We start from the raw sequence: 138,087 nt of genomic DNA, 5'->3' as shown, positions 1-138,087 counted from the left end.
TTGCAACTTATTTTATTAAATAATTGGATCCTCAATGTGTTAAGTACAATGCAAACAGCTGTGCGAGATAGTTTGTAAGCGAGGATAATGGGGTGGTGGCTAGGGGAGCAAGGGGTGAGGAGAATTATCTCACTTATACTGGTGGCAACAGAAAAAGACAGAAAGGTTTATCTGTAGTCGGTCACAGCTTTCAGTTAAAGCCTGTTCTATATCTAAACCTCCCTCCAAACATTTGCTTTTACCAGTTTCTGGATTATTTATTGGCTCAGATTGACATCATAAACTTTGGGTCCATGATGTAAGTCAGACTTATATATTGTGCCTCATATAGGAAAAAAGATGGGTTTTCTCAGCCTAATAAACCAGAACTCAGACTGTGAAAGATGTTTGCACAGGGGGACTAGAGAACTAAGGAAGCTCAGCCTCTGCCTGTGTATGCTGCTTTTGACAGCAATATTAATCTGTGCTTAACAAACTTGGCCATCACTCTGTCAGCACCTTTCCTCCACAACAGCCTCCTTCTCAGCTGTTTGCCAATGCTCCTTCTCTGGCAGTTTCCACCCAACCAACACGCTGTCATGGCTCAAATACCAGCGCAGCTACACTGGTGATTTTATGCTGGGAATGGCTCTTGGGGCAGTGCAGCAAATCCCTGCTATAGGGGTGAGGAAGTCTGAGCTGCGGGAAGGTCCTCTCCCTGCCTCAGTCCTCATGCACAGTAAATCATGAATTAATTTACTGCTGACAGAAGCCCAGATTCATTTATTCTGTTTCCTCAAGTGTAAATGCTGGTTCTTTCTTAATCATTCAATGATTTATAGGATGAAGAACTGAAAGTTATTTCTGATCTTACTATAAAATCATTACCTGGGATAAATTGTTCTCCTGAGGCCACCCAGTTGAGGAATTCCTGAGCAAGTCAGGTATCCTTAGATGCAGCAATCCCAAAGTGGCTGTCCTTGAGGAAACCACCTTCTACTCGAAGAGGTTCTGGGCATTGCCCATATTTCAAATCTTTCACTGTATATAGCCTCCAGTGACACCTTAGATATCTGTTTGCTTCCCCTGTGAGGTAGTTAAGTACCTGCAGAGAAGGACCGAGAGGGCTCAGGGAGATGGCTCCGAGGGACTGTCGTCAGTGGGCCTTCCTTGCAGACACTTTTTTCCTCCCGCAGTGTTCCAGTGAACTACAGTTCCTGAGCTGTTGAAGTACACTATTAAATGCTTTATGCGCAGAAACCTCTTGGTTATTTTCATGTCAGGGAAATGTCATCTACTAGGGATGTCAGCTCAAAATGTTGGATCCAGGCTTGCAGTATAGCTGTGAGGCTGAGCAAACAGTTGTTCCAAGACACGATCATCTATTGCTTTCCTTGTGCTGGAGTCTTGAACTCTAGAGACAGATATTTCAGAGACATTTGACCATACCCTTGATGCAAATAATTCAGCCCAAAATATACTTCTGGGATAGGCTAAGAAAACTTTTCCTGATGATTGTCAGAGTAGTTTATGTACTTTATGAACTCTTATGCACAACACATCACTTGGAATATCAGAGAGTCTAGCTCTCCTGCCCATGTCTTCTTTCCTCCTTTGAAAGTAATTTTAATCAATTCTCAGATTTATTACCTGAGATGAGTGATCCTCAGTGGGAATGCTGTTCCTCTTTGTCCTTTGCATGACCATCCTAGGGTAGGGTAGGGTAAAAAGTCCCTTCAGCCATGCAAACTTCATGTTATCACTCTGAACTTCAGCCTGTCCTCTAAAAGGACAGACTCACCTCAAAAGAATGAATACACTGCACACAGCAATGGTAGATATTAGGCCAACACACCTACTAAGCTTGCTATTTGGTAAACGCTTTTTAAAAATTCCCTGAAAAAGCATAATAATTTTGAAATGATCACAATCTGTGTGACCGCTATGTAACAAAGTTTCCTCAGGCTATTATCTTATAGTATCAAGTGAGCTTAGCACACTTCAGCACAAAATAAAACATATTTATTTAATTTCTCATGGCAAACAACTCAGTGTTACTGAAAAGGTCTATCTAGCACTCTCTTTGAAAGTAATACATTTTGTTTTTCTTTGGCCTTAAAGAAATCATTATTCTATTCCTGCCATGATAAACACTCAGCTTATGGCTCCATTTCAGTAAAACACTTATGTGTTTTCTGAAATCCTACCGTCAATGGCATTTAAACATCTGCTTAAAGTTAGAAATGAGAACTTTAGAATTCCACTGAATTAGTGTCTTGGTAGTGATGCATTTAATTGTAGGACAAATTCAGTCTTTCCGTTGACCACTAGATGGGGCAAATGAGCCTCTTTAGAGCTTTCTGACCATAATGATCAAGATTTTCCTGAATGCAAGGTTAAAATGTAGCCCTGGTTGGCTCTTAGTTCAAAGAGTTTGAAGGCTCTTTACCTTTGTACTGTAAAGGTGAATTACGTACTTTGACGCAACTAGGTTATTTTCTTTACAAATATGTGTCGTAAACAATTGCTCTGTTCCTTGAAATTCTGAGATTTAAAATGATGCCCTTTTTTACTCGGAGATGAAAATAAATCTTTTGAAGGTTTTGTTGTGAAAAAATATGGGCGAAAGTGTTCCCTCCCTCAAATCAGCCAATAGTTAGGTGTTTACACGGCTCACAGGGATGCAAAGGATCCAATTTTGGTCCCTGATAGTCTTCCATATGCCCATAGAGTGTACCAATAAAACAATCACCTTAGCTGCCTACTTTGGTCAGCTTTTCTTATTCTCTCCCCCATAAACTGTTGTCACTTTTATAGATTTATTGGTGACCAGATTTGTACAGGCTACCTGAGTGACCACAGTTGTTGACCACAGACAGTCAGCCCATGTTTCCAGCTTCCTCTGCATGGTTCATATGACATACTGATTAAAAAGGAAGCTGACTCTCAAAATAAGGCAGTCCCTCACTATTGCCCTTCTTAAGGAGGAAAGCTTTCCCTTGCACATGAGGTAATGTAGAGTCCTCAATTTCCACTAACCACAACCACGCATTGGTATGTTCTCCCCAAGCGTGCTTTGCTTCATCCACACTCCTGCATGCTTGGATTGATAGCAAAAGTCCTGGAGCTACCTGTGTTCTTACAGACAACGTGGTACTGGGTGAAAGAATCATTTGCTGCCTTACATTGAGGCAAATAACTTCAGCAACGTTGGCCTTGTGTGATGCAGGAGGTTCCACAAGTGTAGGAACCCAGTGGCGGCTGGTAGTTTCGGCCTGCTGCAGATGTTCAGCAGATTGGGAGTATCTTGTCCTTGTAGATGAAGTTCCCAACTTTGAATGAACTTTAAATGAAAGGTAATGTTATATGTATCTTGTTTTATATTAGACAAAGTTCTTGAGATGGTTGGGTAAACAAACCTGTGTCCATACTAAATTGTATACACCAGACAAATGCAACTTGTTAATATAACATAGAACCGCATAGCTGAAGAGATTATAAAAATATTCTTCTCCTTCTGACTGTTACAAATGGTGTATTAGGAGGCACAGGCATGTAGAGAAAGCCTCGGCTGCTGGGCTTTTTGACTGGGTTAGCACAGGGGTCTAGGTGTCACCATCTGTCTCTTATCCATTTGTGATATACAAAACTTTTTCTGGGTGGGGAAGAGCACTAAGGAATTTCTGGCTAGATTTACATGACTTTGTGCTCTTGTTTGAAGCCATTACACAGTTAAAACTGAGGTAAGGAATACTGAATATGGAGTGGGCCAAGACTTAAACTGGTGTAAGCTGAGAGAAGCTCTCCTGCAGACAGTGAAAGCAAGCAGACTGTACAGAGGTTTAACTGGTAGATTCTGACCCACCTTCTCCTCAAGTACATTGTATTGAGCAGCCCTAATTCCACTTCTCCCTTTTACTCAGCCTCGAGGTGCTCTCAGACCTCCTTTCTAACAGTGCCTCCTCCATGGTAAGCAGGCTGGTGCAGACCAGGATTCTCAAAGCTGGATTCTTACAGCCTCTATCAGTCCCTCTTTCTTCGCTCTCCATTCAATCTGTTGAATGCTACAGCAAAAATTTCTCTGATTCTTGCCACAGCTACTGTTGCCTTTGCACGCTTTCATTGGCTCACTAGGTTCAGAATGAAATCTAAATTTCTCAATGTGTTTTCACACAGCATTTTGCTCCCTATCTGTATCTTGACTATCCAGTATTCTCTGATTTCACCACTCTTCTCATCTTCTTCTCTTTGTTTTCTTCATGTTATTCGCTGTTCCTGGAGGAATGTCCTCCTCCTCCTAAGCTAAACAGTGTTGCTGTTCTGAACCCCCCAGCTTGTTTCACATTCCACTCCTGACCTTCTCTCAAGAGCCAGTGATTTCTCTCTTCATTTTCTGTCTTGCTGATTGAAATAATTGCTTTATAAGAAACGCACTGCTCCCATGGTAGGTATAAAGCATGGCTAGGGCTCCATAGGCTTCTCAGGAACTTGGGTTGTGACACAAGTGCAGCATGAGACATCTGGGAACACCTACAGCACGAAGTGGTTTATAGTAGGCCAACTGTTTAGTGACATGCTGGCCTCTGAGGGAAGTTATGCATACAGTTAGCCAGAGGTATCTCAGGAGAATTCAGAGTCTGTCTGCTATTTGGCTCATCACAGGCAGCAGATGTTCCATGATAAGGTGAAACATGCAATAAATGACTGTATTTACTTGAGGCAAATCAGAACTCAAGAAAAGGCAGCGGTCCAGCCAAGTGTGTTTATTGTGGCAGGAACGCTTTTGTGCTGATCCTGCAGCTTTCGCCCCAAATCTCAGAACATCTTGAAAATGTTAATAAAGGTAGATTAATACCAGTATTTGTAGACATTTCTGAGCCAACTTTTTACTACCTACTTTGGATAGGCTATACATATAGCACTACACTGATTTTGGTGTTGCTATTGCTACTTGGCTGAGTTTTTTTTCTTAGCCATGTAGATGGTTTCTGCAGCTGATGCTGAGACACAACTGACACAGCTACCCTGTTAGCAGGACCACAGTGGGCAACTGCTCAGCTAGCTCCTGCAGGTGCTTGGGAGCTGCAGCCATTCCAGCAGAGATAGATACACCATCCCCCTCTTTCAGGAGAAAGAAATGTTAAGATGTGTGTTGAAGACAAAAGACAAGTCACTGAGATGCATCTCTTTTTACTGCTTCTTCTGAGGGTAAAAAATGAGAAGTAGTAGAATGTAGAGTCAATTATAGCAATTAAAAATTAGTTCAGGCTATGTTGTGTCATCTTTATCTTCTGCACAAATGTTCATGTAAAGTCTAATTCAGGGAAATGTCCGGTGATCTAGAAGGGAGGGATATAGTCTCTTCCTCTGCTTGATGTTTTGGACTCACTCACATATTTTCCTCATGGACCAACAGGTGCTTCTTTGGCTGTTTGTTTTGAGATCCACTTTGTTAGTGTGCAGTGGCACGCAGAAGACGACTGTATCTTTAGCCAACCGCTGAATGTTAATGCAGGGATTTTATTACTTTTTTTTTTTTTTTTCCCAGTAAATATGCTGCCAGATAAATATCACCTTGTTCTGGGTATGGTGCCAGGGTTTAGAAGATGAGTTAGGAGCCAACAGAACTGAACTTCCCTGACTGACTTCCAACAGAGTTCTGGAGACTGACAGCTCTGGGATGACAGGAGTTGCCTTTTTCTCTCTGATGTACTGCTAGATGTTTCTGGTGGATGATTCCTTTGCAATGGCCTTGCGGTCCTTCATCAACATCTTTCCACAGCATACAAAAGAGGACAATCACTTAGGGCCGGTAAAACAGCTCACCAACTTCCATGTGGCATATATTTTTAGTGAGAAACTCATTTTCTTTGCTCAGCTCATTCCTGCTTGTTTTGTGCAGGCATATCCCCCCAAAGACCTTGCTTGAACCAAAGAGAAACGAAAGTCCCTACCCACTTTCTGCTCTGACTCCCTGAACTGCAAAATGTTTTCAGCCCATGGAAAGGGTTTTTTTCCTATCTCTTTCATTCTCTGTGCTCTCTGGCCGCCCACGGTGACAACCGTATCTGTTTGATTTGAGGGAAGCCTTGCATGTGCTATGACTGGCTCCTTCTGCTAATAATTTGTTCACTGGAGCCAGTTGCAGCACAGTATAAATAAATTTCACTGTTTAGTACTTTCCCATTTTGTTGTTCAGCTGCTGGCAGTGAGTTAACCCACTCTGTTTTGTTTTTCAAACTTTTTTTGGCCCTTCTTATATGACAAAATCACAAGATTAAATTGACAGAAATGCATTATTGGAGCACTCTTTTTTTAGTTGTCTTCTGTGGCATTCAAAGTTCTGCATAAAATGGGAATTAAAATGCAGCTGCCATCCTGGCACAATATGAAATTTGGTCCCAAGACAGGGAATAAGATTTATCCTGCTTCAGTAAGTCTAATGGGTCGTGTTGTATAAAAAGCATTTTTTTTCCAGCCATTTTGCCATGCTGCTTAGACTCATTACAAATAATCTTAATTTGGGGCATGCATCCCATAAGTGTGTGCTGCTGTAATTGCCAGGATGTTTAGCATGTCAGACCTAGTTTTTCAGTGGTGAGTTCAGGTGCTGGAAGTTCTCTAGCAGTGGTAGCACGCGTGCCGCGGCAGCCTCCAGCTCCCAGGAGGATAAATATTTAGAGTGGCTAAGCCCAGGCTGGGCCCTGTGCTGTTTTAACTAGACTGTTCCTGCCTAATTTAAAACTGGCTTCGGCATTTCTCCACCACACCAGATGACTGCATAGTACACGTACCCCTAATTTGGTATGTTGAAGACCACAGTCATGCTTTTCAGGATTCCAAGCCTCATGCTTAGAGCACTTGAGGTTGTTTTTTTTCTGTGCATCTGCAACTGCATGTGCATTTTAGTATGGGGAAAAATAGACTGTGATAGACTAATGAAGTCAGTAGGATGGTTATGTTTGCCTACTTTCTTGGATATCTCCATCTCTCCATCTTCCTTAGGATGAATAAAAGGACTTTTATCATTCTAGACAATATTCTCTATGTATCTTTTTAATCTTTCTACAGCATAAACAGGTTTTAAATAACACAATAAATCAAACAGGTTTTGCTTTCTTTTCCACTGAACCCATCTAAATAAAGACATCTCCTACATGTGTAGGCTAAAAAAGACACCAAACTAGCCCTTTGCCATTTGCATTTTACAAACCAGGTCTTGAAAAAAATGGCTTGAAGGAAGGGAAATTTGTCACCTCAACATTGCAAATGATGTGAAACCAGAATGTCCTCCTACCACAGCATATGTTTGTGGTGGGTAGGCGGGGGAGATGCAGGGAAGAGGTGATGGTATAAAAATACCTTGTAAAAACAAATGTTTGGCTGAGGGAGAGAGTTTGTCACTTCAACCAGACTAGAAGGGGGAAACCAGACAGACAGGGGGTGGGTGGGGGAGTGGGGGAAAAAGAGCTTATGTCGTTTTAGCAATGTAAATAACTTGATGAAGTATCTCAGTAGTCACAAAGAATTAGCACAAGAAGATCTGATATTATAGAATTAGGTGACCTAGAAAATTAGAAGAAGTAAATAAAAGCTATTTCAATAGTGCAATGAAAATTATAAGAAACAGTTAAACACCTTATAACTGCTAAACAGAAACATGATAGGTAGAAGCCCCTAGATGAAGCACACCAATCTGCTAGTGTCCACCGTCCACTTCCTGCATTTTCATGAACTCAGATGTATGTATTTTCTCATTTATCTGTATAATAATTCAGAAGTTCCAAGTCAAACAGTTTCAAGCCAAATACAGACGAGTGGCTCTTTGGTAACACTGCTCCTAAATGCAGCTTTGTAACATGCTGCGAGCGCAGAGCTCCGCATGGGACGTTTGCCTCCACGTGCCATATGGAACATTTTGTGCACTCCGGAGCGTCCCGCGCTGCGCAGGCGACCGCAGGCGCTAATCTGACCACCCACGATGGCAGCAAGCGCGGAAAATGGCACTAGGAGCTTGCACGTTCAGCAGGGCACCCCCAAGGTCATGGAGCTGGGCTCAGCCCCCAGAGCAAGGGCAGCCGGGAAGGAAGCGCTGCCGATGGCCAGGAGGGACAACCCGCGGCTCCTGCGCCATGCGGGAGGGCAGGAGCAGCTGCCAGCCTTGGGAGGGTCCTCTCCTTCCCTTATCTACTGCTTTTTATTTAATTTTACTAGACCTGCTTCAAGGGCCATGAAGCTGTCCAGCCCAAGAAGAGTGTGTGTTTGAGAAAAAGGGAGAGAAAAAAAAGATGGGAGAGAGCACAAGTGAGGTGCCCCTGTTCAGTAATCCATTATCCACATACATAGTGTCCTATTTTATGGACAGCTTCAAATGCTCTTTTCTACTTTTCCTCACCTCCCCGCTCCCCCTCCCCCCCCCCCCCTTATTTTAATCTTCGGGAATTTAGAAGTGGATTTAATGGCTCTCTCCATGAAAGAAAGGCGCTTTGCTAAATCAGACAAAATCTGACGTCCAAGAGAAATAAGAGAGGAGGCAGGAGGGTATGTCATTTCTGGAGCCCCGATGGCAATTCTTGGTGGTGGGTCTTTCTCCCTCCCACATGGTGCAAGATCTGCCTGTTATGGATGCTTGTTAGTCCTCAGCTTTTAATCTAGAATGGAAAATGATGCAGGTCTCTTCTCCTCCTCTGACCTGGTGTCTGTCGCTGAGGTTTATTGCACAAGGTGGGACTTTCCACTAAGTAGGTGTTCATACAAATTGGTCTGTATCTTCATGTATGTTGGTGTGCAGTCATTTCATGCTGGTATTCCACAGAAAAGCAAGGGGTATTTTCCCCCTTCAAGTAATTTCAAAGAAAATACACTAACAAAATGTTGCTGCAGAAATTTTGCATGCTCCAGTCAGCAAATTGAAACCTAGAATACCTTCTGAGACCCTGTCTGTGCAGCTGCCTTATTGCTTTGTCCTCTAAGACTGACTTAGGGTAGTCGTGAGGATTAGAAGTCTGAGTCCCCTGCCTTACATGCATGTAATATTAATGAAATATTTTGGTGGAAATCTAGCTTTTACATTTCAGATTTGTTTCGTTGCACCAGTTGGTGGATTGAAACTGCCATCACAGCAGCTGTCTGAATATCATGTAACGCAACGTGCCTTGATGCCTCGTCGTATTTCAGTGTTTGCTCACAGCATGAGCACTCCCAAGCATTCTGTTTTTTTTTTTTTTTATGAACATCCAGAATTAGTGAAATGGAGAGGGTTTTTTTTTCCTCCACTTTCTCACAAACCCACAAGTTCTCATGGTTTTCCTTTATGCTTTCTGCTGATTTAATGATTCACCCTTTACTGTGCAAGTGTTTAGTAGCGCTTATATCATGACAAGAAATGCAGTACAGAAGGCCTAAGTAGACAAACTAAGGCCATAATACTATAATAACTGAAGAGTGGACGTTATACTAGTGAAAGCTAAGATGTATACACTTAGGCAAGAATATTTTTTCTGGAAGATGTGAAAACTAATCTGTAAAAGTTTTCATGGAAATTGAATAGTTGCAGTAAAACTCTAATGGGACTTTCATTCTTATGTGTAGCACGCGTTTTCTGACTAAAACGAGTGGGCTTCGGAGAGTGGCTCGTTGCAGGGTGTTCAAAAGGGTGTTGTCTTTGAGACATACAAGGCCAAATTCTACATTCTCAGGATGAATTAGAGGGAATGAGGATATGAATTCATCTCTCTAGTATTGTAGGTAAGGGTCTTAACAGTTAGGCTTTTGAATGCTCAGGAAGGTGCACGGGTCTGATTTCTGGGGTTACTCTGTGTGAAAAGAATCTTTAATTTTTCATCATGATTTAAATTTATCTTTTGCAAAATGGAAATACCCTTATCTAGCTATGTAGGATAATAAGAATCGTAGGTTCTTGTGAATGTGAGGCAGAGTTTTCACTAGCTCTGTATGACAGGGAAGTCTGTGCTTGATTTAAAAATCAAATGTAAATATATCTTGGCTAACTTTGGCTCACAATAGATCAAGATTTGACATATTCAGACAAGCTCGAGCAGAATCTACTATTTTCTTTGACAGATGTCACTAGGATTTCATAAGCACGATCTCTGTTTCATGGTGACTGCCCTTCTCCACAACCACCAAGGGGCAATAGCATTTTACAGGAAGGATGTCAGAGTGTCAGAGCACAGCTTGGTTTTCTCACTTGTCATGGTTATTTGTTTCTCTCCTGGCCGAACCACCAGAAGCAGGTTAAGGATGACGCAGACTAGCAACAAATCACAGGGTGGAGGACAGAGCATGTGACAATGCTCTGGCTATGGTGCAAACATTCGAGCTACATTTCGAAAGCCTGGGTTTGTGTTCAGCAAAGTTCACGAGCGAAAAATAAAAGTGTTTGAGGATAACAATCAACAAGCTCAACCTCGTTAGTGTCTGCCCTTTAGAGAGGAGGCTGGAGCAGGGCCCATCAAGCTGTGATGTGGTTCAGTGTGCTGGGGAACGTTCCTAGAAGCATCCCCCAGCTTCCTCACACTGTGCACTAAGGGGAAAAAAACAACATTTGGCAATTTGTTGTCAATATTTGTATAACTCCTGATGCCACTAAAACTGCATATGTAGGCTTTAAACTAACAAAAACAAAGCCATGGCCAAGCTGGAGAGCTGGATTTGTTTCCATGCACAATTAGGTTTATTTGTTTAGGTCTCATTTTATTTGCTTTCAGATGACTCAGATAGGAGTATTGCAATCCTTTCAAAGTGAAGTAGTGTTCTGTGTATTTTGGGCATTGGGTTTAGCCAAATGTGGAAAGAATTGGCTGCTCAGTAGTATTTTCCTATCCAGAGGTTTTTCAAACTTTTGAGAGGAACTGAAGGAATGTCTCTTCCATGCCAGGCCTTTTTTTTTCCCTTCACAGCGTCTCTCCACATTATTGTTGAAGAGCACAGGAATTTTAAAACACTCAGTTGTGCAACTGTTAGCAACTGCTCTTATTAATTGCTTTACCATTATGCTGCATGCTTATATTCTCGCTGGTGTCATCCATAATGTGCTGCTGCGAGCTCCTTTTAACCCATTCCCAGTGAGAATATATGCATGGCGCTACTCAGAATCTCCCATCCTGCTAGACCAGCTCTGAGTTTGCTGAAAATGATTTCCTGCATACACGCAGGGATATTTACATTTTGGGAAGGAGCCAAGTTTTCTGCTGGGAGTTAGTCACTAAAAGCAGATTATTTTCCAATGGACATGCTTGCACGCTATTGGTGTTAAGAGAAATGCCTCATGTCTCAGTTCTACAGTGTGGTTTATTTTTCTCTTATTTCCTCCTCTCCCAATAATAAATAAATGAAGATAAATATGCAAAGTTCTTCTCCTGTCTTTTCTGAGTGGGAGGTAATGATTTGTAACTAGTGCTTTGGGCACCAATGGGTTTTTGGTTGTTTTTTCTCTTCTGATCATTTTGCTTCTGTAAATGCCTCCTTGGGTGATGTTTTGGAAAATGTAAGCAATATTAATAAATCTGCATTTATTCCAAATTCTATGAAACATAAACGCTAAAGGATTTCCTGCACTCAGAAGTATGATTTATGTGATTTATGGCCTTCCTTAACACTCTTCCCACTCAAACTCATAAAAGAAATAAGGTAACAGAGGCTAATACACAATCTATTTTAAAGTTAGCCTTGATCAGACCAAATTGGAACTTTGTTCAGTCTTAAATCTCAATCCCAAAGTTTGGAATGTTTTTCTAATCAGAAACAAGAAATGTGGAAAATGGCTATGTGGACAAGAGCTGCAGCCCAGCACGCTGCTGGCACAGGGCTGCACACGTCAGGGGCAGAGGGAGTCTGCATATCACGTAGTCCCTAGTATTGCTTGCTCTGCAAGATTGTTTGACCCCAACAAGAAGGGACTTGGACAATGCTTAGGATAAGTGTTTTATAGTTTTATTTTGTTTCTAAGAAGACAGGAACCGAGAATATATCTATGACAGATGGCCGAACTGAGGATACTTAACGGTAAATAGACTGATGAGGGATGTCCTCGGATGCAGCAAAGAGGAAAGGAGCAATCAAGTTTCCAAGCTTGTGTTAGAAGAAGGAATATAAGAAGTAGGAATTAACAACAGCAAGGAATTATGTTTGCTAAAGAGACTTGCGTAACGAAGAGGAAAGCAGAGCATGCAGAGACAGGGCCAGGAAGAGGTGAGGAATGCGGAGTCTGCAGCACCGAAAGCCTCTAAGGACAGATGAGAAAAATGTCTTGAAGAAAAGATATAAATCTAGACTATCCTGACATGAGGTGGGCATATAAATTGGATGGTGTCTAGAGTTCCCGGCCTCTGAGTCTGTGTCTCTCCCCCTAGCTATGGAAAACGGAGGAGACTGTTGAAGTGGGTGATACCCAGTTAGTGGCTCCACTTAACATGGTATCACATTTAACACCTTCAGGACATTTCAGTGTTCTACCTGCAAAGTCACTCTCAGTGCTGTCACAGGATTCTCAGGACTCTGCAAAGTAAATCGGGGTCACTCTCACAACACACTCCAGTGCCAGGTCTCCAGCCTCCCTCCGCAGGCACCATTTTGCTCTATGCAATTCCTGAAGTCCGATTCAAAGCTGAATGAGGCTGTGGACTGCACCAGGGACTGAGAGGGGAGGCTGGATCAGGACCTGCCATAATTTGTTTTGGGTGCACTACCAAATACATTATTTGGTTAACGAGTGCTGTTGCTGATTCAGGATACTGAATTCATTTGGCTTCTGCTGATTAGGAAACAAAGAATGAGATCTTTGCACACTGAAAATACAGAGCTATACTAGATGCATGAGCTTCAAGTGCATAGGAAAACTGTAAGACTACGCATTATCTTACTCTCCTCACATAAAAGCCTCCCTATATTGAGTTACTTTTTAGCATGTTTGGGCTGCCTTAGTACAACTAAGTGCTAAGAAAATTTATTTTTAAGTGTTTTAAGTACCTTTTGACTTGCATCACACTGTAAGCTACAGCTGGACAAGGGGTGATTGCAGTTTGAGATGGTTTTACCTCTTCCTTCCTGCAGATGTGTAATTGTGTGGGCAGCTACTCATAATGCCTGTCAAGTAATTCAGGTATCAAGACTTGCGGGCTTAGCACTGCTTCCTGCTGTGCATTACAGGTGAGCCTGCAAGCGAAATAAAACATGGGGAAGAAAACTAAGAGCAAAGAGGTTTACGATTAAAAAGCATCAGCCCCGAAGCTACAAGGCAGAAGCAGAACTTGGAACAAGGCAAGCCACACTCCTTTCCCAGGTGATGAGGGACCTGCAAAAGACTAGGACAAGCTAAATCCTAAGGCAATGCCAAGCACAGATAAGATGTTGCACACAGTCTTCTGTTATCCTATCCCACTGTTCTTCATCTCTCTAAGAAGGAATGAAAGAACTCTGTACCTAAACACATGCATGCTCCCATTCTACTACATTGCAAATACATTCCTAGTTGTAAAATAGCTCACTCTGGAACATCTTTGGAGGGGTGTAAGTAAGCCTCATGGACGGGATGACACTCTGTGCACACTGTCCTTCTATAGGAAATCCATCAGAACCGAATGGTGTGTGATGTCAGTATGCCATGTTTGCAGTAAGCAGAACATCTTGTTTTAAATATTGAACACTACATCTGTTGTAAACTATTGCATCCTACCTGCTGATGTGGAAGAGATAGCTACCTGCCATAGAGGGGTAACTTTGGTCACCTGAACAGTAATCGTACCCTAATGAGTAATGACAGAGCCAAATCCTGGTGGCAAGTCCTGAAGGGAAGTGTCAAAGCAAGGTATAACCTGACTGAGACTTTTGGGGGTGCATGAGAGGGGAGAGAGATGGAGAGATATGAAGCACTGGAGTATCTCTGAGGATTTCTGATCATGGCAGTAGCCAAGGAGAGCATGAGATATAAGATACAAGAGATCATCATGATGTATCATGAGATACAAGATACAAGCTCTGGTATTGTTTGACACTAAATTTTCCTCCATGCCTGAGGCTTGTTGCATGTAATTTGACTCATTTTCATAAAACAGGAGATAAACCTGCGTTTTGACCTATAGGTTCTACCATCAAAACACCTTTTTTTTTTTTATATGATTACAGATCGAGTCAAGTTATCACTCGAAAATCACTCATTTTGATAACCCTTTTTTTTTTGTGATGTTTCAGTTTCCACAGATAGCCTTTATTAGCTTGTCTTACCCATTTTAAACAGGACCTTTGATCCAGCTATGATTAATGAGCTTATTATGGTGATAAATGTTAACTTCCTCATTGCTGGATTTTGTAAAGTTAAGCTTACTGCCTTTGAACTTTATACTATTCAACAAAGCATATCAGACATTTTCATTCCAGGATTTTTTGTGTGTGCGTTTTTTTTTTTTTAATTGCTAATTTCCCTATCCCTTTGCATATGGTTACATGGCAGCTCACCAGCAGGTCTGAGCTCCTTCTGCTTGTGCTCTGAGCTGTGCAGAGCAGGGTGCAGAGCCCAACTAATAAACCTGCAGCTGTGGCTTAACACTTCTTGAACATGGCTACAGAGCTGGCAGGCAGCCTGGAGTGCCGGGACATCTGTCTGCAATGTACCTTGTAAATAAACCCTGCATGAGTCGATGTAGTGGCTTCCTAGACAGAAGATTATTAGCACACAGTTATGTGCCACATGGAAATAGCCTGTTTATGCCACAGATAGTAGAGGCTGGAGCTAGAAATCCTGTAATATTAAATGATGTGTGGATGGTAATGTCACACACGAAGGCAAAGTGACCAAGATTTTGTTTGACACATTGAGCAGCAAGGCACAAGTGAAGGTAAATCTGCATGTTGTGAGATTGTAGGATTGAAAGCTGGGGCAAACCTTCAGGTATAGATGAGGAGAAATGACGTGGTGTGAGAAAGCAAATCCTCCCGCTATCCCGAGCTGATGGAGAAACGGAGCTCCTGGAAGATGCGGTGGTTCATGGTCTTTACCCTTTCTCCTGCTCACGCCTGTGTCATCACTCAGATTCAGAGAGGCGAAGGAGAATTACTGTACAGTGAAAGTGAGTGGCCCATGTGATATTAGATTGTCAGTGATGCACGTGGAGAAAAGCCAGCATGCTGGTGAGGGACTCATGTTTGCGATGCGAGGCCTGCTCTTATATGGGGCTGAACCTGGGAGGGGTAAAGCTACATGCCACTCTCCAGCCATGTGTGGCCAAGCCCTCGCTCCCAGAGGGAAAGGGAAAGCCCTGTGTTCATATGTCAAGACCAAAATCTGCCATTTTCATCTGGCTTTCACTCCCCTCCTTGTTAACTTTATGATTAAGGGTTTCTCTCTACTCTTCCTTGCTTCCAAGTCTTGCACTTTGTTCCAGTTCCCAAATACACCTCAGGAATCTCATTGATTTTTCAAATTTGCATCAGCAAATGCATTATCCCTTGGGAACAGATGCTGTGGGTGGAGAGGGACAGTGTTGGAAGCAGCAGTTTGGAGCTAGCTCCAGTTCCCTCTGTGCCTCTCTCTCCTGGCTACTCCATGAACAGCCATCTGGAAACGCTCTCTCACTCCACTCTTGCCTCCAATGCAGGAGCGTCTGCCCAGGGCCTGGCCTTCCAGGGGACTCTGTGTGGTCATTTTGTGTTAGCATTACTCCTGGGAGCCCAACGAGCTCTTGCAGTCTCACTACAACTCCAGGAGACAGGGATCCCAGAAGACATCACTCCTAAACGGACCCCTGGGTGCACCGTCCCCCATGGGGTGATGCCTGCTGAGGTGTGGAGGGGCTGGACCCGGCCATGACGGGACTGGAGCTGGCACCGCTGCAGTGTGTCACCACAGACACTGAAATGGCGGCTGGGGCAAGGACAGCAGGGCCGGCAGTACCCCCAGGAGCCCCCAGAAAGTAGCGTCCCAAGAGGGAGCCATGGCTGCAGCAGCTGTGGAGCGCTGAGCAGAGGCCGGACTTGTCCCCGCACTGCACCCCTGCACTTGCTCAGTGCAGGTTCGCTGGAAGCTGAAACCTGTCTCCTATGTCTCCTCTAACTGCTAAACCTGAAACTCTGTCAAATGGCAGATTTTAATGCTTCTGCCAGAGAAGATGGTGATTGCTGCGGTCTGGCTGTTTTCCCTGCTAGCTAAAGATGCTGTAGAAATGCTGGTGTCTCCTGGGTGTAGCCAGACAAAATCATCATCTGGCCAGACAGTAAACAAAACCATTTGTTAAAGGTGAGCGCAAGGCACAAGCGCCAGCGCGGTGCTTAATTTGACACTCGGCACTTAATTAGCTTTAAAATCAAAGTGTTTATATCCATTTGAATGAAATTTCCCCTGTGGACTGAAACGAGTTTAAGCCTCAGCAGAGCATTCTTAAATGGGAAATTATATTTGCTCAGAAGACTTGAGGAAGAGCCCACTCTGCATAAGGAGTACAGGTGAGGGTGCATGGCCCAAGGTGACCCCAAGCAGTGGAGAGAGGCGACATCACGTGCCTCTCGCTGACATCCAGGTGCCCTGCACGTCCTCAGCATGTGCAAAACCAACCTTGTAGTGGGGCAAACACCTGCAAACTGGTCACAGGCTCATCTGGTCAAAGTTACTTTATCCAACAGATAAACAGGCCGGAGACCGACACACAGGTTAACCACCATTAGGGAAAAGATGGCGCCAAGGGAGAGCATTCAGTTGCCTCAGAAGCCTGATTTTTGCCCCCATGGCAAATTGCTGTTCATGTGATCCTTTCCACCCGGTAGTGATAAAATGATACTGCTGATGGATTATTTTGTGTTGGCTTTCCAGTCAGGGAAGTGAAAGGACAGGCATTTGTCATACTTAAATGATGTCACTTTGGGAAGGGATTAATGCTTTTGGACTACAAGATAATTAATGTCTGCTAACCCTGAGGGTTTGATTAAACTATCAAGTACCAAGTGACATCCTCGCCGCATGACACTTCTTTGGAAACCATAAGCACCAGAACAGCATTTCAGTGTATACTTTGGCTAATGTGGAGTCACCACTCCTCCCCAGGGCTGAATTTGTCATGACTCCTGGGCGGTGAGGAATCTTTGGTCTCTAGAAATAGGTTATTTCCTTTTTTGGAGATAAATAAGTAGACACCAGCAAGAGATTAATAAATTTCTAGGTAGAAGTCTTGGAGCAAGAAATTGAAATGGAAATGAAAGTGATAATGCTGAGATCCAGGGCTGTGTTCCTCAGGAGGAATATTCTGTACTCCACAGTCAGCAGAAGAGGAGAAACTCTGTCTTTTCTGTAGGTATATTAAATGCAGATAACTAACACAGTAAAGCTTCTTATTTTGAAGGAAGTGTACCCATAAAGAGGAAGGAATACCCATCTGAGAGCATAGGCTTGGGACATGATAAAGAGAGACAAAGAATGAACAAAAAGGGAAATGAGATACAGGTGACAGCAGAAGTGAGGCAAATGTGGAAGAAAAGCAGACAAAGCAATGGCTAGAGCACATAACTTGAGGATAACCCAACACTAGAAGTCTGTCAGTGTTTCACATGGGAATGAGCTCTACTGTGATTTGATAGCTACCTCCCAGATTCTGTTATGCCACTTGCAAAAGGTAAAATCTCTCCTGTTTCTTAGATGTCTTTTGTCACTATGTCCAAGCTCTTGCATGTGCTGTGATTATCACTAAGAGCGGTTACAGCTCCTGGAGCAGTGAATATAGCAGAACAGAAAACCAGTTAAAAATGAATGTCAGAATGTTGTTGATGTCATTTCTCAGATTCAAAGAACCACAGAATGGCTGAGGTTGGAAGGGACCTCTAGAGATCATCTACTCCAGCCCCATGGCTGAGATTGGAAGGGACCTCTAGAGATCATCTAGTCCAATCCGCCTGATCCAGCAAGGACATGCAGAGCACATGGCACAGGGTGGTATCCAGGTGGGTTTTGAAGATCTCCGGAGAAGGAGACTCCACCACCTCTCTGGGCAGCCTGTTCCAGGGCTCTGTCACCCTCACAGTAAAGAAGTCCTTCCTCGTATGGAGATGGAACTTCCCGTGTTTCAGCTTGTACCCACTACCCCTTGTTCTGTTGCTGGCACCACTGAGAAGAGTTTGGACCCATCCTCCCTACATTCTCCCCTCAGATATTTGTATATGTTGATCAGATCCCCTCTCAATCTTCTCCAGGCTAAACAGGCCCATCTCGCTTAGTCTTTCCTCATACGATAGATGCTCCAGACCCTCAATCATCTTTGTGGCCCTATGCTGGACCCTCTCTAGAAGCTCCATGTCCTTCTTGTACTGGGGAGTCCAGAACTGCACCCAGTACTTCAGGTGTGGCCTCACCAGAGCTGAGTAGAGGGGGAGGATCCCCTCCCTTGACCTGCTGGCAACACTCCTCCTCATGCAGGCCAGGATCCCGCTCTCCAATAGATTTGAAGTGAATTTTCAGTTATAAACAAGGGAAAAAAATGTAATTTCTATTTCTTATTTTTCCTCTCCTTTTAAGAATGAGTGCCACCAAATTTTATAATGTCCCACTATATTTCATCTCCACATGCAAAACAGGCTTTTTCCTGCCCCATAACCTGAGGATTTGTACAGGCACCACAGTCTTGATGCTTTGTTGCTCCTGAAGTCTCCCAATTAAAAGGAAGTTCACAGAGTAAGTGAAACAACAGATAGGACAATAATAAAGGAAGAAAAATCCACTAGACTCTCCTAAACTCTTTACATTCCATAGCAGGGAGAAGTGGGCAAAGTAACCTACAAAATTAAATTTTAAATCTTTTGTTGGATTTTTTTCAGACCTTTTTGTAGAACGATTGAATTGATTCTTCTGTTTTTAATCCCTAAATTTATTTTGTATGAAGCTCAGTTTTCAGAATCCTGATCTTGTGCTGACCATAATGTTTGGTTGGTGTTAGAGAACTTCAGACTTGATTTCTTCAGAAAGTTTGGTTCATTTGCTTCAGCCATAATGCCAGAGAAACAAATGGGCATGCAGAGCCCCTTCTAATTCCCTAAATCTGCTTAAAATGCTGCCCTGTCATTCAGAAACTGAGGGACACAGTTTATTTCCTTTTTTTTTCACATATTGCAGCATAATTTGTCTCTAATTTCAGTAATCTTGAATAAAAATCATTTTGCCGGCATGATGTGAAAAACAGGAAAATATGAGGTAAGAGATGTTCAGTCCAAAGCTATAGTCAACTTATTGGGTTATTCTGAAATTTTCCCTAAGAATCTAAACTTTTATTTAAGTGTTTTATTAAATAATTATGTAACTTAATGTCTCTTCCTTTTTTTTTTTTTTTTTTTCTTGTTGGTTCTAAGGATCCGTGTTTCTTATCTTGCTAGTCCAGGTGATGGGATTGGAATATCTCATGAAATCTCTTGGGCTTCAAGGAAGAAGTTGTTTTTTTTTTTTTTTTTTTCTGGAGCAAATTTCTGTGCTAGGCAGTGTGTGTGTATATATACACATTATACATGTATACACAGGCATACATACATATATACATACATATATACACTATACATACATACACATATTCTCTCTCTAATTCAGCTTACCTGTGATGACAAGAGACATACTCACCATCTTGACTTTGCCTAGAAAAATGAACTCATAATATTGGTACAAGGAACAAGAGTGAACAGCAGCCACTTTCATTCACATGTCACCATACCTTATGTCATTGCCCCAGACACCCTGCCAATCGATTGCCAATAGATTGTCCTCTACAAACCAGCTTCACAGTTCTTCCCTAAAGCAGCAACTTACGGTGCACACTGGAAGACTTAGGGAAATATGATGAAGCTCAAAGTCCTGCAGTTTTCTGGAGAGACACTGAGTGAAATAGTATTTCCTGATTTTTTTTTTCACTAAGCAAAGGCCCAAACCCATGCTCACTACTGACAAAGGGAGTTCCTGTTCATGCTTTTGCAAGATCGCTCTGTGTAAAAGACACTTTTGTGCCTGTGGAGACTCAGCAAAACAGAAAAGGAAGTGATGACACCGCTGTGGTAACATTATGTTCTGTCCCGTTTGCAGAACAAGAGTACTTTTAGGGCACCTGGGAGAAGGGAAGGAAGAAACGCTAGACAGATGGAGCAGCTCTTTTGCATTCTCCTGTGAATGCTCTCAGATGGGGCTGAATGTGGGTTTGGAATACGGATTTCAAAGAGTAACTTAGATGTGAAGCATGTGGTAGACCAGTCCTTTTATTGATTTGACAGAGTGAATTATAAGGGATTTTATAAGGAGAAGGAAGTGAAAGTTTGGTTTTTGGTGACTGATTTCTATTAAATGTTAGAGCCAAGGGATGACAATTTCCAATTTCATGTATGTTATCACTAGGTGAAATAATGTGACAATGTGCAGAGCTTTGTAGGAGCTTGTTTGATCATCTCTAGGCAGCATACTAGAGACCAGTGAATCATTTTAAGTGATTAGGTTTCCCAAAGGCCAAATAAATCATTCGAAGTAATGAGATTTAATTTTTATACTTTCTCCATTAGACATATGCTTATCGTAGTAAAGCATAAGTGAATTGCATGTTGCCAGAATTTTTAAGAGCTCTAAACTTTACAGAATCACCCAGGTATTAGTTCCATCTTTATGCAGTCTGTGTGTCTGCTTTTGCAGTCTATTTGGGAACGTTCCCAGACTTCACAAGCACAGGGAATCACACCTTGGGCCGTGTTCTCAGGGGAGGGCATGCAGCGGGGTGTGACTCTGTGCAGTGTAGTAACTATTAACTGTTATTGCTGGCAACTCTGCATGTGGAATTCATAGGTGAATCTCGTACAGCTTTGACAATCTATTCTCATTCTGCTTTGCTCATAAACTGTCTTGCTTTTTTGATAGCATTCATAGAAGTATGGCTTGTACAGTGACAAACATGCAGGTTTATAAAAGGACACTGGTCACATTAAGTGATGAAGAAGAGAATGTCTGGAGAGCTGTGGTAGAAAGTCAGGCTGTGGAGTATACCACATCTGACTGTTTTTTGGGGGGCTTCCTGTGCCTTTGTTGGAACATTTGCTGATGACCATTTTAAAAGAAAGTATCCTGCTCTAGATGGACCTTGTGCCTGAGCAGGCATGGCTATGCACAAATATAGCAGCAATTAGATTACAGAATACTATTAAAACAATGTGTTTCCTACCATACTCCTTTAAAAGTGTGGAGCTAAAGAAGCAACAAATACAGAGCTCATAGCTTATTCCAATCTGACTTATGATTATATTGGAAGGGCAAGTTATTGAGTCAATGCTCTAGTTATTTTTTCCTTAGATGTTGATTATTCCTTGATTATGTTGCCTTTGGAAGCTCTTATTCTTTACTTTACTCGCACAATCTGGAAAGAGTTCTCTGTTTCCGGAGTTCGGTTTTAGCCTGTCTTGTCTCTACAGATTGGTACCTTGTTTTGATTTGCTCCTCAAACTGTTAGGTTATGTCAAAGTTCCCCTTGCGTGGCATTTCACCACTGTCCTGGTCTGTCTGGATTCTCGGAGTGACCAAGAAGTAAATCCGTAACTGGAATATTTTTGTTGACTGAAATATAAAAGAATACAATAAAGAAATAATTTCAGCTTGTTGTTTAAGGATCTCAGGATCCTAGCCAGCCACTTTCTGCTAGGACTAGAATTATGTGGAATCATAAGATTAGATTTTTTTCAAGACGCCAATAAGTGGCTTGTGTTGGTTCACATTTAAATAACTTGTTTTAGCCTGTTTGGCTTTATTGGTTTGTTGCAACAAAGTATAATAATTGTTCATCACAGAGCAACCAGAGACCCAGGATAGAAGGTCAGGAAGAACAGCTGTGACTTTGTAGATGCAGGTTAGAAGTTCATTCAAGTGGGAGGGAAAATAACTATTTCTGTCTCAGTGGGACACAGCAAAATAGGAAAGGGGCAGCAAGTTATACATTTCTTCAGAATGCTTTGGAACTGCAGGATGCAGCTCTATCTGAAGAGTGGCTTTTCTGCTCTTCTGAATTTCCAAAAGGCACAGAAACCATTAATCTGAAACATGAAACCAGGCCCAAGGTCCTAAGCCACACTAAAATAGCAGCGTTGTTTCATTTTCCAGCTGAGTAATTACTCCTCGGAGCCAGCAAGAGGGAGGGGCTTGGAATGTCACTTGGAAATGATTTCCCCCACACACACCTCCACATTTTTTAAAAGACTTTCCACACAGTGAAGTCAGTGCTTAATTCCAAGGAGCACGAAAATGGAGATTACTGTACAGCATGCAAGAGGCGTATCTCTTCATAATTGCCAGGGGGACTCTTTAAAAGAACGTATGAGCCAAAAGGGGAGAAACCAGTTTAGATTCCATGTTGTCAAAACATGCAAACATGTTGAAGGTCCAACCCAGCTGTTCTGTATCACCAGAATGGCACAAAATTGGCTCATTCGGTCTCGCATGGATATGCGTGTTAGTCTGTATCTTTTTTCGGAACTGAGGATGGTTCGTGTTTTTCTGAGAAGGACCCCAGGCTAAGAAACTTGACATTTTATAGTATGCATCATACAATCGAGCAATCAATCTTAGGAAATACCCAATCTGACCAACATGGATTAGGTCTTGCCTTAGTTCAGCTCAAACTAGCTGTGCTTTATCAAAGAACTGACTTCCTGTAGGCATTTTGCTGTTGCTATATAACAGTATATATATCTGTTGACCATAGGTGTGTCTTGGATCCACTATGTCTCAGCCACCTTAGATTATCCACCAACAATCTTGTGTAGCTGTTGAAGAAGAAGGATAGTATGTGTGATCAAATAGGCGAAGGCCTGGACAGAAGATATAATTAACGTCCGCGTGAGCTGGGTTTCAGACATGACATTGCAGGTATCATTCCATATCCGCTCTGTGATGGCTTACTGCATCCCTGCATGTGGTTATATAAGGGAGTATCAGGCTTTTCTTTCTGCTAGTGCTAATTCAAGTGTCAAAAAAGATAGTCCCTCTTGTGTGTCCCAGCCTGAACCCTGCCTAGGAGGCCTCCAGATGCTGGCAGTTGCGAGATGTTGGCACTTCATGGTTACTGTTTTTCTAATAGTTTTGCCCAGGAATGAAATGGCAATTGCAGAAAGCTTCAGAGTTTAGTGTTTCCTTCCTGAAGAGTGGAAAAACTATTTTTAAAGGAGCTTGGTAGCCTCTCTGAATGAGGTGCTGGTTATTTCCTTCTTTAGCCGGCAAATTTGTTCTTCGCTAATAGTTACCAATAGGGAAAGCCACAGTACTGGCTCCATTTTTTTTCCTCCATTTTTCTTGAATTTTGATGTACATACATGGGATGGGATCATCCAGCTGTTGTGAAACTGGTAAAAAAATTGGCTGAAGAAGTGGAACATTTTTTCCTATGCAAGGTAACTTGATCGTACCAGCCCCAAATATTGATGATTCTTCAGTGAACCTAGTGCTTCAGTCTAACATTTCAATTAAATCATCTGGCTTGATAAGCTATTTTACACAGTGACATATGTGAAAAAAAAAGAAAAAAGTAGCTTTTTTTTTTTTTAAAGAGTGGTTGCTGTCTGCCAGATTTATTTTCTGATCCATCTGTGAACAAGGGTGAACTTCCTAGCAGTGTGCACCACTTGGAATTTACATTTTGATGATATTTAACATCAAGTAGCTGGGCTGCTGGTTAAAGTCTTAGTGAATGAGTATTTCTGTTCCCTTAAGTAAACTTGCTGGAGAGCCAGTTCATTCTAAGAGCAGACCTGTTCGGTAAGAAAGCTCCAAAGCACTGCGAAAGCAGTGGTAAAAGGAGGAAATTGTGCATGATAATGTCCTGATCAAACCAGAAAAGTGGTATGTTGGTTTCACTCCATCAGCGACTCCTAAATGCACAATGCACAAGCTCTGTAGGGCACGTACCTTGTTTAGCCAGGGTGCTTTCACTGTGACAGCTTTCAGTGAAAAACTTACAGATGTTTTTTCCCTGTTGGTCACCTCTCTAGTATAAGATTCTGATCTTCTACGGCTAAGCAGATGCAATGCTGCTACCTTCTATTTCTGTTTGTCTATTCTGTGACTTGCTCCCACAGACAAGGAGATAGGCTGACTGCAGAAACATGAGAGATTTTGCCCTGCATAAGGGGCAAAGTGAGCTAGTCCTCACTCAGCACTCAACAAGCCAACATATCTGAGACAACTGTTCGTGTTATAATAATGAATTAGGTCTTGTGCTTCATATGCTACAACTTAGCTTTAGGATTGGGGTGGGGATTTTGCTTGTTTGGTTTTTGTCTTGTTTTATGACAGCTGTGACTCTACTTTTGGAATGTCTGAAATTCACTTATGTTTTTCCTGTCATTCATAAACAACTCAATTTCTATCAAATATTTTATGAAATTGACCGACCATGCATTTTTTTTCCGACATCAAACATAAGGAGTGAAACATATATGCAAATAGTAGGGCCACAAGTGACACTTAAACTCCTGAATACTGTGAATTACAACATCTGAATGTCCTTGTTCTTTTCACTGGTTGCTCCTTCAACTACTGTTCTATTTGAGTTTAGCCAAAATCATGTCATTTCCGTTCTAGTTCCTATTAATGAAGCACATCATAGCTTTTCATTTTCATTCTTGTCCTCATTAATGACACTAATGCAAAGTCACAAAACAAAGGAAAACATTGGGAACCTCTAGTTAATTGCCAAGTTTGTCTGGAAACCCACAGTATGTAGGTAGCATGTCTGTCAAGCAAACAGCTCTTTTACAACTCACTTTAAACTCACATTTCACAAATGATCTGAGAAAAATAATGTTTCAGGTATCAAGACTCTCCGAGGACTTGTTACTGAGTACCTGCAAACAGAAGTATGTAACTGTGTATCTGCCCCTAAATTTATAGAGTGAAACAGTATTCTAGGTCAGTGAAGAATTTGTAAGGAGTTCACTTCTGATTTCTAAAAAAAGTTCAAGATACTTTAGTTCTTCAGCCTACCTCCTTCTTCCTTTTCTCCTTCTGTCACCTTCTTGCGTACCCAGGTCCCGAGGGCTGTTAGAACTGCTTCCAGAGGCAGCTCTTAGGTTACTCAAGGAGTGCCCCACACCAACTAGTTTGCTCACCTCTAGCGCAGACTTGTAGGTGTGGGTAACAAGAATGAATGGAAAATGCCATCCTGCCTAGAATACTTACTTTTTATTGTATTTTGGAATATTCACCTACTAGCCTTTAAAACATATAATTACTGTGAGCATATGGAGCCAGAGAGTTGTTCTTTCGTATAGAATAATTCTCATTGTCATTATCATACATATTATCTTCTAAAACTGGACGTAATCTGTGGCTTGGATTTGTGGGAGCTGCTTTCTTTGGCTTTGTTATGTAACCACACTTACAGCTGTGCCAAATAGCCTTCTTGTTTCAGTAGGATGATAATTCCTCCTACTGAGAGGAGAAAAGAGAGCAGGAAAGAGGGAGGAGAGGAGCTGGAGTGCCACGTCTGCTTGACTTTGCAGGCATGGCACCTTATACCCCAAAACACACTTGCAAACATGTACCTAGCAGTGTATCACAGAATGGCTGAGGTTGGAAGGGACCTCTAGAGATCATCTAGTCCAACCCCCCTGCTCCAGCAGGGACACCTAGAGCATGTGGCACAGGGTGGCATCCAGGCGGGTTTTGAAGATCTCCAGAGAAGGAGACTCCACAACCTCTCTGGGCAGCCTGTTCCAGGGCTCTGTCACCCTCACAGGAAAGAAGTTCTTCCTCACACGGAGATGGAACTTCCTGGGTTTCAACTTGTACCCATAAGGTGTAGGTGGAAGCTGTATGGCATACTTCAGTAATTCTTTCTTTTCAAAGCCTCAGAAGTCGTGAGTGGTTGAACTCTTCTTCGTCATACTGATGTTTAATAAGTTAAACTGAGATGTGGTGATTTCATTCTGAATGCTTGGAGCCCATGGAAAACGAAAAGCAACTTGACGTAGGGTTCCCTGTGGGGAAGGACAGCTAAACTAAGCTGTGTGACCCTGTGCTTGGCCAGCTTGGAAGTGCACAGGCAGGTATTTCCTGGGGCTCGATGGATATAGGATAACTTGACCTGTGTGAGTCCTTTTGCATCTTCATCTGCAGCCAGATGATACCCATAAACTGAAATCTTGAGGGATGGCTAAATATAGCCAATTTATAATTCAATTCAACTGCTCTGGCACTAAAAAGCCTTGCAGAATTTGCTCTGGCCAGGATGCATGGAAAGATTTCTTCCCTGACTGTGTAACACTACTTAGTTTATGGATATCTTTCTTGTGGCCACTTTGATGCAGCAAACATATAGGAGGTGACCCCAAAAATCTTTCCAGTGAGCTTGTGGAGAAAGATTTCAGAGAACAGCTCAAGGGAAAAAGAAAATAAAATTACGTGCTTGGCTTTTGCTAGCTCCTATTTTTTTGCTTTACCTCTTGAAAACTTGCAAGGGGGATTCCTGAGTTATAATTCATTCTATTTGGCGCATTACTAATATGATGCTGTCTTGCAGAAAGCAAGGTTTGAATACTACTTTTGCGGCTTGAATATATTCTAGTGTGAAGTGAACAGAAATCACCATTGCATCATGTATCAACTGACATTTTCCTTTGAAAATTTCTACTTGACTACTATGTTCTTAAGGCTAGAAGGGACATTATGCTTGTCCTCCTGCATTATATTGCTTGTAAAAATTACAGTTCCCAACTGGTGAACCAAACCTTGAACCCTGAGGAAGCGGAACACTGAAAATTTGCAAAAGCTCAGTTTTAAGAAGAGTCAGTTGGAAACCTCAGGCTGCAACATGCTAAAACTTTAGGAGAAAGTGAGTTTGATTTAGATCTGAACTTTGTGTCTTGGCCTTGACTTAATTTTTTTCCAAGTAAAATTAGTATCTGGCAAAAATACCCCCAAGCCCCTTGCTTATTGGGCAATATAGTTCATTAGTCATTTGAAGAAGTGTAAAAAGATATACTTAGGAGACTGGATTTCTCTGGAAGGATTCAGAGTACCTCATAGGCACAACAGACCCGATATGGCATGAAGTGCAGTAGTACTCTTTTGACAAAGCAAGTAATTACAAAAAGTTCTGATCAAAACCAAGATACAAATAAACCTTATTTAATCCTCACTGAGGCAGTGACCCATTTGGGAAAAAAAAAAGTTTGGATTTCACTTCTATTTTTTATTTAATGACTAAGTGTAGACACTGAAGAAGGGAATTGCCTGTTTTTATTAGCTGATTCCCTTTCCTTCCTCCTTGGCTCATGTGTCTCTCTGGTGAGTAATGGGGAGGTTGCTTCTCTGGAACACAAGGGGAAAGTTTCAGTAAATTGCAAAAGCATGTTTGTTACTTGGAAGTCTTCTGGCACATTTTTGAGCAAAGTTCATGGAAATCTTAAAACTATTCTGAAGACAGACTTAGAGGCTACATTAGCAAAAAAAAAAAAAAAAAAGAGCACCTACGCACAGGGACCTGCTGCAAAGAGTTCATTGCAAACCCAAGAATCTAAGCTGTTGTGCACCCAAACAGGTGTGCATAAATTTCACTGTTGTATCTACAGATCAGGCATTTTCCTTATCACTTGAAATACACAACTCCTGAATTTGCATGCATGGATGTCTATATGTTTTAGCTTAATTACTCACTTTTATCTGAGAATTTAACTCTATCCTTACTTCTTTTCCTGACCTTTTATTTTCTGTTTGAATAAGACACAATTTCTCCTTGCAGAGCAGTTTAATCACTTCAAAAATGCCCTGCCCCCAAGAGACAGCAAATGTGCAGTGTGATTAGTAATAACCCTAGAGCGGACACTGGTGAGTTCATATATGACTTTGATCTCAATAGGACTTCTAAGTCCTTACTGCTCTTGGAATTTGTAGGGAAAAAAAAACAGATTTTGAGCATCTTTTGGCAAAGAGAAGAAGGATGGATGGCAGTTTCTGAGGTCTAGAAGAATATCTTGCACTAGTCTTTTGGCTGCCTTGTTTACCTCTGAAGATGCTCTTGTGCTCTGCTTTATATGGCCGATTGCCAGTTTCAATAGTTGCACTTAAAGAAAACTACGGATTTTTCCACTGTTTAAAAAGTTAATTAATATTGCCTTTTTTTAAGGAGCTGAATAGGCACCCTGAAACACCTAAAACAGAGGAGTTTTTTTGTGTTTCACTACCAACATCTCTATAGTGCAACCTGGTTCAAGCATGTCTAATACAAAAAGGAAGTTTAAGTCTGTAGTCCACTAGGTTTCAGCTTCTCCAGCAAAGTAGTCAAATTAACATCCTTCTGGTGATGGTTTATGTTATACAGATAGGACTTTGCTGAGAATGAAACTGAAACTATACCTTCCATTTCATACAACTCATAAAACAGGCATGTTATCACTGGCAATATTTTAATTAACTTGCACATTTTACCAGGCCTGAACCCATTTTAGAGAAGCTTGCAGTGTGTCCAAAAGGCATAAGTCTGCATGTTTAGATGAGCCTATTGTCAGCAGCTTGCTCTGCTTTCCTCTGTGCTTTCTTGCATATGCACACAGCCAGGACTGTTCTGGGGATGTTTTCACTGAGTTTCTGATTCACCCAAAATTCTTTCTTTTGATTTTTACATGAGTCATATCAGAAGTTTGAGCACGGTGTTTGTCTCCTGGAGTTTGTCTTCTGCAATGTGCTGCCTTAAAATGGGGGTACACACTTCTTGAAAAATCAACAGATATGATCTAAATGTCCTGTACTGGGAGTGTATGGGCATTCAAACCACAGCCATCATCCAAAATAAATTATATTAACAGATGAGAGCAATAGTGAGAGTTGACATAAGCAGTCTGCCCAAAATACAAGGCGTTAATTTTCTAGAAATGCCCCATACGTTCTGACTATAACTGCCTATCCCTGAAAACATTCATGTGTGAGATTTTAAACAACAGTTCATAACAGTAATAACTCTGACACTGGGTGTTCCCTGAGAATTAATGACTGTCCGTGACTGATGGCCCTCAACTGCATTTGAGCCGACAGCTCCTCCCTGCTAGTCATTAATCCCTACAAACAGTTCTGAAACTCGTGTTGTCCATCTGGTATGGGACAAGCTGAAAATACATTGTCTTCACACAGAGAAAAGTTAGAAGTAGTATAAACATTCATTAACTCTACTGCTTGCTTCAGGTTTGTGCTAGGGAAAAGATTCGTGGTGAGTTTGGTCCTAAATTACATATTTTACATACCTTTTGATTCCCACAGTTAATCACTGCACAGCACTATGGGAAAGGAACACTTCCATATGCTGCAGTAATGAAAAGCCTCTGAGAAATGTGACTAATAGAGGAAATGTGCAGCTTACGCTGTGAATTAATAATTTATATGAATTGCAAACAGGACTTTGCATATGGTGCAAGTATGATTACAGATGAGGCTGCACATACAAATCAAACGTTCTACAAACTAATTGCAGAACTCAGGACCCAACTCTTTTCAAGACCTGATTATAATAATCTTTATTACCTGGAAAAATTAAGGGCTTGGTCATCAACAATATATATTTCATTTAGTGCTGCAACTTTGGTTTCAGAGTGTGATTCTGATCTGAAAAGAGACATATCCAAAAATGATATCCTTACATCATGAAATCTTCTTTCTAGCCATTCTCAGCCCTACTCATATCTGCTAACCTCAGAGACATAAATCCTCAGCTGAAAGGCAATAAGTAACACAAGAGGGGACAGAATTGGCAACGGAGCTGGGAGTGACACCGAAGGAAGGATTTGACCACATTCTTCCTTGCTTCAGGACAGGAACCAGTTAAAACGCATGATTTTCATTTTATGGAAAACATTGTCATTTCACAAATTGCTCTCCTTCTGAATGAAACCAGACCAAAACTTCCTGTGGAATGGAAATTCTGTTGAAAAAATCTGTAAAAATGTGTCACAGTACAAACAGAAAACTTTGCAATCCATAAAATAAGCATTTTCTGCCTTCACTAAGATGCAAATGCCCTTATATAAAATAAAATATGAGAATTAACTAATAGAATATCGAGGGTATTGGATGACATTACACGTCCTGTCAGACAATATTGTTACACTACTGAATGAGATGTCAATAACAATATTTTTAAACCCCCTAAAAATGCATGACCTTTTATAAGGGATTTCATTTTAAATGCTCATAGATTCTTTGAATATGATTTTGGTTTTAAGGGTGATTTAAAAACTTGTTAAAATCAAACTATTTTGACTTAAGATGGAAAAAAGATATCTTTTTAAAAAACCCTTAAGGATTGATGCTCAGCAAAGATAAAGCTGTGTCAATCTAGCGCCGAGCTGCAGTTAGTACCTCGCTAACCGGAGCATGCGACTGCTGAACAAAGAGCTGTGTATCTGCTTTGAATTGGCTTCTGCTACGGGGTCCATCATAATGGTGTCTGCAAGTCTGAGAATGTAAAGATACTTGCTTTGCGGCCAACCTCTAACTACTAATAAGTTTTAGAGAGAAAGTTTCCTTGGAGGCGGTTCATCCCCTAATTGCTTGCACAGATTTTCTAAAGCTTTTCTCAGATGAAGCTGGCATTAAGTGCTGTCAGAGACAAAGGTTTAGGCTCCGTGGACAAGGGTGACTTCTGTATTCCCAGGCTGTCAGTGCCCTGGGAGGCCCGCATTCCTGATGGAGAGCTGCTGAAGTGTTGTAGAGGGGAACAGGGTGGGATAGAGCTGTGTACAGAGCTATCCTTTGGTTGGGGTCATCTCCTGGCATAGGTGAAGCAGACAATTACCAAAGGCAGCGGATGTCTGGTGAGAGCAAAACACCCCTGACTCCATGGCCTGCGTGGTCCGTGGGCCTCTCTGCCTGGGCTGGCCACCTCAGTCTAAGGCAGGAGGAGCTCCAGCACCTGGCTCCGAGGGAAAGGGAGTCTCTGAAATAAGGTGGATGGGGCCTAGAGCAGTAGAGCACTATGTGTGAGATGCTGTGTTATTACAGACAGATTTAACATTAATCATACCAGTCTGGAGATGTGACTATGGCTGTATGCACTGGGACTAGTATGAGGAGATGGCTTGCAGGCCAGAGCGGGCTTGCGGCTGGCTGTGGGCTCTGGGAAACCTGAGCTGCGCTGACAGGTCATGAGTATTGCAGATCTCAGGCACAGCTAAACAAACACCCAACAAGTTCTGGATGGCAAGCCTCTGTAGAAATGTTTTGTTTCTAATCTTTTACAGTATGTATGGTTTGGGTTTTTTTCTCCTGTTACCAAGCTGTTAAGAGTTGAACCTTCTGAGCTCATAGATTCCAAATAAGACGCAATCAAACAAATAAAATTCCTGACTTTACTTTGGATTTTGCTAGTATCTTTCATCCCAGTATTTCAAAGCTTTCCACAAAGCTCATAAAGAAGGTATACAAGGGCCTCAGAGTCCTGGTTTCACAACTGAGGAAGCTGAAGGACACTGATGTTTGAAACCAGGCCTAAGGTACAGGGTGGGTAGCGATGAAGTTTTTAAATGTAGATATCATTGCCCCTGGATTTCTATTCTAACCAACAGATCATGGGAATATGCTGCAACCACTGCAAGCTGTGATACTAACTTACTGATTTTTGCATATCAGAAATGTTATTGTAATGATATACAGTGAGACTACTACAATACAGCATTATGGTAGTAACAGTAGTACTACAGTTAATTAATGAAAAGGCAGAATTCTATAGATCTAAATGGCAGCTTTTGTGCATATTTTAGGTAATGGGGTGATGACAGTGGTTGAGAATTGGCAGCATCAGGCCAAGAAAGTGACTGGGAACTATTCAAAAGCTGAATGCTTGAACTGGCAGCAAGAGCATATAAGATAAACAAGAAGAAATCCTTTCACAGTGAGGGAATGTAATGATTCCCATAAGATCTTTTTTTAATGCTATCACTGTGAACACAGCTAAATGAAGTAACTGGCAGCGACACTGAGCATAAAGTCATTCACTGTTTATTAGCAGCAGTTCTAATTAATCTAAAGTCATCTCAATATAAACAACAAAAATGTTTGCAATCAATCTTCGGAAGTATTCTGGAGCATCTGGTAGACTTTGCCTCCTGCAATGTCCTCATCTTTCAAGCTGATTAACAGACCTAAAGCAGTTGTGAGCTCTCCAACAAGAACGATGCTGTCTGTAATAATGTGCCAATACACACAGAAATGCTGAGGTGGTCTTGGGGGGCCAAGGTTGCTGTGTGAAGTCACAGGTGTGACACCATACTGATGTGTGCTGCCCATACAAGATAAGTAACCAGGAGCACTGGTCCTAGGAGCAGTATCATTCATGTTCAACTGGCTTAGGCATAGGAGTACAATAAGGAAGCTAAGGTGGAGAATCACAGCCTAGAAGACTGATTCCCAGTAGAGGACGGAAACTCTTGGCAAGCTAGAAATGATGGGCTGGGCGGACCCCGGACCTGAAACGGTCCAGCACTGAGGCAGATCACCTTCCCTGGCTGGTGTTTTTTAACTTGTCACCATAAACCTCCAGTGAAGGAGATTTTGCAGCTTTTCCAGGAGTTTGTCACAGGGCGTATTCGCTTAGAAAGTCTTAGTTGATCAAACTGGAAGTCTGTGCAGCTCTGCAATAGAGCTCGCTTTGCCTCTACAAAAGATCCCAGAGTGTACAAAGTTGGAAATCAGGAGACTGGGAGAGAGTTGTGTGTTATAAGAGCACCTCATTATGACACCTTAGCTGGTGTTGGCCAATGTTCCTTTCTTGGAAAGCAAGAAAGAAAAGCAGTCCTTCCTCAGCTTGGTCAATTACTAGAGGAGGTTTATTCTAAATCTTGCTTTACAGACCTTGACAAAAGGGCAACTTTTCAGGAAATCACCTGCTCATTTCACTGTGAGCCAGCATTCAGCACACAGCAAATTATCTGCAATAAGCCTGGTAAGTACAGTCCATAATTTAAAAGGCTGGCAGTACATGAGAGCTCAACGAGAGGTCTAGAAGCGGCCCTGTCCTAGCAATTTCACAAATGTAAAACATCATACCCTGCACTGAAAGCTCTACAACCAGAGGCACAACATTTGCGAGTGGATTTGGTTCAGCTCTCTCATATGCTGCTGCCTTTTGTGCTGTCTATTCAGGGCTCAGTTTAGCTCAGCAATTGTTCAGATGACTGCACTGACTCCATACAATTAAAGCCTCCATTCTAGGTTCACCTCAGGGGACTTGCCTCATGTCACCCCTCAGCTTAAAGTGTCCTGAGGTAGGACACTAGTAAGACCATTCACACGGGCAGCTGGGGTAGGAAATATGCTCCTCACATTAGGAGCGGTCCAGGGTCTGTTACTACAATTTTGAGATTGTAAGTAGTGCTGTTCCCTAAGCAAAATGTTGTCCAGATGTACAAAAGAGGAAGAAGCTATGCAAGGAGAAAGAGAGGCTCTTGCTAGACTGAACTAACTTAAGCCTGGCGCTAGAGCCCCAGTGAAAGGGCCTTCCGAACCATTTGGGAGCAGGGGCTAACATGGAGCTCTGTAAGGGCTTTTTGCCCTGTTTTGAAATGAATCACTCTGAGGCTCTCTTTTATTTTCATTCTGTCATTTTACTGCCCTCTTGTCAAGTTCAAACAGCAGCTGTGGTTGCAGCAGTTCCATGTCTGCTTCCCTTCCCCTTACATAGCTGCTTAGGAAGAGATATTAAGTCAGGCTGCAGCTTTCAGTTGCATGGCCTTCTCCGCCTTTTCTTTAGCACTGGAAGAACTCTCAACCTGTCTGAATATTTTTCTTCATGCAGAAATTGAAACCTCATTTTAGCAGAATGCTGTGCTGCTGCTGACTCTGACATATCTGTACTCTGGATGCACACATTGATTTTGACTTTGAATGAGTGTTTTTCCTGTGTGTCTGTTCTTTCATTTTCTACGGAATCAGACACGGTTTCTGTCCTTGTGCATGACTAGGGGGGATACTTCAGCTAGACAATAACCTAGGCAGAGTCTTGTCTTTGGGATCGCCATGTCACCTAGAGCAGAGGGGAGCGTGGAAATGAAGGATGTGCTTTCTGACACCAATGGCTCTTATTTTTCCTTTCGTAGGCATGTTTGATTTAAAGGAACTGTATAAAATGTTTATTGCACTAAAACCCAGCAGAGATGGTCCAGTGTGTATTTTCAGTGCTATTTTAGCTATGTGGTTTTAGCTCTCATAGGCATGGTTTCGCCAGGCACACCCTTCTCCTTTCCCCAGCTTCCCCCAAGAGTTCTTCCGTGCCGGCGGAGATTCGCTCCACGTGGAGCAGTTGTGCAATCTTACATCATCCCACGCTCTTCTCCTCCCCCTTTCCCTACCCTTCCTGAAAACACAGTTCCTCCAGCATACTCCAGACTTAACCAGAGCCCGTTTTTGATCAAAGGCCTCAAAGTAGGCATTACTAAAATCTATTTGCTTTTCCCCTACCAATTAAATGGCCTATAATTTCAATTCTGAATTTCACACTGGACAAATGTTCGACAATTCTTTACTAGTGAAGGAGACAAAAGTTTTGATGGTTTCTTTTCTCATGTGAGTCTTCATTTCTCATGTAAATTGCTTCCGACAATCCTTTGTTTTGGATTTTTTCATGTATTTTAGCCACAGCACGTTGAAAGAAAGAGTAACAACATTATTCTGATCTAGATAAACACTGTATTTTTGCAATGCTTTTTAGAGAATTATTCAGAAAAATTAATCAAATCCCTGGGGAGGCACTGGAATAAGTCTACAGAAATTGTAGCTTTGGGCTGAAGTTAGGAATAAACTACTGTTACAAATACAGATATCTTTCACTGTTATTTTCAACTAATGTTGATAATTTCCTAACTGCCATTTTATGTATATCACTATTGTAAATGCTCATTTTTATATTTGTTTTAAAGCGGATTCCTGCAGCACAAGGAAATAATTCTGTTTCATGGATGAGATTGAGAAACAAGAGATTAAGCAATTTATACAAAGTCACACAGGAAATGTGTGGCTAAACCTACATCTCTTGAATGCCAGTCTAGTGGTGTAACTGCAACAGCAGCTTATGGCTTGCCAATAAAGTAAGTATAAATTGTACTAAAGCCCTACATTAGATATTGTAACAGTAAAAATCAAGGTGAGTATTAAATTTCTACATATTAAGAAAGACATATTGGAAAGCCCTATATTGTTCTGTTTTTCCTCACTCACAGGATTAAGATATTTCCTCTTTACATTAATGTAAAGTGCAATCCTGCAGGCAACTACTTTATAAAGAAGCTGTTAAAGCTTCTTTAAGCTTAATAAGAATGGCCGAATAAGAAGCTTCTCCTAACTCCATGTGTAAACTATAGTTAATACAGGCTTTGTTACTCCACACTTATGTGCAGTGTCTAGATGACCTTATTCACAAAATCCCACATTTACCATAAAGCCCTTGAATAGATTTCAGAAAATTACTGAAGAAGAGTGACTGCTATTAACAGATTTCCAACAGCTTTGGAGAAAATGCACTGCTAAATTCAACTGAAAATATGGTTGCTCATACAACCTCTTTTTAGATGCTAGCATGCTTCTTTGGCACTGTCTATATGGAAGTGCTCATACGCAAGGATACAGGAAACTATACCAGCTACATCAAAAAGGCCATACCAGCTCAGTCTGAGGGTCTGTCTAGCCCAGAGTCTTGTCTCCACCAGGCTGTACTGAGCCCAGTCCATGACCCAAAAGGGGCGTATTTTGGAAGATCTTCTCCAGAGGTATGAGTACAGGCATATTCTCGGCACAGATCACAGGGGTCCCTTGACTCAGGTTACTTCTGCACCAACAGAGAGACCATGTACAAACATATCGATTTCATCAAGTGGCAGTGCCTCTTATTGCTTCTCCAAACTCTCTTGTTGAAGTTTTGGGTTCAATTTTCCCCTTGTCTTTTTATTTATATCCCCCTGCTTGAGGCTGCCCAGATTGCAGGACGTCTCCAGTGTCGTGTGCTCTGCTTCTGCTGTTGGCTTGCAGCCTCAGGAGGGGCACGCTGGAGAGGGGGCTTCAGGGCCTGTAGTCTGTTTTCATCCATCTCCACACACCGTTGCTTCCTTCCTCACCTGTGACCATCGTTGTCCTCCGTTGTTGTTGGTTATCTCACTGGCTCCTTTTCTTTTGCTCACACACTTGGCTGGCAGTTTGGCCAGGGGCCCACTGAGGCCCATTACTCCTGGGGGACTCCCCATGAAGACCCCCCACTCAGGGCACCCAGGTAAGAGCATAAGAACAGGGCAGGCAACCAGCACTGTTGCCTGGAACACTCCCCTGGCCACTCACTCATCTGTAGCCTTTCTGAGATATTTGCGGTCTTGTTCTCCTCTGAACCCGATGAATTTGCTTAATACTCCATTAAGGTAAAGGGCATTCTGGACATATTTAGGGCCATGCAGTTTGACACATGTGTGTTTGTGTAAATTTCTAGATAAAAGCAACAGAAAAGCTTTTGGAGGAACTTTTCTAATAGAAAATGAAAATGGCTTTTTCTTTGGAAGCCCTGACTATGTTTATTTGTTAATAAATCCTCAACTAATATTCTGTACAGACTGTCCACATAATTTGGGATTAAGGTACTTACACAATCCTCCTGTGTTAGTTTTTCATGTCCAAAGCAAATATTCATACAGATTTTTAAAATCCATTAACCATCCCATTTTGTTTCACATCTAGGAAGAAAAAAAAAAAAAGCTTAGGAATTTAGCAATGAGGCATCCAATATGAGTGATGCTAACTGGACAATATCTTAATCTTTTTAGTTTTATTTGTTAGTTATCTGCAAGCAGAATCCTTACTGTGGGTAGTGGAATAGAGGGAATAAAAGATCAGTATAAGAAGAAAAAATGACTGGAGGCTTGGGAGGCTATCAGCAAAGAGACATCACAAGAGAAGTGGTATGGAGGTGTGTGGAACAAACACCAAATGAGTAAATAGTGCTGAAATGGTTAGGTTCTTCTGTGCTCTATGCACCTAAGAAAAGATGAGGAACAAATTTGGGTCCTGGAGCAACTTCTTCATGCTAGGTTGGCGTTCTGAGCCAGTGCTGGGGGAGTCCCTGTTCCTTCCAAGCTCTGCTAGAGAGCTGATTAATAAAGTATTTGCAACAGTGGCAGGAGGGAAATGAAACTAGAGCTTGCAAAATATCAGATTTGCATCGGAAGCTCTGGTAACATTAAAAAAAAAAAAAAGATCTCCCAGCTGTAACCTGTGCTCTCAAGGAGGTTCTAGAAAGACATGTTGGTAAGAAGTGATTCAGCGCTGGGTTTTCTAATCTGTGAGGGTGTTCCCATCAGTTGTTGATAATTAGCATCAGAAATATGTTCTTATCAGTTATCCACAAATCCTATCTCTTATCTCTTCTTTAGGGTTTGTGTCCACAAGGTTTGACTAACTTTGATGAATAATTCAAGGTGAAATCTTAGTGTTTTATTTCATGACAAAAGGAGAGGAAAAGGTGTAGTTAGACTTAGTTAGGCTGAAGTAAAATCCTACCAGAGCTGAAACAGTTTTTGGATGAGGTGAGTAGTGGAGCAAACACTGCCTAAGCTTTTCTTCTATTTGGAGCCCAGACCTTTGGTCTCCCATCAGTCTCTCTCTCTGATACACTTGTGAAATACTATTCTTATACTTCTTAATATAATTATTCTTCGATGTATTTTTCATTTCAACAGCTCTGAATCTTTGTTTTGAGCATTCCCATGTTATTTTTGTATCTGTATAGATACGTCTTGCCTTTAAAATTTCAGTTAAGTACCTTATTTCATACATTACTTGGGTATATTTCCATAATTTCTTACACATCCCTGCTTACGTAGAAGAGGGATTCTAGATTCCTTGTGAGTTAGTCATCTGAGTGAAGACCTGACTTTGGAATAAAATACTTTAGCTAGATTCTATTAGTTGCCCTCTATAGGAAGATTCCAAAAACTTTCTGGAACTAATTCCTTTATGCAAATTGTCCTAAAACAACAAATGTAACTTCTAGAAGTTCTGCAGTTGTTTGAAAGATTTCAGAATGAGAGAAACCAGTATAAAACATTCCAGAATATTTTTGTTTAAAAACAGTAGGGCTTCCAGGTCCTTCCTTCACTCCCCAGCACTTGACGATGGTATAGAGGTGTAAGATGTTACTATGCCTTCATTTTGTTCAAAGTAAAAAATGGAGAAGTGAAAAAAATGTTCATACCTTTTATTCTAAATAGAAAAATCTGGAGAGCACTGCGTTAACCGAGTTAAAGTTAACTTTTTCTTTTTAATATGCTTTTGAATTTTTCTGCTGGAATAAGTGAAGTTTGGAGAGCTCCTGAACAGGGAGAGACCCAGGTCTAGCCTTGAGTACAGCCCTTTGGACTTTTGAGGGACAAACAACTGAATAAACAACTGCTTTTACAACAAAGACATGTAGAAATGAGTTGATCCTGAAGACTATTCATATCGGTTATCCAACCAAGAATACTATTAAAGTGATGAGGTCTGTATAAAGTTCTCTGGAAAGTCTCACGAACAGGTTATAAGGTTAAACATTTATGCTGTAAGAAAGAGTAAATTAATATGCAATTTACCAAAAGCTCAGGAGACGGGATGTTTTACTGATAGTTTGTTGCCTCCATAAGCCCAAAGCTATTGTCAAATCCCTGAAATCTGTCCTTTGCATTGCATATGGAAATAAGTACTAAGCGCAAGAAAGGATGCTGATCAGAGCAAATCTCAGAGTGTTTGGGTCAAGCAGCTATTGTATTTGATCATGAGGACAAGAACTAAAGTGGATCTGACCCATAGCATTTTAAAGGTTGCTCTGGAGGCACAGCAAGCAAGATTGAATAACTGGACTCAGTAGTGCATAAATATATGACATTAGAAGTGAAGCTAAATTGCACTTATATCTTCCACTATAAAAAGTGAAAAAGGAAGAAGAAGGAAAAAAAAGTTGGGGGAGAAGGAAAGAAATACAGTATTATAGAATTCAGCCATGTGAACAAAAGAAGCACTAGTATTTCTGTTCCTGCTATAGTAATTGATGACTTTATGTGGGGGTGCCTTATTATGTATCTCGTTTCCAAATTACCTAGCTTATTCAAACAAGTCTTCCCAAAATGTATCAATTAGATTAGCTCAGTGCATCAATCAGCAGCATTCAAGATTGTGCTGACTTCAGTTTTTGTGGTATCTTCTTTGCAATATTGTTGCTCTTACAATTTTTTTTCTGTGGTCCTTTGATATTTCCAAAGTTGCCTGCATCCAAATTCTTGCAGCAGTGGACATTTTGGGTAGTTAAGGATAACTGTTTCCAAAACCACATTTAATTTATTTATTACCTCATCCCAGAACTTATTTTACCCTGGGGCACAACCAAAACATATGTAACTAATTATCCTGAGTATGTCCGCAACTCCAGTGTATGGTTCTTTTTTTAAATCCAGCTATTTTTCATTCTTTCTGGTGTCCATTAAGTCCTACAGAGAAATTTCTGCTGGATAAATTCATCTTTGAGTTCAAGTGCAAATTTATTTATGTTTCAGAATATTCTGTTCCATCTTTTGCTATTCATGTAATAATCTAGATCTTGGTACATGAAGTCTTAGGGCTCTGACAAGCATTTCAGGGATATCAAAAAATGAAAGTTATAAAATGAAGACATCAAGAACCAGATTTAGGGAGTTTAAACTCTATTAAAAAGTCCCCATGACCTGTGATTCCTATTGGGTATGCAGGGCTGAGGGTACATGACCAGCCAGCAGGAAATATTAGGTAAGGAGGAATTTGACAAATCAGGTCTCAGATTTTGGTTAAAAAGTAAACCACAAAATACTCTGACAGACTCTTAAGACTCTGTCTTAAGAACACACTAAGTCTGAAGCTTGTTAAAATGCAGCTATTCGCACTGTCCTCTTTCCAAAGGAGGGAATGAGTAAACTCACAATGCCTATTGAACTGCAATAGAGTCATAGGAGGAATAAAGTTGGCTCATTTTGCTTAGAAATCTTTTTTATTTGAATTTTTGTGGTATCTGTGTAGTGAAGTGATAGGACTGCGATAAGAAATGTAAAATAAAAAATCCATCAATTACATTTTAATAAAGTTTGGAGATACTTTTTAGGCAGGTGTGTGAAACCTCTAGAACATATATGAATTGTCTCTTTTTCACAAACATAGAATAGACTCTTCTAACTTGCTCCAGGGAGGCAGGCAGGCTGCACATTAAAAGTTTGCTGGCCCCACTTTAGTGCAGCATAGAGAACCAAACCTGTGCAGTCAAAATACTATAAGCAGCTTAATTCTCATGAAGTGGAGTTCCCCATATGCTAATTCATCCTATCAGGAAGCCTGGTGAATTAGGCTGAAGCAGCCTTCAGGAGACTGTCCAAAAATACATCGGATGTGCATTCTGCAGAGACCATACCAAGTGCTCTCAGGGCTCTCTTATATTACTGACGCTGTGGGAACTCAGCACAAATCATATTCAGGCCCTTGACCAAAAGCAAAGTTTTAGCATCAGTGAAGTTAATAACAAAGCTCTCCTGAACTGCAGTAAGGCCAGATTAAACGCTGATAAAGACTGGGTACTTCCTGGCCACGAGTGCCGCCTCACCGCAGCGTTCAGCGTAGAACAGCGTTGACTCCTCGTGTGAAGGGTGTGTAGTTCCTGGTAGCACTGTCATGGGGGAGTGAGTTCTCCTTGGAATCTTGTGCTGCTAATCTTGGAAATAAAGGAATTTAATATCTGCCACTCTACATGTGTAAACTCCCCTCTCAACTTTTCCACAGTATGAAAAGGAGTAATCTATATTCCTGATTTTTTTTCATTAGTCAAATGTCAACAGCATTCTTGCTTGCATAAAAGACATACAAGTCAGTGGGTCCCCAGGAATACTAGCCTCCAAGGCAAACACAGAAAAAAAACAGGTGCAATGGGAGGCATAGAAGAAAGGAGCTGCTTTGAATTTCTTAAGGAACTTTGTTGCAGACTTTCCACTTATTATGGACTTTTAGGGGACAATCATCTTTGGGAATGTGAACTACATGTGAGATATTTTATCCAGAAACCTCTCCTGCACACTCTTGCTCTGTGTGTAAGTTTACTTCACTTGTTGTCCATTGAACTTAGTCCACATGTGTAAACACAAGCTGATAAAACTTTCCCTGTTCAGACCCTCGCTCACATCTCAAGATGTGTGACCAAGTGTCGGACATTCCATGCAGAAGTCCAGATGAGCTCATGCAAGATAACTCACTGTGTTTCCATCTGTTTCAGATTTGAAGAAAACTATTTAGTTGGAAGAAGAAAAATACATTTTGTATCATCTTAATGCTGAACAGATTTAGTGACATACTTGCTTATTTAATCTACAGTATTGGAGAGGCTAATGAACTGAGTAAGATACATATCTTGGCTCAGATGTTGTTCTAAGATAGACCAGAGAAACCCTATTTGATTCAAATGGGATAGTATCTTTGCTAATGAGTGGAAAATGTATCCCAATGAAAAAAAAAAAAGAGTACAAGTATAGTATGAATATAAATACATGAAAGTATTTGAAATTGCTTAGCAGATCATCTGCATTTAAGTATTTTTGTGGGTTTTTTTTGGAGGAACAATACTGTTTAGTCAATAAAATCCAAAAAAAATTCTTCAACTGGGGAATGTAAATATGCAAGTCCTGCACACAATAACTGGAGAAATAATAGGTATGTGAATCTTCCAAGTGTGATGGGAGAGTGGAAGCCCGTGCCATGCCGCACACCACGTGCTGCTCTGCTGCGTGCCATGCAGGCCGCTTTGGATATAGTGCAGCCCAGGTCTGGGAGATGCCAAGCACCCATTAAAGAGTTCATGGCCATCTGATACATTTCAGGAGAACAGGTTTTCTAAGGATGCTCCAGACATGCTTCCTTTCTGATGTACTAAAAACCCAGAGGGATAAATAACATAAAAAGCAGGTTTCCCCACAGTAGCAAATGTTTTACTCCTGCTTAAACTGGCATCACCAGCAAAATGAGAAATCCTGCTCTGTCTCCAGCTGATCATTGCTTTCCTAGTTCTGCTCCATCCTTTCTCCAGCACACGTCTCAAGAGTTAAGCCCAGCTAAAGCTATCCTTCTGTTTGCATGTATCATAGAATCATAGAATCACAGAATGCTTAAGGTTGGAAGGGACCTCTAGAGGTCATCTAGTCCAACCCCCCTGCACACACAGGGTCACCTAGAGCACGTGGCACAGGACTGCGTCCAAGCGGGTTTTGAAGATCTCCAGAGAAGGAGAATCCATATGGGAAAGGACTATATAGACAAGATATTAGGGTGGGAAGGAGAAGTATAAGCTGCAGCCAGGGTGAGCTGCATGCTTTTGGTGGTGCTTCTATCTTATGTGGGTTTAAGCTATGCCAAAGTACATCCTGAGGGTGGGTTTTCAGTTCTCAGAGGGGAACTGGCCACTTTACTGGTTGAGTACAAGAAGAACTTGCCGCACTGCCTCTCGTTCAAGCTTTGTCTATAGGCTGGCTGTTTGCCATACTTTTTCCTTTTCCATGGTGAGAAATGCATGTGATAGCCTGCAAGTAGCAATACAGAAAAATACAAATGTTCAGAAAAGGGTCCAGGAGGCCTCTACGCTTGGTTTGTTGTAAGTGCAAGTTTCTTAAATATTGTGCTGTTGATTTATTTTCTACTGTTGCATTGTCTTTGAAGTTGTGGGATAAAAGCCTCGATTCTTAAGCACTGAGAGTTTAGTGCTGTCTTCAGAGCATCTGATGAGATATAAAAAATAGAGGACTATTTGTTTTCAAAGATTATGCAGTAATGAACTGTACAGAGAACATCATTATTTGAGTACTCCTGCTACAGTCCATTAGGAGTCTTTTGACAAATCTCATTTAGAAAATATCATTTTGTTGTATCAGTTGATCACTGTAATAGTAGTTTGCCAAAATTTGACAAAATAACTTCTTCTGATGAAGGATGCAGGGAAGGAGAAGTCTGTCTATGAAAATGGCCTGAACTTTCTGCCAGTTGTGGAAAACCAACTTTCCAACCTCAAGACATCTCTGCAGCTTCATTCCCATGTTTTGAATCTTTCTGATGTTGTTAACTGTCCATTTGGTAGGAAAAAAAAATTGCTTTTGTTATTTTTTGCTTCAAACTGACTCCTAGCTCCTTGAGAACAACACAAGGCAAAAACACATAGGAAGGGAGAAATAAAAGGGCAGTGAAAGCAGAGTCCTTTTCTCATTCTGTTTCTTCTGAGCTCACTGTGAAAGAAAGACAAATATAGCAAACAATCTTATCAGCCACCCAGGGCTGGCAAGTTTACACTAGTGCTGGCTGGGCTGCCAAAGACAGAGCTCCCGGTTATCTTTCTGGTTGCAGGCTCACGGTAATGTCACAGAAGAAACAGTCTGAGACAGACTAACTAAACAGATGGCAAAAATAGGAAAAGATTAAATAAACTGGGGAAGGAAAAGGAGATAGAAGAGAGGGACTGACAACAAGAACCTAAGTCTCACATGCCAGATGTCATTCAGAAGTTAACAGAAACTTATAGAAATGGGGTTATCTTTTGGGTCCTTCCCATTGACTTGGGCTGTCTCTGTAGTCTTTTAGGATTAAGATAATTAATTTTCAACAGCTATACTAATATAATAGATACTAATAATATAATGCCATAATAGATCCACTAGGTTCCAGGAGACAGATCCTCAGGTTCCAGGACACGATGGGCATCTTCTCTCATGAAAGTAAATCTTACTCCTTTTAGTCCTGTTCGCATCAAATTATGGATCCAAAAGGATCCAATTGGCAATAGGTAAAAAAAGATTATCCTTCTGTTGTTCGCTACATACACAAATTTCCTGCTGATCACTTTTGGTCATTCATTTATCAGGTGTAGTCTAATTCAATCTTCACTTGAATTAGCAGGATTTTTATTTGAATTTCTTCGGCCTTTCTGCATGTAAACTTTCCTGAGTTTTTATACCCTCTATAACAGGTAGTTATCTATAACAGGTAGTTACGGATTTCTGTTGTTTGGACTTGTGTGTGACCAGATATTGTATCTTCTTAGGCTTAGGTTGTTCATTTTTGACCAGTGACTTAGCCACTATTAGTTCACTTTAAAATGAGTAAATAGTTATTTAAAAATATTTCTTCATTTTCTTCCAAAGTCTTTTGCATTGCTTACCAACAGAAAGGACTACTGAATGTTGATATAGTAGTATACTTTTGGTATAATGGATTTCCAGTTCCTGAAGGTGTAGTTTTCCCACAAATGCGCCACAGATCTGATGGAAATCCCTGCAGAAGTGTTTTTGTGCTATATGCCTTTCTCCTTTAGGAATTGTAGTAACGAGAAGCAACCTCAGGATACAGGCGGGCAGCAATCTCGACAGAAGCAGTCGCAAGAGGCTAGCTGCAGCCTAGGCAGCGTGTGCAATGCGCAGAGGTGGTGCTGCAGTCACACGGGTGTCAGCCTGGACTGCAGGAACCTCCCGGGCCCTGGTTATAGCCATGCCGCTGGGTCCTTGCTTTTCACATCAGCCTTACCGATCGGCTGAAGCTACCATGCACGTGCCAGGCTTGTAGCAGCCATCTCTTCCTGCTGGCATGTGCAAACAGAGTAAGAAAGAAGAACATTATGCAGAGAACACTGCAGAGAACATTTAGCCAGAATTGCTCTATGGTTGGAAAAGCATCACTCTGAAATTTCCTGTTTTTGTTTCTATAAATTGCAGCACTAGGAGAAGTGGGGAAGGGAGAAGGAGGGTAACAGCCTTATAGTTGGATTATTACCAGCCATTTACATGGCAGTCAGTGCATAGACTAGAGTTTCCTGTTCTGAAGTGATTTCTCCCAAAGTTCTCTCAAGTTCTTCAAAGTTTAATGTTGGGTTTTATTGCACTGCTCGCTTTAGTAACACTGTCAATTGAAATGGAAATAGTCACCCTCCAGTGTATTACCTCTTCAAAGTGCAAAGAACTATTTTGTTATAAGTGACATTTCACTCTGACAGGCAGAAAAACAGTATTTCACAAGCCATGTCTTTTGTTCAGCTTGTCCTGTGTTCCATCTGGTTGATGGAAAAGCTATTACGAAAAGTGGCTCAAAGGAGAGAAAATAAAGTGGAGTGGAAATACTCGTAGTCTTTCCTGTTTGGTTTTACATGCTAGAACCTTGAGTGCTCAAGACCTCATGCTCATGCATGCTTCTGAGTCCTGCTGGTCTTCTCTGAAACGTGTTGGCTGCCTTGCTAGCGTCAATCCCTGCATCTTTCTCTGTCTCAGTTCGTCATATTAAATCACATTTCAAAAATCCTCTTTCTTCCTCTACGGGGTGCTAGTATGCATACCACTGACTGAACCTGATCAGTGCTCCTGAAAGGCCAGGAGTCGGGTCTTAAAAGCGACCAAGAGCCTGTGCGATGGCAGCTTGGTCTGCGCAGGTGGTTCAGAGAGTGGGTGGGAGGGCACTGCAGCAGGGACGGTGCTGGTTCCCACGGCCAGGAAGGACCTGCAGCCTCTGCACCTTCCCCGCTCGCCTGAGGGCAGAGCCGCAAAACCCCGAAAGATTAGCTACTGTCTTTTTCAGACTCCCAAATCTTTTTAAGGTGCTGCCTTGGACACTAATCTGATAATATTTAAGTCAGAAGAAAAGATTATCTTGTGTGACGTCAACTTGTATTTGGTGGGTATCTAATTCAGAACTCCAGAAGAGATTCTAAAAGCAAGGACTAACTTTTTAATACAAAAGACTCATGTGCAGGGGAGATTAACTTAAAATAGAAGCTCAGTCTGGCAGAGGAAGACGCTTCTATGATTTTTATGATTTGGTTACACTTGCCTTATATAAGCAGAACATGGCATGAAATCATTAAAGGAAAAACATGAGCCAGTTCTTAAAAGCCTAAAGCAGTTCTTGGCATAGTTAATTAGGATCATAAACATAAGATGAGAATCGTTAATCACATTTGGGAATTGTTCAAGGATCTACTCTTGTTTTGTCAATGCACAGTATAAGGTAGAAGTAAATGGAAACAAGAATAAGTTACAAGTTAAGATATATAGGCTGTAGAGGGAAGTAAAAAGAGTAAGTGGAATATTTAAAGATAATTTTGTTCTGTATTTGGAAGGGAATGGGAATATATATTCTCTCAGACAACCAAAGAACGGTATCATACTACATCATTAGCCATCTCGTGCACAAGTGTGTAAGTGCCTCCACTACGACATATCACTCCCTAGAACTGAAGTATTCGCCTGTCACTTGATGTGTGTATGGAAAGAAATCATTGAAAATTATATATTAGATCAGCAACCCTAAGTAACCTAGGGTACACTTACTGCCCAGTCACTGCAAGATGCCTATATGTGTACCTGCCTAATTAGATCATTTACCACCATGAAACAACTAGGTTATTTTTACTTCACACTGTAGCCCAGTGCTGGCACCAGCAAAGTAAACAGCAAAGTGGTGCAAAGGGAGGAAAGGGCCAGTGTTTGAGAAAAAGGTTCTCTTAAACTGGGTTAGTTTTGATAAAACCACACAGTTCAACCTGATTTTATTGCTCAGGCAACTTGAAGGAAAGGGGCAGCTCATTCCTGTACAGGTGAGGTGGGTGTTAGCAAGTGAGAAGTGACAGTCTTCACAGAAAAAGAGATGGGTACCTACGAACTGGAAATGAAACAGGAGTCAGAAAGAAATGGCATAACAGGAAGAATGGGTCAATGTGTCTCTACCAGGTGCACTATTTTAGTAAGTTTCACAAGTCTTAGAAAATTGGGAAATTTCCAAAGTGCACTGGGATTGCAGGTGTTGTCCACTATTTTAAAAGCTTAAAATGAGTGACCCAAGGAAGTTAAAGCTCATTTGAAACAGACAGGAGATGAATTCTTGACAAATATAATTCAAATTTCTATCAGTGAAGGATTTAAGGATAAAATAATGATTAATTCAGTCAATGTGGTCTTGTAGCTTCACTGACAAAATGAACTCTCTACCGTGGTTTTTCTTATAGGATTAGGGATACGCTAGGTTACTGTGTTATAACATGCTTGCTATGAGGGTGTAAAATCTTGGCGAACAGAGCTAAAAAATGAGACCCTAATGATGAAGAGGTCTCCTCATCAATTTAAGTAGCTTGGCAACATCAATGAAATACAGGATGCAGTAAAGCTATTTCCCATAAATAACTTGAGTTTTCAGAGAATCATTTCTGAACAGTTCCATAAGGGTGGCTCTCAGAAACATTGCCTGTTTAAAGTTTATTTTATGTGAAAGTTTAGATAAGGCTTAAGAATCATGGTGAAAGGAAGATGGCCAAAGTCTATTCTGCTGGGATTTCTTCTCCTGTAGGGCTCAGATGGAGCCATTTGTCTCAGTTGCGAGTACTCAGTCTGGCAAAGAAGGAGGCAGAACTTAGAGTTTGTCTTCTGAAAAAACTTGAGCCGAGTTGGAGCATAATGTTGAGGAGTCATTAGCTAACGTGATGTTGATCAGGCACTGCAGGCAGTGAAGTGACATTCAGGGCTGCATCCCTAGCCATTAATGAAGGCAGAAGATGGAACTGCTGGGTAGATTTCATAAAGGTCTATTTCCTAGTTAAAAAATGTCCAGTTCTTGGGGAAAAAAAAAAAATTCTTTTAGAGTTCCTTTTGAAGAGAGAGAGAAAAAAAAGTTCTCTCTTTGTGCTGTCTTTTCTCCTCTCTGTGGGATAAAAGTAAAGGTGGAATGGCAGGAGAACACGGAAAACCAGGAAAATTAAGAACAAAAAAGCTGTTGCAAAAGGGAGATTATTTTGAAATGTTATCTAAGAAAACATTAACACTTTTGCTTGCTCTATTGCATGAAACAGACACGCTATGTTCTTCCTGCCCCATTCAGATGGGAGCCAGCAGGAGTTTTGGGGGTTTTTTTTCTCAGCTTTTCTGTCAAAACTGTTCAGTCTTCATCTTTTTCTTTCCATTGGAACTTCGCACGAGGCAAATCTTAGTATTTCCAAGCATTTCCCTTAGTAACTAACCCTTAAAATAGAAAGATCTTAGCACTGACTTCCCTGCTTGTTCTCTGCCCTCCAAAACTCCTGATAGCATCAGATAGAAGATAGATCCTGATAGAAGCATCTGAGGCCAGGACGCGTGATACACAGGGACAGTCCAGAGGAAGGATGAGCTCCGTGAAGACCTGAAAATCCAGGAAAGGGGCTGAGTAAATAGAAGGTCCAGCAGAGGAGCTGTCTGTCAGCTGCAGCACCTGTGTACTGTGATATACTGCTGTATCTATGCTGTTGTGAACACCACTTTTCTCTTGTTGCAACAAAGCTCTAACAACAGTACTATCTAACTTCCACTTTCTGTGTTTTCTTTGGAGAGAAAAACTGCCAAAAGGAAATTCTTTTGCCTATGGCCAAGTAGCGTTATTCAAAACTCCTATGTCAAAGAAAGGTTGCTAAAAGCCCTTTGGAATCTCCCCTGTGCAATGTTTCTGTACAAACACAGTATGGTACTATGTTAAATCACCATGGTTGAGTGATCTCTGAAACCCAAGACATAAGGAAAATACATTGATTATATAGATTAGATAGAAAAGATTGCTAAAAAATGCATCTTCTTTAATTAGGAAATATTTTTGTCCCAGGTACTCAAAAAGTGAAGTTAATTCATGCAAGCATTTTACATCTGGGCAAACTTAAAAATGCATCGGAACAGAATATTTAAAAGTTGCAGCTTCCTAAGGGAAATTTAATAATTTTTACGGCCAAACACTGAAGCCAATAGGATTTTCCTCTATAGAATCAGAATAAACCAGCCTTCTCCCAGTTCCTCCCCTTGACTATTGACAACAGGCACCAGAGCTCTGCAAAGGAAAACAGAAAAAGAGAGCAGTAACAAATTTTGAAGCAATCTTGCCAAGTTTCAATACTGTCTTTATTTAAGTCTCTTCTATGATTTTTTCCAAGGTATTCACAGGAAATAAATAGCTTATGAAAAGAGCAGTATAATTTCACTGGAGCCATCGACATACCCCAAAGCCCAAATCAAAGCGTTTTCATGTGAGTGAGTGTCTCAACAGCCATGGACAGAGTAACATATGGTTCAGCAGTTTGGGAGTCACTTTGGAGCCTGCCTCAGGGTACAACTGCTTGCTCTTGCAAGACTTCCTCTGAAAGTCTTCAGGACTTTCAGGATGAGCTGTTCACTTCCTTTGGGTATCACTATGTGCTGGGGTGAACAAATCAACACTGAACCTTTTTACTCAAAGACGATTTTTAAAGCCAGGTTTGAGTTACTAATAGGAAGTTCCTGTATGATCAGTCCTGGTTTCTGGAAGCAGGATAGCCTCATTAGCAAGACATAGGTTGCTCTCCAACAGGGCTGATGAGCCATGCAAAAAACATGGACTGGACTGTTTGGTTATAGCCACTGGGGCTCAGTTCTTTATCTGTAAAATGAGAAAGAGCTGTAATAGCTGCCTGCCTTGCTGAGATATACAGAGGAAAATATTAGAAGAAAATATTAGAAGCATGTTCCTTGTAATGGATACTAGACCTGTCTAGTGTGACAGCTCTGTCTTTCTGATGACTTTGTGACTTGAAATTGGATCCAGATTAAGTGGCCATGTAATTTCATAATTTTATCCATATACCTTTTGTCTTGTCTCCCTATCAGTCCTATCCTGTCTCCAACCATGATGGGAGATAAAATTCTCTACATCAATCCAGAGTAATGGGAAGAAAGGGGAGGGGTAGAGTTATGAGAGATGGTGCTGGGGCTATAGGAGTTACAAAAAACTTAAGATGTGGCAGAAGGTTTGGTCAGAAGCATTTCCAGCGCTTCCTTTTTCTGCTGCTACCATAGAAGGATGTGAGATGGGAGACACCCTAGGCTGAGACCAATCCTGAAACTCAGATGATTCTCCTTTGACCGCTTAATATATTTCCACTGGTAGATTGCACCGGCAGTGCCACTTAAAGCAGTCAGACTAGATGGAAGGATGCAGTTGAGATTCCTGCTCAGTTAGAATACTGGATTCACATAATGATTGTTTTGTGTACGAACAAAGAAGGATGCTGTCCTGCAAGGTAAGGCCAACACCAGCCTTCTGAGGTTGTTCAAAGTGCAGGCAAAACTCCTCTCTGTATCTCCCCACCCCTCTTTGTGGTTAAGATGTCTCACATAATATATGTTCCACATGTCACTGACTCATTTTCCTCCTCTTACTAAGATCACTTTTAAAGCCAAAATTCAGTATTTTGCTAAAGGTTCCTAGCATTTAGTAAAAGTAAATGACTTCTCTAAAGTCTGTCTGTGTTTCTTTTCAGTGGGTTTGTGTAGGTTTTGTTACCAACCTGACAGTCATAGTGAAAGAGGAATATGACCTGCTCCATATATGAACCAGAAAGTCTACTCTTCTATGTAGACTTAGTGAATTTTGGATGAAAGGCCTAAATAACCTTCTTTTTTACTTAAAACTAAAAATAACATAGCCCAAGCAAGAAGCCTATCTGCTTGGGCATAATAGAGGAATGTGGATAAAGTAGGAAGCTGTCAATCACCAGGCTCAGGAAGTCAAAGCCCTGCAACAACATCTCACATTAGCCCTGCAAACCAGACCCACTTACAAGCCATTTCTTTCTCCTGTGCTAGCCGCACTATGCAACATGCTCCTAAACCTGTCTGCACTGTCACTCTGCCTATACCTACCCTGTGGTAGCAATACATTTCTCCAGGAGAAAAGAAGACTTGACATAAGGACTGAACTGTTAATCAAATGATTACAGCCTGGTGCCATAAAGAAGCATAACTGTCATTTCTATCAAAGCCAGGTACATTTTTCCTGCCCTCCAAGCCTAATTTTGAGAGGGAGCACCCAGACAATGTGATACATTGCTACTTTATATATTTTCTGGATACTGGACATGCTGAATATACTTTTCAGTGGATTGGAAGAGAAGTGTTTTTGGATATGAAGCAGGAATTAATAAGTTTCAGTGCTGTGTGCTGGACTGCTATTTGAGACAAAGTGAGTCTTGTTAAATATGCTGTTTTTTTTTTTAATGTAATACAGTGAGATTTCTGAAGGTCAAGCCACAGGTCTCATGCTGGGAGATGAAGGGACTGTTTTTAATCTGTACTTCCAGCTTATTTCTCCCTCGGAGCCATATGGCTATAGTTTGGGGCCTCTGTCTCCAGTCTGAATGTCTCTCTGGCCATATCTGAACTATGTGGCAGGTACTCGGCGACGCACCTCAAGGTGCCCTTTCTCCAGCTGTCTGGTTTAAGAGCATGGCTGAAACGTGCTGGCTCCTGCGCCAAGTCCCTCCCAGGAGCTGGTGGGGAGACAGTGAAATCTGAATCTGACTGAATTGTAGCCTGCGTGTGGGTTTGTGGCTTGACTTAGCCATCCTCCTGCATGGCTGAGGAACCCAGTCTCATCTCTGTGGGTCCTCGATAAGGATCTCAAAGATCACGGCTAATCTGAGTGATTGTTCTCTCCCTCTTATCAGGAGGGTGGAGCTGGAGAGTGGGATTCAGTATGTAAAACACCAGCCTAAGAAGACTAGCAAGTGAGTTGAGTAAGTGCTCCTGTATTTGGCATGGGTTCAACAGCTTCTAGAATAATGCAGTTCTTGTTCTTATAGTTAAAGAGTGGTCTCGAAAAGTTGGAGAGAATTCAAAGAGGGTCCATAACAATGAGTAAAGAGCTGGAGAGCACAGAAAGACTGAAGGGAATCACAGTATGTATCATGTAGATAATAAAGTCAGGGCAGAGTCTGCAAGTCACACTTTGAGGAAAAAGAATTTGATGTAAAGGACTCTCCAATCCAATAAACAAAAGACACAGTAACTGTGATTTGAGGCTTCCACGAAAAACTCTAGAAAGGCCCAAACTTCCCCCTAGGTACAACTGAGGTTGTAGTGGAGGGACCTGTTCCCTCTGCTGAATCCAGTGTGGACACTGTCCATGTTTGGCCTCTGTGGTGACACCTTCCTGCACCCTCAGGTAGACAGACATTAGAAGCCAGACCAGCTGACAGATCACCCGTGACTTGTTGAGAGAAGCCCAAGAGCTGTGAACTGATTTTGATGTCACAGCCTGGGTCTGGTAGAACAGTCTTTTTAATGTGTATTAGGATTGAGCAAACTGGGGCAAAAGAAATGAAGACCAAAATGAAAACAAATCTGATTTCAGCCCTTGGAGAAAAAAACAATTATCTGGGGGAAAAAGGAATGCTGATGATCTGAGTAATTTAAATGGTCAAATTCCAACCCAGTTAAATTCCACCTGAATACTCCTCTTACGTTTAAAGAGCACATTTCTTGCTTAAGCTGACAAACACTATCAGTTTCACACCTCAGCACTAACTGTGCTCCTTTATTGAATAAAATAATTCTGATATATAGCTTGAATATTTGTTTCCTTGTAAAATAGTTTTGCATTCTTTAGGAAAAAGTTACTCAGTGAAAATGATAAGGTAGTATTGAACTTACATCCCAGAAACTCATCAGGTTTAGTTTGATACAAGTTTGGCTTTGCAATATACTGATTGCATTATACTGAACTATTGTGAATCAAGATAAAACTGAAACTAAAGTGAAAGTTGAACCATTTATTAAAGGACAGTTTATTAAGAAAAGTTTTCCATATACATCATCAACAGGTGTATTTTGCTTTCCATATTCATGGTAGTAGGGGCTGTTTTGCTTTTTTGTACTGCATTAAGAAATAACTACTTTATTTTGAATGCTAAAAATTAAGAAAATAACCTAGATCGTGAATAGGATGGGGTAAGGGAGAGTTCTCAGCATAAAGCTATCAATTTTAACTTTCCGTATTATATGCAAATATCTGCATATATATTTCATACTTTATACGCACACATATATATGTGTGTGTATATATTATGTGTGTGTGCATATATGTGTATATATGTACCCATATATATATGAATGTGTGTGTGTGTGTATATATAATTAAGGGCCAGAGTAATGACCAGAGACAACCATAAACAATGGTATTTTACATTATTAGAGAAAAACTTAGAAAACATAGAAAATCCAAAAATGTTCAATAAATGTTTTTGTTCTTTGGAGGAAAGGGAATAATATAATGTCAGTTATCAAATGCATCTATTTAAACATATGAAAATGGGTGCTTTTTGTTGCTCATTCATCCTACTTGTTCCTGGCTCCTATCTCGAGATGGACTAAATCACTTTCTAAAACCACTTAAAGACATAGGAGATGAATTCCACTCAACAATTCATCTCCCATAGGAGATGAATTCTGCTTAAACAACAAGAATTTCTGTTGCAAAGAGGGATTTCTCAGCAGGGCACAAGAGGAGGAAAATGCTAGTCAGTAGGATGCAAATAGAGGAACGAAGTGACATGAATGAAAAAAAAAAGGCATAAGTATTCTTGAGATGAATCAGGTGAGGGAATTTCTATTTAGAAATAGGAAAATATTACTGCTCCTGGCCAAGACTATCGGTAAGATGTTATCTGGAAACTCTGTTCACTCATGCTGGAGAGTTCAGACTTGTGCCTGGTAGAGCAGATAGGTGAATGAAGTGGGGAAATAGCTCTTACAGAACAGACATGAAGGAGCTTGTCTTGTTTATCACTGCAGTACAAAAGCTGGGACAAGGTAGGATTGCTTTCTGGAAACACATCAGTGTAAGTATCATGAAAGGAGGAAAGTTATTTGAACTAATACCACAGACAGGAAGTGAAACACAGGTAGGTAGGGAGGGAGATAGATGGATACATGGGTGGATGGATGGATGGATGCGTAGATAGATTGACAGATGGACACTGTGAAATTTAAGCTGGTATTTAGAAAAAATCTTTTTAATTATCAAAGTTCCTTACCAGAGACAGCTAGGGGAAGGAGAGAAGCAAAAAAAAAATTCTAAAATGAGATTTGTTAACTGAATATGGTATTTTTAGATAACAAAGTAAGTTATCTAAAAAGTTATCAGTAAGCGAGAAGGTCTTTTCCAATCTTCTGTATCATGTATCTGTGAGGTAAAAATACTGGCCAGTACGCTGTATTGATTTTGATGTGTTGATTTTAAATGCCTTGAACTACTAGGAAATTTCCAGAGGATTTGAAGAACACGAATAGTATGCTATCATTTCAGAAGGGTAAACAGGACTGTCAGCCTTCCCTCCAAAATAATGAAACAACCGATACGGGACATAATAATAATAATAATAATAATAATAATAATAATAATAATAATAATAAAAGATGGTGTTATTGATAATTTTTTGAAACATACATGCTGAAAATGGATTTGTTGAACTGATCCAGCATGTGCTTGGTTGACAAACGTATCAAGTTCAAGGTAGACTTCTGCTCAGGGTTTCCCTAGGATATTCTTCTAGCTTCTCTTATAGGCAGTAAGGAAGAGAGGCTCTTGTAGGGCACGATTAATTCCATCATGAATGTCTGGCCGAGTGCAGATGACTCTCACACTAAGTGTGTCCGTTTCTCCTCATTGGCTGTAAGAGAAGCTGAACTTGAGGAGCTCAAAAGTAGATATCTGCCCTGTAGAAGTCTAAAATTAGGTGAGATGACTCCCATTTCCCGACTTCCTCTGACCTATCGAAGTGTGACATTTTGATTAAGTGTCAAGAATAGCAAGCAGTCAGCATGGTTGCTGTTAAAGGAGTTAAGAACAGTAAGGTTTCAAGAAATGACCATGCATGGGGAATCCCTGCCAGCCAGGATAGATGGTCAAAGGTAAGTGATATGTATCTGATAAGACAAAATAAGCCTTAAAAGAGTGGAGATCTCTGTCCTTTAAAGCAATAAAAATAAAATAAAATAAAATAAAATAAAATAAAATAAAATAAAATAAAATAAAATAAAATAAAATAAAATAAAATAAAATAAAATAAAAGCTGAGGTCATAATGTACAATTAACTCAATGTGATCTCCTGGTGCCACAGTGGAGGTCTACATGGGCACAGTATGCAAGACAATGGGACACTGTGTTAATACTATATTGGTGCTTGAGGAACAGTTTAGGACTACCATCTGGCTCTGGAGTTCAGCCAGCTCAGCCATATTTCAGCCAGCATGTTGAAAAAATAGAGGGAATACTGAGAGATAAAACATCCACATTGGCTCACAGGATAGAAATTTTCATTCAGAAAGACTCCTTTCACTAGCACTTGTATCAGAAGGTCAAATGGCTGGATGCTGAAATGAGACAAATCAAAACAAGATGAAAATTTTAACTGTGATGGTAGTTAGTCACTGTAGCAATTTATCAGTTTGCAGTAGATTCTCTCTCAGCGGAAACTTCAAAATCAAAACGGCTCATTTTTGCTAAAAGACATTTTATTGTTCATTCATAGTACTGGTCTTGAATCAGGGACTGATTCATGAAAATCATAAGGTTTGTATTTATTTAGCTGAATGCTGGACTAGCTTGTCCCAGTAGTGCCTTCTGGCCTAAAATCCTGTTGCTTTAATTCTACCTATTTACTTTACAGCTCCTCTTAAATTGCAAAAGCAGTGTAAATGAAACTCAGTGGCCAGGAGAATTGGGGCCTCTGCTTTAAGACTTCTCTGAAACAAAAAAATCCATTGTTTTATGATATCCCTGTAATCTTTCTTCTTGAATTGTTTGATTTGATACGTGGTTATATCCCAAAAGAAGGATGTTGTTAGCTCACAATAGTAGACTGCACTCCAGTATTTTTTTGTGTAACTTCCTTTGCTGAGGAGGCCAGACTCCAGGTTAACTTCTGGAAGTAACTTTGGAAACTGATTTTCAGGCATTGCTCCAAGAAAAAGAGGCACATGTTGAGGAACTGACATAACTTTTTAACACCACAACCAACATATTTCTTCAGGCAAATACAGCCAAAACAAGTTGCCAAAACCAATATTGATCTAGTCTTTCATCCAATCAACAAATGCCATTGTTTATAAGATATAACTTTTCTTGGTTAAAGTTCAAAGCTAAACGCCAAGGATTTTCAAAACTATTAAAATGAGAGGATTTAGGTTTCCAAAAACTCTGGCATGCTTTCAGCCTCAGTGGGTATTCCAAGCCATTAGAAAATTATCCAAAGAACCTCTTCAGTTTCTATATAGAATTAATGTTGAAATGACAGCAAAGGTGTGAGGCTGTGCACATATGCATATGTAAATGATGTGTGTGTAAATAAGAAGGTACCTTACAAATCTTAGAACCAAAAATGGTGCTCTAGGTTTTCTAGATCATCAAGATTTGGCATGAGACTAAGAAAAGCGGATTATGCAGTATGATAAAATGAAATTTGCAGGCTCCTCTAAGTGTTGATTAAATGTCTGCTCTTCCAATCCAGCAAAATAAAAAATTCCATGAACTTGGGTTTTATAATTGTAAATCCACTGAATCACTGCATAGGCATGAGATTTATTTAATCTTTTCCTTAAGATGCTTCTCCAACAGCATCAGTCAAATGTTCCTAAATTGTATCTACTGTAATAACATGTCTAAAACTATACAAACACAGAAGATGCAATGATAATGGTTCTCTCTCTTAGGGAGATATTTTCATAATTCCTTCATTCAAATCAAGAATGATATCCAGAATCTGGGCTTCATTTTGTGATAGACATTATAGGAGCATTAGGTAATGCAAGGACAGGTAGGCAATATGGCAAAAAGCCGCTGGTTTTCCACGGATCTTCAATAATCTCACTAAGTAGGAGCTGAACTTTTTAAAGTTTTGAGCAGTATTCTGTGTTCTAAATAGCACTATCAAAGTGTTTTTGAAATATTAATGTGTACTGTTATCTGGCTTTGGCAAGCTACTTAGGAATCATGTTTAGCTACTAAATAGTAAAATTGGATTTATTCTCATAGCCTTTAAACTTCCTGCAGCCATAGGGTAGTCATCTGATTTTTAAAGATTTATATGGTATGCTGAGGCTCCTGCTTTGCTTTTTCCCTAGGTTCAGATTTTTCCTTTCCTCGCCTGAGGGTGAGGTTGTTGGAACCAATTATTATTTCCAATGTTAACTTCTAAAAAAAGGTACATGGGTATTTGCTAAGTACTATGATTATTTATTGTGGTAAGTGGAGATAGCACTTCCTTTTCCTCACTTTTACTGTTTCACTGATCCCAGATAGTCTCTAAAGAATCGTAGCATTTCCTCCGTAGGCCTGTGTGCATCTGGGACTTGGCATTTCCATCCTGTGACACAGAGCAGCAGTTGAATTCCCCCCCTTACTGAGTGTTACGTGATAATCCTGATTATTGTGATAATCCTGAAACACATGATAATATAACAGGGGACCCTGCTGTGCTCTCACTACCTTCTTAAAACTTGGGTGTTTCTTGGCGAGAGGGCAGGGGAGATAAAATAGATGTGCCTTCAATCATGGCGAAATGACAGCACTTGTATAGCTCTCTCACGTCTCCTACCTAAAACATGGTGTGATTGATTGTATAGTCAGGTATTTGTCAATCAGGATGTAAAATGAAAAAAAAAGACAGCATATTACGATGTGAATTTAGTACAAAAGTGCAAAAAGGGTGTTCTCTTTGAGATATTCTGAGAGTCCTTGAGGTCTCCAAAGTAGAAAAATAAGCATGTGTTCTGTTTACTGATGAACATTCACAGAAAATAGTTCTAGTTTTCCATAAGTTATGCACTATTGTGGTCTTAAAGGATGCCATACTTTAACTGTTGGTTTACATGGACTTATTTTATTTTTGGTCTTACATAGACTCTGTGGCAACACATGTGTTTCATGAAATTATTTTCAAGTTACTCCTACTACGAGTAGCTTGCTTTGGTTTCATGGCAAAAAAAGATACAGACACTTTGCTGTTGGTATTGCCTCCTCAGGCAGAAAAGTCAGCTCTCCATCCAAGAACTTCAATAATTTTTACCAATCTAATCTCAGAACTCCAGTCGCAAATGATCACACAAAATGAACAAATACTGGCCAGTTTGGAGTGCAGTATACTAACCTGGAAAACTCTCAGCCCTGGATATGCCGGCTGTTTTCCAAATGCTCCTCCAAGCGCCAAGAATGGGAGTTTTATCATAGCTCACCCAATTTTCAGTCACCTTCCACCTGGAAGAACAGGTGAAGACTTTAGTAGCTAGGTTAGCTATGCATTATAAGCCTACAATGGTGGATGCAGGATCTCAGTATCCAGAATTTGGAGATCGCTGAAACTGAATTTTAGGTTTTTCATGGAGAGACACTGGAAGCTCTCACTGCAGCTAACTCACCTCTCCACTGCCGCTTGCTGACTCTCACTCGAGACTGTGTAATGCAGCCAACATTGCATGGGGCCCTAAGTAGTTTGGGGAGCAAAGGATGTCTCTCCATCTGTATTATTGCGCTCTTTTCCATTGTGTAAGTGATTAAATCTTCCCTGAAGTGAGGCCTTTACCTGGTTCTACCAACCTGCAGTAACCTGGACAGGGTAAAGAGTCTAAAATATTATACTCTGCAGGAAATTCTCTTTCTTTTTTTTTTTTTCTGCTACCCACTAGATGCACATTTGTTTATAACATGTGGAAGAGCTGAGCAGGAAGAGCTGGAACAGCCTCCCATAATCACAACGACCATAGCAATAAGCATAGCAATGGCCTCGTCTGACAGGTAGACAAGTGTGAAAGCTGCCAGGGGACCTTGCTGCCATTTTCAGCCCTTCTGCTAGTAAGGTGCTATAAGCTACTTATACACCCAGGCCCGTGAGACCTGGGAAGCAGCGATGGGTTGGGTACCTACCGCAGGGTCAGTTATATCTACTAGTGGAAGGAGTTTAGCATATCCTATATGACAATATTCGGAGCTTTGTCTACCTGTTTTTATTTGATCCAGGATTTCCTCAGGGTTCTTACGTAACTGCTTCTCTGTGATGAACAATGATTTATAAGGATGCGTTGGATTAACTTGTTCAGTGTTTTAAGACCAACTGTTTCTGTGCAGCAAAACCAAAACCCCACCCTCCTCAGCTCTGCTTTCTTGAAAATCTTCCTGGTTCTTGTTTCAGCGTCGGTAGAGTGTCCATTTTTCTCCTCTCAGAAACAGAAAGCCATGCTGGAGTGGACATTCAATGACTTATTTTGTTTTCAGAGAGATGTTTTAAAATATTTGAAAATTATTGCCAGTAAATATTCATAACATTCCCTATGGAAAAGCTTGTTTCCAGAAGTTGCCATAGGTGACATGGAAGTTCAGGAATGGTAAATGTTTCTTTTTGCTGACAATTTCACATTTTCTTTTTGCTGCTGACATTTAGACAAAGTTTTCTGCTGACATTAGAAAAAAAATTATTTTCCCTGTCCAGACGTTCCTGGCCAAAACATCACTTTTGTGCTTACTTTTACATTCTTAAGTTCCCAGTTGTCCTAGACAAATTCTTTTTTATTGATCTAATGATTGCTAGTTTCAAATTTTCCCCGATTATTCTTTCATTTTATTTCTGCCTTATTTCTGTAGCAGTTGTGAGAAGACAATTTTTTTTTTGAAAAGCTCAGCTGTTCCATTTTAATTCAATAATCTTCCTTTCTGTCTGATTGTATAGCCACAGGATACCTCAAAATCTCTCACTTGACTTTAGGTTAGTTAATGTCAGGTGGCTGCACAAATTCATATAGTAGTCAGCACTTTTTTTCCATCTCTTTTGCTGCCTGATTTAGAGATACTGCATTCACACACTTTCTTGAGAGAGTATCTACACCATATCTTTGGTTCCTTGGTTTACATGCAGTTTTACAGCAATACAGTTGTAAATTCTTCGCCACTCTTACATTATCAGGCTTTTCTATTTCACTAATCCCATTTGGCACTGCCTGTCCTCTGGAGTTCCAGTCTAAGCTTTCCTCCTAATACCGTACCTAATTTTCCTCAGTTCTGTAGAAAGCCAACTCAGATCAAAACTTAAGCTAATATATTGCCATGGTCCCTTTGAATTTGATCACAGATTAATATTTTAAAATAGTCTTTCCTGTTAGAACTAATATTCAGCAAAGCCTTATTAGCTCCAGATTTACACAGATTTTTAAATGCTGTTAACTCAAAACTTTTCAATTTATTTTTACAAGACCCAGACAATTAAAGCCAGGCTGGATAACAATGGACAAATCTGGGAGTTGTTACAGCATCGTTGTTGTTGCACCAGTTTTGCTTGTTTGTCTTTTAAAGTGAGAAAATTGAAAGTTATTCTGAACAAAACCAATGCTCATTAGTGCCAAACTTAGAAAACTCAGTTTGAGCACCTTTTCTATGATGTATTAAAAAAAAATCTTCAAAATGTCCCTGGCAAAAGTTGGTTCTTGAGCATCATTATCTGGCTGCCAATCAGTAAGTAACCAAAAGGACACCTATCTGCAATAACCCACAAAAGAAAAGCAAAAAATGCAGGCCAAATCCTAGCAGAGCCGAAAAATTACACCAGTCATCCCAGAAGCCAGAAGAGGCCGGGAGCAGCCATGCACAGCGAGGTCGGCGGCACCGCTCAAGGCTGGGAAGATTTGTTCCATGCTGCTACGGCCAAGAGGGAGGGAAGGGAGGATATCGTGAGTTTGCAGGAAACACACACCCCTTCAGGGTTTTGTGATCCTGTTCCTGCTGCTCATCCCATAAAATGATAGGAACCTGTATGTGGCTGTTATGACAGGAGCAAATCTCTTCTGGTGGTAGCCCAGAGCAAGAAGAATGTCTACGTTTGGGTTCACACCTTCATTCCTCACACAAAAGCCATAGCAGTGGAACCGCTTTGCATAATAGGACAGGATTTGGCCCAAATTACACTGTTCTGCTCTACAAAAGAAAACATATTGTGCTGCCTCTTGTTTATAGCCTTGAAGCTTTAAATATCTGCAGCATAAAAGGCCCTATTCATTAATGCTCTTTTGGAGGCAAAATCCAGAGAGCTGAAAGCACATTCAGCATGTCAAAGGTGTATTATGGAAGAGACTTTCTCCCTTCACAAAATTCCTTTTAAAATAGAAAGAGACTTCTTGCAGAAAATATTCATCCCAAAACTTGCTCATTATACTTTTCTGTTCATGCCACTCCTAGTAATGCTCATGAGGATCAAGGAATTGAAGGTTAAAATGCTTTAGCTTTATGGGGGTATAATACTTGATACAGTACACTTCAGCTAAAAGCTTGACACCTTACATTAGGTGACAGAAAGGACTATATAAATAACAGGAAGTTTCCTCCTAAAGCAAGAAGCTATTTTTAAAGTTCGTCAGAACCACTGCACAGAGATAGGGTAATTATAAAACAGTGATGCTTTGCTCTTTTCCTTGTAGTCATCTGACCCAGCACAAGGACTATCGTGGCTTCCCGATTTAGAAACCATAGTACTCAAGAATCAAAAATTCTAAAAATACTCATGTTTAACTGGAAAAGGTTGATAAAAACAGTACTAGCCTGTGCAGTGGTAAGAGTTCAGGCAAATGCCAGCTTTCTAAGACTTGCTCCTGCTGAAAATGCATTTATGTATACTTTAAGTGACAGCATAATCCCAAACTCAGACAGGTACCACTGGGAATGTCCTTTCCTTCTTAACACAATTCTATATTGTTCAGCTGCAGGAGCACAGGAAGTTTAAGGAATAGGAAGCTATGGAGTTTTCCTTACAGATGAACACCAAGGTTTTTCTATGAGCTCGTTTGTCAGCCTTAAAAGAAGACATTTCACAAAATAGCCCACAATGGAGAGCATTAAAAATTATAGTTGCTGTCTTCACTAAGGTTAACAATCATTTTGCACCTGCACAGAGTCCTCAGCAGATTTTCAGGGAGAGCAAAACCCATCTCTGTGAATTCCAGCTCTTGGTCAGCTTTGCTCAGCTTAAAGGATGCAGGAGAAGAAGGGACCTGGCCGCTATCCCTTCATGGGATGAAATTCCTCAGATTTTAAACATAAAGGTGGATCTTGTCAGGCAAGTGCTAGCTTTCCATCTGTTAAGGTAAACCTGTGCAACCTGCTGCATTTTAAGAGAGTGTCTCCATTTGAATCTATTAAATCTTTGGCAGGATTTAAATGCCAAGATTTGTTTGAGAGAAGGCCAAGGTCCAGAATGTCTAAAGGGATTAAATGTTAGCATTTTGAAATGTGTTTAAATCCAAATTAGAGAAAAAAAACCCAACATTTTAAAAATTTCCTATTGAGCAGACAAAGTGAAAAAAAAATTGGAAACACCAACACACACAATTTCCAAAGTGAAAGGTGCTCTCCAAGGAGCGCAGCAGCTGTTTCGAGAAAGGCGCCGCTCGTCAGGGGCGAGTGAGATCACCGGGAATCGTGTCAGCACCTGCCATGGCTTCCCCATGCCGGGCGGCCTGGAGAGCCTGTTGGATGGCCGCGGAGCCTGGACGTGCGGCGCCCCTCAGCCCGGGCCCGGCAGAGGAAGCCATGAGGCCCTGGGCCCAGGCCGCGGCAGGGAGGTGGGTGGCAAGGCCAATTTTGTCTTGAGCCGGGGCTGCAGGCTGACTGCTATGGAGATGGAGGCCAAAATAAACTTAAAGACAGCCCTCTCCAGGCGTCCTTGCTCTGGGCTGCATGGTAGGAGCCAAGAAAACTTTGGCCACAGGAGGGCCGCTCAGGCGCTGAGGCCTTAAGGAACCTGGGCGCCGTGCACCGGAGCAGGACATCGGCTTTGATGACTTTGTAGAAAATTGTACAACATTTTGGGGGGCACTGACTGGTTGACGTCTGCACCAAGGCCTCAACTTGGGGCGTGATGTGTAAGAAGAAAATACAAATGCCTCTGGCCGAGCAACAACTGGATCATAATTCCCTAGAATTAGTAAATGTGCCTCTAAAATGCGCAGAGAAGCAGAGTCCAAGGTCCTAAACTGCAAGCGTCTTACCATCAGTTTTGTCGATCTTAACCATACAAAATACAAGAAAGACTTCTCCTGCTTATCTTAAAGATCTCCTTCAGGCCAAGATTGAGGCTTTTTTTCCATTGTAACTGGGCCATAGCACATTGCTACTAGGAGGAATCAAGACTCCTAGTCTGATGTAACAGCTTGCATGAATCAGAAACCTCACCGGGTGATTTTGCCACTGACTTCACTACTATTACTATAATTATTTTTTTTTTCAACCTCAATGTTCAAAGAACCCAATTAAAGCAGTCTGTAGTTTCACCAAGGAACTGAGTAATACCCGAAAAATGATTGAACTCCTGAATCTATACTGCAAAGTATGTTGGTTCACAACACGTTTTGTTTCTTAAGATGATGCATTTGTATTGAAACTACAAAAGCTGTATATCAAAAACATTAAGACCCAAACCCATAAATTGGTATAGTTAGAAAAGAGATGCTCAAACTGCGGTCTTGTTGATCTTGGTTGAAGACTAAGGCAATTTTCTTATTTCTGACAGTAACCGGTATCAGATTCGGTAAAGGCAAAATACTCTTCTGTTTTTATTTTCATACTTCTGTAAGAGGGAGAATATTTCCTCTCACCCAAGCTATTGATGAACCTATGAAGCAGGACTGATGGCTGGTAGAGTAACAGTAAATTTCAGAATATAGCATCCAGCAGTTTATTGACTCACCTTTCCTCCTTTGATTCAGTACATGAACAAATATGCAAGAAATATTATGCTTAATAAGCACCAGAACAAATAACTAGTAGGCAAGAGGAACAACTTGCATGCAAGTTCGCGTGCAATTATAGTTCCTTTTTTTCCCTTTTCATAAGACACATTTTTTTCAGACATGGGCAAAGCTCACTACTCATTTACAGTATTCTTCATTGGTGTGAAACCCTGCACTGTAGTCTCCCTCCACCCCCAAAATGCTTAAAAAGCATGAAGTAGTAGGAAAAAACTATGTCTGTTTCTTACTGATTATTGTACATTTTTGTGATAAAATGGCTTGGGAGACTATCACGATGAACTCTTGCTGACTGCTTCTAACCCGGCAATATTCCATAGAACTAGGCACTAACTCTTGAAGCATTTCCTTCTTTCTTGGAGTCTTGCAGTAAGGAACATTGTCTAGTTATCTCTACATTTTGAGTGCTCCTCTGTATTCCCTTAAAGCAAGACAAAGCAGCATTCAATAGCAATTTGCTATTATATAGCTCCTACTTCTGTTTTTGCCATTATCACATATCAGCTCTGTTTTTGTTCCGAGGCCAAGTTCTTTTCATATTTTCCGGATCGTTCAAGTGCCTGCATCCAGTGCCACATCAGGGTTTGATGAACAAATCAATATTACTTTTGAACAGACAGATATTTTTGACTCATCTCTCTTCAGGTCTGCTAGAGAAATAGCGAATTAAAGAAACTAATGGAAACAAGTCTTTGCTGCCACTGCCACGGCACTGCTGGTTAGGAGCCAGATTCTGCATAACATTGGCAGGACCACAAGATTGAAATGAAGGTGGGCAATGGCTTCTCCATAGAACAACTAATAGCATTGGCCCTGTTTTAGTCTTCTTATAGAAAGGAATCAGTTCTTGGAGAAGAGCTAAATGAATAAATATTCCTAGCTGGCTTGCAACAGGGAACCAGGATATCCTCAGCCGAAATCAGCTGATCCAGTGTATCCCCATGCCTGGAATCCACATGCATCCCAAGCATGAGGAAAGGCTTGGGAGCCTGGTACAAGGGACTGTTACCATCTGAAGTAGTTCAGATCTGCATTTGGTTTTCTGGAGTAGGATTTGGGTGCATATGTCCGCTTATTTCAGTGTTACTTTTTTTTCCATTTCTGTTGGCATCATACACCTCCAGATACAGATTTCTACATGCCCATGTTCTTCCATTGTCAATCTTTAGGACAAAACATCTTTGTTCCCCTGGCAAGAAAAAACAAAACAGAAGCTGGCAGCTCCCCACCAAGCGGAGCCACCTGACTCTTTTTGTTCCTTTTTCACCTATGGTTTTGGTGGTTTCTCAGACAGCTCACCCTACAAGCATTACTTTGTTTTTCCTATATCATACCCTGTCTTATACTGGTGAATCTGAGTGTATGGTTTAGCAGCCTGTCTCTCTGATGTGACCATAACTCTAGTTCTCTTGGAAAGCAAGTAGTGTACAATGTATTCTGTATGCAACTTCAGATATCTAACAGGTGCTCCCTGTCCTTCACTTGTAGAGGGGGGACACCCCAAAGCCTAACATTAGTTGCTTAAGGGTACCTACTTTAGATATTAAAAACAGATAGCATGATATCTTCTTGTATGTCCACAGTCTGAAGACTAGCTTCCTTATGTTTCTTTGTTTCTCTTTGAGATTAGGAAATTATCTTTTTCAAAAGGAACTTTCTTATTTGTTTGTCTTTATTTCAGTAAAAAAATTGTACTTGAGAAGAGTAAGTAGAATTGAACAGAAACCCTGCAGTGCTTCCGTCATTAACTTCCTTATGGCTGAAGGGGAAACAAAGCCACTTTTTACATGCCCACAATAACATAAGGTAATCCTTGTGTTTTGGTTTTGCATCCAGAGTAACAGAACATGAAGTGAATTTCTTACTGCCGTCCTCCTGGTGCAGCATCAAAACTGCCACCCACGTACTCAGGTGACAGGGATGTCGGAAGGGATCGGGATGGTGATGCCAGTAACATGGCATCTGCTCATGCAGCAGGCATGTTGGTGATTGCTTGCACCTGAGTTTCCTTTCCTTTTTTTTTGTGCCTCTGGATATTGCCAATACAAATGTCTAAAATTCAGGCTGATGCTAAAGTTAAAACTGGATTTTTGCTAATGTATCTTTTGGGGCAGAGTTAGCGTTGTGGCTGTTACTGAAAACTGAGTCAGCACTTTCAAAAATTGCAATCCTGAGCCCCCAGATGTTTAACCCTATGGAAACAGCTTTGTGCTGAAAGCCAACGACTTTATTGATGCTGGAGCCTGGATTAGCTGGCTGTAGTACCTGGGATGCTGATGTGAGTTTGCAAATTGAATGTCACCTTAATAAAGCCCTGTGTATTGTCCCTGTGTGTGAATTGGCCCTGATGAGTTTATACAACACTGATTCAATTAGAAAGCATCTCTGTTGCCTGGCAGAATTTAGGCTAGACTGTAAATAAAGTTGCAGTGGTATCTGTTCCCTCTACTATTTTGGGTTGAGAAGAGCCATGAGGCCATGAAACATCCTCTGTGGTCTAGACCATTCACAGAGGCAGGAGGACAGTCCAGAGCCAGCTGGAGGATGGTCCCAGTCCTCCTGCACTGCTGGGTTTTAGCCCCACTGCAGAGGATGCCCTGAAGGGGAGGAACATGTTCAGGTGCCACCATTTAACACCACTTTCATAGCTTGTGCCTCCGTATTTTGGCATTGCTTTCTGTGTGCATCACAAGGCCCTGATTTCATTACCACGAAGGGTCCCCCAACGCACCAAGCTGTGATCACAGCTCCAAGCAGCACTGCTTATTTTGAACTTGCACAAACCACAGTATCTCCCCACACCTGTTGGCGAGCCCTGCTGCCCCTTCCTGCCTAGGAGGACCTCTCCATCCTGCCCGCTTGTCCCTGAGGACGGGCGGCTGTGCAAGCGCTCGTCTGCACCGAGCTGAACCATAACAGGGAAAAAAGTGACTTTCCCCAGCAGCAACTTTCTCGGAAGGGGCTTTTTCAAATGAAAACAAAGCCTACTGACTGGAAATGTCCTGAGTGCGATTCTAGCCCCTGCCAGGTCTCTTGGCAGTGTGATCTGCCAGCTTTCCCTTCCTGTTTTTCTTTTTTTGCCCCTGATAACCAGTGTAAATACTGCGTAGTACATATCAGAAGGTTTCTCGTAGGCTTACGCAGGAGCCAGTGCGTAAAGCACACACATCCCCGAGGATGGCGAAATCCATCCCATCAGAGCTGTGACTTGTTCTGTCATAGGGCAAATTTGCATTCGCGTGAGGGTAAAATGGCATGATGGTAATGGGACTATTTGCAGTTCGTGGAAACAGGAGCCGAGGACGGGGTCAGATTATTGTAAGCTGCTGCCCAAGGCACAGGGTGACATGAAGATCGCGTGACTCTGGCATTTCTCTCTTAGGATTCGTTCCCGCTTGCCCTCAGAGGCTCATGGAGGCAAAGAGGCCAAGGCAATTACTCTGAAAGCCGAGATGTTGGTGGATTTGACAGGGTCTTCAGCTAGTTCTCCTCCTGGCACATACAGGCATTTGCTAAAGGTGTCAGTGTGCCTTGAAGCTACTCAACACTTCTTATGGACATGTCAGCTTTGCGCTGCAGATCAGCATTACTTGCAGCTATTGTTCCAGACTCTGGCATCTCTAAGACTGTAAAGATTTATTGATAGAGACTTCTTTATAAATGAGAACTGAAGCTCAGGTGTCTTTGGTTCTAAACTGCTAAAAAAAATTATACATCCACTGCCAGGCAGATCCTTCTCATCTTCTCCTAAATCTTCAATGCCTACTGGTTCCACATATGCTCTTTACTTGGCAGAAGTCCTTAAAATATCTTTGTGCCATTAGGTATAAAAAGAGGGAGGAGACTGCAAAAATTACCAGTGAAAAGAAGAAAGAAAAAAATGGGGAAAAAAGGGAAAAATCTGGGAAAACAACTCCAAATTCTTTCCTTCCGAAATTATATTTCAGGAAGCAGAGGACATTGAAACTTAAGGATGCAAGGTGCTAAATAAGCTTTCTATTCTATAAACTGTTATCTCTGAGATTCCAGTGTGGTACTGGAAATTACTGGCTTTGACTGAAAGACTTCACTGGTAAGGAAGAGTGTTAAAAATCACACTTTGTACTGCCTTTCTCGTTTTCTCAGCCAGTGTAAACGACATTTCACAGCAATCTCTTACTGCTTTTTCTGTGATTGGAAGTGGTACCCTGCGCAAAGCAGTGCTGAAACAGTAACATCTCAACTCCTGCCTGCAAGGGCTTCCCGACAGTGTGTGCGGGCCGGCGGCGCAGCGTGTAGCGCAGCCCAGCGAGACGCAAACACTCCCACACAGCTTGTAACTGAGGGCAACTGAGGAACTTATGTGGGATAAAGTAGAAATTTAGCTTTTACACGTGGAAAGTTAAAAAGTTTCCTTGTGTAAAAGTATGTATTTTAAAAAACAAATTCTTTGAAAAAATATGATATTTAATAGAAAAAATCCAAAAATAGCTTCCATGTGATGAAAAGGGCTTAATGAAGCTGTTTTAGTCAAAGGCAAACCTGGGAATACAACAAGCAACATCCTTTAGTCATACATGTAATTACTTTCCTAGGGGCAATAACGTGTGGAATTGATCACTACTAAAGGAAATGCAAAAGAGATTGTTGAATGAGCCCCTGACTTAAAGGCCCGAGCCTTCATTGCCTTGGGCAACATTTAAATGGAAGTGAAAAATACCATTTTGATGTGGTAGGAAGCTCACCATTATCCTGATAATTCTCATTCACTGAATTATTAGGAAGAAAAATGTCTTGCATTATCAAATGTCATTTGCCATCACATTTGTCTCAGTGACGTTAGATGCAGAGCAGAGTAAATGGCAAAGTGATACATACGTCACAAGACCTGGTCAAAATGTACTGTCCCTGTCCCAGGAAAGTAGTGTATACGTTATCCATCACTTCATCCTCCCAACACATCTGCACTGTAGATCGGAAAGCTAAAGGAGAGGCTCAAGGCATTGCAAGTACCCAAAAGGCCACAAAGATGTGTTTTCCTCGGTAGCTTTGAGATCATTTCCCCGTAGCTGTGGCACACACCTGCTCTGTAGTGGAGAGTAGGCAGCACATTCCCCCAGAAATGTCATGTCCATGAGGCCGGGCTGCCCCGTGTTCAAGTTTAGTTTTCCTGTTCACCACATCTCCACTCTCACACCTTCACTCCTATTTTAATACCTAGCCTGCTGTAGGACTCCTGGTGTTCCTTCTCCATGGCCTGCTCTGCTCTGTAAGGTAAGAACAGTCACTAAAAGCTGAGCTGTTTTCATTTCATTTCTTCAGACTGACTCATACTCTCCAATCCCTTGTCCTTAGGGAAGATACAAGGAAATGATGTAATTCATTTTTCTTTCTTTCTTTCTTTTTTTTCTTTCCTCAATGCTTTGGACTTTTTGTTTTGGCAACAACTGTACTGGGCCTGTTTTTTAGCTGATCTGTATCGACTATGCTAAAGTAAAAGCCAGCTCCATCTTTCCCTGTGCACTCACTGGCAACAGGGCACATAATGGTTGTGGGTAAGAAGTATCAATCTCGATGCTTTATCAGTCACCCACTAACAATTGCTCAGGAGCTCTGCAAGCTCTTCTGAGATCAAATTTTAAAAGACTGAAATGTGTTAGAGATATGCAGCTGTAATAACTTCTTCAATGCTAAACTCATTAATATAATCCGAGGTATGCTTGAACATGAGAAGAAAATGAGAAACACCTACGAGATGTTCAAATCCAGATACTGGTTTTGAAAGCAGCAGTAGGTCGTTTACCAGACTGATTTCTTATAGTTGAACACCCCTACAGACTATCTGCAGTCTGTATTAAAAACTAAATTTGCGGCTATTTGTAGTGTCTGACTGTGAGAAAAGTTCTTGTTTTTCAAAAATTGGTTGGCAATTTTTACCAGAAGATCTCTGATCGGGAAATAAATAGACTGTTGTCTGTTTGTTTGTTTTAGAACCAGCTATAGAAAGGGGCATGAAGTGCAGCGAGGCAGAGAAAGCTGCACATGGGTGCCTGTGTGAGTTTCCAAGCTAGGGATGGCACTTTGAAAGTGCCAAAGATATTCTAGAAGCAGGATTTGATCAGCAAGTTGACAGCCTGCCAGGAGCTTGGGATCACAGTGGACTGAGAGCATCTGAGCTCCTTAGCAAGTAGCATCTTAGACTTGATGATCTTGAAGGTCTTTTCCAGCTATAAGGATTCTATCTCCCAGCTCTCTGGGCAAATACAGCCTCTTAGACATAGGGAAATTACAGTTTGCAACACTATCCTTAGAATATTATTTGCAGAAATCTGGGCCAAACTGTATATTCTGCCTGATAAAGACAAGACCCGTTCCTGCTCCTGTCGGTCAAGCTGCACTGAGCCCTCCTGATCCCAGGTGACCCTGCACTGAAGTTCAGCGTGTCGATGAGGCCGACACAGGAGGAAGCTGCAGGTTGGAGGAGGCAGCTCCGCACACAGAACGGTGCCAAAACGCAGGTGCCAAAAGGCTCCTTTTAGCTCAAAAAGGAGGGTTAGGAACCTCCACAACAGTGAGTTCTCCTTAACTGCCTGCAGTGCCTATGATGTTGGGGCCTTCTTTTCTTTTTGCAGCTGGCAAGGCACCCTGGAAGGCTGGAAGGCAGCCTGGGGGTATATTCAGCAGCATAAATGTGGGTGCCTCCTACCAAGCTTAAATAGAAACTGAAGGTCTCACAACTCACACTTAGGGTCTAACAGCTATTTTAAATGAGTACCTTAATGAATTAATTAGATCTTACTGGAAGAAAAATTCAAGACTTAGTGTTGAGCCAATTCAGCATGCTACTTAATGAATTATCTTTTTTAACTAAAAAAAAAAGCATTTCACTATTCTTTTTACATTTTTTTCTATCAGGTTTCTGGAAACATGTATTCACTCAAAATGTGCCTGATTGTTCGTGGAAATCAAATGCAAAAGTTGTATACATAAGAATTAACTGAAACTAGATTTTGTACTTGTATAAATTGATACGTGGCTGCACTAGAGACTTGTCTGAGTTGTGGTAATCTAACCAGGGAACTGAAATGACACAAATGAATGCAACTAATCAAAACTAAGGCATTGAGGGCAGGAATTTATCCAGTAAATAAGTGAAATTTAGACAAAAGTTTTAAGAATGAAGCAATAATTTGCTCAAATAAATAAACTGGAAAACAAAAAGGTTACTTCTGCTCTGTGAAGAGCATGATGAAGCAATAATTTTCTCCAATTTCCCAGACAGGAAACTTAGAATAATAACATGACTTGTCAAAGGCTGAAAATCATTGGCAAAGTCAGGATTAGCATTTGGGAGGTCCTGATTTCTGATCTCATGATCAATAAATTAATTTAGTGTACTCTATCGGTATTGGTAATGTAACTTGAAGTTGTCTTTGGTCAAGAGAAGTAGGAACAAGTGAAAGTTAACTACATTTTTCAGACCTCATATGTGGTTCATTTCAGGTTGTGACCGATGCAAACTTTTGCCCTGACAAATTTAGAAAGAGAAGACACACTCTACATTTCATGGAGCTGTAGAATGTACCACGCTGCTTTTCAAGGTTAAATATCAAAATAAGCAGGTTGGAAGGACAATATTCTCTTTTGTTCAAACACTGAAATATTCTCATGTGCTGTGCCTGTTACTTAAAATGTAATAAAACCAGAAATATTTATGATACAAAGTAGGATATGAAATAGAAAGGTTGATCCCAGCAGCAAAACAACTTTTCATGCAGCAAAGAGCTGAAGTTTGAAATATCAACTGCTTATAAATCCCAGGTTCCTAGATCTGTGTGCGTTGTCACCGAGACTGCCCCAAGGTCATTAAAGGGAAAGTTTGCTTGTCGGCTGGGGGAAGCAATCAGTATTGTCCTGCTTCCCAATAGAGGGGACAGAGGGGAAGTGTGTGTTACTGACTTCTTTAATATGCAGTATTTAAGTGAATGTATTTTCAAATACATTGCTTTAAATGAAGCCTTCAGAATTCCAGATTTTCTTTTCTTCTCCCTTTAAGCACCTTCATGAAATCCTGTGTACAGCAGTACCTTCTTAAATCACACCCAGTTATTCTTTCTTCCTAGTTTGGTAAACCCATCACCTTCCCTTTCTTGGGAGGAAGGGAGTAAAGCTTCCTCGACCTCCATTGCAGCTATTTCATCAAGCAGCTTGGAAAAGAGCTTTTCATGCTGCCTATGTGAGAACCACAATAGCTACTGCTTGATTAGCTAAAATCTGCTCAGAGTTGCATATCAAGCACATATATACAGATTTCTGCACTTGGGTAATGATTTAGTGTGGCTGGCTTTGCATCTGTACACAGGAAGAACTTACCAGTTTGCTGGCCAAAATAAGAACATTTCATGCAAAATTGCTGTGTTTGTATACAACAGGAAAAAAAAAAAAAAAAAGGAATACTTTTCCAAAGCCATGATGAAATCTACATGATGGCATCTACATTAGAATTTTGTTTCAGAGCATGTGGTGCAGTTTCAAAACAAACCTATCCCCTTATCATCCCTCTTTGCTGCCCATTTTTTTGATCCCCAGGGCAGTTTTGTTGCACAAAACCAGAGATTCCCTTCAAAGAAAACCAAACAAGAAGCTCTGTCCAGTGCCTATAAAATGCACTGCACCTCCCAATGGGGACGTAAGAGCCCTGACCAACAAGTGAGCTTTTGGATAGCTTTAAACCACTTGCATGTTGAGAACAGTCAATCCAAGAGATCAAGTTAAACGTAGTCTGACGTTCATATCCTTGAACTGCATATGACAAACATGCTGATCCTCAGCGCTGACTGCTTCAGTATGTTGATCTATTCCTGTTACGCTGAATTACTCATTAACGTAGCCATAGCCAGTGAAACTCAACCAACACAGAAAACAACCCCCCTTGAAGAATCAAGTAGGCTTCTGCACACACATTTTGAGAGGCCTCTCCTGAGCTTTTTTGTCACACGGATAGTTCTTTTACAACCCTTGCTACTACCTCTTCCTACAATATAAACAGTACAGATCTTAAAGATAAAGCAAGATATTTTTACTTTAAATTAACTTAAAGTTCAGATAGAAAACTCCTCAAATAGCAAATCTGAAAATATGGTACTAATTTTGATCTAAGCCAATCTGATGAAATAATGAAGTAAATGCCATCCCATTCTTAAATTACCATGGAGTTTTTTTTTTTTCATGAGAAACATGTGATGGTGGTTTAATTTTGCTCCTGCTAAATCTCTCTGTGGATTCTTTCAAACCAGTAGTTCACTAGTGAAAAAGTACAATCAAATCAGTGTCCTTCTACACTAGCCATCCTGTCTACAGAGGAAAATTTCCATGGTGCTTTTCTCAGACCTTGCAGAAAGCACCAAGGATCTCCAGAAAGTCAGGAGACATTACTGCTTTCTTCTTCTAAGCGCTTGTTAACTTCTTTTTTTGCTGCGTCTGCCTTAACAAGCAATCTGGCCCCAGAGAGAGGATATGTAGGATGAAACCGTCAGTGCTGAGGACCCTGTGTTGATCCCGGCTGCATTTCAGTGGATTTTGCTCAAACTCAGTCCCACGCTGGGGGCCGGGCGACCTCAAGGGGTGCACATCCGATGCAGGTGCAAACACTAAGGCCGGCACATCCACTGAGCTCACGGGTGCCCCCTCGGATGTCTCCTGACATCCAGGCACGCAGGCATTAGAAACCTGGCCCTGCTGCTTTGGTTTGACCTCTCCGTGGTGCCCTGTTTTTTATACTTTTCTATAGACATAGCAAAGAGAGGAGAAAACGAGCCAACTAGGTGGCTTCGCTTTGACCTTCCCTCCCATGTTGTTCCACACAGCAGTGAGACCCACAGGCCTCCTGAGTCCAGACTCCAGCTGATTTCGCTTCTCTCTGAGCCCGAGGATGAGGATGAGAACAGTGCGCGGGGCCCTCACGAACCTGCGAGTCTTTCAGCAGCCCCGTAGCTCAGTGACACGTGTGGGAGCGGGGCCGAGGCGAGCGCGGCTGCTCCTCTGAGGGCTGCCACGACCGTGCTGCTCCACGAAGCCCTTCGGAGGCGCTCGGTATGACGAGCGTGCCTCGGGTCGGCGCCCCTTCTGCAGCCATTAGCATATTTGTGCTCTGGTTTTGTCTGCCGGCCGCCGGCTCGCTCCTGCGCTCCCGTTTCACTCTGCCTCCTCCCCCTGCGCTCCCATCCCCTGTTTTGTCTGCCCGGTTCTTTCATGGTCACATTGTGCTCCTCAAATGCAGCTCCTCAATGGAGCCTCTGTCGGGGCTGGAAACTGAGAAGACCCCGGGCTGCTGCTTGCCAGGCAGCAGGGGACCAGGCTTTTCTCAGCTTCCAGCTGCTTTTCAAGCAGCACTGATTGGTTTCTCTCACTGCTGCAGAAAAGACTGGCACACGGGAGCTACAAATTCAGCATGTCCTTCTGGCCTGTTTTCAATAGATCTGCAAGTGCCAGAACAGAGATTGGGCGCAATTTGATGCTTTCTGCTCAGCTATCCCTCTCGCTATTTATCAGAGCCGCTGTCTCTCCCTTGCCTTCCTGCTACTTTTTCTTTCTTTTCCCTTCACTCCTTTCCTGCTTTTTCTCTCTCTGCCATGTCTCCTTCCAGCCTAGCCAGGGTTTCTGTAGGATCATAGAGGCAACATTTTGCTCTCAGGCTACTTTTGTGGCAGTATCGAAAGAGCTGATGAGCGAGTGAAATCCTGTGGCTCCGTAGGGTTGTGCTCAGCCATGAGCCGCGCAACGGCTTAAAAGATGCAAGTAAAATGGGGCAATGTCAGCATCCTTTGTAATCAGCATAAAGGACAAAACAAAAGTTCACTAAGTTGATTAAAGCAAGACAACCCTTTCAACAATCTTTTCAAAAGATTTCTACATCTATGAAAATAACAATAGACACAATGAAAACAGACACTCAAAAGTAGATATTAAAATATTAAGGCTTTGAATGTATGTTTCTCCCTCCTAAAGTTGTAAGCATCTCCAAAATGCTTATTGAACTTCCTGTATTGTAGAAATATCACTGCAAAATTTTTTTCAAAGCAGAAAATTCAGGCGACTAAAATACAGGGCTGTGAGTACAACAGTCAGTTAGAAGGCATAGAGGACACAAGCATCAGAAGTCCTCTCTAACTATATTCTGTAGTCAGCGTATGCCCTAAACCAACTGTATATCCCCTGAAATACTGCTTTTATAAACCTATGCAATTATATTTCATGAATCCATTATTTCCTAATTGTAATTTATATGGCCATTAGGCGTTAGAAGCTTCTTGCAGACATTATGGCAGAATCAATTCAGAGAAAAGGTTTGTGAGATGGGTTAGCAGATTTTTAAATGAGTTCAATGCCCATATGTAAGAAACAGCATACAAGTGGTTCTGGGGAAGAAATCAGGCCAAGGCTCCATCAGGCAATAAATCCAAAGTTAGGGCAATTAATCCCAGATCCAAAATGTCACAGCTTCTTGATGCAACTTGCCCACCTGGTGCAGTTTACTGTACTAGATTAAATTTGTTCAAAAAGGCTTTGGTTTAATTAAACATCACCTTTTCTCCCATAGTGGTCATTTAGCCAGCATAAACAACAAAACTTGTATAAACAATAACTATATTGTGTGCTCTGGTTAATTCAACATTTAACTGTGCCGGATTTGGATTGCCTCGTAACTCACAGAACTGGTATTATTTTATCAAAACTATAGCCTCAGTGATAAACGCTAATCTTAGTGAAGAGCAATATAAAATATTCAAATGTCATTTTGGCTCAGATTTTCCCAACAGCTCATTTCCTATGTAAGCTCTAAATGAAAAGTTTCCAGTGTCATTTCTGGATGCGGGGTGTTTTTTGCATTACACTCCTAAGTGTGTGCAGTGGTAATTGGGTTCCCATTGGGCCAGGCATTGTATAAATCTATTTCATCCAGACAATTAAAAAAATTAAACTGAGCTCTTTTGAAGCACGATGACAGATTTATCAAATAGATTAAGAATAGGGTTTATTCAGAGCACTAGATCTTTTAAGTATGCCATAATATGGTTGGTTTCAAGAATAGTCAGGGGTGGAATATTTCACCAATGTCCTCATAAAAGGGCATGGATCAGCAGGAATTTGCCATAGAAGGAGAGTTCCAAAATGTTTGTTCAATTATTTGCTTGGTTACAACTTTATTTTTACAAGAAATGTTTTATATTAGGCCAGAATATACCTATTCTTGTGTTCTGAATTTGTCAGTAAATATGGGGCTTGCAACATACCTCCTGTGAAGCCCCCCAGCTCTCTGCAGAACTCACAGAGCTTGTCCTACCTTCTCGCAGTGTTGCCTTAGGAATATGACTTAAGTCTGCACAGAAGAGTGACTCACAGGTCGAGAAACCCAGTAGTCCCTTTTCCATGCTAATTTAGCTATTGGCTGCTAAAATAAAGCTGCCAACAAGAGGAATGCTTTTGAGGAGAGAACTGCTGTCTGTTGGGAAGCAGACCCACTGGACAACAAATCAGCCCTCTTAGACTGCTGAGCAGCATCAGATGGGAATGACTTTCGGTCTCTACACATTCGGGCCAGATTTAGATCAATCATTTAGAGGTTAAGGGCTCTTTATCCTCTCATCTTATTGCCAGTCTCTTGGGGCAGCCAGTCTGCTAGCTTCCCATCCCCTGCCCGCCCCCCTTCACAATTAAAGAGACATGGAGTTATTTACACTTCGCATGCCTTGTAAGACATCTAAAACATATACTGACAATTGGTCTGCAACTTTTGCTTGAAATGCCATTCCCCAACATCGGCTTTAACAACAACAACAAGAAAATCCTTCTCTCAGTTCTTGTCCTAGGCTGAAAGACTGCTGAGAGTGCAAACCTGCATAGTTTGGCTCAGTGCTGAGCAGCGCAGGCCCAAGTGCCTTCCAAGCACCAATGTGCAACCGCGTCTTGTGATGTTTTCCCAGGAACACAGTAACTGGTGCCCCATATTCCCCCGCAGGCTCCAGAACCAGCTTGGCTGCTCTGGCAGCTGGGGTGAACTGCTGCCAGCAGAGTCAAGGAGGTGGGGATGGGAGGCAAGTAGGTGCAGCCACCCGGAGGTCTCCTGCGCTGGGTGATGTGCCAGGGCATATCCAAGAACACTGTGAAATGTTACATGGACTCGAGAGGCTCTTGGAGAAAACAGAGCAGAGCTTAGTAAAATAGATGAAAACAGCTGCTGATGGGATCTAACAAGACCTGGTTTGCTTGAGCCAAAACCACAAATTATCAGATGAAATGTCAAAGATTATGTATGTGGTGGTGCTGTGACAGATACTGCAGCTATGCAAGGCAGACAGCACAGCAGTCCTTAGTGTATTTATGCTACAACAGAGTGATTTCCAGTTATTTGGCAAGAAGCCTCGCTTACAAAATGCTCTGCGTCCACCCCACCTGCCCTCCTCACAGCTTCCCAGGGCTGCTGCCTGCTCCTCTCACCCCATGCTGGCACCAGCGCCTCCTCTGCCAGCGCTCACGCTGAGAACAAGCTGATAACTCAGTTGGGTACTGCTGAGTTTGTCACAAGCAACGCAGATGTCTTTGCACAAAGGTCCCCAAACACTTCTATTTTGATGTAGTGCAGAAACACTCGGGCCCGCTCTACAGCACGCTAGTCCAGAGCTGAGAGAAGAGCTATGTGTCACCTCCACGTCTGTGCACCAGGCGCTAGCACCAATGTAACGAGGCCCACCACTAGCCAGGGAACCAAAGGTCTCGTGTACGTGTAAATGGTTCAGTCACGGGCACAGGGGAGCACTGTGCAAAGGGCTGGCAATGCCCTGCAAGCAATCCCGCGTGGTGTGTCACGCCGGCCTTACTGTCTCGGGTATTTTTAGCAGTAGAGATGAATTACTCAGTAGCTGTTGGGGCTGTAGAGATGCTAAAACTGCTAGTTCTGTTTCGACATCATGCTGACACAGTGGCACTGGTTCTGCTTCCAGGAAGGGTTCAGCTGTATTAGCGCAGGGGTCCCTGCCGCACGCTCCAGCACATGGCAGGAGCCCAGGGAAAAGACATAGAGGGAAGTTGCGCTAAGTAGCAGAGATCGCCTAGTTGCTGCTGCAGAATAGCACATGAAAGTGTTTGACATTCATTGTCAAAGCTTTTCCTATTTAACTGCTTTTACACAGCGCTTAGTAAATAGGAAAGCCTGGAGAGCCAGGCACCCCTTTTGCGACGCTGCATCCGATGCAAGCACAACGATCGCCGGGTTGGAGCTTACGGGCGGCAGCTTTTCCCCCCTCCGGTTTGTGTTGGGGCCGGGATGGCCCAGCTGTGCTCGGCAGGACGTGCCTTTGTGCTGCACATGGCGCCGGCGGCGTCCCCGGGCAGCCGCATTGTCCCGCGCGGTGCGTGCCGCGGGGCGCTCCGCCGCGCGCCACCGACGCCAACCCGCACAACTGCCCTGACCCCCAGCAGATGGTGGGGCAGGGGCTGCAGTGATCTGGAAGTAACAGCATGTGCCACTTCTTTTTGTCTGCCACAGACAGCCAGACCCTGCATGTCCCTCCCCTGTGCAGCAACAGCTGTATATACAGTACAGAGCGGCAAAAGCCTAACTGTCATTTGAGTGTTCCTCCTCTGCCATCGATCACAAAACCTTGGGTGCTGAGATTTCGTCAAGATTAAACCCCCGTATGAACGGCACCACATGGCTCTTTCCAATAAAACCGTGTGCCTTGGGGCTTAGTTCAGTTACTTTCCTAGAAAAAGAAATGAGTGAGTGCATAATACTTGAAAACGCCTGTGGCCCCCAAATATCGGAATTGGTAGTAGTGGATTTTCTGTTTTTTTAACCTCTACCCTGCAAAGCCAGGGCAGAGGAGTCAGAATTAACTACAAACAGTGCCACCATTAACTTTTCATTATTGGTGTCACATATGTTTTTATCAGGGATCAAAATAAGTGTTTGTTTTGAGAGAAAAATATAAAATGGGTAAAAGTCCATGGCTGTTTTTTTTTTCCAAGGTTATGAGAGATTTATGGCTTCAGAACGATAGCAAAGCAGTTGCCTTTTTTTTTTTTTTTTTTTTTGAGTGAGAAGCCAGACTTTCTATAATTCATATATATGAGGCATCTCATCAGGGGTCAAAGTGACAAATCCAAATAATAGCTTGCTCCAAATCGCATCTATACGCATCCAGTGTTCCGCCTGCGGGACAAATGGCCATAAAATTGTCAGGAAGGTCCAGTTCCCTCACTTCCTTGGAGTGGGAAGTGGAGATGGAATAACAGCTTCCTGCCACCCCATGCTAACAGAGACGGTACCCAAGGAAGGGGGCTGGAAAACAGCTGCACTCCGAGTATTGTGTTTCTGGCTGCTGTAACGCATTTGGGAGGCTCGCACAAGGCAGGCACGCAGTGCTCAAATGTAAAATCATGCAGTGCCCGAAGGAAGGACAGCAGTGGCTGGGATTTTCTTCTCCAAAAATCTTTCTGAGATTTTTTTCCCTCACTCTATATGGAAATAGAAGTTTTTTCTATTGAAAAATTTCAATAGAAAATATTCAATATTTCTATTCTAATAGAAGCCATTCCTCCAAGACCATGTATATCTTTGTTTAATTTTGAGCAACCTCCCCCATTTCTATGTGACTGAAACCTGCTGTGGGTTTGTCCCTCACAAGCTCTCCACATCAATGAAATATCACTGGGGTGGGACTGAAGTCTCCCAGTTGCCAGCATCACAACATAGCTGTCATCTTACCATCAGCCTCTGCCACGAGGCTCTTGGCTGCTGTGTGTATTTCTCATTATCTTTCAACAGAAATTTCACCCTAGACTCGAGAAATGACCTGGTAAAGTTTGCTGATACCAGTTTCTGTTTTGACAAGCCCTCATTTTCTTAATAAAAAGCAATTTTAGAAAATTCCCATCCACCTTTAGTGTGAAACCACAATGCATAAGGCGATGCATTATGCCACCTCTGACTATATATACATATGTGTGTGTGTGTATACATATATATATATAAAAGATATATTTCACACTTTGGAAATGTGAAAGAGGAATACGAAATTGAGAGGTGTGAAATAAAGGAAATGCAGAAGACAAAACCTTTCTGCGGGGATCTGCAGCTTTGGTCTTGAAAGTCAAGTACTTGGAAACCTGCTTGAAAGCAATGGCAAATACTGCTCATCACCAAACACAGCAGCATTGGACACTGTTTGAATTTCTCCTTACGTAGTTTTTAATGAAAATTATTGTGTAGGGTGAATTCTTCCCTGCCTTTCCTGATCTTGTTTCTAGTAGCACTGCCCCAGATTACAAACACTTAAACCCTTAATGCTTAAACAGAGGTAGCTATACTTTCTTGACTAATCCCATTAGCTTTAATGAGTCTAATGGCATGAGTAAAATTATGCATGTGCTTAGCTCTTGGCAAGGTCAATGCCAGTAGTGAGTACAAAAACAAAAGTGATGATGAAGCCGTGAGGAACAAGAGCGGACGGCTAACTGGAAGTCTAGAAAAAGATACGGCACCACTAGAAATGAAACACTGATAGCTAAGACTAAAGAAGAGAGAATTCTTAGTGAATTCTGAAGCAAGTAGGACAATGCATGAAATCATACTGAAAAATAATTAATTAGCGTCAATGACATGTCTTCAGTAACCTCCACAACAACTGTAAGCTTATTACCTCAGTTATGACTTATCTGGTCATTTGTTTATACAAAGCTCATCAATATGATACCCGAGCACTAATGAACATTAGCATTAAAAGTCATTTGCAATCCTCTGAAAGTGAAAAAAAAAAAAAAAAAAAACAGAAAACAAAGATTATTTTATTCAGAACTGTCAGGCATCCTGGATCTGAGCAATGAAATTTTCTTAGGCAATTTGTATGGAATTTCTTTGAATTAATCACCTCCAGAAATAATCTTCTTTTTTTCAGGATGCGGAATATGGGCTACAGAACAGCTAAGGTTCAAATGATGTTCTGAGGGAGAATGATACAGCAGTGAGAGTTAGCCCACAACAACTAAAATTTGTGTGGCAGGTCATGATAAATAATCCAAATTGACACCAATCTGGCAGTATTACAAGATAATTATTGTTTGGAATTAAATGTTCTTTGACTATATGTTTAGCGTATCCTAAAAAACCTACAGCTTCATGGAACATATAACTTTTTTTAATAAAGAAACAGATCCAAAACAAATACTATCTTTATTGCTTGAAGACATCCCTGTTAGCCGCTAAGCACACAAAATTAGTTTAACTTCTTCGCAGAACTATCACACGGTTTAAATAACACTAAATCCTCAAAATAGCATTTCAGGGGCACCTAGCTTTATACTCTTTGTGGAAAAAAAAAAATCCCAACTCTACTCTGAAGCCATGACTAGAGAAAATCCTATGCATATATTTATATGTAAAATACAGGTTAAGGGCTTCAATCAATGTTTCCTCCCATTCTGCATAATGTGGTTATGACTGAGAACTGGAGTTTCCTAGTACATAGTAAAATGGACTAGATTATAATGTTTAATAGTTTTTTGGTGGTAGTTTTATCAAGGAGTTATGTGTAGTTTGTGGTTTTCTTTTAGAATAGGCTGCTCTTTTTTTCACAGTTTTATAGTTAGTCTGGAATTCCCTTAAGCACCAAATACAGCAGAAAAGTAGATATAATCACAAATGTGGGCTTCTTTTTGGGTTTGTAAAATTGCGTGTTTTTTTTTTTTCCAAAAACACATTTTACTTGCAGCACCAATAAGGCGAAGTGCAATTTTTCAAAGAGCCTTATGAATGGGAGGGCAGACTATCTGAAAAAAAATCCTCTGTGGCTCAGTCATTGACTTATGGGCTTGGGTATAAGAATTTCTGTCAGTGTAGCTGCTGTACTAATATACATCGTGAAAGCATTCGAGCTGAGACAGTGCCTCTGGTTAAATACTTTTCCTGCACAAAGGCATCTGTTTTCATACTGATTCAGAATGGCAATGACTGCAAATTCATTTTTAGATATGAATAAAAGATGTAAAACACCTGTAACCCTACTATAATCCTTAATTCTTCCTTTTGCTTTGTTAGCTACTTGCAAGGATTCATGGTTTAACTGATCAGTTCAATCTTTCCTGTCCTGTTGGCTTCAGTGAGCTCAGATGAATCTAGCTTTGCTGTCCTCCACTCTCAAAGTTGGTCCTGTGTGGAAATGACTGATGGAAAAGAAATTGTATGTTCTCCAGTGTGTTTTGGAAGAGCAGAGGACGTTTTACATGGCTCATCCTGCTGCAGTCCTTTCCAGTAACCCTGTGTAATCCTGCGGCGGTGGCTGCTCTCAGAACTGGTTTGGTGGGTACGGGAGGCACCAGGTCAGAGCTCGGCAGCGTGAGGTGGGGCCTCGCGCTCCTCGGCCCTGCCAAGGCTCAGGGGCAGCGCGCGGGCCCCGCAGCCCGTGACGCATCTGCCCTTGATCCATGGGCTCCCTGAGGGCTTCTCATACCTGGTGTGTGCAGGGGCTGCCCGAGGATGAGGAGGCAAAGGGCAGCGGCCACACGGGCCAGCAGAAGAGTCGGGTGCCGCAGAAATCACTGGCAAAAGCGGTGTGGAGGAGTGGAGAGCAGCACTGCTGAGCGGAGAGGGCTCAGGCACAGAGAGCTGCTGCTTTGGAGACCCAGGGAAGCAGAGAGACCAGGGAGTTTATATATTCCCAAACAGAGAAAACTTGGCCTAATGGAAGATAGTTGAAGATACTTTTTTGCTTTGGTGGGGGGGGCGGGTGGGTAGGGTGCAGAACAAAATGCAATATAATGCAGACTGTCTTTTAAAAGCATTTAAAAATAAAAGCTTGCAGAAGTCAGGCTGCTCGAACTGTTAACCTACATAACCACATGATGTTGTTACTGTTAACCTCATCTTCCCTCCCCCTCTTCCTTCCTATTGTTCGCTAGTCTCGTTCGGAGCATCTCGCCTCGGGATCGTAGAGCTCCACAGGCAGCAGGGACCGTGTGTGTGCGCAAGGTGCAGCACAGCAAGCCGCAGACCTGGCGGCAGCGTGGGGGACTGCCCTATGGCGATCAAACCTTAGCAGGCAGTGAGGCACAAATAAAGGTTTTTTTTTGTGCTATTGGCCTCTTTGAGATCACGCCGGACAAGTGAAAACTATTTAACAACATTCCTGTTTCAGACTGCTAACTATCCTCCTCTTTATTTTTACCATGTTAAGGACAGTGTTGTAAACCCTCTGAGCAATGCTGAATAATTGCTTCCATTTCTAACAGTAAAGGCACTTCTGACATATGGTCGTCCAGTTAGCACTTGAAGTGATAACTTTTGTTGGCATATACACAGAAGTCTAGATGTAAGATACGCTCTGTGGGCAACAGCCTGTTTATTTTCTTTCCTAGGCACGCGGTTAAACCACATTGTACATCCTGTGCTTATAAAATTCCAGAAGGGTTATATCATAGTGCATGCTACTAAACTGTGTGATTTATATCGCCAGATATAAACTGCTACATCTAGAGATAAACCTAAAGATTCAGATAACTGTGTGGTTCCACTACCTATGTTGTTTTTTGAGGTCACTATCTTTTGTAAACAGGTATAGTATAAAGGGCATATTATGAGTCATTTTTTATAAGACTCAACTAGGAATGGGACTGTGCACATAAAACATGCAGGGTCCTTTATGCAAATGCAGGCAGATCTGTTGTCGTTGAATCCCTCTCCAAGCCAGCTAGACATGAGGCAGTTGCCAAACTAGAAGCCAGATCGCAGCGTTAGCTCGTGCTGTGCCCAAAGGAATGAGCTCAGGTCAAGCGCAGAGCCAGCGCCGAGCTGGAGAAAGTTTGGTCCAAACTGGTTGAACAGGCTGTCGAAATCTGGATCCTTTTATTACAGCTGCGCCCAGGGCTCCCCGTTCCCGTATGCCCTTTCCCAGCCCAGCCTGGCAGTTCCTTCCCTACCGTACGAGATACAAAGCTCGGGGCAGAAAGACCTCCCTCCTCCCTGGCCACACAGCAGACTGGTTACTGCGTTTTCTGCCTTCCCTCCTCTTCCACCTGCAGATCCTGCGAGGATGAGGTAACCGCAGGAATTTCCAGGTGAAGCTGCTGGAACCTACCTTGCAGGAGGGGTCTGTCCACACCTCTACGTGCTAGGGAGCCCACAAAGGGAGGAAGTGACCCCATCCCACGCTGTCTGCAGAACTAAAGTAAAATGGATTTCCTTAGTTAACCATCATCAGTTTTCAAAGGCAACTAGTTATTGTGAGTGCCCAACCGGAGCTACTTAGCAAAGCATCGGCTTTAAAGCGGGGGCAGACTCAATATTGGCTGAAATCAGGTCCTTCAAATGTGCCTCCAAGCTGTTTCTCCAAATCATATTTGAAATGATAAGGCTAACTCTGAACTCTGCACTGTGTGATATAAACCCTATAAGCAACAAGAAGTAAATTCAGTGCATGAGAACTGTTAAGAAACCGTCTGTGCTTTTTAATCTTTCCTTCTGCCAGACACTCACATAATTTCAGGCTATTGTCTTTGACTTGAATAGTATTCCTGACCTTTTGCACTGCAGATTGTTTATAATTAAAAAGAAAAAAAAATTCAATAGCTATTTGTTTTATAATGTACCTCTGTCAGAGATGGAAGGAAGTACAATAGCTTTTGTAATTATTAATTCTTCGAAATAATATATTTTTCCAGGATCCAATTAATTTTGTTATTAATCAAAATGTCTTCTTTGTAAACTATTAAAAGGAGTCTAGACACTGCATACTATTGTGTGCTGTATTTTTAGATTTTCCAGTTTGATTCAAAACACACTAAAAGAGGGGCCCCAGAAAATGACCATCTAGAGACAGTCTATGGCAAAAATCCAGAAACCATTTTTAATGGAATGGAGCAAGCATGAGCTGAGATCATTCTTTAGCCTTGGAAAAAAAAAAAAAAAAAAGATGTTTTTAGGAAGAGATTTCCAGGGGGATTATGCCTTGCTCTGCGCAAACAATACGGAGGATTTCCAGTATGCATCGTGCCTTCGTTGAGAAGGGCACCTGCGAAGGAACCGATCAAAGTCCTCTAGAACTAATGAGGAGGGGACCTCATGATGGGAAATGTGCCCTCAGTGACAGCAAACAATAGTTGCTTCTGCAGTTAGCAGAGTTATGGCAAACTCTGCGGCCAAGCCACCTCTTAAAACGTGAATTTACTCATCTGAGACATTATGCTTCAGTGAATTAATGTTAACAGTGGAGAGTATTTAAGAAAAAAAATCCTAAATTATATTAAATGATTTTTTTTTCATAATTTGGGAGCCAGTAGAGGCACTAAGGTGAAGTACTAAAAATGACCTGGCTTTCAGGAACCTTTGTGATTTGTCAAAACAATTTTGCCTTTGTGTTTGAAGTGAGGTTGATGACGGCAGACACAGAAAGGGGAAGCTGGATAAAGAGGCAGGATAGACTCCTTGATGTAAAGGGTTAATTTTCAAACACAGGGCTCCACCGGGCAATCAGACCCGACCTTGAAAACGGGCATGTCATGAAATGCATCAAAAATCCACCTCCAAATAATTTTATACTTTCTCATTACGATGTCTTATCTTAGTGTTTCTATTGCAGAGTTCATTACAAGAGTCATTTTAATGGTAACACAGTCTAGTGGGCTCAAAAATCTGTGTTTATTGAACCAATGTATCTTATGGGTGTGGAAGAAAACAAAATTATGAAAACATGCATTCTATTTAGAAACATTTCATTTCTCACAGAAGTGAAATATTATTTATACTCAAGAAAACCGGTGGATGTTTCTAATGGCGGTGCCTTTGGACCTCAGCCTCCTGCAGTTACTTTCATTCAGCTCTTCCAATTCCCAGTGCTTTTTGAGCTCTGGTTAGCTGGTTTTTCAGCTGAACTAACAGGACCGGGCAACACATTTGGTCTGCGTGTGGGGAGAATTCGGTTCTCACAAGCGGGGATACGGGTCCCCCCAGGTGGTGGTTTTGACTTTAGAACTTGGCCAGGCAGCGCTCGCGGCCCGGCGGTCGCCGCGCTCATCTGTTCCCATGTCGCTCGGGTGACTGGTGCGGGCCGCGGGCACCTCGTCCCCGGGCGGCTCCGCCGCGCCGCGCCGCGCGGGGCAGCGACCTCCCCCCTCCCCGCCCCGCGTGGTTCCTCCCTCCTCCTCCCCCCGCCCCGCGCCGCATTGGTCCGTCCCGCCTCGCTCCGAGCCGCGCGGAGGGAATCCCCCTTCCCCGCCCCCCCGCCCCCGCGCGGCTCTCGCGAGACCTGCCGCCCCTGCAGCGGCGTCGCGGCCGAGCTCTCGCGAGAGCTGCGCGGTTCCCACGCCTGTTGTGTCTGAGGGGAGAGCCCGGGCGCCGAGTGGGCGGCGCGCGCCCCCCTCCTCCCCTCCGCGCGCGTGCCCGCCGGCGGCCCGCGCACGCGCGCTGCTGCCCGCGGCGCCGTGCGGCGCGGGGGGCGCTCTCGCGAGAGTAGGAGTTTTGGCGAGAGTTTGTGGAAGATGGCGCCTGTTGTGACAGGGTGAGTGCGGGGCGTTCGCGGTGGCGCCGTGTCCGGCGGCGCCTCCGGGGCTCCCGCCGCGTCGCTCGGCCCCGCCGCCCACCCCGTGCCGCGCCCCGGCGGGGACTCCCTGCGACCGAGGCTTGGGCGCCCCCCGGGAGGGCGCGCGGCGGGAGGGCCCCTGCCCCGCGCCCCCCGGGGCTCCGCGGCACTCGCGGCCCCGCGCGGGCAGCGCTCGCCCCGCCGCCTCCCTCCGTTGCCGCTGGCCCCGGCGCGGCGGGCGGGGGCGCGGCGCCGGTCCCTCTCCTGCGCCCTGCTCGCCGCCGCAGTGGGTCGGGGTCCCGGCGCACAAAGGCTCCCGCTTTCCCTGCACGAAGTTGAGGGTCCCGGCTTGCGGCGGAGCCTCTTGGTGCGAGCAGGTTTAGCGGTCTCGCTAGCGAGACACCCCCGCTCTCCCAGCATACGGGACCCACGTTCCCGTATTCCCTGTCCCCCACCCTGTGCCCCGTTTGCTCTGGCGAGTTTTGGTAGTTGGGTTTCTACTGGCATTGCAGCCTCTGAGCCCTTCCAAACCGCACGGGATCACAAGGAATCCCCGTTGCCAGCCTTTGCAGTTCCACGGAGGACACTTAATCGTGCAGAGCGTGTCACCATAACAAATGACACCTTCTGAGCCTCCTACAGCTGGTGGGTAACAACAGGTTTACTGCAGGTGCACAGCACATGGTCCCAACTGCCGCTGCTGCCATCCTTGCTGTGTCTTGAATTCTGCTGTGCATTTTAAGTGCCATGTCCTTAATTTTGGGACACAGTAAACGCTGGTGACCTCTGTGTGTTCGGGAAAGGAGCAGCCAGGAGAGGAGCAGGACATGTTTGCGCTTCACCTACTTTCTCCAAACACATCTCAGTTGATGGAAGTCGTGTTGGGCATCTTTGAAGCGCGTGCCTGCTGTGGTGGTGTCGCGGTGTGCCTGTGAGCGCCTGTCTCCCCGTGGGGTTACATTGTCTCGGAGCTGCGAGGTGGTTAGCGAGAGCAACAGCCTGCTTGGGGGTGGGGTGGAGTTGGTGGTTGGTGCTTTTGTTCTCGTGGGGAAGGTGGCATTATGGTATTTTGTTGTTTTATTTGGCCACAGCGGTGTTTCCAAATCTCCCCTCTTGTTTGTCAAAAAGCAGATTCAAGCTTTTGCTTGATTTCTGTCCTGATAAAGGCATCTTGTGGCTCCTACACATTTTTTTAATTATATGTTCTGTAGGGAAGCGGGTCTTGTTTGTTATGGTTCCTGGAGCGTACATTTCAAGAGGTTAGAGTTGAAAGAATGAAACAAATGCTTCTAAAGATTGCTGTAAGCATTAGTTAGTCTGTACTGTAGTTAGGGATTAAATTTACCATGTTTCGGTTTACTCACCTGAATATTTGGGCTTTCCTTTATCGATTCTAAGAGGTTTTCTAAAAGTGATGTTTGGTCTATGATGCTAGTTTTGTCCTTATAGATACGTTGAAGTGTTGAGAATGACAGCCCTAGGTTTTTATTTTGTTTTAATGACAGATCCAATAATTTGAGCAGTAGAAAAATACAACATTTAACCAGAATGAAAAAAAGTCTATAGGATTTAAATGCTGCCGTTATTGCTCAAAACTGTAAGTTGAGTAATTGTCTGAAAACCCAAGTCGGATTTTTTTCCTATGGTTAAGTATTCTAATCTTTGGTAAAAACAGAAGTTTGTTAGGATTGGTTAATGTTAAAATTTTATTGCGTCGAGGAGCAGAGGTTTTTTATTTATGTTCCATTCTTGGAGTCTAGCTCTGATATTGAGTTGTTTGTGTATATTGGGATTAAAATTTGATGATAATTCAGTAATGACTTTTTCACAAAATACAATAATTGATGAAGATCTTTTTTCTACACCTTTTTTGGAAAAGACTAGAAGCCTTTTTTTTCTGTAAAAGCTGTCAGGTGCATGGGAAAAAAATTGGAAATTAATTTGAAATTAAAACTGAAGCTACAACTGAAGAATATAGTACCCAAATACTGCATTCCCTTTTAATGTGTGGCTTCCAAATCTTACAGGTGCTGAAACTTTGAGAGAAAACATGATTTCTGTGTAGTCAGTGTAAGCTGAATGTAAAAACATTTTTTTTTCTTGTGAAAATTATATGGCTAAAGTAAACTATGATATATAGGGTTACACTATGCTGGAATGGAATAGTAAGGTTTTGCTGCATTAATTATCTTTCTGGGGGAGTCAGAGTCATTATCTCTTTTGTATTTATAGCATGTTATGCATTTCTACCTGTATCACAAAGGAGATTTTTTTATCAGATTTCGTTACATGTACAATATTATGACTGAACCTAGTTTTTCCCAGTAGCAGAACTAGATATAATGAGAAATGACGCAAAAATGTGAAACAAGCCACTGAAAATGAACTATTTGACATTTTAAGGAAGTGGATAATTTATGGCTGGAACAATAGGATAGTATTTTGTGAAGTATTTCTGTTTTTATTAGTGAGTGATTTAGAGGAACCCATAATTTTAAGACTATAGAATTAAAGAAGATGTTGCTTAACAGATGATGCATATTTTCAGTATGAAGCATTTTGTTTTAAATAATTGTTTATACTCCAGAAATACCTATGGGCCTCAGTTACATTGAAAATCGCTATGCTAGGTCTAATACAACCGTACAATAGAAAGAATTGCCACTCTTAAGAACTTAATGTTATTTAAAATGAGATCGAATGCAGAACGGTGTCTTTATGCCTACTCTGTCTCAGATAACCTTGATGGCTTGAGACGCTCTGTAGTGTCGAACTATACTAGAAAATGGTGCAGGGAGCAATAATGCAGAATCCTTGTACAGATGCCTATGTCAGCAAGCAGGTAAATAAAATTTAGAAAGTGTAAATAAAATGATAAATGCTAGACATAACTTTGAATGTTTAGTTACCAAAGTCTTTGTAGTAGCAGTACACAAGATAGTGTTTGTTTTTGTATTTTTCAGGGCTTCTCAACCAATTTCAAAAATAATCCAACTAAATGGTCTTATCACTGGTATGGTGTTTTCCATAGGCTCAGTAATGTAGAAAACACATGCATGTGTTTTAGTAACACTTGTCAAAATATCAGACTGTTTAAGCTATGTGTGCGAATTAGTCATGCCAAAGTTCTGTGGTTAAGAGGTGTTTCCTGATCCAGAGAGCCGACACTTTACGGGCAAGTGAAGACGCATCACATCTACGATGACACAGGAGTACATTTGGTATCAGTGCAGTGAATTTTATTGTGGCAGTGGTGGTCTAGACATGCCGGCCAGCTGGTTGTTTGGTTTCTTTGAGCTTAGTGAGAACTTTAGAACAAAAAAAAAAAAAAAAAAGTTTTGAGGTTTTTGCAAGAAGGTGGTACTGCTTTGTGGATGTCCTCCTGCAGTTCTCCCAGCAGTTATGAGGGCACCACAAGAGAAGTGCAAGATGAAGACATAACAAAAAGGTTATCAAAGCTGGCACCTTTTTGAAGATACCATTCTGCATCAGGATTAGTAGCTTTAGGATGGGAATTTTTGTTAGGAGTGAAAGTCATTGTAATAGTAGTACAAGATAGTGTTTGGGTTATTTTTCAAGCATATTGAGAAGCTGTGAAAAAGACAAAAATAACTAAATGGGTTTATCACTGGTATAATGTTTTCCCTAGACTCAGTAATGTAGAAGATCTTTGCATGCTTTTAGTATCACTTGTCAAAGTATCAGAGTGGTGTCAGGCTAGGATGGGAGCGAAAGGGGTGCCCTGAAGAGGTGCGGTGAGAGTCGTGTGATCTGCTGTTAGGCTAAAAAAGTTCTGTATAGAGGAGTGGACAGAATAAACAGAGCAAGGGCAAGTATGGTTTTCAAAAGACTGAGAAAGGTGCTGCAGTAGTTCAGAAGCAAATGGCTGTGACCATGGGATAAGAGTTTAAGCTACTCAGCATGTCTTAGTGATGTAGTTGGCATTGTTATGATCTCAAAACTAGGTTATTTCTAGCATCTATAGAGTCGTGGCTGATACTCAAGGTGGAAGCAGAGATACAGAGACTGAGACCTATAGCTTGTCAGTGTTGAGACCATGCTGGTAGCGAGGCATCCGTACAGAGGTGTTCAAGGCACATGCTGAGATGGTACTAGCAGCAGATTTATAAAATAAGAGGTGAATGAGGATGCTCCTTCAGAAGGCTACACTGATGGGACAGTTGGAGTGATATGTGATGAACTAGGAAAGAAGACAGCCAGGGAAACTAAGGGGAATATTTCTGGAAAAGAAGCATTGCTGGTAGTCTGGGGCGATTGACAGATCAAGGAAGAAAAAGATGAAATATTGCTAATGAGCTTCATGGTAAAGTTTGGCTAAAAGATATCAGAGTATTTTCCGTGGAGCTCAAGGAATGATAACTGGATTTTATAGACTGTAGGAAAAGAGTCTGAGGATAGGAACTTCAGGCTACAGTTTTTACTGCCACTGTAGGTTTAAACACAGTGCTTATTAAGATCTGAGTAATAGCATAACTACGGCTATTGTACTGTGCATGGGCGCATGATGAGTGTTAAAGGTTGTTGGGGAAAAACTCATTTACAATCAAATGAGCAGATGGTTTTGTGTGACTGAACTTCTAAATCGTTATAAGGAGCACTTCAGTATCTTAAGCCTGGCTGTTGGGAAATCCTTTGAAAAGTGTATTCTTCTGAGATGCTGACAAATATATTTTGAACCTTTTGTGGTTTCAGTAGGAGCAATTTATGAAATTATGCTCTTGAATTGGATTTTAAATGCTTTAATCTTTTATTCATTATTTTAAGTAGCTCAATCATTTCTGATATGACTGCGATTTATATGGGACATAAATTTCAAATATAATCTTCTTTATAGCTTGATTACTGTAGGAATAGAATAATACATAGATTGTTACATTAGGCATATGTGATTTCTCCACTTTTATTTAAAAAGAAATCCAGTACCAGTGTCTTTTTGCAGTAAAATTGCCTTTTTATTTTTTAAGTATGATATTCTGTACTATGGATTATTTAAATGATTATGAGTTCAAGTGGCCTATAGCAGCAATAACTTAAGACTGCCTAAAAAAACCCATAGCATTTAAATTTTTTCTTTTTTTTTTTTTTTAAGTGAAGGTTAAAGTTACGGTACACTGCATACCTATCCTACACTACATTTCCTTCTGAAAACAATGATCAAAGAAACTGTAATTCTGAATACTAAAATATCTTTTTTTTAAAAAAAAATCTTATTCAATACATGTAAATATCTATGGGTAATTATATATGTAGTTTTACATTTGGAGGACAAATTATGTCAGTGAAGTTTTAATTTTTACAGAGAAAGGATGTCCTGAATCTTGTCACCCTAAAATCTTTGGACGTTAATTGTGAGCGCTTTGTTAGCTGGGTTTCGTGGCACTGTTAACACGCTGAATCACTGCTTCTCAAGAGCATTTCACAGGGAAGATGTACTTTAAATGTATTTTTAAAAATTTACGTTTACCTCAGTATTTGAAATAATGTAGCAGTTATAATTTGTTTGCTTTAAAAGAATTGTTTATTTTTTCCTGTGTACTTAGATTCACAGGTAATTCTGTTCACAACTGGATATGTATTTTAGTCAATAGCATTTTGAGAGGTTTACAATTATATATAAAAAATAGAATTTTTTAGCTTTCATTAGTTTTATGTAGGAATATTTGTAATGTTTTAATATTTTCATATTTGTTTGGAACATAATTGCAGTAATTAACATTATATGAGGCAAATATGATTTTTTCATCTCTTTTTTTCCAGTGTAGAAACTCAGAAAAAAGAAACAGCTGAAAATTTTGTTTGAAGAAGAAACTATTAGCAGAAAGTAGTAATTTTATTATTATTTCTTACTGAGTCTTGGAAATGTAAATTTTAAACGCAGAGTTTGACATCTCATTCCCTGGAGTTGTGCTTGTGTTTGTCTTTATTAATAATGCATGTATGCATGCATATACATGTATGCATATTTATGTATTTTTCAATGATCGATGCCTTTTTTAAAATAATAAATGCCCTTTATAACCTAAAAACTCTCCTTGCCTATTGATTGTTGTGTGTAACATCATAAAATCGGACAAGTTTTCAGAGCTTTAATATTTTAAAATCATAAAGCATTCAGAAAAATACTTGTTAACTGGAGTTTAGTTAGCCAGATAGTGATATATGGCCATTTATCTTCATGCTCTTGTGCTTGTAAAGGTCTGAACTATGTATTTGTAAATATTTGTAAATGTTTTACCAAGAAAGAAAGAAGGTTGGCGCTTCGGTATATACAGTGTGAGAAATCTCTTGACTGAAGTAGTATTTTTGCATCCTTACTACATATGGGCTGTAACTTTGTAAGGACAAAAACTGTTTTTATGTCCCATTTAATATTTTTTTTAATTTTTGAGAATCTTGTTTTATCTGTAGAATTTTAACATAAGATATAATAATTAGTGTTTTACTTTTTCAGTAATTTAGATTTTTTGATGAATAACATGATACTGAGAAATTATTCTTAATTGATCTGAACATTTCTGTTAATAGCATCTATCTTCAGTAAGTTTGTCTGGCTCTGAACACATCTTCATATATAGATAAGCCTCGGAAACTTTATTATTCAATCTAAATATATATTTTTGTAATGAACAGCTTGAATAAAAGTAAGGTAATCATTTCACTTGGAAAACATGAAGACATTAAGATGGTTTTATTAAACTATAACCTCAAGGCTATAGTTTACCAAATGAGGATTTGCTTGCTATTCAAGGGCAATCTCATTTTCACTGTAATTGTTTGGCCTGCTTGTATGAAGTGGCATTTAATCAGTATATTCCAAACCCAGAGCACTTGTTATAATAGACAACAGGCTGTATTGGCGGCAACTGATGACATTTGACTGTCCATCTTGAGATTACACCTGTTGCTTCATTTAATTTTTCTGCTTCTAGTGGGTGAGATTTGAGCATGTGTGTTCCAATGGCTCCTAATTAAAGTCTTTTTGTTGATACTCATATAACAACCATAAATAATTAGGTTAACAAACATCTAAAATTTTCACATTCTGAGTACCTGTGTTTTTCTGTATGTGCTAGAAAAGAGTCTTTCTCCTAGTGTTTTTAATAGCATTGCTTACTCTGTGGAACTTCATCTGCACCTTTTTTTCTAAGTTAGACTTGTGGCATATTTCCAATGTGTGATGCTTTGGGAGATTACCAGGAAGCTTGGTATCAAAATGAAACTTGAGCAGGCAGCCGTGAAATTCAGGCTTTTCTGAGCTTGAGAAAGGGAACTGAATTGTGTAAAATACTAGTCCCCAATTTTTCCTGGCCCATAGTAACAGCACAGAGTAAAAAACACTCTGTAGGCAATATCCTGCTTTCCTTTTTTTGGAAATCTGTATTTTAACTCTGTAATTTAATTTTGGCTAGGAGCAGTGGCAGAGGATCTTGCAGCAGGGTTTGATTTGCAAAGTGTGGATTAGGGACTGATAGTGTAGAGTATATAGTTAAAGTTGTTTGCTCAGTAGAAGAATTTGTGAAAGCAACCTTTTATCAGGTTTTGATGGAGTAGGGCACCTCATTAATGGGTTAATGCTTTCAGCAATGTGCTTATGTAAAGTTCCCTTATATAAAAGGAACTTTAAAATGAAGGGTTAGAGAATCGGAGAGTGGTTTGTGCTTACTCTGAATTTATACCATTATGGAAGAGTTTTAAGGCCTGGTAAATAATAATTAAACTTACTCAGTTGTTTTGTTGTTGTTGTTCCAGCCATTTGCTTTACAACACTTCATGCCCTGTACATGAAAAAGCAACCACCAAAAAAAAAAAAAAAGGGCAGAAAAAAAGCAGTGACTTGCCAAGGTCAAATGCAGCATCCATGCAGAGATGGCAGCAGAATTACTGTCTCTCGGTTCTGTTGTCATTGCGCTGTGGAGTTGTTATAGGCCAAAATCCTGGTGAGGGTTTGTTGGGTTTTCTTAGGTGGAATGCTGTCTCTTCTCCATATTAGGTCTATGTAAGAGTAAAAGATGAAGAGAAGAGACATCAGAGCTGCTTAGATTTTTGATTTGTATAACAAAAAGATATAGTGAGGAAGACCAAAAGTAACCATATTCCTATGTTTTTGTAATAGCGAAGAATACTAGAAAGATGCTTCTCCTACAGAAATTGAGACGCGAGCAATGGATAGGGTATGGATAGCGGATAAATGTGGTTCCCCTAAAAGGAAGTTTCACACATTGCTAATGTGCAGTGGCCTTTTCTTTGTATTCCTGAAAAAAACAATCTATAGATATTCGGGTTTTTAAATTCAAAATGTTTTGCTACTTTCCAATTCATGCAGCCAGCCCTGGCATCAGTAGTGAGTATAAGAATTCACAAGGGGAAAAAATGTTTTATGGAAGGACTAGTATTCTGCAGCATGTGGGTTTCTTTTCACGCTCTCTTAATTTTGTAGTAGATATGCACTGATGACTAGTAAAAAGCTTAATATTGTAATATCTTCCAGAAATGAGGGGGATATAGCAGAACTATTTTGGATGTGTCTTTTCTGGCCAAGTATTTTTCTGGCCAAACTTTTATTCTTCTACTGTTGAGTATTTCTTTGCCAGCGTTGAATCCTGGGGGGGTTTGTATTCCAAATTTTTCTTGACATTGTGAGGTTGGTCCTACTTTTTTTTTAATAGGCACTACAAATCTCTTGCTAATAAATCTCTTGCAGAGCAGCTAATAAATATTTGGGATCAAGTTGCTGCTTTGGAAGAGGCAAATTTGGCACACTGGGAAATACTTTCAGTTAGTACAGGTGATACTAACTCTGAATCCCAGTAACAATGTCAGAGTTGGTTCTTTGGAGATATCTTCATGAAAGTACTAAACTCAAAATATTCATTCCTTTGCTGCTAATTATGAAGATCAGTGTGTCTGTAAGTGTGATAGAAGAACAGATCATACAGAAACAGATAATAGGGAGCTTTCCAGATTTGAAGTAACTTCTATTAATAAAGGTCATGGCCAATCGGAAGGTTAAAGCATAGAAACTTACTATCTATTTTAGTTATTTAAATACAGGTGTTATCCACGTGCAGTTTTGGTAGTATTGTAGATAAAGTTCGTGTCTGCCAGGCTTCCATTTAGATAGTACCATAATACTGAGAACTGCATTAAAGTAAACATACAAACTTTCGTGTTTTTATTTGCAGCTCCCTGTTTTCTACAATAGTTAACAGGCAAAACAAATATGTTGTTATGAAATAATGTTTGAAATATCTGCTGAGAAGTTTTGCTCGCAATTAACCTGCTGAAATGATAAGTCATCCTTCCAATGGCAGTAAAGGAAGTGTGGCGCTCTCTCCCAGTCAATAAGGGCTGCAGGCTGCTAGCATATGCAGGACACTGCTGTTACAGCATCCCTTGAGCAGTAGGGGAGAATTGTGCTTCCTTCTGACTGGCTCCAGCATCTACATCTCACTTCTGTGACAGCACTAGATGAAAACTGACCTCAGGAGATGCCCCCAAGGTACATATTGAGGCCAAGATTGAAGCAAGTCCATAAATAAATGTAAATAAATATGTATATGTAAATAAAATACATATACATAAGAAGGAAACTCTTTGGGCATATCCAGTTGTTTTCCAGTGCTTCACCCAGATACATTTCTGGGCAAACTCTTTATTCTCTGTGCTTACAGTACTTGGAGAACAGTCAGGAAGAATGCCCTGAATCTTACCTGTTGCACCTTGTGGCTGCGTGGCACTTCGAGCTGGCAGTGGGCTAGTTAGACTTGCCAGTTTGCAGACTCATTAAGTTAATATTACATCAGCTCAGGTTTGAAGGTTTATCTTTTTCAGTTGGAATAATTCTTAAGAGTCTCCTTCCCACTCTGCCAAAAAGAGACCTATATTTGCCAGAAGTTATTAGACAGTAATGAGTTTTCTATGTATAGAGATAAGCGACTACTTACCAAGAGAAGTTTCCTGTATGCTTCTGTTATATAAAATTCAAGTTGTGGTTGCTGTTGCTTAAGGTACTTACTTAACATAGGTTGCACTGATTACTTGATACTTTCTCTATGGTCCTCATTTTTTTTCCTCCTAATGTCCTGATTTTAGGCTTCTTCCTCCAGTCATGAAGGTCTTGTCATGTTTGCTCTATGTTTGGTCCTTTTTTCTCCCTTAAAAGGAAGATACCTTCCTTCCTTGCACTCCCCGAATAGTTTTTCTAATATTTTCTCCTTTTCGTTTTGACATTAGTTGAAGAATGTTTATTTATAGACACTGCATAACATTGCTTTAATTCTAATTTAGGTCCAGTCAATACTGCTTCCTCTTGTATTTACAGCATATGAAATGGGTGTATCGTGTTCCTTGTTCTCCCCGGTTTTTGCAGCTGCTGCCTCTGTGGGGCTTACGAGGTCCATCATCTGCATTATCTGCAGAAGGGGAGGTTGCTGTTGCTCCTCAACCAACCTGCTAAGAGAACGGCTGCAAGTTACAAGTCAGACCCAAATCCTGATCCTTGTTTTTGGGACTTGGAACTTGATGTAATGAGTGGCTTTAATCTTGAGAGATGATGTTTTTACTGAGCACTGGGACTCTGCTTGTTTCCTAGCTGTGCTTATTGCCATATTTACGGAACATGTGAAGGCTATGGGGAAAAATTGGAGGAGGCAAGAACCCCTAATATCCTCTGTAACAAAAGATAAAACATTGACTCAGAGATGAAGAGAATTAAGCAGATGGGGGAAGCCTAAAAAGATCTGAAGTGTTAGCAGTAAGAAGACAGGAAGTGTGCTTGGGGTAGGGGTAGTGGAGGAAGAAGAAAGAGTGGAAGTTTGTTGTGTTTTGGAGGAGTTTCATTATTTCTTTTCACTAGCCTTCCCTCTTTTGAAGTGTCACATTCCTTTTCATGAGGGACAGATAAAATAGGGCTTTGAGTGAGTGCAGAGTTATTACTGCAATTTGTTGCTTGTGGCTTTGTAGGGAATATATTGAAAGCTGTGCAGAAACGGGACACTTCGTTCTTACTAATACAGTGCATTTCTAAAGCAACAGAAGTGGGAGAAAGGATTGTTTTGGAAGTGATGAAAGTAAACAAAGGAGAGCTTAGATCAGCTTCTGAAAGCTCAGCTCTGTAAATAAACCCTGCCAAAACTTGTGTGTGTGTATGCAGATAAACTTCAGGTTGTTTATTATACTGCTTTATGTTACACCACTTGCCTTATTATTTACTGTACAGAAAGTTAAAAGAGCATATATAACTTTCGGTATTAAATGGTAACTTCTCTTTTTGCCTGCTCCAGTAGTTGAATGCCAACATTAGATTTGCTTTTCATAATACTTTTGAGGACGTTATAGAAACGGCACGTGCTGGCTACTTTCAATGAAAACAGTAGTCTTTAATCTACATTAAAGTGTTTTGATTGAAATATTTCTTTCCTACATTTGTTCTGCTCCTCATAGAATGAATCTTTTTGTTTATTGATCTGGTATATACTTGCCATGAGCTTGTATGTTGTTGCTATATCACAAAAAAAACCCTATTTTAAAGGTTACCATCGAGACATTCCCATCATATGCAACAAGGGTGCCCTTTTTCTTTCAATACCGAGTCAACTGCCTCAGTTTACTCTCTGTGACTAAGCAGTTCATGTAACCTTTTGGCTAAAATAATGGCCCCTAGGTTTGGTGATTTAAAAATAAAAGTCCTGTGGATATCAGAATCAAATAAGAGACGCTACCAGCCAGCCTTGGGCAGCCAGTGGGCAGCTTTTCTTTCTGGATAAAAGAAAACTTGGCGAATTCAATCTTGCAACACTGGACCATAGTTGTAGAAACAGGAAGCAAGCATTTAAGTTTCATCCCAGTTCTTTATTGCTCCTTCTGTCTGTGGCTTCTTGCTTTTTTTCAGCTGGTTTCTTAATTTCAGTCTTGGAAGCCAAAAGTAACTTCATGCTGTTTTCCTAAGAATTGAGTCATTTATTGGCTTCTCCTTTGCCTAATATCTGTAATGGAATACACCAAACTTTCTTCAGCCTGAGGCTGTTTGTTGCATTGTCCACTTGCTTTTTGTGTTCCTGTCTCAGTCCTCTTGTTTCCTTCGTCTGCCTTTTCTAAAGTGTCTACAACTGGTTGTATCTGTTAGAAGCCTCTTCCCGAGGACTCTGAATTTATCACGCTCTCTATCTTGGCACCATGTCATTCCTGTAGGTAGACAGCATTTACCTGGAACTTAAACTGCTTACAGATGCTTTTCTGTTGGGTGACATTCAGGTGTGAAGCTCTTTTAATAGGGACCATAGCAGGCCTGAAAGGATGGACCGTGTCTGTTTTTATTACATAGACAGTTGGGGTAACTGGAGCTCTCAGGACCTCTCTGTATTCCCTGTGTGTTCTGAAGAGTGAGTGTATCTTAGATTGTCCCCAGGGGTACTTGACATGCTCAACAGATCTTCTTGTAAGGATACTGTTAAGAAGTGATGTAGGTGAGCAGCAATTGGGTGCCCATCACGGCATTGTCTACGTAGTTAAATGAACAGTTTGTTTCCTAAAGCATGTTGTGCTTTTAGTTGGCAAATTCTGGGAAAAGCTGGAAAATCCTTCCTTTGGGGCAGAACTTAAACTGTTCGAGCTGGGCCTGCAGTTTCCTTTGGAAGAATGTCTTATTCTCTTCTTAAAAATTAGGAACATCTGGCAGCAGCGCTGTTTTGCATATGGGGCCAAAGCAAAAGGAATCAGGACTTTCAAATGTAGAAGATTTGTTCTCTTATTTATTTAGATTTCCCTTTTGAAAAGCAAATATGTGACTAGAGGAACTTGGTTATCCTTTTTGTTTTGGTTACAGATTGTAGTTAATGAAACCTTGGAATTATTGTACCACAGATGACAACTGCCTTCTATATGTTTCTTCACTCAGCTATGGCATCTGAAGTAAATATCTGGGGCTTCTGAGCCAAGTGACATGTGGGCTGTTGAAGTGCCACTCCGAGAAGAAGCTGGCTTTGTTGTTTTGTTAGGGATGAGGGGACCCTTCAAGCCTGATGATACTGTTAATGTCACATTGCTCTGGCATTCTCCTATAGCCCTGTTCCATAGCAGGGCTCTCCCTGGTGTCTTGTCTGCACCACTGGTCTCCAAAACATGCGGCCTTCACTCTGTAAAGTGTGCTTGGACTGTGCCAGAGGACCCTTACTAATAGTAAGAAAATCAAATTTTGCTGCCTCACTGTTACAGTTTTCAGCTGCTTCTTTCACTTTTTAGTTACAACATGGAAACATTGAAGACTTTACAGCTTTTGTCATATGCATGTTCTTGTATTTAGTTGTAGGGAAGTGGGCCTTACGAGGGAGTTTCCAGTGTAAATGGAAAAAAAAAATACAAAACAGAAGTGAAAAATACCTCCGGCTTCCAAACCTGCCACTTGTATTTCACTTCTCCCACTACCCTGTTCATCATAGGAACAGTCTGCACTTCTTCCTCTGCACTTCCCAGCATTACTGTAATGTTCTCTGTTTAAAGAATCAGACACCTTTATAGATAATGTGGTAACTAGGCACAGAAATTATTACAACAACCTGTGAACCACTGAAGAAATAAGAAATTTAAATTACACAGTGTACTACTTCTCTAGTGTTTATCTCTGAATTGCCAGAATGTTTTATTAGGCTTTCTTCAGGCTACTAAACATAATTTGATACCTGTTTCAAGAGGTTTACAGTCATAAATAAAGTTAGTATAAATCCCATTTTTTTATTTAAAAATTGTTTAAGCCAGGGGCCCTAAAAGTGTGTGTAACTCTGCAGTTAAGTTGTGTTTTGGATTTTATAAGTTGTCATTAGAATTCTGGAGACCTTCTGCTTATCACCCAACCCTTGAACAAACTGCTTTTTACTTATACCTATGTTTCCTATCTATGTATCCTTTATGATGAGGAAAGTCTAGGGACAATAACATGAACACTTGCATCCCTACTGGACGAAGTATAACCTATAGTTTAGCAAAATGTATTCTGACTTTCCAGCCAAATGGCATATGCAAACTGATGTGCCAGCTGTCAGACAGTCTGTAATTTCCAAGTTCTGCTCATCTTTCTTCAGTCATGTCAGTATTGTGGAAATTTTCACAAAAATCGTTACAACTTGATCATCTTTGAAAATTCTTCTCTTCTTTTAAATTTGGGTGTTGATTTGTGGATTCCAAAATCATTGGAAGGAGGGAAAATCAGTTTTATACCATAAGCTTATTTTTTTAGTAAACTGCGGAGCAAAAAGAACAAAGGACACTTAGCTGTTAATAGACTAATCCTGCTGTCTGAACCATACCACATTGCCCGTGTTTTCTGGAATGTACAGGTTTCTTGGAAGAAGATGCTCTCTCTCAAAAAGGCTGAGTTATAAGCTCTAACTTCTGATGTAGATCATCCCCTGATTCTGACTGTTTTTTTTTTGTTGTTGTTTTTTCATTTATCTTGGTTGCACAGGCATCTGCATAATTTTAATTCATGAACTGGACATCCCCATGTGATTTTTTAACCCTTACCCATTTCATTTGTCCACAATTTTCCTGTTGATCTTGGAGAACTCAGTCTGCTCTGCTTGAAACAGTGGGAGGCACGGTTTGCAGAAAGGAAATCTCCTTATTGATGAGAGCAGTGCACCTACTACACCCTCAGTCCCTTGTCACCTATCATTTTTAAATGATCAGTCAAGAGGCAGTGACGGCTGCTAACTAAAATTCTTGCTTAAATTTGGTTAACTCTTCAAAACAGTTTTTAGAATTTACTTGCCCTTCTGGCTTGAATGTACTTGAAAGGGTGAGACAATGTTTAGAAAAGAGGTTGGGTTTGGAGTCTTCACAGCACTGCTTAGGCACGCTTATCATGCACTAAAATCCTTACACAAAAACTGGTGCCAGCACAAGCATTATGCTGGGAAACTGGTGTTGTAGCAGACATATGCTCAAGATCAAGCAGAACTGAAGCTCTGTTGAGTAAAATTTTCATTGAAAATGTTAATTCCTTAAAGACTTAATATATCTAGGTCTAGTAAAAATCTCAGCAGGAACATTCTTGTTTTCAAGTTGGCTTCGTAGTTTATAATGTACCTTATTAAGATGCAGGGAGAAGTTTTAACCGTAATTTGCATCTGTGTGGAGTTTAAACTTGACAAACCTGAAAAGCAAGCCTTCTTGAATTAAGTATGATTCACACGATTTCCATTTTAAAAAATGGACAATAATAACCGCTTTGCATTGTACTGCACAGAATCTTTTTCTTCAGAAAACTTCCCAATCAAAAACACTTTGGCACAAGAGGAACATATGTGACTGCATAAAAGAACTCTAATACTCTAGTACTAGAGGAAAGGATATTTGCCTGCTGACATCTCAGACACTAAATCTAACTTTTTCATGTGGTCATAAATACACTGTGGGGTAGGGTAAAAGTGTATTTTGGAGTGTGCGTTTAATTGTTTTGTTCAGAGATTGTTGACCCATTCACTATAACAGTTATTAAAAAATTGACTATTTGATGATAGACTTTTTAGGGCTTATTTTCCTTACAACTTGCATTTTTGTAAAAAATAAAGTTTTACAATTAAAAACAAAAATAAAAATAATGAAATAAACTTCTAGTATTGATTCTTTAAACATAAGTTCATTGTTATGTATCCCTTTTTTTCCTTTCACAAAATCTAGTGAGTTGTGCTTATTGAATGAGATTTTCAGTTTCTTTGTCTTTCCTATGGGAATACACTAAATTATTGTAGGAATACAGCTGACAAAGTAATGACTTTACCTGTGAATCAGTTTAACAAAGAAATCCCAAACTGTTAAATCTTTTACTTTTGTTTCATTAGAACCCATTTTTCTCCACTATAGAGAGACTCTTACCTAATTTTACTGTCCAGTCATGTGACCTTCAAGTTTTAAGAATACGCTACTTATTCAAAGTGCTCCCCAGCAGGGAGCTGTTAGCACAACTACAGTGAAGGAGGCTGATGACAAAAAAAGGCCGCCAAATCGTGTAGCTGTCCTAGAATGTGAAAAAGAGCTTTCTCGTTCTCCCCATTTCTTTCTTTCTTTTTTTTTTTTCTGGGATATGTGTTTATTGCTGTTGTTGTTATATCCATGGGAGGATGTATTCATAAGCTTAATTATGAAACAATATACTTCAGATCGATTAATTCTAGGATACTGACAGGTCATTTTGCAACTGTGCACAGTTAATGTTAGTGTAACCACATAATTCCCGGGTGATGCAATAATCCTTCCCTCCCCTGCCCCCCTTCCCCAAAATCTAGGAAAGTCTGCAATTCTGTAAAACAGGTTGTTGCCAAATACAGAGTTTTCAGAAAGTGTTCATAGGCTGTTCCCATCATTTTTTGTCTGCCAAAGAAACATTTTTTTTGAGAATTCAAAAAATACTCTGTGAATGAAACTCTATTTTTAATGAGTTGATAACTATTCTCTGCTAATTAAATACTGATGTCAGTTATGAATTGCTGTTTTACAAATGTAGAATCAGTGGGTGAAACACTGTTGCGTTGAAGTAAGCTTCTATGACCAGTAATTTTCTTCTAATGAGTAACAGGAGTTGCTTCTATTTTGCATTTAGGAGGATTACTGCTAGGGAAGTTGGAGGAGGAAAGGCAATGAAAGGCACATTACTACAGACTCTGTAGTAATACTGTACTTCAAAAAGAAAGGATCTAAAATATAAAAAGCGTCTTAACTGGCTGACTTGCAGGAGGAAAGGAGATGATTAGAAATCGTCCTCACTCCCTGTAGGTGTTGTGTAGAAGTGCAAAATACTGATGTAAAGATTTCTGTATGGACCTCTTAAAACTTTTACTTTGGTCTAAACTATTAAGAATCCTCTGCACTGTATATTCTATTTCTGTCAGAGCTTATAGTTCCTGAAATAAGATTGGCAGAGGAAATGTACAAATTCTGTTTTTTATTAAGTAGTGTAAAATACAGTAAAAAGTTTAAACTGAATCTGTGGAGCACTGCTACATACAGAATAATTGGGTTTGGATGGGCCTTCTGGAGATTATTCGGTCCAAACTCCCAGTTTGAGAAGGAACAGCCAGAGCAGGTTGCTCAGGCCCATGTCCAGTTGGTTTTGAATGTCTCAACGGCGATAGAGCCTCCACAACCTCTCTGGGCAAATGTTCTAGTGTTCAACCACTCTCACAAATAAGGGTGCTCACATGGAATTTCTTGTGTTTCCATTTATGTCCTTGTTCTGGAGACTGAACTGCTGGGCACCGTTGAAAAGAGTCTGACACCCTCCCATCAGACCTCTTTAAACATTGGTAACATCCCCCTGCCCCTCAAGCCTTCTCTTCAGACTAAAAAGTTTTTATATCTTCTGTGAACTGGCTGAGGGTACATTGGGCCCTGTCATCTAGGTCATTAATGAGGATGTCAAACGTATCATCCCCAGTGGGCAGCCCGTGGGGGAGCAGTAGTGACTGGACTCCAGCTGGACTTTGTGGGAGGTGTGTGGGACTCTGGTGTCTTAACCTGTCTGTCCCAGCCAGACTCCCCAGAGTAGCTTTGCCTGAACCTTGCAGGTGCTTGACTGCTTTGCTGTTGTTTTGGATCGAGTTCTGTCTGTCTGCACTTGGGGTGACAGTAACCAGATACCTATTGTGATAGGGAGCCTAATGACTATTCTAACCGAAACTTTGGCTGATGATGTTAGTCTGATAGTACAATCTCTTAATTATGGTTAGTGGTGCAAACAAACAAGTCACTTGCCCTGGAACATAAAGGTTAATTTTCTTCCCTAAATTTTAACAACTGATTCAAATCACTATAAAACTAAAATGTTATAGTGTGTGCCCATTTTTAACATTATAGGTAACACTCTTCTGTGCCCTATTTTCTAAACTCTTTTCTGTGAGAGATTGCAAACTTGCTGGAAGCAAGCTTAGCTTCCTCTTCTATGTAGCCTCTTTTGGCTCCTGGTAAAGGTGAGTTTGCTGACCTATGTTAGCAACTTTCTGCCACCAGACACACTGTGTTTCCTTCTCCTCTGCTTCTAGTGTGTCGTGTTGGACAGATCGGTGGCCTGAACTGGTTCCCTGAGAATCTCTGGAGCTGGTGCAGCAGAGGGGATAGGACTGGGACAGCTTTTGAGACAGCTTGGATGTGCTGCTTGCTTTTACAGTGATAGGAAGTGGTCCCTGTCGCAATGAAATGCGTATTTGCTTCTATGGTTAGTGAGGCTCAGCTGGCTTTTTGAAAACCTTCTTCCTCTGCAAGGTATTTACGGTGTTTTTTTACCACTTCCCTGCAAAGTCATTCACAATTTCTGCTTCCGTTACGTATTTTTGGCATTGCAGTGAGCCCTGGCAATTCTAAGAAATTCATGAACCTTCAGATTTTGTGATAAATATATATTTTTTAATTTGCTTTCTGTACAGAATATTAATGTGTACCTTCCAGTTAAGGTATTTATTCCAGAAGGTGTGTTTAAAGAGAGGAAACTGTTCTTCAAAAATTGCAGAGATTTGAACATTGAAGCAAAGCTGAGCAAAACCTCTGATACTAGAGTATAGAGGAGGTTCCTGTGTTCGTAGTTAAGTTGGCCTCATGTCTTTTCTGGTGTCTAATTTGTCAGGCAACAGAAGCAACAGTTAATGGGTTTATTAACTCTGGTCCCTCATGTATCTAGGAATTTCTTAGTTCAGAGTAAATCTTGCTGGCAATTACAGGCAGGTAAACCATAAAAAGCATTGCTTTGTAACTCATTATCTGTGTCCTTACCACATTTAGAACTTCAATTCCTTGAAAGACAGGGGAGGCTATTTGTTTTCTAAGGGTAGATTGGCAGTTCAGTTACAGTTTAAGCGTAGGGATATAGCATCTTTTTAAACTTATTAAATACTCGAATTCACTTTCATAACCATACACAGGTGATGTCTGAGCTAGAAATATGGTGCTTTGCGATCCAAGAGGAAATCTGCAGGGCTAGATGTAAAAGAGAAGTTCTAATAGTTGTATGCTGAGCAAAGTAGTTGCCATTGAAATCTGTAAATGTGGAACCTTACATTTTATAACCATGTTTCAGATTGTTTTGATGTTTTGAAGCGACTTACCATTATTTTAGTGGCTAATTTTGTGCACTAGGGGCATTCATTTTCACCTTTTCCTGACATTCTCTTTTGTTTTGAATGGATGGATGATAAACAGTGGATGGTAGATAGAAGTAACGAGCCTTACACTGCACATTCTCTCTGCAGTTGCAATAGCTGAGCCAAATTATATTGTGTTTTAGGGACTGAGATTCTGTTGGCATGCTGATTTTCAAGCTGATATCTCTTTCACGGCTAAGGTAAGTGTGTGGAAAATACACATTTTCCACAGAACATTTGAGCCAGCATTATAAGGGATTCAGTCAAAATTTCAAGGAATCTTAGTAAGCGGAATGATTCTTCGATAATGTTGCTTGAATTCCTCGCCATTCTACCTTTTTCATAGTGATCTTTGAGTGAAAGTTTCCAAGTTCTTTAGTATGTTTGGGATCTTTGGGCTGTTGTAGCTTCTTGCAGCGTACCTACTGCAGAAATTAAAAGCGAGGAAAATATCCCTACGTATGCTTTGAGGTCTTTTTTGTTGTTGTTCTTAAGTAAGCTGTCATTGCTGACTTTCTTTACTGACGTATTGTGGCAGATATGTGTGAATTTTGTTTGGATTAAAACTTTACACTTCATTTTGGACTGGACCTTTGATTTTTGGGAATCATGTAAAAGCATAGTGATTTCCTGCGTTTTTCCAAATGCAAGTTTGCTATTAGAAACAAGTGAACTTGATCACTCATAAAAGTTGTTTAAAAGTAAGCCTGTCTACTGATACAGTGCAAATTGTGTTTAAATTGCAGTTGTGTTTTATGGGGCTTGGAGAAGAGAGAGGGCAACAATGAAAGCAATGTGGGAGGATGAGAGCGGGTCAGAAGAGGCAGAGGGAGTTTCTCATTGAACCAGTGACTTCCAGTGAGAGGGTGTGACTAAATGAACCGGAGCTTTTCCTATTGTATTGGTGTCAGCATTATTTGATATAGTGCCAAGAGTGTACATAGTGCTGTGCAGTAGAAGCCTTGTTCCAAACAAGTAACATGTTTTCTGTTCTGGAGGACTTCCACTCTTCAAGTCTAGGATCATGCAGTACAAAGATGGGGTAGTGGTGCATGGTCAGTGGCATTCACCCTGGAGCAGGTGCGTTTTAAATACTCTTTTTTTTTTTTTCTTGAAGTGAGGGAATAGTTTGCGTGGCTGACTGAGGATATGTGCACATTGTGTGTAGATGGGGGGATTATAGTTTCTTTTAAAAAAAACAAGTTAACTTTTGAGTATGCCTTTAGCATTGCTTGCGTTTATCTAATTAGTCACTGTGCTGGGGAGCAAAGTCTTTATAGGAATGTGTATTACGACCACTAACCCTCGGATTAGGGCCCACGTGTTGCCAGCGGGCGAGAGCAAGAGCAAGCTGGTGACTCTGTGTGATTCTGGTGCGCGTTCACCCTGAATGATGAACCAGCCTGGGGCTTGAGGCCTCTGCAAAGTGTCGCTTTGCCAGCTTCATCAGCTCTTGAGGATTGGGCTTTTGAACACAGTTGCACCTGCAGGGAGCAAGGAGGGGAGAGCTGTCATTTGCTCAGCAGTTTCCATACCGCAGGTGTATGATGGCTATGGAAAGAGTAAGAGTCTCTGAAATGTACTATATCTTTGTGCTTTTAGCTATAGATGTATGTGACCATAAATCTAGATTTTATAACAAAAGAGAATGCTGAAGGTGCATGTCATACTATGAAGTAGTGGTTCTGCTTCTCCAGTTTCTTCTGCATCTCCCATGGAGTTGAATAATTGCTATATCTGTATTTTTTTGAGGAAATAGCAGAGACAACTTCTGTGGTTTTGCTAAGTAAAAGGAAATAGCAGAAGACCCTAAAATGTTTAGGATATGAGTAGTCTAAGAATTTAAAAACTTATTTTTCTCAGACATTACCCAAATAAAGCCACAGTGGTTGGGAAAATTCACAGCATAGGCCAGGTCGTTTTAGGCTACATGGTTTTAAATTCTGATAAACAGCACAGATCAGTGGAGGGCAAAGAGGAAAAATGGGAGAGTGGGGGGGGGTTAGCCTGAGAAAATGAATCTATCCAAAAGCTTATGGAGAATGTTTCACTTTATGGCAGTGGCTGAGAGAAATCTTTTCCTATCATCCAGCCTTTCTTCTGACAATATAATTTTGTTTATTCTGATTCTTCCTTGTTGGTTTGTCTTTCTAGTATGTGGGTTTTTTAGCACTGGATGTTTCTACTAGGACAGCTTTGTCCATTTCCCTCAATTATTTGACCTGTGGATTTTGAACTCAAATTTATCTTGGAGAAGATAACATTTTCTTTCTGACAATCTTTCTGTTTTTAGCCCTTGGTAATGTCTGCTTATTCAATACCTTCATCCTTGGAAAAGATAAGTGTGAAATGTTTTATCTGTGCATGGGGGCATGAATAATATTAGCTAGTTGTGTTTATTTGTGTCTTCACTGACTTCAGGTATCCAGTTGCACCTGTCTTTTGCATTCATCTCTTTATAAACATCCTGCAGGATTTTTTTAATTGTTTGTGCTAAACCTGCAGAACATCACTTTGAGTTGATCATTTTTACCCTTGGTGAATGAACAATGCCCTATTTTGAGCTTCATTGAAAAATAAAGGAAATCAGTGTAGGATAAAATGAATAAATCAAATGCTTCAGTTATCCCCAACAGTGAACAAATATTAAAAGTGATGTGAATGAACAGCTGTATTTACTGTGCATTTCATAGAGCGATTGTGGTAGAAACTACTGGATGATATTTTGTGGTCTTTTTTGTGTGCCAGATCATGCAGGATCATAAGTGGTCATTTTTTTAATGCATAGGAATTCTCTTTGCATATGTGAAACCAACACATGGGCTAATGCTTCCTAGTGATGGATGATCTTGTCTCTTGGGAGTTATTTTCTAAAATGTTTGTGAGAGACTGTGGTTGGGTGAGGGAAGTGCACAGAAATGCTGTCAGTATTTGCATCTTTTCCTCGCAGGAAAATGTATTTGCATTAAGAGAAAATCTGTGTTGTAAAACCTGCATCTGCTGCTTTTGCTTTACTGTGGCTGTAACTTTTGTCATTCTAAACGCAGATACTTGCAAAAACCAAAGAGCACTCAGCCTTATCATTGCGTGCGTCGTAGCATACATATGGTCAGCTTGTATAGTACGTTTGAAAGAAATGGAAGGTTAAGGCATAACCCCCAGGGTATGTCCTGTACACGCACACTGCTATGTATCTGGGCCTTGATAATTTGAAATGTGTTTAAAATCTATGAGTATGAACGAACTTTCTTCAGTTTGGCTTCAATACCTCAGTTATTTGTTTGTAATAGGTAACCGGAAGCTGGAAACAGAGGATAAAGAGGATTAAAAAGAAAAGACAAAGAAAATAGGGCCCAGTGTGGTGTTTGAGACCTCTTTCCCTCTGCTTTTCTTCAAGTGGTATTGCAGTTAACTGCTGAAATCAGTAATTTCATATTAATTCTCTATACAAGCTTTAAATGCAAAGCTGACTAAAAAACCCAGCATTTCACTTTTTGGTCTTCTGTGATAACCTCAGTAAGCTAAGGAAATACATAAATAGCTTTGAAAAGTAAATGTTACTGGTGAGCTTGTCATGCACAGCTGTCCATACCGATTTACGGTAACTAGCCCCGTAAAAACTTCAAATGATTCTCCAAAAAGTACTTGGATTTATTTTGCTGGAAGTCGTAGGCCCTGTTACAACTAGGGTCTTTTTGTGCTAAAGGCTCAATGCACTTTTCAAAGACTCTGCCTTTCCAAAAGTTGTTGACTTCAAGTTGAGCTATTTTGCTATGCAGTAACTTCTGGGATATGGAAAAATGTTAGGCCCTCGCTAGGTCAGTCAAAAGCAGTAACAGTTTTGGAGATTCTGTTTGAAATGACTTGACAGTTTGATATTTGTGGGCGAGACTACCAATGGAGCACATGGACGGTCCTTTTGAAAATCTGGCGCTTGCTTCTCATGCAGAAAGCTTGTGTTTTTCCTGTAGTTTTCTCACTTGTGTAAAAGCAAAAAGGAAAGAATAGGAGATGATTAAGATCTCATCATTAAAAGTGACTGTTTTGCTTTGCCGCAGACTTTTTGTTGCATCATCTCCCACACTGTTCTTCAGAGGCCTGTTCTTCTTACCAAGCAAGCCCAAAGTTGCCGCTCAAATAAGTCTTCTCATTCCCAGTTCTCTGTCTTCCCTAATATAACCCCTCACATGTTGGCATTGCCCACGTACTCTAATTCCTCTCCTCACCTTTATTTGAATGTTTTGGAAAAATTTTTAAGGCTTCTGAGCTGGGTAAAAAAGGGTGAATGGACTTTCTCAGGGATTGCAGAAGAGACTCTTGGCTTGAGGCCAATACTAGAAAAATTGGAAGTTCATACTCGAGTCATGGGGATGCTAGAGCAGTTTGGAGTGACTCCAGATTTCCAGGAGAATTTCAGGAATGGTACGGTGTGAATGTGCCTATATATGTGTTTATATATATTCCTTGCAAATTGCAAAGCTTGTCTTGGCTGAATTTTTTTCTTTCCAAAGCTGACTTGAGGTGCAACTCTGTCAAAGAAAGTTTTAGCCCAGACTGTTAAGTTCAGCAGCAGAAGGCAATACTGTGTGAAGAAGTTAAGCACTTCTGTAAGTGATGTATAATAACTGATATTTGATTTGTGCTTGTGCTCCTGTGTAGATGCTGCAAAGAAGCAGCGGAAATTCACGCTCCTGCAGCAGCGCAGTGGGTAATGCATCTGAACTCAGCATTTCAAAAAGACCTGGAATTAGATGTTTTCTGAAAATATTTGCAATTTAACTTTTATCTTGTGCTATTTTTTTAAATAACCCACAAACATTAAAAGGTTTAGCAAAACTTGTCAAATACAATTAGATACAACAGCAATCCCTTATAGTTGGACTAATGCTTACACTCAGATTTGCAGTGTGGTGTTTTGGGGAAATACAAAAACTCTGTTTGTCTGAACTTTGTGAACTGAAGCAGCAGTTTGCTGGTATGTCCAGCAGTCCATTATGGCACACCTGAAACAGTGTTTAATCTTAGATAACACATTAAAGAAAGAGGATGGGAAATGGTGAAGAATATTCAAATAAAATTTTAGAAGTGGACTTATAAAGAGGAATTGAAATTATATATTTAGCTTGTTTAATAACCTCTGTAGGAATACAACTGTGATACATGTTTTGTTTTCCATTCCTCCCCCTCCCCACTTCTCTCTCTCTTTTTTTTTTTAATCTGTAAATCTGCATACGTTCCAGATGCAAATAAAGAGTGGGGAAAAAAAAACTGAATATAAAAGAAAATTCCACAAAAAGCTACTCAAGGAAAATATTGCAGGCTCTCAGCTCTGAGGGGTAACCTTGAAATGTCTGAACTGGCTCATTCATCAATGTGCCAGTTAAATACAGAAGTTTGCACAATCTGTGATTGTGGATGTTTCAATGTCATTTAGTACAAAACTGTAGATAATGTGCTTGCACTCTAACAAGTTTGACGTCACAAAAACTAAATAGCCTTATGTGATCAGAAAAAATGTGTTTTTTCCACTGATAGTTTCTGTTCATCAGTTTGCAGTGTCAATACAGGTATCTACAGCAAATTGAAAATGTACAAATGGGATACACCAAATGAACTGACAAAGAGAATACATGTAAATTCTTTATTTTCACATCAGGTTAGTGTATCTTGATTTCAGCAGTAATTACGACCTCCAGGAGATTCACCTTCTCCATCCCATTAATGATTATTGCAGGCCTTTGCATCCACTTATCCCTCTCTCACATGTGAAAGGCTAAAGGGTCTTAGCCTATTGCTTATGAAAACTATTGATTATTCTTATGTATTTTCTTGGTCTCCTCCTTTCTTATTCCTTTCCATCTCTGCTTAAGTGAGAGATATGTACAGAATTGTTCTTAATTCATGAATTTTGACTTCTTTCACTGTTATGGGCTGTGAAAAAGTGAGTTTTTTTCCTTCTGTCTGTCTAAAAATTCTTTGCCTGTCAACCTTATCCATGCATGTATTGGTCACTTATTCTTTACGATACATGATATTCCTTTAGAAAAGGAAGTAACTTCCTAAAGTGTTGTTATCACTGCCAAAATTTCTGCTGATGTAAGTGCCTTGTAAGTCAAAACCTAGAGGTCTTGCTTCTGAGGAGCATTTATGGGATCCTGGTAAAGATATTTGAGTTGGTGGGAGAATGTGCTGTTTGTTGAGACCAAAGAACAGGATACTCAACCAGGAGTCATCAGTTCAGATGAGACTATTGGGGCAAAATTAGCTGAATTGAATAGATAGGATCAAAAACAAGGCTTTGAGTCAATTTGAGGCTTTTTTTTTTCATAAATTTCCTCCTTTTCTACTCTACCTTACATGTTTTTTTTTAAGGAATAATTAAAGATCTGTCAAATCCAGCTGTGGCATCGCTTCTTCAGAAAGTATTTAGGAGTAGCAATTATACATATTTCTAAACTGATGACAGGGAAATTGTTGATGTTATTTCGGATGGAGGAGGAAAGATGTCGTGTGCTTCTTAAAAGTGCTACACAAAGAGTCAGATGGAGGATTCAATTTCTGTCCTGAACCTGCAGTGAAACCCTGTGCATCCCCAGGGTCACTTGATGCTTTAGCTCTGCATCTGCAGAGTGGAGGCATGAGTACTTTTTGGGATTTGTCTAAAGAAAAAGATGTAAAATTGTGTCGTTGTGTTGTGCATCTTCTGGCATACTGGTGTCCTCATCTTGCATTGGCTCTGTAGGCCACTACAAGCAAGTGTAGTGTGTGTGTAAGACCTCCTTTGCTGCAAATATAAGTGCCTCTTTTTAACTGTTATTTTTTTCTTTATGAACTAAGCTGTGCAATGGGATTGGAAGGAGAGCTGAATCCCCTGCTGCACACAATCCTTGCTGTGCAGGGGAGAGCCGTGGCTAAACCTGCTGAGCACATCCTGGAGATGTAGGCGCTCGAAGCAGGAGGATTCTGGGCTCTGGCCCTGCTCTTCATCGTGGCTGTCCGTGTGTAACTGGTGGCACTTCCACACCACACCGTGGTTTGAGCTTCTGAGTCCTGTTCTGAGTATAGCAGCATATGCACAACATAGTATATAGTATAAGCAGCATATAGTATAAGCATATAGCATATAGCATATAGTATAAGCATATATATATATATATAGTATAAGCATATATATATATAGCATATAGCATATAGCATATAGTATAAGCAGCATATGCACAACAACAAGTTAACGTCGAAATGAAATAGGTGATCAGTAGGCTTTGGAATTCTAAATACATACAAATCTTCCAACAAGCATTTTTATTTCATTTAAACTTAAAATATGGTATTTTGCATGGTTTCTGATATACAAAGGCCAAACAAATGGGCAATATACCAACACCAACAAAGGGAAACGTGAAGGAGGCTTAAGACTTGTAGTAAAAATACATTTTAATTTCATTATTGTCCTACAGATTATTTGTTTAATCCCTCTTGATAGATGAGATCATAGAAGACAAGTTTCTTAAATCTTAAACTTAAATTTTGCTGAATGCTCTTGCATTACCAGGAGAGTGCTGTTGTGCATAGCTGCGTAAATGGCATGAACTCTCTGTTAACTTTGTACCTTTCTAGAAGTACTGAAATGATGTTGGAATGTACCAAATAATTGGGCAAACGCTTGCTGTAGTGTTCAGGATGGATCCACGGCATAAATAGGGGAATTTCCTGCATCAGCTTTTAGTTATCCCCTGCTCCTTCCAGGGATCTTCCATCTCTCTTGTAGGGATATATTAGAGGGGGGTTTATTTCACTATCCGGGAAGCATAAAGGGAAAGAGCAGCTTCTCAAAAGAGCTGGGCAAGTCCTGCACATGGTTACGAACGCTCTCAGCACATGCACTGGCTCTTGTGCCCCGGTTCATTTTTAGGCAGAAAGGACCTGCTAGGTGCTTGTCCATTGCTTGTAAACCATTTTGGTTTAATCTCTGCGGGGCTGTCTTGGTTGTGAAATGTTTCTGTCCTGTGTGTTCGTTGGCTTACGAGAGCTGGTGCTTTTATGGAAAGTTGTAGTGTAAAGGGGGTATTCTCTCAAGGTCAGTGTTCAAGGACTGGGGAAAACTGAAAATGCTTTATGGGTAAATAGCACTGAATGTAGAGCAGGATATATTTAGATCATGCTTGGCTGTGTTTCATAGGAGATACTTTTTTCTTGTATGTCTGTACCAGCATGTATGAAATATGTTGTCATCCTTTCTGTAAGAAATCACTGAGGAGAAACCGATTTCTGAGAATTTGTCCTGAAGGGAAGTGTTCACTGTGTTTTGCCAACTCGGAATCAATCTTATGTTGATAATAACTGGTTTTAGCTGTAATATCTGAACTTTCCAAAAGCAATTTCTTAGAGAAACTAAATGCAGCTCTAGCTAAAAGTATAATAAAAACAAAGAATGAGTTGGTAAGGACATTTTTTGTTGTCTTATAAGTTTGAAAGAAATGGAAGATGGAATTAACATTAAAATAACTTACATAAATGAAATACTTGTTTTTTTTTTTTTTTTGTAGATGTTTAGGAATGAAAGTTATGTTATGTTTTGAGTAAAAAATGCCTCTGCTATTATGGGAAAATGTTGTTGCAAGGAGGTGGTTGGTATTTTAATAGTATATTATTTAGGAAATTGCGAAGAAAATATACCATTTTATAATGCATGTTCAGCAATTGTAGAATTGGGATTATATTTCACTGTAAAACTCTGACTAAATGTTTTTCTTTCAAATTAGCATCTTTTCTTTTTTTCAGGAAATTTGGAGAGCGACCTCAACCTAAGCGGCTCACTAGGTAAGCATTAAAGTATTTTGATTTTTATCAATTTTAAAGACCTACCCTTTTTGTCTACAAAAGCATTCCAAAGATAGATAACAAATTAGGGACTGCTAATCCTAGGCTTCTAAATTTTCAAAAGTACAATTTTTGTAAGCAATCAGCAAGAAGTAGAACTCTGAACAGTAAGTGACTTACTTGCTTTTAATATGCATTTCAAAATGCCTGGTTTGAAATTGTATTTATGTCATGTATCTGTTGTTGTGAATTATTCAAGAGAGTGTGAATCTGGTTAGGTTTAAATCCCTGGAGGTGAGTCAGATTTATTTTCCTGGGCAAAAGTGACTTGTGAAGTCATGTAAAATAGCATTCCTTACTAGCAAATTTCAGCTGTTTTGTTAGTGCTCTCATGCAGCAGTTAAGAGCAAAATTAACATGGTGCTGTCAAAGAATGATCTTAATTAGATTTTGATGAAGTCTAAACCGTCAGGGGTAATGTCAAATAGTACGATTAAGGGATTCCACCCTGAAGAGTGTGTAGGAGGAGTGTAGAGAGTGGGTCTGAATTGTTCCTGTATCATCTCGCAAGGGTTTATAATAAATGCTATTAAGTAGTTGACTTTTTCAAATTGTTGTGACACCTTCAGCACAAATAGCTATTGTTTTATATCATAGGCTGTGTGCTGATGATAAGCAACTATTGAGTTTAAATCCTGTTTGTTGGAAGTACGTAAAATCTGCAATCTCTTTTTTACACTCCTGTATGGCAATAAGATGGTATAAAAACACAGACCCTGGTTGCTGCTCTGGCCTTCTTGTCTTCTAAATGCAGTTGTGATCCTTCATCAGCAAAAAAGCATCTGTTTGTGGCAGGGTGTTTGTCTCGATGCATTTCTGGCGCAGTATGACACTAGCATTTCAGTGTGATCTATACTGACTTACAAGTGATTAAGTGAACATACTGCTTTCCCATGAACTTGCTTATTTTCTGGGATATTTCAATAAATTAAGCTTTAAGTCATGGGCTTTTTTGCTTTTTGAGCAGTAGCACCTGTTAATATCACCCTCAAGTTGCTAATTTGCAATCTCTGATTTAAAGGCAACAGCAACGAAATTCAAGATTATTTAGTAAAATCTTGTCATGAACAATTCTGTGTGTCTAATAAAATGTTTATCATGCCAGCTCTGGAAAACTTGCTCATGTGTGTTTTCCCAAGAAAATGCTAAAACTTCCGTTGTTGCTGTTGTCCTTTGAACAAATTTGTGAATAGTTTTATTTTTCCGTCGTACTTGTTTTTAACATAAAATATAAATTATAATAGTACTATTTGTGAAAAAACAGTGGGGGCGGCTGGCTGGGGGAGGCAGAGTCTTAGATTCTCCCAAGAGCTTGAATTGGGCGAGTCTGCTGTAGCAACAGAGCTGGAGAAAAGACCAAAATTCTTTGCGATATATTAGCTAGCACCACAGTAGTATTATAGGTGGAGGGGCTGATGGGTTTGGGTTAGTTTTTCTTTATTTGCTTTTAATGTTAGTCAGATTGGGAAAAGCATTTAATAAACAGATATTAATAGAGTATTTCAAGTTATGAACTTGGATATAAAAAGTTTTAAACCTAGTTAAAAGCAGTTAATACATGCCATAATGAAATGCACTGTAATGATTTCAGAGTGAATTGTGTTTAGATTTTGTGATTTAAAATGTATTCTTAAGTAAAGACACTGAAGAAAGCATGTATATGCACTCTGAGACAGTTCTTACCTCTGTACTTTCATGCTTATACATGTCACCAATTACAACCAAGTGTAAATATCCTGAGTTAAGCCAAATTTGAAACAGCATTTTGGGTCTTCTTCCTCTGCTGTTCTATCCTGCTTATTTGTCCTCCTATGTAGGTGTGCCAAGGACAAGAAATCAGGGAGCACTGATAGCAAAGTGGGGTTTCCCCCACACCCTGTGAGCTCTATTTGGGGGATCTGAAGTCAACAAAATATTGCTTATATCTTGCCTCTTTTCTTACTGGAAGCGTTTCTCTAGGAAGACAAAGCACTAGTTTATTTTGGTGTTCTAAGTCTGTCTGAAGGGAATTCAACAGCTGCGTGCAGTTCGCCAATAATTCCTGCTTTGCAGTTTCAGCACTTCATATAACTTCCTGTCGCATTTATGATTTGTTTCTCAGGTTGGTGGCTCTAAAGATGAGTTCACTGGTGTAACGTAGGCTTTTGACCTGCAAAAGCTCTGCCTGGCACTTACAGGTGCTCCTGTCCACACTCTAAGGCAGCCAAACCCCCAGAGGCAGAATTTGGCAAGCTGCTTAATGGCCAGTTAGGTTGTTACACCCAGGAACAGAGGATTTCCCTCGAGGAATGGCTGGTGCCCTGTCTGAGGTGATCACAGCCTTTGTTTCTCTTCTGTCTTTACAGTGTCAAGGAGCGAAAGAAAATCTAAAATTATTTTGCCTGATTACCTACAGGAAAGAGCAAACTTAGAAAAACAGGCCAGTAGGCTTCTGAATAATTAAACTTCAAAAGCAAACTCCTGCAAACATGATTCAGTTAATTAATTGATTCCGTTAATAAGAATAGGAAAAAAATATGAACTATTTGTCTTCACTGTTATGGGAGACTGAACTATTGATGGAGGAGATGACACTAAATTAATGAAGTATCTAATCAAATATTGGTAACACAGAATCTTCTAAAAGACTTTGAACATGGTGTGAGGATGGGCATGGAAATGAACATCAGCATAATTTTTATATTTCATCCTCTACTCTGGAAAATATAGAAATGATGGTGGACGGTCAAAGACCACCGCAAGTTCAATATGAAATTATTATTTTTTTTTTCACTGTGCAATTGTCTTAGGAAATAATGCAAGGTTATTTTGACCCTATTAGTATATACACTGACAGTTACTCCTTCCAACCACCCCCATTTCAATTATATTTGTTTTTCCTAGAGCTCTATCCTTTATTATAAATATAAACAAAAAAAAAGAGCTTCCAAAGCTTACTTTGTCTTTTAATTTTTAGGGAAGCAATGCGAAATTACCTAAAGGAGCGAGGTGATCAAACAGTGCTAATACTCCATGCGAAAGTTGCGCAAAAATCATATGGAAATGAAAAAAGGTAAGTTTCTTTTCCTGTCTCCTTCCACAGATTCCAGCTGGGGAAACAATGTGTGTTTTGGTGCCTAATACTGAGTAGGGTTCCTCAGAGTATATTATTGTCCAATGGCTCTATGGATGTTTTGATGCCCCTGTAGGTTTTTCTTGCATAGCAATAGCTTTCCTAAAAGGAGAATAGGGGAACTTAAGATAGATGTCCTTCTTTACATCCCGTTGCAGTAGTAGAATTTTAGTGTTCTTCACTGTTATGTGTATGGTACTTGATCATTATGCCTTTAACAGTTCTCAGAAATTGGAGATGTTAACATTTTAATCTCGAAACTGTTAGAAAACAGGAATCCATCAAAAATAGCCTGAAAAAAATTTAATTTGGTGCTACCAAGCAAATAACTTTCTAATGCTTCTGAATTATGGAGATGCAGACTGTATTTTTAACTGTTTGAGTTCTATTCAGCATTCTATCTCTGAGTTCTGGTCTTTCAGTGTGTTTCTTCTTCCACATTAGCCAGTGTCTAAAGTCTTTCCTTTCGGGCAGTATCCACATTCAGCTCCACTGAATTGTTTACTCAAGAGTGCTTTTTAGATCTCTCTGAAATTCTCAGTGGTAATGAAATGTGAAATCAATGAAAAAGGAAGGACATGAAAGAAAAAAAAAAAAAAAAAAGTATTGTGTGGGTGATACTCCTCTCTACAGACCTCTGTTGCTTAATGCAAGAAGTAATGTAAAGGAGTTGTAATGCAAAGCCGTACTAGCAGTAAATTACACCTTTAACCCTTTTCAGCAAGCTCCGCAGCCAAAAAAGACTTATCACGACTGCATAGAAACCTCTGGTTGCTATCTTTGCAGACTGTGTAGCATAGTTAAGGCTCATGCAGAAGAATTACACAGGTTAGTGCTGAAAAAATGAGGTGCTCCTGCAGAGAAGGAAATGAATTTCTACATAGTTTGAGTGTAAATTCAGTAAGATTTTTTTTTAATGTGGTGCATGTGTGTGGATAGGAACATTTTACAAACCTGCTCTGTTAGTCTTTTTTTTTTTTTTTTTTTTTTTTGGAAAACAGTTTGCATCGAAAGAAGGGAGAAAATACAAAGATAACTTATGTTGTTTTGATTCTTAAAATTTCCATTCCTATTGAGAAGTCACAGAAGTGCTGTGAAGAATACAGATCAATACTTTAAATTGTTACTCATTAGCAGTTTCTGAAAGCTCCTGTGTGCACTCCATATCCAGCATGGCCATAAATTCTCCCTACCTTGAATGTGCCTGTTCACTTTACTTGATCCCCTTCAAGCCCTATTGAGCTCGCCAGTACTGATGACCTTCTATGAGCAGGTAACTGGTCTCAAGACTGCCAACTAGGACTAGACTTTCTGCTATTACTCTGGCCTTTGTGAAGGTTCTCCTAACTTGGCGTAGATTCATGAAACTTAGCTTCTCTTCTTAGAGTGCATCAAGTTGGTGTTTTGTTTTTGATTTGCTGTTTTATTCATAGCAAAACATGCCTTTGATCTTTCACATTGGACTCATAGTAAAGATTTGAGGCTGTCTTATGGAATTGGTCAACTAATTTCTTGCTCTTTTTTTGTATTCAATAGCTTTTCTGAAGATAAGTGTCTTGTACACACCGTTGCTGCTGTATAGTCTATTTCGTATTTATCTTTATGGAACAATATCTCCCTGTTTTTACAGGGTTTTAGTATAACATGTATATAATTAGTTTTGAAACATACAGAGTAAGTTCTGTTATGCTATCTTTATAAATAAAACTTCAAATTGAAAGAAGACTTTCAGCAGTTAACTTTCAGTTAAATATAGAAGCTTAAAAAAACCTCTGCCTCCTATTCCACTCTTTAAACTTTGTTGTAAGGTCATGGAAAATATTCATCATTAATAAGCTTTGCATAGCAAAATTGAAAGTTAAGTATAATAAGTACTTTTTGAAGATTTGGTGCACAAGTCATATGTTATGCTGTGGTTTAAATATGCTTCATAGGAGGAGACTTTCAGGTTGTTGCCAAGTAGATGGAGACTTTCTCGGTTGGTTTGATAGTGTTTCTGAAACCCTACATACTAGGATGATATTGACTTCTTTCTTCTTTGAGTGGGCCCTTCTTTTAGCTTTTCTTTTCTCAAAGTCAGTACTGTTAAATTTAACAGAAAAACTCAGGAAGCAAGAAACTTAATGCACTGTGTTTTGGACTTGAATTCAAGTCTTGCTGCCTTATGTCTCCCCTTGGGTGGCTGTCATTTGTCAATGACATTCAGGTGATGGGGGCTAGCGGCTCAGGTGGTGTTCAGTCCTAATGAATATGGGCATTAGACTTGTGTTTTTTCCTCTCGCAGGTATTTGTCTCTGCAGAATCTCCCACCGTAGTGCAAGGGATGCAGTTTGAACAGTGTGAATGTTCAACTGTTTGAAGGGCTGGAGTATTTTGAATGCCAGGATGTAGTTAGTGAAAGAACATGAGCCTGAGTGGCACTTGCAAAGTATGATCTATTCCGAGCTTCAGCCCTGTACCAACAGGATGTTCTAGCTGCACCTTGTTTTAGAGCTGTTAGTGAAGGAGCTTGTGTAGTTTCTGCTCATCAAACACTTCTCTTGGCCACGCTGGGTGCGCTTGCTCTCTCGTTATTGCTACTGTTGAGTGCGTTGCCTTTTCCAGGCCTTGCCACGGGGCTCCCCTGCCTTCCCCTTAGCACTCAGCATTTAATTATTTGTTTCTTGTTGTGTTACACTCTTCAGTGGATGCTGTCAGTTTCCTCAGCTCCTAAGAAGGAAAGAGGACTGCTGAGGGGGTTGGTGCTCTGAACTATGTGGGTAATGGGTGAATATCTCCTGCCCTGACCAATAGACAGAAAGGAAAACAACTTACCTGCTGCTGTCACCCTGAACAGAAAGAGAACAAGGTGGTAGGTGCCTCTAAATCAAGGCAAAGATTTCTGTAAGATGAACACAGGACTGACTTGGAGAATTTAAAAAAGCACAAAACAGAAACCTGTGGTTTTAAAAGAACACTGAGGGCATCAGAACTAGGCAGTGATGATATGAGCTTAGTTTATTTTATATTCCACCCCTTTCTCCCTGGCAATACATTTCTCTTTATATGGAAATTATTAATTAGAAAAGTCCCTCTCTACTTGAAGCCCCATATTTTCTCTGTATTCATAGGCCTTAGTTGACTGAGCAGATTAAATGATGCTGTAAATGATGCTAAAGACTCAACCTATTCTGCCTTCTCTTAGTGCAGTCTGGATGCAGGAATCACTAAAACATGCAGCAAATTTTCTCACTCTTCCCCTGAAGTCACTTGGAATAAAGGGGAACATCTTTAGACAAACCTGAGCTTGATGTTCTTGCCACAGAAAAGTGTTCGGTTTTCAGCCAGTCTGATGGAAAGACTTGTCAGAAGAGACAGATTAACAATTTGGTTCCATTTATTGTACCGAGCTAGTGCTCTTGTGCCTCTTAGGAGGATCAGTAGGAGAAGGTGTTATGGGGGTGCCCTTTATGTTTGGAGACAGAACCCCTGCCATTTCCTTGCTAATGCCAGTCCCAATGCTAGCTTCATTTTTTTCATTCAATAACACTGGAAAGTAGCTTTTTTTTGGTACTCTTTTTCTTGCAGCCAGCCTCTCTCATAAGTATTCATTTTTATATGGGAATTATTGATTAATGAGAAAAACTACTTACATCAGTTATTACATATAGATGAAATTCTTCAGTCTTCTGTGAAAAGTAGAAGTCTGTGGAGCCTTATTGCTTGTTCACACTATATTGGATAGAAAATTTATAGTTAAACTCCGGTATATTATTTCCTGGAATTGTAAATATGAAGTAAAAAGCCACCAGACTATACTTGTCTATAATTGAAGACTGAATAAGAAGCTGATAATTCAGCAAACCCATGGCAACTGTGACCATCCAGATGGTTTCCTTTCCTGACAGTTTTAACCAAACTTAAAACTCTCTAAGCTGCAAAAAAGTCTCTGTTCATAATTCATAGTTTTCTAGTGCTTTTCTCTGTATTTTAATTTTAAAGGAGCATTTTGGCTTCTTTTCTCCGATGGGTTAAAGCTTGTTTCTTATAGGTCTTTATTGCCATCTAGAGGTTGTAGTTGTTCAAAGGACTAGGATTATACTCAAGCTGGAAGAATGGATATGAAAAAGTCTTGAAATTTTTAACTGGTAAGATAAATACATGAGGGAGAAAGGTAAACTGAGTGCATGATTAGCTTTACTGCACTATGCCTGATAGAAAAGCAGAGCTTGAAGCATTTGGCTTTGTTTTTGTTTAGTTTGTTTTTTATTTTGTTTTGTTTCTGCTAAGCATTGTCTCAGTAATAAACATTGATCCTCATTTTTAATCTTCCTCAGTTGGAAATAACTTATAATTGCTGATGAAGAAATTATCAAATGCTTCTGTTAAAACTGTTCTGTGTGAAGGGATCTGGCACTGTCTGAGAGTTTGAGAGTTAAGAAGTTGACTAGATATGGGATGCTCTTTTCTGGTGGTCTGGGTGTCTTTCCGGAACCTGGTTAGCTGAATAAAGGTATCTCTACTTCAGTCTTGAAAACCTACATCTTTTTAAATGTAGTTATACTTCATAACTAGTTCATAAATTTAGTAGTTTAGTTCATACTTTTAGTCATAAGATCGTATTATGCGTGTCAGAAACATGACAGTGGCCCTCTCCCTGAGGTATCAAGGTCTCCTAAACACAACATGGGCAGGTTCCTTGCCCTCCCTTGCTGATCTAAGAAAAAAATGTGACTTTCTCTTCTTCCCATCTGTATATATAGAGATATATAGATATATACCTGCATATAGTTTTTAAATGTGTAGGTCAAAATCATCTACAACCAAAAATTCCCCAGTGCAGGGCTTAAGATGTTATTTCTTACTTGGTTCTGCATTTCTGTTTTCTTGAAACACACCAGAAATTACAACAAGCAGTAGAGAAGCCTCAGAATACATTTTTAGTTCAGTTATAATATATCTAGATATCGGGTGATATACGGAAAATAAATCAGACTCATCATGTGGAAAGTAAACTCCTTGTATGTGTTCTTATGGCTTTGACCTTTGTCATTTTAAGATCACCTTTCTTTTAAGGCAAAGAAGCATTTGAGCATAATTAGATCCTGCAATCTGCACTGACCTGATGAATGAAATAAATACAATTTAAAATTAGAAAATACATTCCTGTTTCTCAGATTAAAGTTTTATAGCAGGACAAGAAGGTGGTAGATCACAGGTAAAAGAAGTTCAGTGATGATCATTAACATGCCGCTGTTCATACATTCTGCATCTTTTTGAAGCAAACTGAAACAGATGTCAAGTAGCAAAAGATAAGGAACAAAAGGCAGAATAGTAAACCGAACAGTAATATAGCATGTGTGCTGTTTGATAACATTGTTTATTAATGCTTACTTCTCCTCTCTGTGGCTTTCAAACTTGAGAACCTTAGTTCCGACATCAGTAAGGTTAGAATAATCCATCCTATGTCAGATAACTATAATTTTCAGCTTTGTGGTCCATGGCCCAGCTTCTGAATGTGCAATGCTCTTGCACTATACTCAGAATCTGTGTAAAATATTATATTTGAGATACTTTACTGTGTAGTTTCTCAAGTTGACAGTTCAGTAAAGAAACATCACTGCAACAGGCTGCCCAGAGAGGTTGTGGAGTCTCCTTCTCTGGAGATCTTCAAAACCCGCTTGGACGCAGTCCTGTGCCACGTGTTCTAGGTGACCCTGCGTGAGCAGGGGGGTTGGACTAGATGATCTTGCTCCTTGAGCATTCTATGATTCTATGATCTGCTTTGAAAATCGGCACATTTCTATCTGATGCTTTGGTTCTCTGTGTTCTCCATTTTGCAATTGGACAAAAATAATTCCAGACCTTTCTATGATCCATAATTCCCTCAAAGAATAAAATACAAATAGTTAAAACTGACGAAAGAAGCATGTGAAAAGTATTCATAGTTGAACTTTGGAATAGCTCTTTCCTATGAGTAGCTTCCATTGATTCATAATTATGTATTTATCAAAATTTCTGTGTGCCTGAAAGGAACAGAAGGAACAAGTACTACATTTTTTGGTACGTACATTTTGCTAAAAAGGGCAAACTAGATTTTTTATATCACTTTTTTTTTTTAACTGAATAAATCTAAAAACATAAACTTCATAAAAATAGCTCCGTAAACTAATTTAATGCACTTATCAAGCATGCATATCATTTGGCCAATTTATACTAATTCTTCTCTGTAGGTGGTGATTTTTCAAACCACAGAATGATGCTTTTTGAAAACTTTCATAGATATTTAAGCTGTTTATATTAGTGCATTATCAGCTGTATTTGTTTTTCAAAAAAGTGAGAGTAAGTGGAAAATTTCACTATGAATTCTTTTGACAAGTTGGATTTGTTTTGCTTGATGTAACTTATTCTGAATAGTTATCATAACCCTTGAAACATTTTGAATTGTAATAAAACTTTTAAAATTTGGTTCTTGGTTTAGCTTTCAAGGAATATATATCAATCCTGTGTGATTAACTAAAATGACTGCAAGTCTTTGCATTTATTTAGATTCCTAGTACTTACACATGTTGTTACATGCTTATTAGCTGGGTTCACCTATTTAAATTTCTGTTATTTAAAAAAGATGTGTGTTAAAATTAATCGTACTGAATAAATGAGATAGTGGGTAGAACTTGTTTTTGGTACTAAAGCTGACTTATCAAAGTTTATATAGTGTTTAATAATATGTGTAATCCATTAATTCAATTGTCTCACCTATAGGAATAGTGTAGGAGTTCACTTTGCATATTAGATTTGCCGGTGGTTGGCTAATGGTTTAGCTGTGGCTAAAACCGAAAACAGAATTTTCCCTTTAATAGTTTGCAGAAACTTTAAGGAGCGATACATGGTATTAGTGTTGTGTAATTTAAAACCTATTGATACAAACAGTACCTAAGCAGTAGATGAATTTCAGTCAGTGCTGCTAGAGAGCAAATCATGTCCTTTGCAGTTATTAGTGAAGATGTAAAATCATTTATTCCATTTATAATATATAAAAGTGATTTATGTTTGGACAGAATAGGGACCTCCTCCTTGCTAATGGTGATGGTGATGCAGTAAATATTTAGAAACTGTAGTCAACAGCCGCCCATTAAATCAGTTTGTGGATCTATTGCTATGCATTGCGTCATATTAACCACCTATACAAGGACAACACTGTCATCACTTCTTAAGATGAAAACATTTTCATTTTGCAGAAATGCAGACTGTTAGCTATCATATTGATTGGGAAAGGTGCTCTGTGGCAACGCACCTAATCCTGTTTTTGCTTTTTGCCCTTTTTGACTTGCATTTGGAAAATCTTCAAGGCAAGTGAAGGTGATTCATGTATAAACTGGAATGCAAAATATAAACTGACCAGGTAATCTTTGGGTAGACAACAGTTTGCGTCTGAATATTTTTTTCTTAAGAGTTGTGTGTAATCTGATCATGCGTCTTTCATTTTCAGGTTCTTTTGTCCCCCTCCATGTGTATATCTCATGGGCAGTGGATGGAAGAAAAAAAAAGAGCAGATGGAAAGAGATGGTTGCACTGAGCAAGAATCCCAACCATGCGCCTTCATTGGAATAGGAAACAGTGACCAAGAAATGCAGCAGCTGAACTTGGAAGGAAAGGTAGAGCAAGTGTAATGAAACACTCAAGTTACTCTAAAGGATATTAAAACTACATGGTGCATCTGTCAAGGAGTGTCCTGATTATTATTGACAATTTCTGATATACTGTGACAGATACTACATAAGTGGCTAGAAAAAAAACCTCAAAAATATGTAGGATTATGTGAATCAGTGAACCTGATGGTTCATGGAATCCATTAGGATAGTCATTTTTCATTCCATGTTGCTGATTCTGAGTCAGTAAACTAGTAGTTTATTTGCTAGGGATCAGAGATTAACTGAAGCAAAGTTGCTATCTCAAACTGTTTTCATTTGTCCTCTGCCCATCTCACTGGCTTGCATGAATGGGTAATCTTTTCAAGGAAGTATCTCAACAGCATCTGTTGCTAGGGTTAGGTTTTAAGTCCTTTTGCGTCAGAATATTAAAAATTAAATTAACATTTAAAAGATTTATTAATTTGTCTTTTTACAGTGTTATAAATTGCTATGATTTTTAAAGGATATTTCTAATATCAATGTAACTAGTTGGAACAAAGCTGGTGGCACGGAGGTGCCCATTTTGGCTGGTGTCTTAATAGGCAGTGTTCTAAAACTATGCAGTATTTGTAGCACAGTTTTCTCAGAAATGTCATATCGGCTGGAGGTTTTTTACATGTACAATAGAATCTGTCTTGGCCACTTGAATTTCCTGTCTTGGCCACTTGTTGTAGCGTTGCCCTGGAAGCCAGTGCCTTGGCTGCTGTGGGTTAGGTGATTCTGGTCTCAACAAGTTTGTTATCAAGTGGTTTTCTCAGAATACCCATGCCATGTGTATGTCTTAGTTTAAACATGCAATTTCACAGGATTATACTGAAGATGTTAGGGTTTTAACATTTATAGTAAATGCTTTTCAGAAGCATGCTTGGTGTAATACCAAGATAAACACTGATTTTGTGCAGTTTCTGAATGCTGAGTTCTTAAAATGAAGGATAAGAAAAGTTCCTTTTGAGATACCTAAGCCTAACATTTGACCGTGAGTAGCTTTCTGGTGTTTCAAAACCCTGTCTCTTCTCGCCCTTTCTTAAAAGATTTGGCTCGATCAGAGTTTCTGTGCAGGCAGCCTTTTGTGCAAACCCACTGTATTGCCAATATAGTCATACTTACAGTATTTTTAGTAGCACTCTCACCTGCTCAGGCATTACTTGGTTATATCTGTGGTCCCCAGTTATCTGGTTTCCAGTCTCAGGAGCATCTGTAGAAAGAAACAAAATACTGAGGTCATTCACAAAACTAAACAGTAGTTTGTATGTAAGAGTTCCAAATCAATTAGAAGAAAGAATTAAAGTCTTGATGGTAAGAGATGGCAAAAGCATTTTTAAAAAGCGATTTGTGAAATTCCCTTTTGTTCATAGTTAAATGTATGTAGGCTCTTGAACTCAATTAATTTGAAAAAAGAATCAATAGTGTGTTTTTACCTGCAGAACTATTGCACAGCCAAAACATTGTACATATCTGACTCAGACAAGAGAAAGCACTTCATGTTATCAGTAAAAATGTTTTATGGCAATAGTGACGACATTGGTGTGTTCCTCAGTAAACGGATCAAAGTCATCTCCAAACCTTCTAAAAAGAAACAGTCACTGAAAAATGCAGATTGTAAGTATTTGTTTTGTAGTTTTACTTCTTTATGTAGGAATTCATTTGCCTCTTACTAACTTTTTCTTACATACTCTGAGGATTAACTAAAAGTTTTTCTAGTTTTTCCTAATATAGTTCAGAAGTGTTCACTCTGTTTTAAGGTGTTCCAATTTAAATAGATTATACTGTGAATGAGTTTTATACAGTCAGACTTAGTCATTTACTAAATGTAAAGGTTTATCAAAATTTTTATTCTCAACAGTGAATCTGTGTAGACAAATGTGTCAAAAATGTTTCATCTCCACAGTCTAAGCTGCTGGGTCTTTGAACCTGCCATGATCTGGTGTCTAGAACATCTTGATCAGTAGCAAAGGAAGAGCTTTTAGATTGTGAGAAATGAGTAGCACTGTGTTACTAAACTGCACTTTTTCACATCGTAGTCAGCTTCGTACTGTCTCATGCTATTTCCATGTTGGATTTATTTTTGATTTCTCTTGCATGTTTGCTTTTGAGTAACTAGTTAAGAAATCTGCTGAGTGCTATTCCACGCAGATTTCTTTGTTTACCCTCTTTTCCAGCTAAAGATATTTCTGGTGCTAATGTACAATTGGCAACAGTTTTACTCTTCCTCCAAAATTTTGCCTGCATTCCAGAGCACTTCCAGAGTTGCCCTGTTTTATTTTTTAACTTCACTAGTACTTTAAAAGGCTCTTGCGTCTGTGCTGGGCTGGATCCCATGCACGTGTGGGATGTGGAACTCAGGGCTGCTCACTTGCAGCATGACTTGCAGAAGTCTGTTGCTGTGCAGCTCGTGCCTGTGGGCTCACACTGTGCACTGTTGACTTTGTATTCAGACAGTTTTGATGGGCAGTAAATATGAGCCAAGTAGAAGAAACATGCCCGTTTTGATGACAAAATAATAGGTAAGCCTGAATTTTTTTAGGGGAGCAGACCTAGACTTTCTCCCTCTTGAATGAACTTATTAATAAAATAAGTTCAGATCTGAGAAAAATTCACATTGCATGGTTACAATTTTATATAGTTATGTCTGTCTTCCTTTCAATTGACTGTGATTTGTAAGAATAATTTTTCCTTATACTTCAAATAAAATGATCGCTGAAAGTAGCCCAAGTACTTCACAAGAATTACTTCTTGATTTTCCTCGTTCATCATTTCACTGTATCTGTGATTTTTTGTTGCTTCTCTGTGTAATAATTAAGTAATTGTATAATCTCAAGTCTGTATGTATTCCTTGCAGTATGTATTGCATCAGGGACAAAAGTGGCACTATTTAATAGACTTCGATCCCAAACAGTTAGCACCAGATATTTGCACGTAGAAGGCGGTAATTTCCATGCCAGTTCACAACAGTGGGGAGCATTTTACATTCACCTCTGTAAGTAAAAAATGAAACAATATATTCTTTCTCACCTCCCTCTTCTGTCCCCACAAAGAAAGTCTTGCATTTTTCCTCCTTATGAATGGCCCAAGTAGAGATTTGTTTTTGTTACTGGGTGCATGTTTGATGTAATAGAGCGCTGTTAAATGTTCCTCCTAGCAAGAGAGACATGTTTTAAAACAAATAATGTGGAATTCCTATTTCATACAGTGGATGATGATGAATCAGAAGGAGAAGAGTTCACAGTGAGAGATGGCTACATTCATTACGGGCAGACTGTCAAACTTGTATGCTCAGTTACTGGCATGGCACTCCCAAGACTGGTACAGTTTAATTTCTCCAATGCTGTAATTAATTTGTAGCTTGCTACTTAGCATAATTACATAGTTGAGTTTGCGTTCTTTATAATTTTTGACTTCGTGTGTTTCCTTTTGATATGTGCTTTTTATGGAAAAGGGCATTCGTTTTAACATGGTCTTATTTTTCACTTTATATCTGCAAATTAATCCCGTCAGTGACAAAAATTCAGGAAGTAAGCACAGGTAAATTCTAAAAATTCAAAATTTGGCCTAAGTAAGTTGCTCTGCAGGCTCTTTTTAACATGCCTAAAAGTAGGCATGGTTTTGCATTTCCCAGCATAGCAAAATAAATATATTTAAACAGGTGAGCAATTTCTTTGCAGACAGTAGGACTGCTCTATTTGTTGAGAGTTTAGTGCCATTTTAAAAACACTTTACAGATCGAAACTAAAAGCACTTCAGTGTGCTTCTAAGGATATGTAATTATACCAATATTGTGAAGAAACCTTTTGGACCTTTACTAATGTTGTGTAAATACGTAACATTGCAATTGCATTCTGGATAACATTTGAAAAAAAAAAAAAAAAAGAATTCAACCAGTTTGTTTTTTTGTGCTTTCTAAACAAAACTGTTTAGAAGCACTTAAGGTTCATGAGCAAAAAATATATATATTGGTGGATGCATATACAACCCGTATGTATAGGTAGAAGTAGCTTAAAAGAAGTCAAGCTAAAGTTTTCTGTTGGGTTTGCTATTTGGAACATGTGTCATGCTGCCTTCAAGACTGATTGAAGGTGACATGATTTAAAGGTAACTTGCAGACTTTGTATAGGTTGATACGAAGAACTTTGAAGAAACAAGTTAACCTTGAAAATTATATTGCTAATAATGCCATTTATTATCATTAGAAATCCCAGAGGACATGGTTGGCTTTCTGATTGTCGGCTTAGAAATCTTCAAGCACTATGGCTGCTGCTTCTGCTGATGTTGCATAAAATGAAGTATTAACTTTTTTCTAGAAGTTGAGTTAAAATTCCAAGCTACAGATTTCCACTGTCTGTAAGGGAATAACTTTTTTAATTTTTAAAAATAAAATAATTGTAACAGCTTTGAATTAAGACAGCAGATATTTTTTCATTGAACTCACAGATGTAAGGAATGATTGTTCTTTGCAGTTGTCTTTAAGTAACATTTAATGACCAACTATCATTTGATGCACTATGATTGTTGTGCTTGAAAAATTATACTTAAGGACATCTGAATAATTATAATGTAATTCTTATTTTCAGCTACTTTAGTTCAGCAACCAGTCTGCCACTGTCAGTTCTTAATGCTATCAATAGTGAAAGCATATGCTTCTGTGAAAGATTTTTAGTACTTGGCCTACTGCTGTTTTGTATCAGGAAATGGAACAAAAGTAGATTTAGCATGGACTTTTTTCCCCACTCTTATAGCAAACAATATCAAATATATATGCATGCAGCACCTGTTACATTGAAGTTGTAGTACCAAGCATCACTTTAATATAGTTCCTTTGTTCGCAGAAGTATTAGAAGTTATGAATCAAATGTTAGTTTTAGAACAGCAAGGTATTGCAATTAAAAATAATTTTACTTCCTTTGCTAACATTACTTATGTAATCTCCAGCATACTGCAAAGCAGGAGTTGTCCTAAGTGTGTGCATGCAATTCTCATTCACAGATAATTCGAAAAGTGGATAAACAGACAGCATTGTTAGATGCAGATGATCCAGTATCGCAGCTCCATAAATGTGCATTCTACCTTAAGGACACTGAGAGAATGTATTTGTGCCTTTCCCAGGAGAGAATAATCCAATTTCAAGTAAGTTGTTGAACCCATTCTCCTAGATAAGAAGTAGGACTGCAGTCATTCCATATAATACCAAAATGTCACTTTTGTGATGGTTTTTGAATGTGAATCTATTATTTTGTTTGAAAACAGAGAGGATGAAAAGTAACACTTGTCGGGTTTCAGATGGGCTTTTTTTTTTTTTCTCATATCCTTTTTCCAGACCTGTATAGACAATGAAATTATATCTTATCCCCTATGAACTCATGCATGCTTGACTTAACAAGCTGACATGGGCCAATAGAGCTGTACTAATTATGCAGGTGTCTGCTCCTAGCTTACAGAAAATAGGAAATGATAAAACTCATTGTGATATTTTATCTTTAGGAACTTAGCAGTTGCACTGGCTTGCTCATGCCTAAGAACTTAAGTAACATAGGAAGTTAATGTAGTTGGCCATAGAAACTTGGGAAGTCAAGGAAATTTGATGTGGAAAATTTCCCTTTTCAAGAAGTCATATTCTTGTCTCTAAAGAGCGTAGCAATCTCCATCTCAATTCCTTGTCTCTCCGGCAGGGGGAGAGCAGTGTCCCTAGCAAGTTGCGGTGGCAGGAAGGGACCCCGGCAGAGCTGTGGGAGCCCTCCCGCTGCCTTGGCTGCTTTGGCAGCTCGTGCAGCTGCCTGCAGGCTCTGCCCTCGGGCTCACTGTGGGCTAGCACACTCCAGCAGATCTGCAGCATGACAATCCCTGTCAGAGGGACAAGGCTGGGACTAGCTCAGGCCTACAACTGCTCTTTAAACACCCGAGGCAGCTCAAATAGCAAAGAGTATTGGGAGGTAACACGGTGATGTGCGAAGATGGCCACACTTGGAAAAAGACTTTCCAGGAGAACAGCTCTAGCTTCTAGGGTAAAAAAAAAAAAAAAAGTAGCAAAGATAAGAAAAGGGGGAACTTAACCTTTTGAAGATTTCTCTCAGTTAAAGGGAAAAGACGAAAAGACTGATGAGGGCTGAGCTGAACCTCTACGAGTTGAGACTGTGGGAAGAGAATACTAGGGGCCTTGTTCATGTTTCAGGAAACACACGCATGGCCTGCAGCTCCAAAGGGAGCAGATCTCTTGGACATGGACAGCAGAGAGATACTTAACAGATACTTTCTGGTAACGGGCAAAGGACTTTTGCCAGAAAGCAAAGAAACAAGAATTGCAGTGGCTGAGGATCAGCCTTGCACTTCTGTCTTTCTGAGGGTACTTGATGAGGAAGAGCTGAATAAAGAAGCAAATCCTTCTCTAAGAGCCTTTTCAGCATCCTGGAAATGCCTGTGCTAGTCCAGGGACATTCTGATGCTTCTCAGTTTGTGTCTCGCTTGTGGAGCTCAGCCCGATAACAGCAAGGAACATTCTACAGGGCAGGGCTAGGGTAAAAGCACAAGGCCACCCACTTCTGAATGCCTTTAGTAGTATGGGAAAAGCAGGACTCCCACTTGCTTCCTGAATGAGTAAAATCAGCCAAACTTGCCGTTTTCACCTTCTAATAGGTGAAAATTACAGACTGATTACTGATTACAGACAGTAAACATTATCTGCCAGTGTCAGTAGAGAGGTCCCATTGTATCTGTTTCTTCCTTTGAACCGTAAGACCAAAATCAGGGAAGCAGGTGTGTGTGTATCATCTTTCCTCTGCCCTCTGCTGCACACTTACTGCTGAATGCAAGTCCTAGAAGAGACTGCCTGAGCTGTGATCTGAGTAAAAAGCCGTTTTTTTCTCGGATGTATGGAAATAGCTGAGTATAGAGAAATTAGAAGGTTGAAGAGGAGAGTAACCAGGTCAACATGAACCTACCTGAAAACTGAAATTTCCAAAGTACCACACGGATCTCTTCCTAAAGATGGTCATATATTCTGGATAATACAATAAGAATATAAATAATGCCTTATAAATAATACCTGGATTGGAACAACAGTCCATGTCTAGCCCAACATCTATTTCTAATAATAGCTATAGGAGATGCTGTCTAGATAGAGCAGGCAAACCCTGCTCACTTTCTGTAGCCGGTTCCCCTTGTGCTTGCCAGAATCCATGTTTCTTGTATTAGGGATGTAGGAGGATACGTTTCTGACTCTAGCTTTCAGCATCAGTTTGTAGATGTGTAGTCCCTTAATGTGTCTGATTCCTTTGGAATGTGCTGATGCTTTCTCTGCAACTTTATGTGGCAGTAAGTTTCAGAGATTTTCTGTGCTCTGTGTAGAGAGCTTTCGTTGCATGTATTTTGAGTAATCTAATACTTTCTCTATGTTATTCCTTTTTGCAGAATTAGGTAATTAATAGTTCTCCCTTCACATTGTCTGCTATCATCTTAAGTTTTTCTCTCTAAACTGTAATCTCAGTCATCTTAATTGCTTCTCCTAAGACCAGCAGCTCCAACCCCTTGATGGTTTTAGTTGTCCTCCTCTGTGCAAGGAAGTTCCCGCCATTGTAGAAGTGGGTTAGCCAAGGTCCTGCAATGGCAAGTTAATGTCTGATGTCCTACTCTCCTTTTCTGATGGTGCCCAAAGTTGTGTTGACTTTTTAGGCTGCCACTCCACATCAACCTAGTGATTTCAGAAAACTGTGAGTGGTGACTCCAGGAACCTGAGTTGTAACTACCAATTTGACTCATTCCTTTTTGATACCCATGTTTTTATTTGTTTGGAGGTGAAGCATGTTGACCCATTCAGCCTCAGGAATCGTAGTACCATGTAGGAGGAATGTCATGTGTCCAAGTAGTAGATAACAGTTTCTCTTTTTCAAGTTAGGATAGTAGTTAAGAAGCCTCAATATCAATTGGGTCCTGAGCTGGCAAAGATCTCTAGGCACTACCCTAGTTGCGCACTTATATTGCAAGATCTTTTTGTGTTTTTTCACCTGATCGTATCAGAATGAAGAGTCTGTCTCAATCCAGCTTTCATCTCTACTTCCTTTTATCTGAACTGGGCAGTTTGTGCTCATTGAAGTTTAACAATTAAAAAGAGTGAAAATATACCTATATATCTTGAGCTTTCTGAAAGAAAACAAACAGAATTTAGCTATTAGAATGAATTTCTGAGTACATTCTTTCCTGTGCCTATGTTTAATCTTATATGCAGCATTCCCCTATTGGCTGTTAGACCATGGAACTGTTCAGAGAAGCTAACATTGCTGTAGGAATATAGCTGTCGATATATTTTTAGACTAATTTGGTAATACTTTCAAAAAAACAAGGAAATTCGGACTTAATTGCATTTTCAGTTTCTACCCATGACCTTGTACAACACTGAAATATAATTTTGTATTTTCCATCATTTTGTGGGTGATGGTGAACTTGTAGATAAAAATTAGGTACTTGGACAATGTAAAACAACTAATAAAATATATGTTACATACATCCACTTTATAAATCTACTTTATTATATCTGCCACAGTTTTGATCACTTTGTCATCATACAAAAAAAACTACCCTAAAGTAGCTTTTAGTCACTGCTGTAGTTGCTTAATGGTTATTGTATAATATCAATACTTTGAAAGTAGAGCTAAAATTAAAATAATAAGCAGGTTTGAAACTGGGTTGTGTCGTCATAGGTAAGAACTACAATGTTTTCAGAGGACTTTTTACCAGTTTTGCAGAGCAGCATGCAACTATTTCTCTATTGCATTTTGTTAGAGGAAAAACAATAGGAAACATTTTTTTAAATATCAGCCTTTGTTACTGACTTAGTTGATTTTTGGCTCTGTCAAATGAATCTACAGATGAGATATTAAACTGTTCTTTCTTACTAAGGCCACTCCATGCCCAAAAGAACCAAATAAAGAAATGATTAATGATGGAGCTTCTTGGACAATCATTAGCACAGATAAAGCAGAATACACGTTTTATGAGGGGATGGGACCTGTCCATGCTCCAGTAACACCTGTGCCTGTTGTAGAAAGTCTTCAAGTAAGTTTTCTTTTATTTTGTGGTACTGATTTAAGCTTCCTAGTACCTTTATGGATTATTGTAGGAAAACCTTGTTACTGGCTCTATAAATAGGAAATTACATTGCTCTATGTTGCTATTTAAAAATTTATTTTGGCTTTTAAAACAGCCAGGTACAGATCAAACAAAGCCAGACTGAATCCTTATTGAGGAAATCTGCTGCTGAAAAATCATGGAGTCCTGCTTATGTGTTCTGTGAAGGACTCTCTGATTTTTGTTTCCAAATCCTTTCTTGTTGACCACGTTATTCTAAGTGGTCACTGTGAAGAATTACAAGTGCTTTCAGGCGTCGTTTAAATGAGTTACTTCTTCATAGTGCATCTGGGTAGCTGTTGTCTGGAATTCATGTATGAACTGGGGAGAAATATCTTCTGTTGGTTTTTTGTTTGTTTGCTTTGAGGGGAGGTTGCTTGATTTTACTAATATATTTATTTTTGATGGGTTTTCTTGCCTCATCACCCCTTTTCCAGTTGAACGGTGGTGGGGATGTAGCAATGCTCGAACTTACGGGACAGAACTTCACTCCAAATTTACGTGTCTGGTTTGGGGATGTGGAAGCAGAAACCATGTACAGGTACAGAATTTTCTATTGCCTTTTTGCTTACGTTTTCCTGGATAGTTTGCCTAGCATGTAATAATTTTTTAAGCTGTTCTGTTATTCTCAGTTCACTCTGCTGTTTTTCAGATGTGCCGAGAGCATGCTCTGTGTCGTTCCGGATATTTCTGCCTTCCGAGAGGGTTGGAGGTGGGTCCGCCAGCCAGTGCAGGTGCCAGTAACTTTGGTCCGTAACGATGGCATCATCTACTCCACCAGCCTTACCTTCACATACACCCCGGAGCCCGGGCCCCGGCCCCACTGCAGCGCTGCTGGCGCAATCCTCAGAGCCAACTCGAGCCTCATGGCCTCCAGCGACACAAGCACAAACAGCGAGGGAGGTTACACAAGCGTCAGCACGAACCCAACCAGCGTCACATCGTCGACAGCAACTGTGGTTTCCTAACTACCGTTGTTGGTTTGGACTTTAGCTGACTTTTAAGTGCTACGTTCAAGAGAGCTGAACAATTTTTGTGGTTTCGTGGGAAAACGCCTTTCCGTTTTAGGTGATGTTATTTGAACCTTGTTACCTGCAAGTGCTGATCTTAAATATAGAAGCCACAATAAAAAAAAAAAAAAACATCCGAAACATAAGAACTTTATTGAAAATCTATTTTTCAGCTGTTTTTTTTTTAATGGGCAAGAAATAAAAATGTGGCTGGGATACATGTTGAGCAAACTAGAAAACATGACACAGCGTAGTTTTTATGGACCAAGGAACTTGTATAAGCTTTAGTATAAAAGGTACATTTTCACCATACCTTTTTTGTATCACAACATATAGTACACTTTTGTTACCAAATAGTTTATATTTTTTTTTCCTCCGAGCTCTTGCTCTGAAGTATATTCAGGTTCCAAGCCTGACCATGCTTGTATAATCTAATTACCATACTCTTCCAGTTTAAAAAAATATATATATTTTTGGTCTGTGGCTGGAACTGTTCCTTTTTTTAAACTGAAGTCTTGTGACTTTTTATGAACTGAAATTGTTTTTATTTCAGCAAGTAGAACCTTGTAAAGGCCAGCATATTTTTTTTAAGATTATATGAAGTCTGTGCAAAAGCTTTAAAAAATGCCTCTGCCTTGCCTGCAATACATGCAATGTATGTTAACTTTAGTGCTCTGTTTTCAGTCATTGTTAATAGTTATTTCTGTTTTCCTTTTTTTTTAATATGTATTTATAGTGATAATTCATGAGGTTCTAACATTACATGAGGTTTTTTTAAAGTGGCATCTCAAGCAGCCTTGTTGATGATTGTTCGTGTCACAGGCAAACGTTGGTGTTTTTGAAGGGTTGTTACTGGGTTTCTCCCCCTCTTCCTTGCTCAGTCATATTGCATCAGAAAATGTTTCAGGATCCATTCAGGTTTTCTAATCTTGTACATAATTTGTATTAAGTGTAAGTTAAATGTTTTATTTCAGAAGTGGACTGTTCCCAATAACTTCATTTGGCAGCATGTCTTCTGTCTTGTTGGCATGTAATTAAAATATCATGAGAAGTATGTGCTACAAAGGGGATTGGTAGGTGATGCCCTTCATCACCGAGAATCGCAAAAAGCATGTTTTTCTTCATCCTGTTGAGTAAATTAGGCCAGAGTTTGGTGTAAGATTTGTGTTGAGAACGTACTTTCATTGTGAAGTGATCATACCATAATACCTAGAAGTAAATTATATTACTTAGCAATGGGCAAATAGAAAACCGTAAAAGCACTATCACAATGTCAGCTCCTCCCATCCTTATTTCCTGTGGGTTTCTCTCTCCCTGCCAACAGCTTGTGCAATGTTCAAGTCTTCTCTCCATCATAAATTTAAGGCTCATTTGCACTTTGACTTTGTTGGTTGTTGTGTTTGTTTTTCGCTTGGACCTTGCCATGTTTTATCCCTCCTTGTAAACCTGCCTTCTTCATCATGTATTTGAAAATAGATCCCAGTCGTTCATTTGTAGTGACAGAACTAGGCGTAGACTCACAGGACAAGTTCTTACAGTGTCATCTTCCTCCCTAAAAGCCAAAACACAGGTGTTGTTTCGTGTTCAGCCTTTGCAGTGCCCCAGGCCAGGGCCCGCGGAGCAGCGTGGCTGTGGCTGTGCAGCGCGGCCCTTCCCGGCGGGATGGCTCCTGAGCGCGGCCCCGAGGCGCTGCCTCCGCACACGTGTGTCTGCTGCGACGCTCCGCTCTGGTGCCTGCTCCAGCGCTCCCCCGAGCATGGTCTGTGTCTCCTCAGGACCATGTGGTTAAAGGAAGAAGTCGGTTCCAAAACACGCCTAGCTCGTAGTTGAAGTCGGTGCCACTGTCCTCCCGAAGTGCGTTCGTGTTCCACCACAGGCCTTGGTGTTTGATACTCTGTATCACGATACCTATTCCCATGACATGGTCGCGATGCCGGCTCGTAGCACTAGTGAATACTGCCTCACCTCAGCTCTGCTTCAGTGACCAAGGGCAGAATTCATTGTGGCCTTATCTCTGGTTTAAACTGTTTACTGGCATTTACTTGCAAATCTGTTTACTTGTGTATGTGCTATACAACTTCCTTTTAATTGTTTTGTGGCAGGAATCATTTCACGGTGTTTTTGTTCAAAGCACATAAGTAGCTGACAGTACCGCTTCGGTCAAGGGCCACAGTTTTTCAGCACTAATTAGACTGAGAATTAAGTGATATGTATCAGATTTAGAAGTTTATTCAAGAACAAGACATTATATACACTGAGTAGGTAAACCATAACAAGCCTTTTAACCTTCAAAGAATATTTTAAATAGCTTTTCAGAACTTGACACCTGCTTTTATATTCATTATTTTTAAATTTTTTACATATAAATGCAATACTTTTTATATTCAGTTTCTTTTCTTGCAATAAGTTTGCCCAGTAGAGCATATTACAGTATTCTCTGACTTCTAAAGAATCTAACTGCTTAGCCTAATTTCTGCTGTGTTACACACTACAGCCTAGGGAGTGAAAGAAAAAAGATTATTAAATTCTGCTTGCAAGACCATTTTAAACCCTGTGTTTTCCCTTGGGCTTGTGGCTCCCTTGTTGCCAGTAGGTAATTTGTAGACAGAAATGGTCTTCCAGGTCCTTACTGTTGTTGAGATGTCCAGTTGTTCGGATACATTATCTTCCTGAACTTTTCCTGTGGGGTGATATCGTTACATTTTTTGGCCTTGTGAGCTGTTAATCAATTTTCACGATGTTAACAATATCTAAAGATTTTGATTAAACTACTTTTAGAATGTTTCAGTATGAAACTATTGTAACTGTTCAAGTTTAGCTGTTAAGTCTGCTGTTAATTCTGTATTCATAGAAAATGAGTCTCTGTTCAGAATGTTGTTCTAGTTCCAACTTTAGGATGAAAAAGCAAATTTAAGTGCGCCAATTTAGCTATGCCTTTTCTTGTTTTCTTTTTGTTTGGAACTGCATTTCAGAATTCAACACTAGCATAGTCTTCAATAACC

At 40.3% G+C, this 138,087-nt stretch overlaps 1 protein-coding gene across 3 annotated transcripts; it reads left to right on the top strand.

The window, feature by feature from the left end:
- The first annotated feature begins 19,999 nt into the window (after positions 1 to 19,999).
- Positions 20,000 to 136,467, top strand: RBPJ (recombination signal binding protein for immunoglobulin kappa J region). 3 transcript variants are annotated; one of them, XM_088539933.1, is made up of 11 exons: positions 20,000 to 20,171; positions 114,084 to 114,122; positions 117,139 to 117,234; positions 124,763 to 124,928; positions 126,389 to 126,563; positions 127,804 to 127,941; positions 128,155 to 128,267; positions 129,945 to 130,085; positions 133,848 to 134,003; positions 134,513 to 134,616; positions 134,728 to 136,467. In XM_088539933.1, the coding sequence occupies exons 1-11, from the start codon at positions 20,143 to 20,145 to the stop codon at positions 135,041 to 135,043; spliced, it is 1,473 nt and encodes a 490-aa protein (XP_088396059.1). In that variant the 5' UTR covers positions 20,000 to 20,142; the 3' UTR covers positions 135,044 to 136,467. The 3 variants fall into 3 exon arrangements, with proteins under 3 accessions (XP_088396059.1, XP_088396061.1, XP_088396060.1); XM_088539935.1 differs by lacking the exon at positions 20,000 to 20,171 and adding an exon at positions 32,889 to 32,906; XM_088539934.1 differs by lacking the exon at positions 20,000 to 20,171 and adding an exon at positions 86,108 to 86,136.
- Positions 136,468 to 138,087: the final 1,620 nt, after the last annotated feature.

The sequence above is a fragment of the Tinamus guttatus genome, unplaced genomic scaffold (assembly GCF_059628265.1).
Source record: "Tinamus guttatus ecotype Peru unplaced genomic scaffold, ASM5962826v1 Tinamus_guttatus_pri_ptg000052l, whole genome shotgun sequence".
NCBI lineage: Eukaryota > Metazoa > Chordata > Aves > Tinamiformes > Tinamidae > Tinamus > Tinamus guttatus.
Note: the sequence above shows the minus strand (reverse complement) of the source record. Positions and strands in the feature narration are given on the sequence as shown.

What these genes read in the sequence shown, in the direction of transcription:
- RBPJ (XM_088539933.1), top strand. Translation starts at nt 20,143, where the DNA reads ATGTGGGTTTGGAATACGGATTTCAAAGA. An exon ending in AGCATTTTACATTCACCTCT is followed by an intron (nt 127,942 to 128,154) that starts GTAAGTAAAAAA and finishes TATTTCATACAG; the next exon opens with TGGATGATGATGAATCAGAA. An exon ending in GCATGGCACTCCCAAGACTG is followed by an intron (nt 128,268 to 129,944) that starts GTACAGTTTAAT and finishes TCTCATTCACAG; the next exon opens with ATAATTCGAAAAGTGGATAA.